This window comes from Uranotaenia lowii, chromosome 2 (assembly GCF_029784155.1).
Source record: "Uranotaenia lowii strain MFRU-FL chromosome 2, ASM2978415v1, whole genome shotgun sequence".
NCBI classification, from domain to species: Eukaryota; Metazoa; Arthropoda; class Insecta; order Diptera; family Culicidae; genus Uranotaenia; species Uranotaenia lowii.
In genome coordinates, this window is record NC_073692.1 from 411917748 (window position 1) to 412042242 (window position 124495).

Genomic DNA, 124495 nt, shown 5'->3' on the forward strand with positions numbered 1-124495 from the left:
TAAAAGAAAGGGGGAAAATCAATGAAAAAATCTAAATCTACACCAAGTCAAATTATTAGAGTTTTTAGGTGTCAAACAGTTATGAAAGGGGTTCAAATATTCCATATCTAAAACTTAGATTCAGATTTTCAGATCATTTTTAGAATTTAAAGATTCACGACCATGATATCGCTAGTTTTACGTTTCAGTCTACTTTCATTCGACCATCCTCAGAAACTATGTATTAGTCGACGAATCAGCACCACCGAAGATTGCATCCATCTCATATGTTCCTGGCCTGAGCGAGAGAGTGTATTATGAGGGCGGATCCGAAGTCAAAGCCACATAAATTAAAGAGCCAATTTTAGTGACATTAGGCTTACATTAAAAGCATTTTGGGCCACACTACCCCCATATAGCGTGTACTTACGGCTTTGCATGCTTGGTGCTCGCTGAAGGGACCTTTTCCTCCTCGGACTTCGCCTGTTTCGCATTTGCCCGTCGTCCGGAGCACCGATTGAATGGAATGGCTGGTGTTGTTTTTTCGACTTGCAGCCGCCAACGCCTAGAGCGCCGCTTTGGTGGCCCTACTAGAACCAACACCTCTCGATGGTCGGCCGCCCTTCATCTGGATCACCGCTTTGGTGGCCCTACTTAAACCAAAGCTTCGATGGCCGACCGCTCTTCGTCTGGAGCGCCGCTTTGGTGGCCCTACTGGAGCCAACGCCTCGATGATCGCCGTCCTAAGGCTGTGGCGACGATCACCGATTTGAGGCACTTCAGGTACCTCTGCTTCGATTGTCGGCCGCCCTGTGCCTGGGATGCTGATTTCGTGGCACGATGGGAGCTTAAGCTTCGATTGTCGGCCGCCCTACGCCTGGGGCGTAGAGAGCCGGAGGGGCCTGCTGCCTAGTGGTCGGAAAATCGCTCAAGAAAAGCAATCAGGAATGGTTTCTAGCTAGAATGATGCTACCTCCGAGTGCTGTGATACGCACGTGGTAAAAGTACCCATTGAATATATGTCGAAAATCAACACTAACTTGATATAAGAAGATATACCATGCTCCACCGGAGGCTACCGTTGCTATTCGTCACGTGGCTAATCGACGGTGATCGACATACTTGGTGATACATTTTGAACGTCGCTCCCTCAATCATTCCCGAACGTCTATCCTCGCATCATTGTTGATAATGCTCGTTATTGATAGACGATCATTAATGTTTCAAAAGGAGAAATCTGAATAAATACCAGGACCACATGTTCAAAAAAGCTGTAGCACATGCTGGACAGTTCATTGCGGTTACCTAGTCATGATTTTGTCCTTCTAGGCAAAACGAAAAATAAAAAATCATCTGATAGCCTACATAGATCGCTCAGAACTGATACATATCAGTTATGATCCTAAAGGTTGAAAGTCGTTAGGGGAAGGAAATCAGCATCGAGACGTTCGTTGCTGATAGTCTGCGTCCTTTTTTACCTCATCATGTATCGCAAAAGTGTTTCAAATACAGAAGCGTCGTTGTCATGCATGATTGTTTGTATGATTTGGTTGAAGAAGGAAAATTTGGCTGCTTTGATTTTTTGGCTCTGAATGTTGTCAAGCATGGCTCAGTGAAAATGATTGATTTTCAGAAGCATGCTGCTGCCTCTGCTTTGCTCTTCGGCCGCCCTACACCGAGGACGCCGATTGGCCCTACTAGAACCAATGCCTCGATGGTCGGCCGCCCTTCGTCTGGAGCGCCGATTTGCTGGCCCTACTAGAGCCAACACCTCTCGATGGTTCGGTCGCCCTTCGTCTGGAGCGTCGCTTTGGTGGCCCTACTGGAGCCAACGCCTCGATGGTCGGCCGCCCTTCGTCTGGATCGCCGCTTTGGTGGCCCTACTAAAACCAAAGCCTCGATGGCCGACCGCTCTTCGTCTGGAGCGCCGCTTTGGTGGCCCTACTGGAGCCAACGCCTCGATGATCGGCCGTCCTACGGCTGTGGCGCCAAACACCGATTTGAGGCACTTCAGGTACCTCTGCTTCGATTGTCGCTGCGCTGTGCCTGGGATGCAGATTTGGTGGTACAATGAGAGCCTCAGCTTCGATTGTGGGCCGCTGTACGCTGGGGGTGCCGATTTGGTGGGGCCTGCTGCCGCTTGGATGGCACTGTAAGTGCCCCTGCTTTGCTCTTCGGCCGGCCCACGCCTGGAGCGCCGATTGGATGGCACTATTGATGCCTCTGCTATCGGTCTTCAGTCACCCTGGAGCCTGGGGCCTGGATGGCACTATTAGTGCCTCTGCTTTAGAAAGTCAGCCGCCCTGGAGCCTGGGGTCGATTGGATGGCACTGTAGGTGCCTCTGCTTTGCTCTTCGGCCGCCCTACGCCTGGGGCGCCGATTGGATGGCACTTTTGGTGCCTCTGCCTTCGTTCGTCAGCTGTCCTTCGCCAGTGGCGCCGATTGAATGGAACAATTGTTACCGCTGCTTCGATAGTCAGCCGCCCTTCGCCCGAGGCGCCGATTGGATGGCACTATTGGTTCTCTGCTTCGATAGTCGACCGCCCTGTCATATCCTGGCAGTTATTCTGGTAACACTGTATGCTGTCAGCCAAGCACGCGGTGAAAATCTACTGCGTAATAAAATTCATTCCTTACATCAGCCACCATATGTAAAGTACGCGTTTCTATAGTAGAGTAAAATTAAAAGTTAATAAGTAGTTTACTCGTGCGTTTTACTTTACTCCGGATACGGGTTGTCTTCCTGCTGCTTCTACCCTGCTGCAAATACAATAATTTGGCGACGAGTGCGTATTCAAACCTGCGCGAGAGATTACTGGAAGTACCTAACCTCTCTTTCTACAAAGATGATCCATCCGGAAGGTGCTGCTGCTGCTGCTGCTGGGGCCGGTGCTGCTACTATGCCGGTGACGTTTTCGTTCGAACCGTTCAACCCAGCTGCTGGAAAGTTCGATCGGTGGTTAGACCGATTGCAAATTTCGTTCCGGATCTACAAAGTAGCCAATGTAAACAAACGGGACTACTTGCTGCATTATATGGGCGGTGCGGCCTACGAAATCCTGTGCAACAAGCTGATGGACGAGCCGCCGCTGGAGAAAAGCTACGATCAAATTGTGACGATTCTCAAAAACCACTTCACTCCTGCTCCGTTGGAAATATTAGAAAATTTTAAGTTCCAAAGCCGTAAACAATTGGAACATGAAACGTTGAGCGACTACCTGATGGATTTGGAGAAATTAGCCCAGACTTGCAATTTCGAAGCCCACCTAAACAAAGCTATCCGGAACCAGTTTGTTTTCGGAATCCGGATCCGTGTTATCCAATCGCGATTGCTGGAAGTGCGCGATTTAACACTCGAGCGGGCGAAGGAGATTGCGTTCGGTATGGAGATGTCGTTCCGTGGGACCGACGAAATGCATGGTTTCCGTCTTCGGCCGTCTGCAGACGTAAAGTACATCGAGCACGGCAAAACCAAGAAGAAGAAGAGCAACAATCAACTATCTTCAACCAACTCGACTGCAGCTGCGTCGTCTAAAAAGTTCGATGGCCAAAAGAGAACATGCTACAGATGCGGTGATGATGGTCATTTGGCCGACAAATGCAAGTATGTGACTACCAAGTGTAAGTTCTGCAACAAGAAGGGACATCTCGAAAAGGTTTGCCAGTCGAAAAGGAAGGAAGAGATGAGAAAGAACGATGCACATCATCTGGAGGAGCCGTACGTGGTTAAGGATCTTTTCCACTTGCGTTCGGCGCTGAACTTTTCAAGCAAGTTCATGCTGAACATTACCGTCAACAAGAAGGTGCTCACATTCGAGGTCGACACTGGATCCCCGGTGTCATTGATCGGTTCCCAAGATAAGCAACGGTATTTCCCTCACCTTACCCTTCATCCTGCTGACCTCCGACTGGTAAGTTATTGCGATAATGAAATTTCGATTCTCGGTAAAATTTTTGTTAACGTTGTTGCTAATGGAGATGAGACACTACTTCCTTTACACGTTGCGGATTCCAGCCGCCACCCACTAGTAGGTCGAAACTGGCTTCGTGATTTAAATATCGATTTTAATCGCATTTTTAAACCTGGTACACATTCAATGTCTCACTGTAGCTTGGTGCCGGAAGTTACCACGACTGCTTTAAAAAATATTTTGCATAAATACCCTAACGTGTTTAATGACCGTATTGGCCATTTTTCTGGTGTGCGGGCTACACTTACGATCCGTGACAATACTAAACCAATGTACATTAAAGCAAGACCAGTTGCATTTGCAGTTCGCAATGCCGTTGACAAGGAAATCGACAAATTAGTTAGTGATGGTATCTGGGAAAAGGTAGACCATTCTAACTGGGCGACACCTGTCGTGCCAGTGCAGAAGGCAGGCGGTAGGGTGCGCTTATGCGGAGATTACAAAATTACGTTAAATCCCAACTTACTTGTCGATGATCATCCCCTTCCAACGGTGGAAGAGCTTTTCGCGACTGTCGCGGGTGGACAACGATTTTCGAAAATAGATTTGTCGCAAGCTTACTTGCAATTAGAAGTGCGTCGCGAAGATAGAGAGTTACTTACCCTTAGTACACATCGTGGACTGTTTCGTCCAACGAGGCTCATGTACGGAGTGGCCTCAGCCCCTGCAATCTTTCAAAGATTAATGGAACAGATCCTACAAGATATTCCGGGTGTGACAATTTTTATCGATGACATTCGCGTGACAGGTCCCGATGACCGTACCCATTTGCTTAGATTAGAGGAAGTACTTAAGAGATTAGATGCTCATAATATCCGAGCTAATCGGGAGAAATGTGATTTCTTTGCGGACAATATCGAGTATTGCGGTTACAGAATAGATCGACACGGTGTCCATAAGCTACGTTCAAAGATTGACGCGATCGAAAACATGCCAATTCCTACCAGCAAGGAACAAATTCGTTCTTTCATCGGTCTCGTTAGCTATTACGGTCGATTTTTCCCCAATCTTAGTACAATTCTATACCCTCTTAACAATCTTTTAAAAGATGATGTTCCATTTAAGTGGAGCAATGCGTGTGACAAATCGTTCAATCTAGTTAAGCGTGAAATGCAAACCGACCGTTTTCTTGTCCATTACGACCCCACTCTACCGGTGATTCTAGCTACGGATGCTTCTCCTTATGGGGTTGGTGCTGTCCTAAGCCACCAGTACCCTGATGGTTCCGAGCGACCTTTACAGTACGCGTCGCAAACATTGAGTAGAACTCAACAAAGGTATTCTCAAATCGATAAAGAGGCCTACGCGATAATATTCGGTGTTCGCAAATTTCAGCAATATCTATACGGTCGTAAATTTACTTTGATTACCGATAATAAGCCGGTTAGTCAGATTTTCTCGGAGGTAAAGGGTTTACCTACTATGTCGGCAATGCGTATGCAACACTACGCCGCGTTTTTACAAGCGTTTGATTATAGTATACGTTATCGTCGTTCGTCGGATCACTGTAACGCTGATGCAATGTCGCGACTACCTGTTGCCACTACTGATTCGGGATTTGAAATTGAGGAATCAGATGCCGTCGAAATAAATACGATTCAGACACTTCCCTTGACTGTTGATGAACTCGGTAGCGCTACACTACAAGACAAAGGTGTGCAAGAGTTGATGCGTGCGCTTAGAACCGGTAAAGCGATCGATGCTAGATTTCGTTTCGGTATTAACCAAGAAGAATTTAGTTTGCAAAAGGATTGCTTAATGCGTGGTGCTCGCGTTTATGTTCCACCTGCTTTGCGCGTTAGAGTTCTGAATGAACTTCATTCAACACATTTTGGAATAACCCGAATCAAATCACTAGCTCGAGGTTACTGCTGGTGGGAAGGCATTGACAGGGACATTGAGAATCTTATCAAAAGCTGCGCGTCTTGTCAAGTGAATAGAGCAAATCCTCCGAAAATTTCGTTTCACTGTTGGGAAACCCCATCAGAACCCTTTCAACGTGTCCATGCGGACTACGCCGGTCCGTTCATGGGTTTCTATTTTCTTATATTAATTGATGCTTATTCGAAATGGCCAGAGGTACGTATCCTCAGGAATATGACTACAGAAACTACAATACGCGTTTGTCGGGAATTTTTCAGTACATTTGGCATTCCATCCGTTTTTGTGAGTGACAATGGTCCTCAGTTTACGTCCGCGGATTTCGATAAGTTTTTGAAGATGAATGGAGTCGTTCACAAACTAAGTGCTCCCTACCACCCGGCGACGAATGGTCAAGCCGAAAGGTTTATCCAGACTATGAAATGCAAATTGAAGTCCATGGATTGTAACAAATCCGATCTACATTCCGAATTATACAATATCTTACTATCGTATCGAAAAATGATACATCCGACTACAGGACATTCCCCTGCTCAGATGGTATTCGGCCGTCAGTTACGTTCTCGTTTAGACCTGATGATTCCTTCAGACGACCCTAAAGACAGTGTAGTTCAGGGAAAAGTACGTGACTTGACAGTTGGATCCAGGGTGTCAGCACGCAACTACGATCATTCTACAATTTGGGAGTTCGGTGTAATAAAAGAGCGTCTTGGTAAGTTGCACTACCTCGTACAGTTGGATGATGGACGTGTTTGGAGGAGACATATCGATCAACTACGGGCTGTTGCTGTAGAGGAGCAAGACTCGTCGAAAGAGGTAACATTTTCGCGGAATGGTGGATTTAACGATTGTGAGAACTCAGAAGTGTCAATCGCAGTAACTCCCCAGAATCCAATCCCAGATATTCCTTCCTGTACAGATCCTATTCCTGATCCACAAAACTCTCCAAAACCTACCGTTGCTTTATCTCCTACTCTACCAACTGGCAACACTGCTGTAAACCGATCACCAGGCGTACAACCGAACCAAGGACTACGTCGTTCAGCAAGGACGATCAGAGCTCCACAGAAACTGGACCTTTGATTCGACGGAGTAGTCTTTTCCGGGGAAAGAGCTGTCATATCCTGGCAGTTATTCTGGCAACACTGTATGCTGTCAGCCAAGCACGCGGTGAAAATCTACTGCGTAATAAAATTCATTCCTTACATCAGCCACCATATGTAAAGTACGCGTTTCTATAGTAGAGTAAAATTAAAAGTTAATAAGTAGTTTACTCGTGCGTTTTACTTTACTCCGGATACGGGTTGTCTTCCTGCTGCTTCTACCCTGCTGCAAATACAATACGCCCTGCGTCTGTGGCGCCTCCTGGAGATTACCTGGTGGAAAGGGGCTGAAAGAGAAGAAAATTTCCGAAATGACATTTCAGTACCGCACTGACGTTTTGGTACCAAAAAGTCAGTACGGTACGTTTGTATGTGATTTGACAGTTGCTTCAGTCCTTTGCCTGGGGGCTGCTGATTCTTCCTCTCGGCGGGTCGGTTCGCGTACCAATGTCAAAATAACGCTCGGGAGGGATTATTGATTTAATCACTGAGAGAAGTGATTAAAAGAAGAAAAAAGAACCACAACGTGGGTGTACTGCTCTTTCTTTTAAATTTCTTCTTCCGAATGACGCCTCTTCTGGCCGGCTCGTACCGTCGACAGATTCCTGCCAACGTACCGGTATTGCGAGCCTCCTTTCCGTCAGCTTGTCTGGGACACGCTTTTGAGCGAGTTTCTGCTTTTCAGGCAAATTCTGCAGCACGCGGTCATGGAGGCACTTCTTCCGTCTGTTCACAATGGTACTTTGTCGCGAAAATGGCTAATTTTTTATAGTTGGTGGATGAGGTTCGATGCTTTGAGAAAGCTGATCAATTTTTTCTCCTCGTCGGGGCAGGGGGCAAGGATTTGGCGGAGAGATGTAGGTAGGGAGCAAGATGATCTGAGAGATTGGTATGTCGAACAGGAAGTAAGTATATGTTTGATCGTGATTTGCACGTTGCATGATGGACATATGGGAGGATCGTCTTTAGTTATAAGATGTAGATGAGTCAGTCGGGTATGTCCGATCCTGATTCTGGTTAGTGCTCTCCTTTCTGTTGGGCTGGGTCGGTCATTCCAAGTCTCCGTTGTATTCTTGATTTCCCGAAGTTTGGCTTGCACATTCTCAGACCACTCGATGGCCCAAGCGTTGAGTATTTTGCTCTTCATGTGGAGCGTTGCGTCCGGTTGGGATATGCAGTTGATTGAAGATGAGAGATTGGTGCCTTCGGATGCTAAGCGATCAGCTACTTCGTTGCCCGGTATCCCCGTGTGTCCAGGTATCCAGCAAAATGTGATGTTTCGGTGGGGGGCTTTATTGGAAATAGCATAGATCCATGGGTGTTTGACGTTACCAGCGGCTATGGCTGATAGGACGCTTGCAGAGTCGGAGAAGATGACAGAGTCAGACTCCGGTCTTTCGGTGGCTTCAAGCAGAGCAAATGCTCCTGCACTGAAAACGGTACATGCTTCGAGGAGGCCATGGCTCCTACTGGAGACTCCGTCGTAGATGCCGCAACCGACTTACCCAAAGTTCTTTCTGGACCCGTCGGTGGTTGGCGGTTATATTTGGACTGTACTAGTTGATTAAATTGTGGTAGGACCATTGATCTGGGGTCACCTGCTCGGATGTGTTGTTTGAGTGACATGCCGACTTTGGGTGGTTTAACGTTTCAGTCTAGGACCTTGGGCCCCGGTCTGATACATACGGTGGGAAGGGTGTCACCAACTGTTTGGAGCAGGAAGCTGTTAGTTTTTTTTACCATTGGTGAGTCGTCATTCCGTTCGTTTGCCATTGGACGATAGGTGCTTTGCCACGAGGAATCGGAAAGGGACCTGTCCGCTCTCTGCCATGAGTGGGGGTATAGGGCTCGTGCGAAAAGCAGAGCTTATGAGTCGTACGCAGTTATTGTAGAGTGGCTCCAATTTGGCTAGCATAACTTCGGATGCCCTACTAACAAAACCAATGCCGTACAGTATGGATGGTATCAGCCATCCCTGCAGAAAACGGAAAAGTGATTCGCTGTGGGCTGGTCTTGTTGGTGAGTATTCGCAGGATGTTAATTTTGTTGGTGGCACTTGCACTTGGTTCAGATGGCACTTAAAGTTGAGTCGGTCGTCTAACCAGATACCAAGTAGACGTGTAGAGTGGGCAAGGGGAATAGTCTTGTTGAGGTGGGAGCCCATTTTTCAACCATTTGGACTGCAGATTGCAGCCATCGGCGCGCCACGGTAGCAAAAGGTGAGGAAAAGATGAGGAGGATATCGTCGGTGTAAATGAAAGTTGAGATATTGTTATGGATGGTCTGGAAAAGGGAGTTGATGGCTATACGGAAAAGGGTAGGGGCGATGACTGAGCCTTGGGGGACTCCGCCTTGGACGGGTTTGATTTGTGATCGGACACCATTGATGAGTACGTGTATAGATCGGTCTGCCAGAAAGTTTTTTATGTAGTACAGCATCCGGCCTCCGATGTTCCACTTGATCAGTTGGTTCAGTATGGCGATACGATCGACTCTATCGAAGGCTTTCGACAAATCGAGGGAGAGGCATTCTAGGTGGTGTTGCTGGTTCAGGTGAGTGTCGAATAGGTATTCGAGATCATCGAAATAATCGTCGGTCGATTTTCCGGCTTGGAAGGCGTATTGGCGAGGGTCTAGGAGTTGTTGTTTCTCCATGTAGGTGTGTAGGCGGCGGTTGACTATTCTTTCCATTATCCTCCCCGTGCAGTCGAGGATGGTAATGGGGCGGAAGTTGTCAATAAGATTTGGGTTCTGTTTGGGTTTCTGTATGGGGATTACAAGACCAGTTTTCCAGCTGTCGGGTAGGGATCCTGCGGACCAGATGTTGTTGAGTATATCTACGAATGTAATTTTTCCGAGTAGGGGTAAGTTTTTGAGGCAGGGGTATCCGGCTGAGCTGTCCCTTGACTCTTCTGAGGGCGAACTCTAATTCGTTCAGCGTTAGACTACTGTTGTAGTCTGAATTGGAAGCAACGTAGACTGTGATGGGGCTGAGATGAAAGAGAAATGATCGCAGAAAGAGTCGGCTAGTATTAGGGAGTCATTGACGTATTGTTGATTAAGCTACGAGATCCTCCGTTAAGATTCTTGATTTTGGACCATAGGACTGTTGATGGAGTGTTGGGATGGATCTCTTCGGTGAACTGTTGCCAGCATCTTGATTTGGCATCTCTGACAGAACGTCTGGCCAGTGATTGTGCTTTTTTGAAATCGTCCAGGGCGGTCAGTTTGAGGGGACTATCATTGGGGATCCTTTTGATGGCTCGCAATTTTTTTTCAGCGGTTCTTAAAAACGTCGCGCACTTCGTCAGACCACCATGGGACGGAACATTTTCCGGGGATTCCACTGGTGCGGGGGATACATTTTGTGGCAGCTTCGAGGATGATTTGCGAGAAGCATGACAGTGTGGTTGGTTTCTGCTGGGAAACGAGCTTGTCTACGAGGAGTTGGTACTCAGGCCAATCGGCTTCGGTGTATTTCCACCTTGGTCTGGTGGTAACTTTAGGGGATGAGTGTTGAATTTTCTGAGGATAGGGAAGTGGTCACTTCCGTGCGAGTCATCTAATACTTCCCAGTTGAATTTCGGTCCGAGTTCCCAAGAGACAAGTGAGATATCTAGAGCAGACATTTCTCCAAATGTAGGGTCAATACGTGTGGGGTGACAATTATTGAGAAAGATTAGGTTTTTGGTGATTGCAAGGTTTTCCAAATAAGTTCTCTTGTTGGAAGTGTAGGTGCTCCCCCATGAGATGGAGTGGGCGTTTGGGTCTGACATTACCACAAGCGGCGGTGGAAGTTGGGAGAAGAGATTCTCTAGATTGTCGATGAAATCGTGGTAGGGCCTTTGCGGGGGTATGTATAGGGAGACTGCCGTAATTTCTAAGGGGGCCTGCAGTCTAACGCAGACGGCATTGAGACTGGTGTTGATTTTGATCAGTTGGTGTGGAGTATCCCTAGTCCTGCTCCTTGGCGGGAGGTGGGGTTGGAGGTGGTGTACAGATGATACCCACGGATGAGATTAGGAGCTATTGTAGAGTTGCTTAGAATGTCTTGAATTGCCAGTACTATTGGTGAATATTCTTTAATTAGCAGTTGAATTTCTGGGAGTCGGCAGGTGAGTCCTCGAGTGTTCCATTGAACAGCAAAGTTAATGGTTTTTTTTTGTGCTGGAAGGTTGGTTGAGCTCTTACCAGTTGTTAATATCAAGGTGGGGTGATTTGTTGCTGGTATGTTCTTGTTTTGGGTTGTATTGGCGATTTTAATGATATTGAGGGTGGATAGTGCTGGTAAATGTTAGATGGACGTACCATTTGGTTTGGGGGCAGTCTGAGGGGGTTTACCTTGCGCTTCGACTGATTTCATCTGGGGAAGTCTTGTTTTTTTGTTGCTGACATTTGTTGTTGTTTTGGGGGGACTATCAATGGAACTCGATAGCAATGCGCTTTGGGGTGGATGTGATGTTCTGGGTGTTTCGGGTTGAAGGTTGTCGTTCAGGTTCGAAGTCAGAATCTTCAAAGTCCCGGGAGGAAGGGGTGTTGGTAACGAGCGTAGATTCGTTGTTGCTGCTTTCTAGTTGTTCAATCTTTTCTTGAAGTTTTGAGACGAGGAGTTCAAGTTCATTGATTCGTTGATTGTTTTCTAAGTTTGCGTTTGGGATATTTTGGGAGATTCGTTGATTGTTGTTCGCATGTTGCTGGAATACATTGGTTGCTTCGGTTTGGGTTAATCCGAGGTCGATCTTCAAGTGGATGATGGTACCGGTATTGCGAGCCTCCTTTCCGTCGGCTTGTCTGGGACACGCTTTTGAGCGGATTTCTGCTTTTCAGGCAAATTCTGCAGCCGGCGGTCATGGAGGCACTTCTTCCGTCTGTCGTTTAAAAATACGCAAACTGGTCTGGTTTTTCTCATTTAGGGGAGATGGGGGCATAATGGCCACCTTAAGGAAAACGGTTATTTAACCATAGAAAATAGCTATAATATGGAGGTTACATTATTGTTTCGTGTTCAGACACTTGAAAAGCCTATTCCCTAACGGGCTGAAACGTGAAAAACTAGATGAAAACGTTAAAAAATGCATTTTAAAAAAATTTGCCAAAAGCTGAAAGCCAGCCACTGTGGAGGCATAATGAGAACCCCCCCCCTGAGGCAGTATGAGCACCATTAATCAGAGCAAGATGTGCGTTTTTGCCGGGGAATCTAGCAGCGAATTCAATTCGATGAAGTCAGGTGAGTCGTAGATTCATCAAACAAAGCAATAACAAAATAATCTAGGTCTGTTTGTAGAATACAAACGATTCACGCACGCTCATACATTAAGTGCTTTGTTCGGAGGATGATGCTACTAGCCGTATAATGTAACAATAAAAAAATCGATCATGAATTGTGAATGGAAAAAAAAATCACCTCGAACAGAAATCTAACTCTAGTCTTTTGATTACCTCTCCGACACCTTACCAATAGGCTAAATTGTCGGATGAAAACTAGTCAAGGTGTGGCGCTTTAAATCAATTTTAATTCGCTGCTAGATTCTACGGCAGAAAATGCTCATTATGCCTCGATAATATGGTGCTCTATATGCCCCTAGTCAACAAATTTAAGTAAAAACGTGTTTTAAAATTGATAAAAGTGAAAAATCAAAAATTTTATGATGGTAAAAATTGAGAAACAATGTGTACATCATGTTGCAGTGCGTACATTATTGATCAAGGTTATTTTAAGATCATAAGAGCTTATTTCGTGGTGCTCAAAAATTATAATATTTTCGTAACTTTAGAACCAAGCTAGTTTTTTTTAAATATCTCTGTAAAGATGATAAGGAGATTCCTTTTTTTGTGAAAAATTAATACTATAGGAAGTACGAAACAAATCCTCATGAAAATTTATTTAAGAAAATACGCACTTTCGTAGAAAAACGTAGTTCTCATTATGCCTCGGGTGCTCGTTATGCCCTCATCTCCCCTATGTAATTTTTTCCATAAATGTTTGTCGATTTGGAATTTTTTTTTGGTAGTCTAAACGTTTTTGTGAGTCTTAAATTTTTATCAGTTTTATTTGTCCGTAAATGCATCAAAAATTAAAGTACATACAACAATGTAAAAAGCTTTCGTTTCGAAGACTTATCAAATCGCGCTTTCTAGGGCGATAACTATAACGTTACGTCTGGTTGTAATTTTATGCGCCAAGCTAACATAACATATTAAAATGAAATGGTGTTGCTGCGAAATTTGCAACCACCTTATCAGCGGTTTTTTTTTATTTCGTTACACAGCCAGCCAGCAGCTCAAGTTCGTTCGTTCATTCTTTCGCATGATGATGACAAAAGTTTATTTGTGTATGGCGGCATTCGGCTCTGCATGGTTGGGGTTGTTCATAAAAATTGAACATTGAAAAAAGGCACCGAAAATGCAGCAATCAGCCAGTTTCTTCCAACTGTATTGAGCGGAGAAATGTGATGATTGATAAGAAATGTTGTTTATACGTGTGTCCCTCGGGTGTTTATTTCACTTTTGGTCAGCGAAAATATTCATGGAGACATATAATCTGAGAACGACAAACAAACGATTCTGCAAAAATGCGCCTCACCATTGAAGGAGTTTTTGAAATTCGACTGGACTGTAACGAACAGTTTAAAATTACAGTAAGCTAAACGTTTATTAAGAAAACTTTATGAAAGCTTTTAATGGGTTTGAATGATTTCAAAAAACACCACTGCCCATGAAAGAGAAAGAAAAATGTTCTCGTTTTTAAGAAAAATTCTTAACCAGTTAATGCGTGAAAACTGCACACGAAAGCGCGTGTTCTTTCTTTTACATTTAACGGATCAATGCAGAAAAAGGTCAACCAGAGCGAAATGGTAGCAGTTACTGGACTTGGCAAACATGTGTTTGGAACATATGAGAGTCGTTTGAAGTCTACACGCGGTCCAAAGTCAAAACAAGTCATTTGGTGACGGAACTCTACTGTGGAATGCGAGTTGATCGTTCCGCGTAATTATGTACAAAGCAACATGAAGCTGGAGCGCAACTAATTCGACCAATTCGACTTATAGTCGAACAGCATCCAGCAGGCTGTAGATTTGCTCCCTAATAGGTTTCCACGCCAATATCGTTCGTTAATGTTCTTCGACTGTTGATAGCAAGCTGGACGAGGCAGGACAGGATTTGACCATCAAACTTTCTCCAAGGTTTCTCGAAACACGTGTAACAACAGATGCTCCAAATCCCTTGTACAACATCAGCTTGAAACTAGTCAATATTTGTAATGAATAAAACTACAATGCATATTATACTTACTGATGGATGAACTACTAAGTGGCCCAACAAAGCGTTTTTGAAAGATATCACCTATTCTTATCGAATCAGGAACCCCGCTTATCTACTATGAATTCTGGCCAACGAGTTGTTATCCGTGGACCGCGGAAATTTCGAATATTCCAAACAGTATCCTGCATACTTTTAATGTTTTGAATGCAAAAATTTCGCTCTACTGTCTCCCACAAGCATAGCCTACTATAATAATTATCGAGCAAATTTCATCTACATTACAAGAGGTTGTACACGAAAAAATTCGAACATTTTTCTCTTAAGTCGATTTGTAAGCAAAAGTTTAAAATATTGTTGTTACAAATGAAGAGTTAATCACCGTAAATTTATTTTATGAAATTATTTTATCGGCTATATCGGTGAAATTTTATATTCTTTGAGAAAGAATATTTAAGAATTGAAATAATATAGACGGATAGAAGATTCACCTTATTCTAATCTTCTATCCGTCTATATTCTTTCAATTCTTAAATATTCTTTCTCAAAGATAGTGAACCTGTATATAAGAGAAGTGACATCTGAAACACAAAATTCCAATCGAGCAAAAGAACTGTCCGAGCATTTTGTCGCAGAGCTTTTACCTTTCTTATTGAAAACCCAACCAAGGAAGGTATTGTGATTGTTGTTATAGTTCAAACAGATAATTTTTTTAGCTGGTCATATGAATTTATGATTAGGTGCAATTTTTTTCAATGCTTTGGTGAATCGTGTTTCTAGTTTGAAAACTAACTGATTATTAACGAAATTCAAGTCATTCATACCGTTTATCGCGATCCTTCGGGCATCGAGTTCAATGTTGTTTTGTTGGATTGAAGGAGCGTTCACTTTAGAGCTTGAACATCGAGCCAGAAAACAGTGCTGGGGATTTTTTTGTCCAAGATTTCGGCGATGTTGCCACATATTTTATTTTAAGAGGGATCAGATGTCGCTTCTCTTATATGAAGGTTCACTACTCAAAGAATATAAATTTTCACCGATATAGCCGATAAAATAATTTCATTATTGTTACAATTTTTTTCCCAATGATCCTCTTACAATAATGTTCGCTTGGAGAGGGATTGCCCCGCTAACATATTGTTGAAAAAAGCAAAACCAGCAGGACTGGTTTATTCGTATATTCAATATTGATCAGATGAGATGGAATAATAAAGGAAACCCCAGCGGAGAAACAACCGTATTCTCGTTCCTCTCAACGATTCGCCAATCAAACAGGTGTGAGACAGTTCGATTAATGATGATCCGTTTTGAACCCGGACGTCGTGTAGGATGATGGTGGTATTTCGAGCTTTTATTTTAAGACTACGCGATCAACTATTTATGATGAAGCGCGAAATGTGGGCAAGCTAGCTCAGGTGGGAAGAAAAAATCACGTTAGTGACAGCAAGTTAACCTCTTGATTTATTCAACATACTCTATAACAAAAGGAACAAGTTGAAAGAACTACACTACAATCAACGTAACAAACTTAGAAAATAAAAAGAAAACCACAACCAAAATACTATTCCAGAAAAAAGTTTTTTTTTTTTTTTTGTTAAATCTCATTTATTTGAAACGGCTCGTACCGCTCGGTTTTAAGGAGCCAAAATCACTGTATGCTTTTAATTTACAATTCATTGCTTAATTCTAGTGCATTTGGAAAATTTAGGGTAGAAAAAGATTAGAAAGAAAAAGTAAAGATTCAGAAATTTTATAAATGAAGATCAATAGTTTTGAGAAAAAGGTAAATTTCAAACATATAGTCTAAGTCCATTACAGCCAAAACATCTCGTACTGGTGTGTAAGGTTGTTTTCCTCGGGCCCTTAGGGAATCCTTTAACTTTGATCTGGCGATAAAATGGACCTCACACGACCAGACAATATGCTCGATGTCATGATAACCAAGGGCGCAAGAACACAAATTGCTGTCAGCCAGATTAACGCGGAAGAGTGAAGCTTCTGAAGAGTAGTGGTTGGACATGAGTCGGGAAAATAGTTTAATAAAATCTCGACTCAAGTTCAAACCTTTGAACCACGGCTTAAGACTTACTTTGGGAATGATAGAGAAAAGCCACCTGCCCTTCTCATCCTCATTCCACTTGTGTTGCCAGTTGGTGAGGGTATTTTTGCGAGGTAGGAAGTAAAATTCATTGAAAGCAATTTGACGCTCATATACGTCGCCTTCAACCGCGCCTGTTTTCGCTAATGAGTCTGCCATTTCATTGCCCGTTACCGAACAATGAGAAGGGACCCAAACAAAGGTGATGAAGAAGCAGCGTCTGGTTAAATCACTCAACATAATTCGTATCTTCTCGAGGAAGAACGGTGAGTGTTTACCTGGTCTGTGTGAACGAATAGCCTCAACAGCGCTGAGGCTATCCGTCACTATGTAATAGTGATCGACAGGACGTGAGGCTACGGTTTCTAGTGCCCAATGTATAGCAGCTAATTCTGCAATATACACTGAGCATGGAAATCGAAGACTGTGAGAGACACTAGAAATTTGATTAAACACTCCAAACCCAGTGCACTCATCTATGAGGGATCCATCAGTGAAGTATATTTTATCAGTATTGACGTGACCAAACTTCGCATCAAATATTCTAGGAACAATAAGGGAGCGATGTTGTTCCGGAATTTCTCGAATTTCATTATGTAAGGACAAATCAAACTTAACGTACAAGCTATTGTAATCAAGGCAGTGACTAAAGCTGGGACAGTATATAGACGGCTCAATCTGCATTGCCATCAACTCATGATATATTGTAATAAATCTTGTTTGTACATTTTGCTCAATAAGCTGTTCAAAGTTTGTTATTACCAATGGATTCACGACCTCACACCTAATAAGGAATCGTAGAGATAGTAAATTGAATCGGTCTTTAAGTGGGAGTACGCCTGCCAAAACTTCGAGGCTCATGTTATGTGTTGACGGCAAACAACCCAATGCTATGCGCAGACAGCGATATTGAATACGTTCAAGTTTAATAAGGTGCGTTTTCGCAGCAGATCTAAAACAGAAACTGCCGTACTCCATCACTGAAAGGATAGTTGTTCGATACAATTTGATAAGATCTTCTGGATGGGCTCCCCACCAAGTCCCAGTGATTGATCGGAGAAAGTTTATTCGTTGTTGACATTTCTTTTTCAGGTACTCAACATGGGCACCCCAAGTGCATTTTGAATCAAATATCACCCCAAGATACTTAAAAGACCTGGATTGAGTGATTGTACGGCCTAGAAGATGGAGCTTTGGTTGAGCTGGTCTGTGCTTCCTAGAGAAAACCACCATCTCGGTTTTTTCTGGAGAAAACTCTATTCCGAGTCCAAGAGCCCAGAGAGACAATTTGTTTAAGGTATCTTGTAGAGGCTTCTGCAGTTCAAACTCTGTAGGTCCAATAACAGACACGACGCTGTCATCAGCAAGTTGTCTTATTTTGCAATTTTCTGCCAGACAACTGTCAATGTCGTTCACGTAAAAATTGTACAAAAGGGGACTAAGACATGAACCCTGGGGTAAACCCATGAAGGAAGTCCTTCTTACTGTAACATCTCCGTTAGAAAAATTTAAATGTTTTTCACAAAGCAAGTTGTATAATATATTGTTCAAAAGAGGAGGAAAACCACAAGATTGAAGTTTGCCTGAAAGAATTTCTATTGAAACAGCATCAAAAGCTCCCTTTATATCGAGAAAAACTGAAGCCATTTGCTCACGTTTTGCGTACGTCATCTGAATTTCAGAAGAAAGCAATGCAAGACAATCGTTAGTACCCTTACCCCTGCGAAATCCAAATTGAGTTTTAGAAAGAAGACTGTTGGTTTCAACCCAATTATTTAATCGAAATAAGACCATTTTTTCGAACAATTTCCGTATGCAAGACAACATTGCAATTGGGCGGTAAGAATTGAAATCCGACGCGGGTTTTCCAGGTTTTTGAATAGCGATTACTCTTACTTGCCTCCAATCTTCGGGAATTATATTAAATTTTAGAAATTGATTGAATAAATTCAACATACGAATTTTGGCCACATCTGGCAAGTTTTTCAACAAGTTGAACTTGATTTTGTCAACTCCTGGAGCCGAATTATTACATGAGAGGAGAGCAATTGAGAATTCAACTATAGAAAAATCTGAATCAAGATCGCATCTGTTGGGTGGCACGTCTCGGACTATTCGTTGCACCGGTGTGGAATCAGGGCAGACTTTTCTTGCAAAGCTGAATATCCAACTATGGGAATGTTCTTCGCTTTCATTAGTTGAAGAACGATTGCGCATATTTCGAGCAACCTTCCACAAAGTATTCATTGACGTTTCGCGTGACAAATTCCCTACAAAGGTACGCCAGTATGCCCTTTTTTTTCCTTTGATAAGATTCTTAAACTGTCTTTCTAAGGAAAAATAAGCATTGAAATTGTCAATGGTTCCATGTTTCCGGAAAACTTTAAATGCGTTTGATTTGTCTAAATAAAGCTTAGTGCACTGATTGTCCCACCATGGGTTAGGGGGCTTCCGACGGAAAGATGATTCTGGTATTGGTTTTGTTTGAGCACGAACTGCGCTGTTATAAATCAAACTAGACATGAAATTGTATTCCTCTAAAGGAGGTAGAGCATCTGTAGAATTTATAGTTGAAGTAATTACGTCAGCATAAGTTTTCCAATCGATGTGTTTTGTGAGGTCGTATGCCATATTTATTGGTTTGGTTGTGTTTGATCCATTATTGATTGTAATAACGATAGGTAAATGATCACTTCCATTCGGATCGTTGATAACCTTCCATAGGCAATCTAACGATATTGAATTCGAACAAAGAGAAAGATCGATTGCGCTTTGTCTAGCAGGAGGTTTGGGTATCCGTGTTGGTTCCCCAGTATTCAAAATTGTCAAATTGTATCTGTCGCATAGATCGTAAATCAGAGTTGAGCGGAAATCATCTATCGGTTCCCCCCAGGCAGTCCCATGAGAGTTAAAATCTCCAAGAATTAACCTAGGTTCAGGAAGGACTGAGCATAAGTCTTCTAATTGTTTACGACTAACTGCAACCCTCGATGGCCAGTAAAGACTAATAATGCATAAATCTTTCCCTCTTATATTTATCTGACATGCAACAGCTTCAATTTCACCACAAGAAGGGAGCGGGATCCTATAGAATGAATGACACTTTTTTATTCCCAAAAGTACCCCTCCATAAGAGTCGATACGGTCTAATCGTATTATATTGAAATCAGGGATTGATACATTTGTTTGAGAGGAAAGCCATGTTTCGGAGAGAGCAAAAATATCACAGTCAGATTCATAAACTAAGAATTTGAATTTATCTAATTTAGGTATTAAGCTACGGCAATTCCACTGTAAAACAGTGATATCTTCAATTCCTCTGTCTGAATTAGCCATCGAGAGATACGAACACAGAAAGAAGGGGCCATGTTTGCATCAACTGCTGTAAAAATGTCTTTATTGTAGGCAGTAATGTAAAAATAATGTTTCTGATGGGATCAGATAAATTGAAAAACGATATAATTCCACCGACAATGTCAGACAACTTGAAAAGTCCTGATGAAGAAGTGGGAGCTGACGAAAGCTCACTGGATTTTGTAGCTTTTGATGTCCCTGGGATCGCTGTGTCCTTCTGGACTGAAAGATTACCACGTAGACCAGGAGGAGTTCGTTTTTCCGAAGAAGTCGAGTTTTTACGACGATTGACTGAAGGGGGGTTCACCGATGCTATTTTGGTTCGAGTTTTGGGAAGAGTAGCCTTTCTGCGTTTGCGAGTGGACCCTACTATGACCATTGGTCGACCTTCATCAGACGTGTCAGAATCCTCTTCATCAATTGTAAGAACATTAAAAGGGTTTTCGGATTGCTGTTGAACCGGAGGAGAGACGCTTTTTAAAATTTCTGCATACGATCGTTTAGAACGTTCCTTAAGGGATCGTCTTTGCTTATCCCAATGGCTTTGAAAAGCTTCGCACACTGAAATGTCATGCGGAGAATTTCCGCAGTAAACACACTTTTGCACTCCTCCACACGCTCCATCTTCGTGTTTTTCTCCGCAAAGAGAACAACGTGGCTTACTGCAACAGTGAGATGCAGTATGGCCTATTGTCTTGCAGTTGTCACAGTTCATCGGTCGAGGTACAAATAGACGGACAGGAAGTCTTAGCATTCCGTCTATTAGAACACAATGAGGGAGGGCGGTACCCTCAAAGGTCACCCGAAATGAGGCTGACGGGGAGTATTTTTTCTGACCTTGTTCAGTGGTGGCTGTCACGAGTTGGCGACAATCAAGAATCTTAACTGAAGGTGAGTTGACATTCTTAAAAATGCCAACTCCATTGGACTTAATATAATCCTCCGTCAGACTCATTTCGGTGATAACGCCTTCTATTTCAACGTTCCGTGACGGAATGTAGGTTCGGTACTCAAGATTGAATAGCTGATTGGCAGCAATTTCGTTAGCAGCCTTCTGATTAGACACGACAACTCGCAGTTTGTCTGGTCTAACCTTCGAAATGCTGGTAACGGAGGTCCATTTTGCCAGATCTTTCGTGATCTGCACTACTTTTAAATGACCTTTAGGTTTGGGCCGAAAGAAAACAACCCATGGTCCAGTAAAAGTTGAGTCAGCTGGATAGACCCTGATTCGGCGTGGAGGAGAAGCAGATTTAGGAACAGAGCAAGCATCAGATACTGAAATCATTTCAGTATCTGAGCGAGGCACGTCATCCTCACAATCTTGTCCTCCGCCCTCAACCATAATCAATTATGGTTGAAGTCTACACACCGTTATCAAACAATATATGAGAAATATAAGATTCAAGTATAGTAAATTTAAAGAGAGTAGAAAGATATAGAAGAAGAAAGAAAAAAAATGCACAAAAAACCTCAATTTTATTCCACAATGTTTTGTCTCCTTGCGATCCGATATGGTTCCAATGTGTCGTCTCGCTCACACCTCTGCGTTGGGTAGACGCTATTGTCGATGGCGATAACGATCGTGGTGATGACCTTGGTGATGACGATCGAGAGCACATGGTTTGAGCACAATGACTTCTTGCTCAATCCACTTCAGCAACCGGCAAAAAAAACCCGTACTTGGGAATAAACCACAATGCGAAACTTCACAGCGGTTGTCCAGAAACTTTCAGCACTTAATGTCCAGAAAAAAAAACACACCACCAGGGGGTGAGAAAAAAAAACACTGGCTGATAGATTGTTCGCGTCACTTTCAATGGTCCTCCTGGTATTCCACTTCGGCACATAAAATCCGGATTCCTCGGTATACCGATAAGACCCTCCCTAAATACTCCAAAGACACACACTTGGCCGATGAATTGGGTTGGGAGCACAAAGCGTTGCAAATTAAACTCCAACTGAACATTTTTCCGATAGCTAGTTAAAAAAGCGACTGCACGCTACGAAGTCCACGGTTAGAATGAAAAAAAGTTTTGTAAATGATCATAAAGTGCAAATCCGAACTCACATACCTTTCGTGGCCTACTGCTTTTGTAATTCAATGAAAGAATATGTTGGTAGAAACTTGATTAAGTGTATTTCCGGTAAAAATAAGCCTTGTTTCGGAGTAAAATTACAAGATAACTGGATGAAAATTACTGAAACTTCAGTAAAAATTATCGATTGTAATATATGCTGTGTGAAAGCATATACTTATGTAAAGAATTTTAAAAACAGAAAAAGTTTTTCCATAGTTTACAATTTTGGAAGTAATACTCATTTGTCATTTATAAAGGGTGATACGGTCAAAATTTGGTCAATCTCAACTTGACGTATTTCTTTCAATTTTGCATTTAAAAAACCTGAGCACCCCTCATTTTGAAGGTGTTTGTGTGTGTGTGTGTGTGTGTGTGTGTGTGTGTGTGTGTGTGTGTGTGTGTGTGTGGGTGTGTGTGTGTGTGTGTGTGTGTGTGTGTGTGTGTGTGTGTGTGTGTGTGTGTGTGTGTGTGTGTGTGTGTGTGTGTGTGTGTGTGTGTGTGTGTGTGTGTGTGTGTGTGTGTGTGTGTGTGTGTGTGTGTGTGTGTGTGTGTGTGTGTGTGTGTGTGTGTGTGTGTGTGTGTGTGTGTGTGTGTGTGTGTGTGTGTGTGTGTGTGTGTGTGTGTGTGTGTGTGTGTGTGTGTGTGTGTGTGTGTAGAATGTTGCTCCTATTTTGATTTTGGAATTCACTCTTCGGTTGTCAAAATGCCGTCGAAGGAAGAAGAACAGCGTATCTAAATTTTGCACGCGCATCGCGAAAATCCGAGCTACTCGCACGCAAAGCTGGCAAAATCGCTAAAATTTGCCAAATCAACCTTTACAAATGAAATTGAAGTGTTTGGGGAACATTTATCGACATCCAGGAAGTCTGGATCGGGGGGAAATCGAAAACCGGAAGCCGCTGAGACGACAAAGAGAGTTGCCGGTAGTTTCAAGCGAAATCCTAACCTCTCTCTCCGAGATGCCGCAAATAAACTGGGTATATCGTCTACAACCGTGCATCGAGTCAAAAAACGAACCGGACTATCGACTTACAAGAAGGTAGTGACTCCAAATCACGACGATAAACAAAATTCGACGGCCAAAGCGCGATCCCGGAGGCTGTGCACGACGATGCTGAAGAGTTTGACTGCGTGGTAATGGACGACGAAACCTACGTCAAAGCCGACTACAAGCAGCTTTCGGGACAGGAGTTTTATACGGCAAAAGGAAGAGGAAAGGTAGCAGATATTTTCAAGCACATGAAACTGTCAAAGTTTGCGAAGAAATATCTGGTTTGGCAAGCCATCTGTACCTGTGGCTTGAAAAGCAGCACTTTCATAGCTTCCGGGACTGTCAACCAAGAAATTTACGTGAAAGAGTGTTGGAATAAACGTCTGCTGCCTTTCCTGTAGAAACACGGTTGTTCCGTACTGTTTTGGCCGGATTTGGCATCTTGCCATTACGGTAAACAGGTCATGGAGTGGTACGCCGCCAACAACGTGCAGGTGGATCCCAAGGACAAGAACCCTCCCAACACGCCAGAGCTCCGCCCAATTGAGAAATACTGGGCTATTGTCAAGCGGAACATAAAGAAGACCAAAAAAACTGCTAAGGACGAGCAGCAGTTCAAGGCAAACTGGCTTTCTGCGGCGAAGGGGGCGGGTTAAGCGTAAGGCCCGGAAATTCGGATTTGGAAAAGCGGAAGCCTAACTGAATATTTTTCCTGAATTTTATACTAATTAAACTTGAAAAAGAAATTGAATTTGATTTTTTAAATAAACGAATCACCGATTTACACGCGTTTTCCCTTGACCAAATTTTGACCGTATCACCCTTTACCCAAACTGTACGAGTAATGCCTAATTGAAGCCGATAAAGTCCCCACGGTCGATTTAAATTCACAATGAGCGCACCTGTCCCTCGACAGCCAAATTACGTTCGACAGGGGGGGCACAAAGTTTAGGGTCTTTACCATCACAGAAACATGCATTTATGATCCATATGGCATTGTTGACAAGTGGGTAAGTGATTCGACAATCAAGGCAAGCGGGGTGTAGAGATAGGCGATTAATAATGAAGAAAATAAAACTGAAATTAAACATAGCACAATAAGACTATGAAGTAGAAGTCATTCGAAAACCCACTAAAATCACACAGATTTATGGCTATATCTCTTTCGTTTGCTTGAATAACTATGTAAATGTTAGTAATTTACAACCCTGTTAATATAGGATTTACCTAAACGACCAATTCATCACAAAACAAACATTGATTTAAGTGTGATTTTGAAGAAAAGTTTAATTTTGGGTATAAAATTCTTCAAAAGTTGGTTGGTTTCGCAAGAGCTCTGAGATGGTGTTCACTATCACGGACATCTCTTCGATAGTTCATGTCAGAGCACACCTTGGAAGATATTCTTGTGACGGTTGTTTATAACCAGTGATAAATTGAATAAATATGGAGACGCAGACGATGAAGGAAGCCCCTGGTCCCTCTGCCAAAAGGGATAATCCAACCACCATCACCACAACCAAGAAGAAGGAAGCGCCGGGTCGAAGCAGCGGTTCGAAAATCGAACCAAAACCGACAGCTTTGAAGACGGTGGTCGCCCGCAAGCTGGTCGAGGTCACCTTGTTCGGTCACCAGGACGAAGCAGAACGTTGCGATAATGGTTCAGCAGTTTTCACTGCTGCCATTAAATCAAACAAAGAGATTTATCTTGAATTGGCTAAGCAATTGTTACTTAAACGAAATCACCAGGTTACGACAATGGCACAGCCGGTATTATACCTTGCTCCCAAAGTTAATAAGCTCTATTCAATCTATGTCGATTGATTAGGTAACTGTAGACGAGGCAGTTATTTGAATTTATTTCTGTAGTCGAGGCAGAAATGAGATAAAAGAACTACTTTCTGTAGACGAGGCAGAACTTACATGAAAATGAATTAGAATTTAGTTGAAAATGCAGTAGAAACGCTGTAAAACAGACAAAAAGTTTAAGTGAAATTTTAAAAATTATATATGTATGTTGAAGGAAAACAGCAATTGAAGAATTTTTCACCAGTGCTTGGATGATATTTGAGATGGATAAGTAAACGGAAGAATTTCTATGAAGATAGTAATCAATTCTGTAAGCGAGAAAAAAATTGCACATCTAAATGGGTCGGAAATTAATTTTTTGTAGAAGTTTTACTGTGGGAAGGCAAATTAAGCATTCTGGTATAGTGGAAAAAAGTTTGTGCAGCAGTACTTGAAAATTGGAAGTTGAATCAATTATATTTCAGAACTCGAACGATAAACTGTATCAAATGTAAATACCATTTTTGGACGATGAGTCCCTGATTTTCGGGAATGTCGTTTTGCTGGACTACGAGTCTTGCCGTTTTCGCAAACAAGACGATTGTTGAGAAAAAAATAAAATACATTTTTTGAATGTTGTCCAAGTATTTTCATTCTGATAATATCAACAAAGAATAGTTTCGATTAGAAAAATCTTTTTAAAATCGGTTTTACCACTGGCACCACTGATCGATACCGAAAACAAAGGAAAATCTCTGCAGCATCGGCAGGAATATCGTGTGTGCGCCAACAGATAAAAAGTTATATAAGGAGCAGTCTTAGCCGTCGCCAGTTTCATTACGTTTTTGGTCTTTCTCCTGTGTGTTCGACAGAGTAACTGAATCAAAATGTGCGACTGTGACTATTTCTGTGTTCCTGGGAAAACACGAGGCACGGGATGGAGAACCAGGGAGCGATTGGGGTGTCAGGGCCCGATCTCCTGCTATTGGATCACCTAGCGCAGAATCGGTAATTTTCATTACTATGATTTGGTTTGCGAAAGAGGCGAAAATGGGAAAAGGGTGTCAAAATTTTAGGACTACTTTGATGTTTAGTGTGTTTTTTTAATAAGCCGTGTTCGACAGAATAACAGCAGCCTTTTATATGTTGATTGCTTTGTGAATCCGGATTAGCCAACGAAAACCGCTCTGTTGGTAGTCAGATGGCTACGTGAGCATTTACCTTGTTTTTCTTACCAAATCTACAAATTACAATCTACCGAAAGGGATTGTTTTTCAAAATTGCAGAGCAAATTGTACGCCGATGGCCAACGAAGAGCTAAGCCATCAGAAATTAAAGAAGGTGATATAGTAGTTGTTTCAGTTCAGAAGAGAAAGAAAACTGATCCAGAATTTTCATCTGAAAAATATGTGGTAATCGAGAGAGAAGGAGCACGAGTAGATATTGAGAACGAAAGAGGAATCAAATATTCGAGAAAAGTTGATGATTTGAAACTAGTACCAGGCTGCATTTTACAAAAAACTAGCTCAAACTGTGAGAAAGCTACAGACAGGGAAGATAGTCGTGATGAAGAAAATGGAAATGAATTTCTAAATATAATACCAGAAAATGTTTTACTAAATGGAAGACCACAAAGGGTAGCCAAAATTCCAAAGAAATATGACGACATGTTGCTTTATACTATTTACAGTTTAAGAGTAGGGGTAAAAGGTATTGTAGAGATAGGCGATTAATAATGAAGAAAATAAAACTGAAATTAAACATAGCACAATAAGACTATGAAGTAGAAGTCATTCGAAAACCCACTAAAATCACACAGATTTATGGCTATATCTCTTTCGTTTGCTTGAATAACTATGTAAATGTTAGTAATTTACAACCCTGTTAATATAGGATTTACCTAAACGACCAATTCATCACAAAACAAACATTGATTTAAGTGTGATTTTGAAGAAAAGTTTAATTTTGGGTATAAAATTCTTCAAAAGTTGGTTGGTTTCGCAAGAGCTCTGAGATGGTGTTCACTATCACGGACATCTCTTCGATAGTTCATGTCAGAGCACACCTTGGAAGATATTCTTGTGACGGTTGTTTATAACCAGTGATAAATTGAATAAATATGGAGACGCAGACGATGAAGGAAGCCCCTGGTCCCTCTGCCAAAAGGGATAATCCAACCACCATCACCACAACCAAGAAGAAGGAAGCGCCGGGTCGAAGCAGCGGTTCGAAAATCGAACCAAAACCGACAGCTTTGAAGACGGTGGTCGCCCGCAAGCTGGTCGAGGTCACCTTGTTCGGTCACCAGGACGAAGCAGAACGTTGCGATAATGGTTCAGCAGTTTTCACTGCTGCCATTAAATCAAACAAAGAGATTTATCTTGAATTGGCTAAGCAATTGTTACTTAAACGAAATCACCAGGTTACGACACGGGGTTCGGAATTTAATTTTTCTTCTCCGCGAAGCATAGGTAAAATACCGATTTCCATGGCCTTCTCATTGTTGTTTTCGTCGTCGATGCACTTGCAGTGACAGTTAACACCACTGATTTTGGTAGGTACATGAAAATGGTAATAATTATTGACAAATGGCGGGTTGAGACGCCGGCCATGTGATGGGCAGTCGAAAAATGAACTCTCGATTAAAATACACGTTTCGGTTTGAACGACTTTATACAACCAATTTTGAATGTCAACCACTTTTGACAGCCAGCATGTCAGCTATCCTTTGATCACTTGTCTACGGTTTATAGGGAAAGAAACAAGTTGAAACTGTTACTGTTACTCAGCTCGAAATGTTCATTGGATTAGTACCTACATGTTAAAGATTTTAGACTATAGACATTTCATTAATGTTCAATGCAAGGTGTGTTTATATTCAGTGTATCAAAAGACCTTGGTTCAATGCAATTGCAAGATGCAAGAGCAAGTTCGCTGGTGTTGAGAAAAAGTGATAGAAATTTTGACACTTGTAGAACATTTTGATAATTTTACCATGTAAAAATGTTTTCAAGATCTTTGGGTGCTGTATTTTTTTACAGCACTGTTTCTATTCCAGCCGTATGTGATAGAAATATTGCTATTTTTGCATCCCAACATGCGAAAATAGAACACGTGTTGTAAACAAACTTGAAGGCCGCAGATTTTGAAAATGTTTTTGCATGATAAAGTTTTCAAGACGTGCTAAAAGTGTCAAAATTTCTACCAATTTTTCCCAACACGAGTGAACTTGCTCTAATAGTTTCCAATTTTGGTTCGAATAGGATTCCAATTTTGGTTCGATTCAACGAAAAGTAGGCGTGAATATGCAACCCTCGCTTTTTATTTATCATGCTGTAAATTTTCTATTTACATCCAATCCAACGAATTTTCTGTTAATCAAATAAAGTGAAATACATTTGAAATACATCTGTAAGTGGTGAGAATGTGGCCATCAAAAGCCTAGAATCCCAGCGAATAATCTTAATACCATATTGCGAAACGAAATGATATTGTTTACGTGATTGACAAGTAAGTAAATACGAGTTTCAAAATATGATCAGCAATTTGAAGATTAATCCTCTACAACTCCACCAGCTTCCCTTTTGAAATTGAAATTTTACTTTCAGTTCACCTGTTAAAATCAACCGGTCCCAATGTGAAGTTACCCGTCCGCCGATGCAATGATTTAATTACCAGAAATGGAATACCTTATTACGAAAAGTGGCGACTGTCGACTGGAAAAATACAGGAACTAACATCAATACCCCACTGACACCATAACTCGGTAGCGCTATTGGGTTGCAAAAATAGAAGGAAAAAAATGCTGCATGCATGCAACTGATTATGATGATGTTGAATCAGGAAAAGAGAAGTTAGTTTTTTCCCCCTTTCGCTTTCGTTGGCCACATAGACCGGGTCTCTCGGAAAAGGCTTAGCCAGCCAGACGGTTAGGGTTTCGCGAGAGCCTAATACACCTTCTTCTACCGTATGAAGAAGGTAATTGGGGGCTTGTGGCTTACGGCATTGATGTCTACTGTATGGTCCTACCTCTAGCCCAGCTAAGCCTGCAAAATGTTGTTTACGACATATCGAGTCCGATCCGATCCTCTCCTCGTCTCGTCGTCATCATCGTCGGGTGGTGGTGAGGAAAATGAAAAATGCATTCATACCTACTTGTGCTACTATACTAAGCCGGTTTTGAACAGTCGCACCCGGCCACCAGCAAGCTTGTTTCAAAGAAACCAGGGCCAGATTCAAGAGGAAGAAAAAATGAACGAAATGACAAAAATTAAAAAAAAGTAGTTTCAAGAATGACAAAAATGATAAAACTGACAAAACAAATGAAAAAAAAACGACAAAAATTACTCAAATGCAAAAATGAAAAAAAAAATCCCAAAAAAGGCAAAAGAGATTTAAGCTAATATTAAAAACGCATAATAACTATATAGCAACGCAGTTCTAACACCTTTATTATTTTCGTTGCTTTTTTTTGGTTTGTAATTTTCGTGATTTTTGTCATTTCTGTCATTTTTGTCATTTTTGTCATTTTTGTCATTCTTATCATTTTTGACATTTTTGTCATTTTTGAAATTTTTGTCATTTTGTCATTTTTGTCATTTTTGTCATTTTTGTCATTTTTGTCATTTTTGTCATTCTTGTCATTCTTGTCATATTTGTCATTTTTGTCATTTTCGTCATTTTTTGTCTTTTTTGTCATTTTTGTCATTTATGTCATTTTTGTCATTTTTGTCATTTTTGTAATTTTTGCCATTTTTGTCATTTTTGTATTTTTGTAATTGTTGCCATTTTTGTCATTTTTGTCATTTTTGTCATTTTTGCCATTTTTGTATTTTTGAAATTTTTGCCATTTTTGTCATTTTTGTCATTTTTGTCATTTTTGTAATTTTTGTCAATTTTGTAATTTTTGTAATTTTTGTCATTTTTGTCTTTTTTGTTATTTTTGTCATTTTTGTCATTTTTGTCTTTTTTGTCATTTTTGTCATTTGTGTCATTTATTGTCATTTTTGTCATTTTTGTCATTTTTGTCATTTTTGTCATTTTTGTCATTTTTGTCATTTTTGTCATTTTTGTCATTTTTGTCATTTTTGTCATTTTTGTCATTTTTGTCATTTTTGTCATTTTTGTCATTTTTGTCATTTTTGTCATTTTTATAATTTTGTCATATTTGTCATTTTTGTCATTTTTGTCATTTTCGTCATTTTTGTCATTTTTGTCATTTTTGTCAATTTTGGTCAATTTTGTCATTTTGGTCGTTTTTGTCATTTTTGTCATTTTTGTCATTTTTGTCATTTTTGTCATTTTTGTCATTTTTGTCATTTTTGTCATTTTTGTCATTTTTGTCATTTTTGTCATTTTTGTCATTTTTGTCATTTTTGTCATTTTTGTCATTTTTGTCATTTTTGTCATTTTTGTCATTTTTGTCATTTTTGTCATTTTTGTCATTTTTGTCATTTTTGTCATTTTTGTCATTTTTGTCATTTTTGTCATTTTTGTCATTTTTGTCATTTTTGTCATTTTTGTCATTTTTGTCATTTTTGTCATTTTTGTCATTTTTGTCATTTTTGTAATTTTTGTCATTTTTGTCATTTTTGTCATTTTTGTCATTTTTGTCATTTTTGTCATTTTTGTCATTTTTGTCATTTTTGTCATTTTTGTCATTTTTGTCATTTTTGTCATTTTTGTCATTTTTGTCATTTTTGTCATTTTTGTCATTTTTGTCATTTTTGTCATTTTTGTCATTTTTGTCATTTTTGTCATTTTTGTCATTTTTGTCATTTTTGTCATTTTTGTCATTTTTGTCATTTTTGTCATTTTTGTCATTTTTGTCATTTTTGTCATTTTTGTCATTTTTGTCATTTTTGTCATTTTTGTCATTTTTGTCATTTTTGTCATTTTTGTCATTTTTGTCATTTTTGTCATTTTTGTCATTTTTGTCATTTTTGTCATTTTTGTCATATTTGTCATTTTTGTAATTTTTGTAATTTTTGTAATTTTTGTCATTTTTATCATTTTTGTCATTTTTGTCAATTTTGTCATTTTTGTCATTTTTGTCATTTCTGTCATTTTTGTCATTTTTGTCATTTTTGTCATTTTTGTCATTTTTGTCATTTTTGTCATTTTTGTCATTTTTTTCATTTTTTTCATTTTTGTCATTTTTGTCATTTTTGTCATTTTTGTCATTTTTGTCATTTTTGTAATTTTTGTCATTTTTGTCATTTTTGTCATTTTTGTCATTTTTGTCATTTTTGTCATTTTTGTCATTTTTGTCATTTTTGTCATTTTTGGCATTTTTGGCATTTTTGTCATTTTTGTCATTTTTGTCATTTTTGTCATTTTTGTCATTTTTGTCATTTTTGTCATTTTTGTCATTTTTGTCATTTTTGTCATTTTTGTCATTTTTGTCATTTTTGTCATTTTTGTCATTTTTGTCATTTTTGTCATTTTTGTCATTTTTGTCATTTTTGTCATTTTTGTCATTTTTGTCATTTTTGTCATTTTTGTCATTTTTGTCATTTTTGTCATTTTTGTCATTTTTGTCATTTTTGTCATTTTTGTCATTTTTGTCATTTTTGTCATTTTTGTCATTTTTGTCATTTTTGTCATTTTTGTCATTTTTGTCATTTTTGTCATTTTTGTCATTTTTGTCATTTTTGTCATTTTTGTCATTTTTGTCATTTTTGTCATTTTTGTCATTTTTGTCATTTTTGTCATTTTTGTCATTTTTGTCATTTTTGTCATTTTTGTCATTTTTGTCATTTTTGTCATTTTTGTCATTTTTGTCATTTTTGTCATTTTTGTCATTTTTGTCATTTTTGTCATTTTTGTCATTTTTGTCATTTTTGTCATTTTTGTCATTTTTGTCATTTTTGTCATTTTTGTCATTTTTGTCATTTTTGTCATTTTTGTCATTTTTGTCATTTTTGTCATTTTTGTCATTTTTGTCATTTTTGTCATTTTTGTCATTTTTGTCATTTTTGTCATTTTTGTCATTTTTGTAATTTTTCTAATTTTTCTAATTTTTTGTAATTTTTTGTAATTTTTTGTAATTTTTTGTAATTTTTGTAATTTTCGTAATTTTTGAGATTTTTGAAAGTTTTGTAATTTTTGTAATTTTTGTCATTTTTGTCAATTTTGTCAATTTTGTCATTTTTGTCAATTTTGTCATTTTTGTCATTTTTGTCATTTTTGTCAATTTTGTCAATTTTGTCAATTTTGTCAATTTTGTCAATTTTGTGAATTTTGTCAATTTTGTCAATTTTGTCAATTTTGTCAATTTTGTCAATTTTGTCAATTTTGTCAATTTTGTCAATTTTGTCAATTTTGTCAATTTTGTCAATTTTGTCAATTTTGTCAATTTTGTCAATTTTGTCAATTTTGTCAATTTTGTCAATTTTGTCGATTTTGTCATTTTTGTCATTTTTGTCCTTTTTGTGATTTCTGCCATTTTTGTGATTTCTGCCATTTTTGTAATTTTTGTAATTTTTGTAATTTTTGTAATTTTTGTAATTTTTGTCATTTTTGTAATTTTTGTAATTTTTCTAATTTTTGTAATTTTTGTAATTTTTGTAATTTTTCTAATTTTTTTAATTTTTTGTAATTTTTTGTAATTTTTTGTAATTTTTTGTAATTTTTGTAATTTTCGTAATTTTCGAAATTTTTGTAAGTTTTGTAATTTTTGTCATTTTTGTCATTTTTGTCATTTTTGTCATTTTTGTCATTTTTGTCATTTTTGTCATTTTTGTCATTTTTGTCATTTTTGTCATTTTTGTCATTTTTGTCATTTTTGTCATTTTTGTCATTTTTGTCATTTTTGTCATTTTTGTCATTTTTGTCATTTTTGTCATTTTTGTCATTTTTGTCATTTTTGTCATTTTTGTCATTTTTGTCATTTTTGTCATTTTTGTCATTTTTGTCATTTTTGTCATTTTTGTCATTTTTGTCATTTTTGTCATTTTTGTCATTTTTGTCATTTTTGTCATTTTTGTCATTTTTGTCATTTTTGTAATTTTTGTAATTTTTGTAATTTTTGTAATTTTTGTAATTTTTGTAATTTTTGTAATTTTTGTAATTTTTGTAATTTTTGTAATTTTTGTAATTTTTGTAATTTTTGTAATTTTTGTAATTTTTGTAATTTTTGTAATTTTTGTAATTTTTGTAATTTTTGTAATTTTTGTAATTTTTGTAATTTTTGTAATTTTTGTAATTTTTGTAATTTTTGTAACTTTTGTAATTTTTGTAATTTTTGTAATTTTTGTAATTTTTGTAATTTTTGTAATTTTTGTAATTTTTGTAATTTTTGTAATTTTTGTAATTTTTGTAATTTTTGTAATTTTTGTAATTTTTGTAATTTTTGTAATTTTTGTAATTTTTGTAATTTTTGTAATTTTTGTAATTTTTGTAATTTTTGTAATTTTTGTAATTTTTGTAATTTTTGTAATTTTTGTAATTTTTGTAACTTTTATAATTTTTATCATTTTTGACATTGTGATTTTTTTCATTTTTGTCATTTGGTCATTTTTGTCATTTTTATCATTTTTTTGTCATTTTTTGTCATTTTTGTTGTTTTTGTAATTGTTATCATTTTTGTCATTTATTTCGTTTTATTTTATTTGGTTCACTTTTGGTAACTTTTACCGTTTTGTATCATTTTCTCAATTTGTGTAAATGTCGTGTGATTTTTCCGTAATTTTTTTTTTTTTTGTTGTTTTGTGTCCTTTTCGTTTGAATTGCGTTGTACATAATTTGCAATTTATAAAGAAACTCGCTAAAATATGTTTAAAATTTGTCATAAATATTTTGAATTCCGTGAAAAAGGAGGACTTTTACAAAAATTACCCCAAAACCATTCCTAAGTTCGGTACTGAATGAACCGGCAACGACTCCAAACATATTCTGCAATCTAATACAACCAGTGCAGTGGAGCTCGGAATGCCTCTAGACTGCAACTGCAACTGCAATCCTGCCTGAATGATGGCTTTCCGAGACTTATGGAGGCTAAATTGTGGGTTAGTTGCCAATGGGTTAGTTAGTAGTACCTCAAAGCTTTGCTTTAAGCCGACTTAGGACCGGTGCTGGTCTGCTCAAGAAGCTTTATTTTGGATAGGCGAGGCATCAAATATAGACCGAACCGCATGGTGATGGATTCGTCGTTTGCTGTATTTGTATAAGAGTATGGCTCAAAAATATGGTTATACAATAGTAGATCAGTATCGCAACGGTAGTTCGCGCACAAACATGGCCAAACTACCTCTACCCTGGCTCGGTACTCGAATCCAGCTACTGATAATGAAGTAAGCAACGATGTGTGGTGAAAATGCATGCAAGCAAGCAAGCATGCATGCATTCATCATCATGATCAGCACCGGTGTTGGCGGAAAGTGAATTCTATATTGCAGAGAGAGAGAGAGAAATAGAAGAAAAAAAGTACGACACACTGATGATGATGGATCGGTACACGTGTTATTGTAGCGTGCGTGTCGCATCACGTAATCGGGCAGCATTTTTGATGAACTGCACACAGAATACTTCTGCTCAGTTACTGGATTACCCAATAGAAAAGCGATTTACGTGCCGCCGTGTTTTCAGCTTGTTGTTGTCGATGCTCGAGAGGTATAGCTTAAGCAATATCGGGGCGAACTCAAAGGGGCGTGAAAGCCGGAAGAAGGAATCTCGAGATTTCCAAATCTATATTCAAGTTGACACTCAAGGTCTGATTAGGGAGTTTTTTTCCTAGTAATGTTCCTACACCCATAGAAGAGGTTGCAAAAATCCAATGCCTATTTAGCAAATCTCTGTGCCGATAATGCGCTGAAATGTGCACTGTGCCGAAGACGGTGTGTTTGAAAAACCGTAACTGGCATAAGGACTCGGCTCCCAACCAAAATGATGACCACTACATTCAAGCGAAACAAGAAAAACATTTTATGGGATTTCCTTCCTATTGGATAATTCATCCCAGAAACAAGAAAATAACAATTAAAACCACAGCGCTGTAGTGAGAATCGAACTCACATCACCAATTGTATCGTCTTGCCAGTCCGACATTCTAACCAGTGTACTATTCGAGCTTCATACAGGACGAGGTATATTTGTCATAGGCTTTCTGTTACCGATCAATCACAAAAAACGTACAACGGCGGCTTCCCGGCGTTTAGCCTCCTTTCAATGCATTCCTTTGTCTTAAGATGGAAACGGGAAAGGGAACGGGAGTGAAGGAACGGGAAACCCATTGAATGAGAACTGTGCTTTGCTTACTGCCTGCTATTACATACACACGCTACATATACACAGCTGCTAAAGCCGGGCAGCTTGGCCGGTGTTGTTTGCCGGTAAATTGAAGGAATGTTTTTTTTGTTGCTTTTGCTACATACACACGCACAGCTTAGCCGTGTTTGCCGGTTGATTGAATTAGAAGGAAGTTTTTGTTGTTGCTTTTGCTACATTCACACGCACAGTGCTCGGTTCGCTGGCTGCCTGGTGTTGGCCGTTATTTATTTCCATCCTTCTTCGGCTTGCGATGCGATGGGGAGGGACGCGAAAACGTTTTTATTTTGTTTCATTCAGACATACGCAATTCGGTTGCGCTGGGAGGTTAATGCCGGTGGGCGCAAATCGAATCAGTGCCGGTCGCGTTATCTTCTTGTACCAATGATGCTATGAAATTGACTACACGCCATTGGCACAGAGGCTGAATTTTGGGTGTAGTTATGATGCAAAATTAAAGATTTCGAAAATTCATTGAGTGTCTCCGAAGAAATTTTATAATAGCGCCAGCACTAAATTTTACTTCGGAAGTCCGGACTTCCGACTTCCGAAAGACTTCCGACGAAGAAAAGTGAAGTACTAGATTGTCGGAAGTCTGTGTTTTGTTGCCAGTTCACCAGCGACGTTTCTAAAAATTTTATTTAAATTCACAATATTATTTTGATGCACCCGAAGAAAGTTACAAGCTACCAAACATTCAATAGTGTCATTGGTTGGAGATAGGACCGGTTACCTTGCTATCCTTCGACTCGCTGCCTTGGCCTATCCCAACAATGGCCTGGATTGTCCGTTTGGCTCCGAAGTTCCCTCTCAAGCCGCATGCAAATATGGAACAATGGCCGAGTTCCGAAATGGTTTTCTGCATGCACCGTACCGGAATTTTATAAGCTGGATGTTTCCGAGTTTATGCATGCAATTTAAAACACTGGCACTTCTAGATAATTATTAACTTATTATAATTTCACTTAGCTTAGTTTAGGTATTTAACAAATTTAGGTATAAGCTTTAAAAAGCGATGTGGTTCGACACCAACCAAACGCTATCAGACTCGGGCGGCAACTGGAGATCACGAGCAGGTTGGCTGGGTAACAATAGGTCGTCGTCGGGTGGCTCGTTAGCACTAGCTATCGCTTTTCCTCCCTCCTCAGTCCATCTCACAAATTATCAAATCCTCACTCATCAATTCCAGGGTTGTGCATTCGCACGGTAAGTATCAAACATCCTCACCCACCCTGAAAATGCAGCATTTTCTGAATCATTCATCAACCCCCTTTTTTTTTAACCATCAATCATTTTGATAAACCGACATCTCTTTTTTACCAATCTGACCAAAGCATACTCATGCTTTTCAACAGAGACCTTTCTCACAGTTATTCAGACATTTCTGACAGTAACCTTCAGACCTTTTATACAGGTTCAAATTCTTCTTTCAGTCAGTTCAGTCAAAACAAAACAAAACTTCATTTCTGACTATCAATCTTACACATTCTGACAGTAAACAGACTCTATCTTTCTGACATTTTCATAATTCTGATGACGACATTTCGTTCGAATCATTCGATTCAGAAATCGGCAGTAAACATATTTTCTCAACTGGACGCTTCACAAATCCCTTTTCTGTTTTAAGTGTGACTACTCTCACAATCTCATCTTCTCCCGGATGAACCTCGTGAATTCTTCCCATTTTCCACTTAAGTGGCGGAAGATGATCTTCGTGGATTACGACCAATCGACCAACATCTATCGACACTGCCGGACGCCAACGCTTTGTTCTTCCTTGTAGTAGATTTAAATATTCCATTTTCCAGCGCTTCCAGAAATTCAGAAGATTTTTCTGAACGGATCGAATTGCATCAAGGCGGTTAAAGGGAATATTAACCAGCTCTTCTTCAGGAATCGACTGCAGTAATGAACCAATTAAAAAATGAGCAGGCGTCAATGGTTCGAGATCGTCAGGGTCATCAGACATCTTAGTTAATGGTCTGGAATTCAGGCAGGCTTCTACCTGAACCAGAAGTGTTGTCATGTCTTCAATCGAGAGCGCTGTTTCCTTCATGACCTTGAAAAGATGTTGTTTTGCAGACTTAACAGCTGACTCCCATAAGCCGCCAAAGTGCGGACCACTTGGGGGATTAAAATGCCATTTGATTCCATCATTGGCGCATTCCTTCGAAACCTTCTCTTGGAAATCTTTATTTTGCAAAAGATGCCTGAGATCTTGAAGGTAGTTCTTGGCTCCCACAAAGTTAGTCCCATTATCTGAGAATATTTCTTGGCATTTTCCTCTGCGCCCAAAAAATCTTCTCAGAGCTTGAAGGAATCTTCCTGTCGATAAGTCTGACACTAGTTCTAAATGTACTGCCTTTACCGCCATGCAGACAAAGACAGCGACATAGGCCTTTACTGCTACTCTCCTGGGTCCTGGTCTTATAAGAACAGGACCGAAATAATCAATTCCGGTTTTGCAGAATGCTCTTGACGGTGTAACCCGAGCAGGGGGGAGGTCACCCATTTGCTGCTGAACTAATAACGGTTTTGATTTGAAGCATCTCATACACCGATGAACAACAAACCTAATTAAATTTCTTCCACCTAGGGGCCAGTATTTCAGCCTAATTACAGCTAGCATAAGTTGAGGGCCCGCATGCATCAGCTTTTCGTGGTAGTGTTCTATCAGCTTCTGTGTGAAAGGGTGTTTAGCGGGTAGGATAATCTGGTGCTTTGTATCAGCTGATTCTTGAGAATGACTTAATCTGCCACCAATTCTCATGATCCCATCTTCAGGAGAAATGTAAGGATTGAACCAACGTAAAGGGGATTTACATGCAACAACCTGACCAGATGACAAAGCTTTCCATTCATTGGGAAACGTTTCACGTTGCACTCGGGAAACTAAAATGTGTTCTGCCACTTTAAGCTCAGCTGTGGATAAAAATCCTGAGTTCTTGCGCATCTCTTTGGGCAGCTTTAATAATTTCATGAGTCGCAAATAGTACGCTGTTCTTTGTATTAACTCCGTATATGTTCCGTGATGACTAATATACCAGTCGTTGAAGTCTGCTAACGGTGCGGAAATGTTAGCAACAGTTTTCCGACATCTTTCTTCTTCAACTTCATTCGACGATTGCAAGACAGATTTAGGCCAAAATTCTGGGTCATGAATTAACCAACTGGGTCCCTTCCACCATAGTGAATTTTCTAAAATAGATTCTGGAGAAATTCCGCGAGAAATAATATCCGCTGGATTATCAACTCCTGCAACATGACTCCAAGTGTGGCCTTCTGTTATAATTTGAATTTTAGAAACCCGGTTTGCGACGTACGTAGTCCATGTGGAGGGTGTCGATTCCAGCCATCGCAAGACGCACGAAGAGTCTGTCCAAAAATATACCTTACACGATATTTCAAGTGATTCTGCTAGCTTTTGGTAGAGTTGGGCAGCCATCAAAGCGCCACACAGCTCCAAACGTGGAATCGACTGACACTTCAGTGGTGCAACCTTGGATTTAGAACTGACCAACCGTATCCAAACAATGCCTTCTGCATCTTTGCTTTTCACGTAAGCACACGTGCCAAAAGCCTTCACTGACGCATCCGAAAAACAATGTATTTCCACTAAAACAGCATTAGGAATGATTAAGCAACGATTGATAGTAATTTCTTGTAGCAAGGGAAGTTGTTTATAAAATTTCCACCATTCCTCACCCACCGTTTTAGGTAAAGGTGAATCCCAATCCAATTTTTTACCATTACTATCTTCGTAAGTCCAAAGTAATTGTAGGAAAATTTTTGCTGTCGTGATGGCAGCTCCAACCAGGCCCAGTGGGTCAAACAAAGACGCTATAACTGACAAGATTTTTCTTTTCGTTAACTGTTCCGTCAACTCTAACCGTGGAATTTGAAATTTAAGTTTCAAAACGTCTGACTTTGGTCTCCAAACTAAACCAAGCGTAGTAACTGACGGGTCTGGGTCCAAAAGGATTTCGTCTGATTCCTTGATCGCTAAATTCTGCTGTGAAATTCCTTTCAACACTTCAGGACTATTCGAAGCCCATTTCCGAAGTAAAAATCCACCCGCTTTCATGATTGAGTCGAGTTCCTGACGCAAAGTAATCGCTTCTTCCGTTGTGTCTGCTCCGGTAATGACGTCATCCATATAGACATCGTTCAGCAGTACCTGTGCTGCCTTTGAGTAGTTTTCTCTTTCATCAATGGCTAATTGTTTCAGGGCCCTAGTTGCTAAGAATGGAGCTGGCTTCGTACCATATGTGACCGTATTCATTTCGTAGACGTTTATTTCCTCTCCAAAGAATGCATTGTAGAGGCCGATCTTCCTGCCTGACATAAACTTGCCGAAACATTTTTTCGACGTCTGAAACGATCATGATTTGTCTTGTCCGACTGCGCAAAATAATGGAGCGAAGATCTTGTTGAATTGTCGGACCCAACAGCAAAGCCTCATTCAAAGAAACGCCTGAAGAAGTTTTGCAACTTGCGTCGAAGACAACACGAACTTTAGTCGTTGTGCTGGCCTCTTTCAGAACTGGGTGATGTGGGAGAAAGCACCGCTTTTTGGCATCCCTTTCCTCAACCTTTCGCATATGACCCAACTGTATGTACTCATTCATAAATTTATGATATTCTTCATATAAAACAGGATTCCGAGCTAACCTGCGCTCTGTACCCTTGAGACGGTCGATCGCAACCCCCTGGCAACTTGACAGTTCTGGCGAGTTTCGTGTGCCTGATTCAAAATCGCAGATGTCGCATGTGTACCGCTTGTTTACGTACTTTTCGAGCCATGCGTATGGAAAGGGCCCATCATCAAATGTGGTGCGAATCAGGCAAATTCATAACTTTCGAATGAATGAAGAAAAGATTCAACCGAAATTATTATACACATTCAATAATCTACCTATTCATTTATTGTATAGAAACAGTTTTTCCATAAAACAAGAAATGTTCTGCTATAATGTGAAAGTTTTACCATTCTAAAATTTTTATATGTATCACAGTTTATGAAAATCACTTGATGATTGTTGTGATAATGTTTTGTTTTACATTTATTGTGTACGATTGTCCACAATAGTTTCGGTGGAAGGGATACTTGTTCCGAAAAACTGCCGATTATCAGTGGATTATTTTGAACAGTCCAGAAGTTTTAGACCTAATAAATGACACAAAGATTTACATCTGTGAGTCGTTTGCATCGACTTTACTTTTGAAAACAGATCGTTTTTACATAACTGAGCTAAAAATTTTTAAATTCGAATAATTTTTTCATTTGTTGAATCAATTGAAAGAGAATATATTTCAATATGCGTCCTTCCGACATGTTAAGTCGCTTGATTTTCGATTTGACAGAACCAGAGAACCAGAAAAAACTGGCACACGCGATTTGTATGGGAAACGTCAAGTTGCCAGGGGGTTGGTCGATCGCGATTCTCTTCGATTCACCCAAACGCTGAATGACAGACTCATTCTTTGGTAAACTGACAATATACCGACCATCTTCAGAACGTTGAACGTCTTTTTTAAAAATCTCTTCACAGCGTGCTTCTTCAGGCGAAAAACTGGGACCAACATCGATTTCCTCGCTCAACCAAAACCGTGAAACCATGTCCTCTATAGTTTCCGAAACTGACACATTACAGGTGATTTGGTCACCTTTGCTTGATAGAGATTGACCACCGCAAATCACCCATCCAAAAACAGACTCAATCAGTGTTGGGAGGTTGTTGCCCAGAGAAATTTCCTGACCTGGTTTGAAGAACGAGAAAAATGATTCAATTCTCAACACAATGTCTACGGATCTGCATTTGAAAAATGCTGGGTCTGCCAAAGTTATTTCCTGGGGCATTCTCCAGCCCGAAATATCAACCGATTGCGTCGGTAAGTTTGCAGTAACCTTAGGCAAAACTAGAAAATCCGTTGTTAGAGAAAAGTCCAACACTCTCGACCGTAATTTTGCTCGAATTTGTTGCTTCACCTGTGCATTTGATTGACCAATCCCTTGCACTGTAACCGACACCTTTTTCCGGCTTGCATTGATAAGCTGACTCAATCTTTCCGTGGCAAAATTGCATTCCGACCCGGAATCGAGAAGTGCTCTTGCCGGAACCTTCCGACCATACTCATCTTCCAACCAAACCACCGCCGTAGCTAGCAAAACCGTAGCTGGACGCTCCACACCTGACGCAGACACTGACGTGACGTTCACTGACTCATCTGACTCTATGCTTGCAGAATTTACCGAATTTCTGTTGTTCCGATTATTTGAATTACTTGTGCTAGCAATATTTCCGTTACCATATCGAAAGCAAACCAAGGTGTGATGACGTCCCTTGCAATTCCGACAAGAGAATTTTGATTTGCATTCCCTTGACTGGTGCCCAGCTCGGAGACAATTTCGACACAACTCTTGTTTCAACAAGACCGAGTCCCTTTCCGTTGCATTTAGTTTTTTAAAATCAGCACACTCATATAAAAAGTGACCACCAGAACACATGGGGCAATTTGAACCTGACGTTTGGAAGGATCCGTAGCTTGTTTTTACAAATGGTAACCGAAACTTCGAAGGATGTTGATGAGCGAATTTAGAATCTGCAGGTTTAACCGGTAAAGATTCCAAAACAGTGACCCTTTTCTGAAGAAAATCCATAAGCTGGGAAATTGTCTCTTGTTCCTCAGATGCCGAGTGTTCTTCCCAACTGCGACGAGTAACTGGATCTAAACGACTTGTTAGCAAATGTATCAACAGCAAATCCTTGTAATCAGCAGATTGGACTGCCTGATCTACACTCAGCTGAAAAGGAAACTTTAAATTCACCTGGAATTTCACGTAGGCACTCATTACGTGAATTTTTGATTGATTTATGTGAATCACTTAGAAGCTAATACAAATTCATTTCATCCGTACGTGAAAATCACATAGCCGTTTGCTGCCAAAACTAAGACACATTTAATTTACGTGGAAATCCAGTGATCCACCATGTACAAAGGGATTTGGTGCATTCTATGTGATATTCACGTAACTCAGAAAAGAATATTCACGTAGCATCTATGTGGATGAAAACAGTTTTCAATATGTCGCCGGATCCAACAGTTGGTGCTGAAGCTGGAAGATAGATAAATTCTGGGGCATGCAAACGCTGAATTTTGTAAGTACATAGTAATATTTTATTGTGCACATGTCTTTGTTGTTTTAATCTTTTACTATTTACACAGGATTCGGAATCGAGGTCGCCAGAACGGCTTATCATCAAATGTCATTTCATCGACGGTGTTTAAGTGAATTTGTGAAGTGTAAATGTGTAGTTAAAGTGCACGCAGAAAAAAGATTTTTTATTTCAAAGGAAAGTGCCGCAAAAACAAAGGATTTTTTCCTTTGATTTTGGGATAAATAAAAATTCCATTGGTTCAAGGACATTTTCCTTTGTTTCAAAGAATTTTTCTTTTGAAAAATCTTTGAGTCAAAATCTTAATGCTTTGAAACAAAAAACAGTTTCATTTGATGCAAAGTTGTTTTCGTTTGCTACAATGTAATTTAGATTTAGATTTAAAAGGATTGGTTCATTGAAATATTTTCCTTTTATTCCAATTGGAAAAAATATTTTCTGTTGTACAGAAGTTCCAATTAGGAATTTTGAACAATAAAAAGAAACAATTTACATCTTAAATTCATGTTTATTACAAACTTAACACAAACACTGGTTCACTATAATGGAATTAACCGGTCCTAAATTTTGGCCTCAGGGCATTCTTCTTGGACCGCTCAATAAACTTCCGGAAGCAACTCCGGTCATCCAACTGGTGATTGCCGCTGAAGATCGGCCCGAAGATAATCAGACCGCTGGATTTTGGGCGGAATCAGCCGTGGTCCTGTAACAATGCAAAAGTTTATATAAAATCTTAAATATTCACTTTTTGACTAATGGATTAACACGTACTTACCATGGTATGCATTCCTCATCCTGAATCCTCCTAAATAGCTATCTCTGATTCACTAGTTTTGATTTTTAACACGACCGGCGAAACTTAATTCGAAATTCGGTACTTGCTCAATCCAAATTATCTTCTAAGTTTGAAGTTTTAACTTAAAGAAATTATTCCTTTCTGTTGAAAACATTTTTCTTTGGTTGAAAGAAAATTTACTTTGTTTTAAAAGACATATGCAATTGAAAAAATGTCTTTTGAATCAAAGAATTTGTTTAAAATCAAATTCCAAAATTATTCGGTTCAAAAAATTAATTCTTTCATTCAAAAATTATTCATTTGAATCAGAACGAGAATTCATTGATTCAAAGAAAACAGGAGTTTGATTAAAAAAACTGAGTGTTTTGAATCAAAGTCAGTTTTGTTTTGTTTCAAAATCCAAGTTTTCTCTGCGTGTGTTTAAGTAGAAATGGTCGGGATTCGACCAGACCGAACTGAATGCCATCAGCAGTTTTTCGAGTCACTTGAGTGTTTTGAACAAATATTTTTAATTCTAGATGAAATCCGTAAAACTTAACGATCGGCATCAATAGTTAACAATCCAAGAAATACATCCCAGTGAATAACTTCTGTTTTTTGGTCTCGCATGCAAATAACATGAGTTCTAAATAATGCTGTTTAAAATTTTTCTCATGGCGTTCAGTTCGGTCTGGTCGAAGCCAGGCCAAATAAGAAGTATGTGCTTCGTGTTATTAAAAATAATTCGACATAATAAAACTTCCCTGCAAAATTAAAACATTTTTTATTTAATATGCGAAATAAAACACCCGCTACGTTCATATCAATATGAAATCTACGTGAATTGCGTGTATCAGAACGAATTGTTTTTCTACGTACGCTTCAAGTGGAACTCACATGAAAATTACGTGAATTCTGCTCGCTACGCGGGCTCTGTTTGCTACCTGAAATTCACGTAGATTCCACATGATTTTCAGGGTGGCAAAAATCTATGTACATTTTCACGTAGCGGTCATGTGAATAGTTTTTACGGTGTAAAATTTGAACCGCCTTTTGAAAATCTTCAACCAAACTGTGCAATTCCGATGGGGATTCTTTTGTAAGTTGAGGAAGCCTAAATAAAGCTTGAATTTGTTTCTTCTTCAACAACTTACTATTATTGTAACGCTTGACCAAAAGATCCCAAGCCACCTGATAATTTGCTCGCGTAATTTGTAGAGAATCGACCAAACTCTTTGGCTCACCTTGCAAACAGCCCTTGAGATAATGAAACTTCTCTACATCTGGAAGATCAGTTTTCCAGTGAATGAGAGAAGTATACAGATCACGAAAGCTCATCCATTCATCAATGTTCCCGCTAAATGTCTGCAATTTTATTTGTGGTAACCGAACATGATCTAGCGTATGATGAGCAGCCGATTCATTCAAGCGATCAACACTATCGACAAAAGGCTCCTGCAGCTCCTTAAGCTTATCCATCAACACTGCCTTGGCTTCATAGTAAAAATCGCTAACATCTTGGCGTTCCTTAGAAAAGTTAAAGTCTTCCGCAACAAAATTTTCATGAGTTTTCACTTCGATAATCGTATCGCTAAATCTCTCCCACAAATCGTCAAGCCTTTCCAGCCTCACCTTAACCTGACTGCACGTGGTAGTTTCTCCGATAATTGAAATAAACTTTCTTATATCTTCAAAATCCGTAATAGTTTCCGACAACTTAACCCGCAAAGTCTTTAGACTGCTTGACTTGGATACCTTGGGAGGCATTTTGGACTTTTCCAATCAAAAACCAACAAAGTGAACCTTAGCTCCAATTTGTTTCAACAAAATGTTCCAAAGAGAATCTTAACTCCAGTTTGTTTTCAACCAACGAATAAGACTTAAATTCCAGCCGGTAACACACCCAGGGCTTCACACGCAAAAAGTGTTATCAACGAAAATATTTTTCAGTATTTTATTTAAAAATGCAGATAAAATTTGATTTCGTACACTATTACAATAAATTTTCTCATTCATAAACATGAAACACAAAAACCAACACAAATTAACAATTTCAATACATAAATGCAGAACCACTGAATTAGAGTTGATTGATGAATGTTGTGAGGAATGTTGAATGTTGATTGATGAACATGAAATCAGTTGATCCAACCGAACCGAGTGGGAAATTTGAGATGGACTGGTTTATAAGCTATTCGACCCGTTGTTGTTGTTGCTTACCCGAGCCAACCTTGTAACACCACTGCGTTGAACCTGCGTTGTATAGTTGCCACCTTACCGAACCTTTGTCCGCTCTCGAACCCTGCTGCCGAACCAATCGACACCGAGCCAATGGAAACCGACCGTTTCCCGAAACCGTGCCACACGATGAACCAATTCGCTGTACCAAACCGACCAGTAAGCTCCTCCTAATCTGCTGCGTTTCGCTTGGGCACCGTAAACCAGATCACCCTTGTGATCAACCGACCGTAGATCCAAATTGCCCAATAAAACGAGCACGATGTGTGTGGTGTTGAAGATGGCGATACCACGCCAAACCAGGAATACCAATGGAGTCGCCCGATTGTTCCGACCGAACAATAGCGCCAGACCAGATAGCGTGCAAAATGGCGTTACCTTCCGGAATTCCGAAACCGCTCCGAGGTCCAGGTCATCCGGTTCGAAGGACCAAATGGTTGGAGATAGGACCGGTTACCTTGCTATCCTTCGACTCGCTGCCTTGGCCTATCCCAACAATGGCCTGGATTGTCCGTTTGGCTCCGAAGTTCCCTCTCAAGCCGCATGCAAATATGGAACAATGGCCGAGTTCCGAAATGGTTTTCTGCATGCACCGTACCGGAATTTTATAAGCTGGATGTTTCCGAGTTTATGCATGCAATTTAAAACACTGGCACTTCTAGATAATTATTAACTTATTATAATTTCACTTAGCTTAGTTTAGGTATTTAACAAATTTAGGTATAAGCTTTAAAAAGCGATGTGGTTCGACACCAACCAAACGCTATCAGACTCGGGCGGCAACTGGAGATCACGAGCAGGTTGGCTGGGTAACAATGGCCCTTATTCTGCGCCGCGCGTGACGTGATGATTGTCACCTCACCTCGGAGTCACCGTGAGATTTGTCACCTTATTCCAGGAGTCGATCTGGGTAAAGTGACAGAGGTTAATTCTAGGTGAGCGACCGAATGAACACATCTGTCAAAATGGCAGAATTCGGGTTGGTGCTGTTTTGATTTTGCTCTTGCTTCGGATTTTTCGAATTAAGTTTTTGTATAACTGGTTGGAATTTCGGTTCGAAAATGGCCATCATCGGATTTTACGGTCACAGCAAGCTGCTCAAGGACGATAAACGGACGATTTATGCGACGTAAGTTGAAATTTCGCTCATCAAAACTGGGGTTGGATCTGGGTCATAGTGCCGAAAAAAAACAACAGCAGATGCCGACGGCTGCTGCTCCAAAAAAAAAATGTTTGCTAAACATTTTCCTTTTTTCCAAACATTTATCAGGTAAGTAAAATATATAGTTTGTGTTTTGTACATGAAACTGTTCGATCAGAATGGTTTTCGTAAATTTTGACCATTCAAGATTAGATAAGTTTTATTTTTCGTTTTCAGTATAATGCTGCTGATAGTTCTAGGGTGAAATTCCATTTATTCTGAAGTGAAATTTAAAAAAAGATGGAAAAAGTGTACCCGGTGGAGCAAGTGTCAAGGAACCAAACCAGGAATACATCCCGGGGGAGCAAACTGTCTTTTGTGTTCAAAGACGGCAGCAACTGAATTTGCATCTTTAAAAATTAATTAAAGTTTTAGAATGTGACAAAAAGTGCAAATAAAATAAAAGATTATTATACATATTTTACCACTTTTACAATCAGAAAACTAATTCCAACAAACTAAATTTTGCATTTATATTAGGATATCAAATTTAAATGTTTGCATTCAGTATTCAAATATGAATGATGGATTTTAGGTAACAAGGTTTTTTTTTATTAAATTACATAAATAATAAATTTAATAAATTGGTTTCATTATTTCCAAAACTACAATTCTTTAGTGTAATTAACTATTCAGAGCCTAACATTCCGCTTTACATAAATTTAATGCTCAATTTCTATCCCGTCACCACCTGAAAAGGTACCGACAATTGTCACCTAAAATCGTCACCCGAATGCGACGATTCTCACCCACGGTGACTACGAGAATAGGGTAAGAACTCACAAAGTTCATCCGAAGTGACGTTCCTCACCTAAACCGACTGCTGGAATAGAGTGACATGGGTGACTCTACTATCGTCACGTCACTCGAGGCGCAGAATAAGGGCCAATAGGTCGTCGTCGGGTGGCTCGTTAGCACTAGCTATCGCTTTTCCTCCCTCCTCAGTCCATCTCACAAATTATCAAATCCTCACTCATCAATTCCAGGGTTGTGCATTCGCACGGTAAGTATCAAACAGTCATATTGACACTCAAGAGCGGATTAGGGTTAAATTTGTTAATTATTAATCATTACGACTCGTTCCGGCAAGGGTTTTATTCCATCTGATGTTACCAAATGGTCCAAAAAAACTATTTCAGAGCGTCCAAAATCACATTTGGCAACGTCAATCTTCAGATTGTGTTGACCAAGACGAGAAAACAGAAGTCGCAGATGTTCACGGTGTTCCTGGAGCGATTTCGAGGCAATGAAAATATCATCGATATATAGGGAAAAACGAAGTCCAGGCCTCTTACCATCTCGTGGAGTGGAGTCGCTGGAAAGTTTGAGCGGCATTTCTGAGTCCGAAGGTCATGAAAAGGAACTCATAAAGGCCGAACGGCGTCGTGATCAGCGTTGCCAGATCTACTGACTTCTCCGTAGATCTACGGATTTTAAGCATTTCTGCGGAGCTACGGATAGATGCTCGAAATCTACGGGTTGTCAGCAGTTCCTGTGGTATTTCTACGGATTATCGAAAAAAATTGTAGGAATTCTGCGGATAAACGAAAGTTCCACCTGACGACCAAAAACAAAAAGGCCAGCTAATTTCACATTGCCAAAATCAGTAAATTTATCGATTTTCGTCAAACCTACGGACTTGAGCGCTTTGCAATCTGGCAACGCTGGTCGTGATAGCCATCTTCGGAACATCGTCTGGGTGAATGGGAACCTGGTGAAAAGCTTTCTGTAGATCTATCTTCGAAAAAATACTGTTTCCTTGGAAGTTTGAGGTTGAATCTTGGAGGTACGGCAAGGGGTAACGATCGGGGAAGGTTTATCTATTCAGTGAGCGATAATCACCGCAGGGGCGCCTGGAGTCATCGGCCTTTTTTACCATATGTAACGGGCTAGACCACTTGCTGCTGGACGGGCGACAGTAGTTAACCTTACAGAGACTCGACACGTCCGACACACAAAATTCCAATCAATACAAATGAACTGTCAAAATCGATTCCAATCGCTCCGAACTTTTGTCGTGGAGCGTGGAGCCACCAATCAGGACAACTCGAGCAGTTGTGTTGCCTGCGATCGTCCGGATTCAGCGGACAATATGGTGGCCTGTGATCAGTGCAATTACTGGTGGCATCTTTCGTGCGCTGGCGTTTCAAATAGGCCATGGACTTGCAGCAAGTGCCTTCCTCTTCCGACGAAAACGATGTCAGCGCGGACTTCATCTTCCGTACGAAAAGCAAAGCTCAATTTAGAGCTGAAGCGCCTGGAGGAAGAAAAGGAGATCGAGATAAGGATCGAGAAGGCCTATGTTAAGGAGCGCTATCGGATCATCGAGGAATCCCTCATGGAAGAGGAAGATGAACAAAATAGTGTTCATTGCCACTTCCGGGAGAAGCAGCGAATGACTTTCCAGAACGTCGAGAGCTAATTGCGGACGCAATCAGGAAATTCCAACAACAGCTGCGCGACTATCAACAGCTGCGCGACTATCAACAGCTGCGCGACTATCAACAGCTGCGCGACTATCAACAGCACCAGCAGCCGTCAGCAGATAAGTTAAGCGAGCTTGAGAATCAGCTCCAACTGTGTCAGCGGGGATTGAAAGGTGTTCGAGTTTGGCCGGAAGAATCAATCCGACTTCCAAAATCATTTCCGGTAGCGTTAGTGGATGGTCCTACACGTCCGACAGGAACGATTCCGAAGAGCAAGCGTGTTGTTGCCCAAACCAGTCAACAGAAGCCATCCATGCAAGCGGATAGAAGGCAGCCAACGATAGAACCGGAACGTGTTGCACCAGAACTGATGTTCAGACCTGATGCTATTCCGACATCGTTAACCGACATCGACATCGACAGTCTTCTCGGGGGATTTGCCAACGTTTTCCGGAAATCCCGCCGACTGACCTGTTTTTATTAGCCACTACCAGTACACCACAGAAGCCTGTGGTTTCAACAACGGCGAGAACATGATTCGCCTTCAACGATGCCTGAAGGGATCGGCATGGGAGTCGGTTCGTAACAGGCTTATACATCCGGGATCCGTGCCAGCAGCCATCAAAATGCTGGAGAAGCGTTACGGTCGACCGGATTTGATCATCGAGACCTTTATTGAGAAGGTTAGATCCACACCCCCGCCGAAGGCTGATAGACTCAACACTATCATCGACTTCGGGACACAAGTGCAGGGTCTCTGCAAACACTTGAAGGCCGCGGATTTGAACGATCATCTGAACACGGAACGCGGATTTCGCTGCTAAAGGAGTTGGTGAGAAAGCTCCCGACCGAATACCAAATGCTTTAAAGAAGATACATCAGAACGGTCGAGGCCGCGGACTTACGAACGTTCGGGACCTTCATGGACGAAACTGTCGACGATGCATACGCCGTGACGTCGTACACCGGCGAATCGAAAGCCAGGCAGTCGAAGCCTGAACCGGAGTTTTGTGCACAGTGACGTCGCGGGAAAGTTCGAGAAGCCGAAGGAGCGGAGTAGCTAACAAGGTGCAGCGGAGTTTAGGAAACGAGTTTTGACTTGTGCCGTGTGCCAGAAAGAGGGGCGTAAGTCCAGAGAATGTCGATCGTTCCAGATGACCGTCGATGACAGATGGCTTCGTATCCAGAATTTGGAACTTTGTAAAACGTGCTTGTACAGTCATGGAACTCGTTCATATAGAAACAACACTCGCTGCGGCGTGGATGGATGCGATGCGCGTTATCACGCACTTTTTCATTCGGCGGAGAAACCAAAGGCATCCTACAGCTCTGGTCCGAATCCGACATCGAACTACGTTGTGCATCACATTCCCCAGTCGTCGTTTCCATCGTTACTGTACCGTGTTATTCCAATCACGCTCCACAACGGTAGTTTATCCGTCGATGCATTTGCCTTCATCGACGAAGGGTCTTCGATAACAATGCTGGAAAAGAGTCTGGCAGAAAAACTTCAACTGAACGGGCACTCCCACCCGTTATGCTTGCAGTGGACGTCCAATGTGACGCGGGTCGAGAACGATTTGAAACGAGTGACGTTCGAGACTTCCGGCATCAATAAATCGAAGCGGCACAAGGTTTCAAACGTCGGAACAACCAATTCCCTGAACTTACCAACACAGAGTTTGCCGTTCGAAGAACTCAAGTCACGTTTTAGTCATCTTCGTGGAATTCCGGTGGATGGTTACGAGAATGCCAGTCCGCAACTTCTAATAGGAGTTGACAAGCTACGTTTGTTGGTTGCGCTCAAGGCGCGAGAGGGCGAAGTAGGAGATCCGACTGCGGTACGCACCCGCCTGGGCTGGTGTGTGTACGGTGGCAAGCGCGACGAGTCAACGCCAACATTCAGTTATCACATTTGTGACTGTCAACATGATTCATATTTAGACGAGGCAGTAAAGACTTATCTGACGCTCGACGAAGTTGGATCGAAGTGTTTACGCCAGTGCTGAGTGACGAAGACACTCGAGCAACGGATATTATGGAGGAGACTACGAAAAGAGTAGGCGATCGTTATGAGTCCGTCCTGCTTTGGAAGTACGACTTCGTAGAGTTTCCAGACAGCTATCCAATGTGTCTGAGATGTCTCGAAAGAAGAATGGGAAAAGAATCAGCAGAAAAGCTACTGCCATCGAGCGACTCCGGATGAGCTGCAACAGGCTGACCCCGACGCACATGGTACCTCCCCCTCGGCGCGGTCACCAATCCCAAGAAACCCGGTAAGGTGCGGCTCATCTGGGACGCTGCAGCCAAAGTCGACGGGGTGTCCTTAAACGCGATGCTGTTGAAAGGGCCCGACCAGTTGACATCTTTGCCTGCTGTATTATTTCGGTTCCGCCAGTACCCGGTGTCAGTGTGTGGAGACATCCGGGAGATGTACCACCAGATCCTGATTCGTGAAGCTGATCGAAGCGCTGAACGGTTCCTGTGGCGGTCGGATCCGAATCAGCAGCCAGAAGTTTTTGTCATGGACGTTTCAACGTTCGGGTCGACCAGTTCACCAGCGACGGCCCAATACGTTAAGAATATTAACGCCCGCCTGTTTGCCGATAAGTATCCTGCAGCCGTTGAAGAAGCAATCAGTGGTCATTATGTTGATGACTTTGTGACCAGTTTTCTGAGCGTGGCTGAGGCCCAAGAAGTTACGTCCCAGGTGAGGGCGATACATCAACACGATGGTTTCGAACTTCGTCAGTTCTGTTCGAACTGCGACGAGGTCAAGCAGTTTCTGGGAGAGGTCAAGGCACATCCGGTGAAGAACATGTGCCCAACTAAGGGAGAAAACTCCGAACGTGTGCTTGGTATTTTGTGGGATACGGAACACGATGAGCTGCGGTTCCCAATGAAGATGCGGGAAGACATGACGAAGTTAATCGCTACACAGGAGAAACCAACGCAGCGACAGATACTCCGGTGTGTGATGACAATGTTCGATCCACTGGGTCTTCTAGCACCGTATCTGATCTTTGGCAAGATCATTATCCAGGAAGCCTGGCGCAAAGAGCTCGGCTGGGACGAACCGGTGGACGATGAAACGCACCAACAGTGGCTGAAATGGGTCCAAATGTTTGAACACATCAACGATATCGGCATCCAGCGATGCTATTTCCGAGAGGCGATCAACCAGGTCGAAGTTCACACATTTGTGGACGCCAGTGAGATTGCATATTCCTGTGTGACGTATTTCCGCTCAACGAACGCTGCCGGAGAAGTAAAGGTTGCGCTGGTAGGCGCGAAGTCCAAAGTTGCACCCCTGAAGGCGTGGTCGATACCGCGCTTAGAGCTGCAAGCGCGTGTGTTAGGCGCTCGTCATATGCGAAGTGTCATCGAGAGCCATTCGTTGCAGATCAAGAAGCGAGTGTTGTGGTCCGGATCCGGAACAGCGCTGAGCTGGATCAACGGAGATCCCCGAAAGTTTAATCGATTTGTATCGTTCCGAATCTGCGAGATCTTGGAGCTAACCACTCGGAAGGAGTGGAGATGGGTTCCATCGAAGAACAATCCAGCGGATGAGGCTACGAAGAACGGTTCCGGGCCTTATTTTGCCAAAACGAGTTGCTGGTTCGACGGGCCAAGTTTTTTAGTGCATCCTGAAGCAGTATGGCCAGTTTGGAAGGCTGCGCTTGCTGAAGCATACTACGAGCGACTTGATGACGAGAAGCTACACACACTACTGGTCGAAGCCGAGTCGATCGTAAATAGTCGCCCCTTAACCTACTTGCCGTTGGATGCAGCTGAGAGTGAAACCCTGACGCCCAACCACTTCCTGCTAGGGAGTTCCGACGGTGTCCGCCAGCCGCCTACCGAAGACGTGTGCGACAACAAGTTGCTGGAGAATTCCTGGAACTAACTGCAGAGACAGCTGAATACTTTTTGGAAGCGCTTGACGAACGAGTATTTGCCGACACTGACGAGGCGAACGAAATGGTTTGACGAGGTGAAGCCCGTTGAACCAGTGTAACCGTGGGTCGGCTACTGTCCAGCACTACTAAGACCCCCCTCTTCAATGAGCCCCAGGGTCGGCGGCTTTTCGCAAATTAACAACTGCAAGGAAACGCTAGCAATTCAATTTCGAGCTTCGCTCGCCAACCTTTATTCCGACTTGTCGACAATTTCTTAATAATCCCCTAGTGACTGTGCAAGACTTTCCTACCTTACTCTCCTGCTTCGGGCCCTTCTTCTTTGGATTGCCCCCTTCTTACACCGTCGGATGTCCCGTGTTTCCTCGTAGTTGTTGGTGGAGGTACACTTGTGGCTTAGGTGGGTTCGTGGTGCCGGACTCCGGCACGGCGGGTGGAGCTTACCAAGTGGCTACGGCGGGCTGCTAGGGTTCCTTGGAGGCACTTCTGGTAGGCCTCTGTAGGAGTTTGGAGGAACACGAGCGGTAGAAATCTCGAACTAAAACCTCGGGGTCCTGGTGAACAGTGGAAGGAAGCAAAATGGCGTCAGGTCGGGTATATAGGTATCCACGGGGTTGTACGGTTACCTGGCCGGTTTTTCACGCATAATTAAAATCGGTTTTCACGGTGCGAACTGCTGTTTGGCTTAACGCGCCTTAACTTCAACTTTTAGAACAGCGTCAGCGATGGTTTTATTTGCCGAGAGAAAACTTTTAGCATTGAACCTGTCTTTCTCCGCGTTGCACCATGAAATGGCCATTTTGGACCAGTACAATGCCCCTCATACCCGACCGATGACCGCCCCTCCCTGCGTCGCTGACCCTTTCTCTCGCATCCTGCTTCGTGATCCTTTCATCCTTACTGCGGCCCTGCTCCATTATAGCACGCTCATGCTGCCCTCTGTTGCATGCTAGCTCCTGCCTGTCACTTTTATGCTGCTGGGCTGCGTCCGGGATGTTTGAGGTCTAAAGGCTGGTCCGTTTCACTCTCCACTGAATCACTAGCACTTCCTCGACATTTAAATATTAGCGTTAGATTTAACGTTACCGCGACGAATCCTAGTAATCTTGAACAGTAACTTTCACATGGTTACACCAGGCGAGTTGGTTGTGTTGGTGGAGGATCGTAGGCGGAACGGATGGAAAAGAGGGCGTGTCCTGAAGAGGTACAAGATCGTGGAACGAGGATTCCACCGGGGGGAGGATGTTGCCACCGGTAGCTGACGACATCCCAGCGTGTGACAGTTCTCGATAAGCGGGAAAAATCAAGAGAAGAAAGAAGTAAAAGAAGAGTTCATTTTAGTAGGAAGAAAAAAAGCGCGTGGTTCATAGTTTCGGAAGAGGAAAGAATAGTGGAGTGAAAAATTTAGAAAGAAAGTTTGAAAGTTGATAGATAGGCAGATTGGAAAGGGAAGGTTTAGTGGCCGCTTATAGAGAGCTCGCATCGAAGTGCGTAGATACAGCCGGAAGGTACTCAATCCACCGGCCTGCAATATTTGTACGAACCATAAGTTCCTATTGTTTTCTAATTAAATATGTATTGTAACGCTAAACTTGAAATTATAGGGCAAGATAGACTTGCACGGTCAGGTCCGCATAGATTCTTTCGTGAATCCGACCGAACAGTTTCGGTAAAGTATACTTTATTAAATTGTAACTACATTGTACTTAACCTATATCTACCAACAGGCTTTCCAATCTGCAAGTAGCAGTAGCACAAAGTTGAGCTTAGGTTAGCGAGTAGGTCAGTCAAAGTATAGGCCGGTTGACTGAATGTGAGTAGTAACGTAGCTTGTAAAAAGACTTTTATCTAACTTCGAACATGTAGTCCAAGTCTATTAGAGCCAGCACATCTCTCACTGGAACATAGGGTGGTTTTCCTCGAGCCCTAAGGGAGTCTATGAAATTCGTTCTAGCAACAAGATGGACCTCGCACGACCATATTTGAAGTTGTTTATAATACAAAAATTACTGTCAAATATAGTTCGCCCCGGCGGTTTAGACTCTCGCCAACAGTGTGGTTTTTAGTATCAGGACTATTTTATTTTTCTTTCACCTCTCCGGGATTTTTTTTTGGTTCCACACTTGGTTCCGTTGGACCGAGATTTCACTTTGAATGTTGAGCTCCAGATTTTTTATTATTCGATAGGAGATATTGTCCGCTCCCGGGGAGGAGTGATCTTTTTTCTTGTTGATTGTTTTTATGAACTCTTCGAATCTAATCGGTCCTTCCATGTCTTCGTCATGTTGTGTTTCGTATTCCGGGTGAACGGGTTCTTTGTATGGTGCGTAATTCCTTGCCAGGAATTGTTTGGCCAATTCCACTGGTGGGTTGTGCTCTGCTCCCTTCTTCGATCCGGTTAGGGCCGTATCTCTTATGATATTCCAGATTTGTTTCGGTGGTGTTGTTTCATCGATCGTTTCTTTAAGTTTGGTTGCATGGGCTCTTTTGGCTTTTCTCACTAGCCTTTTGAAGCTGGCTCTTACTTTGTTGAGCTCAATCTGGGTTACCCATGAGGGGTTTTGGTTGTAGGATTTCAATTTCTCTCGTTTCTCCGCATATGCGTTTTGAATGTCTTGACACCACCACTGTTTCAAGTAGTTTGCTTTTTTATTGGTCACCGTATACTTTGCTTTCTCTATTGCTTCTTCGAATATGTTTTGCATCTCCTCTGCACCGTACATATATTGCGGTTGGATCGAGTTGAGTTCTTCGATAGCCTTTTCTACATTAATTTTAATTCTCGTTCCAGTGGCTGTTGGAATTTTTGACTGGATTTCTACTACTATCTCCGGGTGCAGACTACCGAAGTCTGTGTCAGTGTAAAACAAGTTTGGATTTTTCCATTTCAGCTACTATTACCCTACCCTTCGGGCATGCCGTGGCTCGATTGTCCCAAATTGGGTGCCTAGCGTTAAAATCTCCCATGACTAAAATTTCTCCATCAATTCCATCTAAGAATTCGAAGAGTTTGGCCAATTTGCCCGTTTGTCTATTTATTGCCTCTTTTTCTACTTCTGGCCTGACATACAAGGATACTGCTAATACATTAGTCGAGAGATTCTTAGTCTTAATTGCTACCACTTCCAGTGGGGTAAAGTCACCTAAGTTAACTTCCTCAAAACTTATGTTTTCTTTTACAAGCAATGCCACTCCTTCATGACCTTGTTCACTACACTTGCTTACCATCTTATAACCTTTGACCCTAACGTTTTCTTTTGGTTTGAGCCAAATTTCTTGGAGTCCTGCAATACCTATATTATTTTCGTGCAGAAAGACGTAAAATCCTTCTCATGTTTCTAGGGGTCTTATCGATTGGATGTTATTTTGAAGAAACTTGAAATTTTTATTCATCATCTTCTGACTCCGATTCTACAGTGTTAGTTGGTTGATTGGTGTCCATTTCCGGCTTTTCTAATACAGTTAGGTTACGCGTGAAGTCCTCCGTAATAACTTTAAGAGTCGTGTTCAAACACTTCCTCGTAGTGATTTTCAGGTGGATTCTCCTCGGCTATCTCGGCGTTAATGCATTCTTCTAGCTTAGTCAGTTTCTTGACCAGCTCCAAGTTTTTCCAGAACTGACTTATTGCTTTTAACATTAATTTCATTTCTCCTATTCTGTACGGGTTCTCGGTGATTACTCTGCTTGGTTCTGGCCAGGCTTGCGTTACGTGCCAGTTTTTCTCTGGTTGCATTCTCTTTTGTTGCTGTTGTTTTGGTAGTTCGTAGGTTTGTTTATACTGTGATGAAGTTGGGAACTTTGTAGCTGGATGTGATTTGTGGGAATTCCTGGTCGTAGTTTTGCAACGCGTCGAACCGGTTTTCGTGCTGAAACCTGTCATTCGCCTTTTTGAATGTTATTTTTTCCTGGTGTTGGATATGAATAACTGTTTCCTACGTGTCGGGCAGTCCCGTCCCGTGATTGCACCGTGGGTACCTTTACAGTTGATGCAGAATACTTTTCTGCAGGTGTGTCCTTCATCTGCTGAGTCACCGCATTCTTGACATTTTCTTGTCCTTCTGCATAACGAGCTTTCGTGACCGAAAGCCCAGCAATTGTCACACTGTTTAATCGGGAAAAGATACAGCTCGACCCCGAACCTGCAACCGTACAGTACAACTGTCTCCGGGTGTTTGGATCCCTTGAATGTAACTTTTATGTTTTGCGTTTTAACCAACTTGTTGTTTGCTAGCCTTTGAATTCTTTCTGCTTTTGTCACCGGTATTTCCGATTGCAGATTTTCGTGGATTTCGGGATCCGTGAGGTTCAACGGAACTCCTTTGATTACTCCCATGGTGTTGTTGTTGTGAATTGGCAGATATCTTTGCCAGCCCTCTTCTTTTAGGTTAGTTCTAGTTAGTCTTTGCGCTTCCTCGGTTGATCTGAATTTAATTTGCCATCGAAACCTTCCTATTGGCCGGATGTCCTCGAAATGGATGCCTTTTGAGATCAGCATCTTGTCCATTTCTATCGGGTGTTTTCTGGTGTGTCTCTCCGGGTTTACTGGTTCAATGTACATAATTTCTTCTTCTTGATCTGCTTCTCCTGTTGTTTGTGTTTGGGTTGTTGGTGTGTTACGGGCTGCCATTCGTTCCCGTGTGGCCGAAGATCGATCCATAATCGCTGATTGAGACCGATTGGCGTTAGATCTGTTATTCGGCTGCTCTTCCTCCTGACGTTGAGAAGTTGCTGTTTTTTTAATTTTCACCTTTGGTGCTGTTGGTTGTTCCTTGGTTGTTGTGTTGGGTTTCACCATTCTGGCTTCATAATCTAATTTTTCGTTTTCGGACCGATGTTATTTGAACTACGCTTTTCACTGATCACTTTTTTGTATCCAAATACACTTTTTAATTTACTTAAAAGACTTTAAACTTCGAGTCGCTTTAAAAAACCGTTTTTACGCTACAAAATGGCGGTCCGAAGAGTCATCAGATTTTTTACATTTTTCTATTGCTCTTTCAGACTTATTTTGGATTTTCTCAACTCTTCGTGAAGAAGAAGAAGCACTACCGCAAACGTCAAACATGGAAACGGAACTTTGAAACTGGAATAAATCTTCAGCACACTTTCATGCGTTTTTTACTAAGACAAACATCATGTTTCAGAACCAATCATGATTTTTCAGCAACATTTAAACCATTTAAAATGATTACTGCACATGGTAACGTTCTGATTGGAACATTGTTTACCTATTTAAAGAACTTTGGTGAACTTGATTTGAAACTTCAATCAGAAGATAAAAAAAGAAAGAATGCAGAGCTTATTTCGAATGGTTTTTCTCCGCATCTTTATACATAAAATCGAAGGATTAACATACAATATAAGAAATTGTTCTTTCAAACTTTGAATCTTTTGCGAATTTTTGTGTTCGGAACAAATTGTCAAAAACTTCTTCAACTTCCGAACTCGAATTTATCCTTTTTTCGAGGGTAGCTTATTTTCAGGGAACTAAAGGATGATTAAAATTTGTTGTACCTGGATGTTGCTGTTCAGGTACAATGCATTGCAATTACAGAGCGGTGGAAAGTTTTGACACTTCCGGTCAAAGAAAACTTCCGGATGTTACTTCCTATGGGAAGTAAACAACATCCGGAAGTTTCCGGACATTCCAAGCCGCACACCATATGGTGACAATGACGGACAGAATTTTACGCTGACACGGTGAACATGCATTCCATTATGAAGTTCCTTCATAGTCTTCCGGTAATTGTTCCGGAACGTCAAAATTTTGCGACGTGTTCGTTGGTTGCTGTTCCGGTTCGGACTGAACTCGCTAAGTGTTTTCAGTCCAACAAAGAGAGTTCAATTTTTAGTTCATAAGGTCGAACTCAGCTTTGATCCCTCGCCGAAGGAAAAAATGGGATTAATTTTGAGTTCGCTGTTCGAACTCCGTTTTGATCCATCGCAAGGAGGAAAAAGGGTACTTAACTTTAAGTTCATAGAATCGAACTATGTTTTGAACCTCGGTCATACTTTATTTTGAGTTAAAAAAAAGAGCGTGTAATAATAATAAATAATAAAACTCGCCGGAAGTCGATTTATTCATTCAAATAAAAATTAAGTGCATTTTCAAAAAACGATTTACATATTGTATGATGATTTGCTTTAGTGTTTCTCGGCTACACTGACGAAAATACAACCCATCAGCAGAGCTGTCAAATTACGGTTGTCAAATTTCGGGTCTAACTACCGTTGCGAGAATCCAATTTTTCTCTGAATACGCAATATCTTCTTTCGTTTTTCTGACCTCTGGATCTGGTTGCCAATTCTTTTATGTGAGTTTGATGTCAGGGAGGGGTGACTCGATGCGCACTGAATGTCTTGCTCAGATAGGTTTTACGTGTCTCGAATCGTAATTTCGTGTTTCCTACTAATCATTTCCACGCGGTCGTCAAAGTTTCAAAATCATCCAATCTAATTTTGTAAACTTAAAAAAAAGTGAAAAAAATGGAGTCAAATCTCAAAGTATACATTCTATGGTGTGAATTTGGATTGGAGTTGGACTTAAAAACTTTCAGGTACCCTTTCAAATAAATGAACCTTAATGAAATCAGTGTTACTCTTATTAAACATGAAACAAATATAGGTACATTGTCTAACTCGAGCTACCTATCTAATCTTGATGGCACAACATTTTGTTGATCAAGACGCTATAGAGAACACTTGAGCAGAGCGGTAGTTCCTAGTAGTCCTATAGGTACTTGGTTATAGTCCCTCATTGGCAACAGCTAAGTAACTACTACCTTAATCGTTTTAAGCGTCAGCTCAACAAAATCGGGTGAAGAAAATTTACAAACATTCCATGTCATTTTCTGACACTTCACTGATGAGGACTAAACGGATTGATAACAGCGCGTAACTAACTAGTCACCTAACCGCCTACCTACAGTGTTTTAAAATTAGTGGAAAAATAAGTTTAACAACTTTATGATCTCAAAAGGGGATAATTTCTCTAATATTTCAAATTAAAAAAAGTTAACTTACATTTTACCGTAATTTGTATTAGAACAAAAGTTTAGCTAGGTACAACAGTGTAATGACACAGATCTTTTTTTATGTGCTTTGTTTAAGCCATCGATATGATATAGAGAGCTTGAGAGGTTTTGATTGCGCGCTTATTTAGTACAGTATCAAATGGTTCTGAACCATAAACATAGGAATAAGTTTTAACACAACAATCGAAAGTTATTGAAAAAAACAACGAAGTGGCATCCCGCATAAATGTGGATTGTAACCAAACGATTGCTTAAAACGTCTAACGACGGTTTTATTAAGCGTAAAATAACGTTTGGCAAACGATTTTACGAATTGTAAAATACAAAGCTTGAATCGTGAATTCTGAATTGATTGTATTTTTAATATGTTGTTAGGTTATGTAACTGTTTAAAACTGTTAAAGCCGTTGTATGGGAGGACTGTTCTACAAACAGTTTGCTAAAGGTTCAAAAATTGTTTGAGAAAACGTTTTCTGAGGATGAAACGATCATTGTTACAGTTTTATTACAGGAACCTCGTAGCTTAACTTTTTAGGTAAAAGTTTTGTAACGATTCTACATTACGTTCTTCCAACGCTAAGCAAATGATTTATGGAAACGTTTGTGAATGCAACACGCACACATACATAATATGTTGACAGTTCAATGGAAATTTCGAATTATTTTTTATTAAAATTCAAATTATCACTTCAAACATTATAAATTTTATTGCAAATTAACTTACATTTTCTTATTATTTTATTGCCTTTCTTGGTGAAAGCCGAACCTGTTCAGCACTAACTGACCACACCGTTCATGTCTGAAGAAATTTGAGCCGGGAATATATGATGTGCTCCATAACGAAATGCCGTTCAGAGTTTCCGGAACAACCTCCGGCACCTGCATGGTGCTCGGAAGGATCGGCAAACGATGGTAGTTCGGCTAGAACCATTCTATTTCTCTTCGAAGAAGCTGGAGTTGCCTTGAGTGTTTCATCATCTGACATTGTTCGTACCTATGAAAAAAGAAATGGTAAATGCTCAGTTATCAAATAATATGAATTGCCCTCTCTTACCTTGATTTTATGGTCCGTTATGCTGCACTTCCAAATAGATTCGGAAGAAATCCAAAATTTTGGAAGAAAAAGCGTCTGGTTCGGATGAGGAAAATTATTTCATTATTCTTCTTCTTGAAATTTTCTTGTTCCTTGACACGCGTTTCGGTCAGAGGTGCCAGGTGTCCTGATTTTTCAGGATTTGTCCTGATTTTTAAAAGACCGTCCTGATTTTTCAAAAACGCTTGAGTTGTGCTGATTTTGGAAAAATGGTCTGTAAAATGTCCTGGTTTTCATAAAAATATTTAAATTATAGCTGAATTTATATTTAAATGATGATGACATGGAAAAAAAATCAATTATAAAATAGTTTAACTTCAACCGATGATAATCTTTGACTCATATGTATCAGTGGTGTTTTTAGTTGTAAACTGGAGGCCAACAAAGGTACGTTTAGTCAGCTGAACCAAATTTAAAAAAAAAATGATTTGCAGGATTTCTAAAGAAAACTTAAAAATTTGGATTCATTGGGCCGTTTTGAACTTGAATGCTGCTTGGTATTAATATTCTTAATTTAATGAAAATGTTTTATATAGATACTAGCAGACCCGGTAAACTTCGTCTTACCATGTTCAACTTGGCGTCCATTTTCCATTTTTCCTAGTTTTCTTTACATTTCTCTTCTTTTCCTTTACTCGAATCGTCCCGCTTGATTCTATCAAAATTAAACCTAAGAATTTTAACTCATCGGGTCTTTTAAAATCCAATTTTTGTAACTTGTTCCATAAATAACTGTATGTTGATAATATTTATCTTTCATTTGCTGTATTCCATTTAGTAGATTTATTATGGCTTGTTCGAGTTCACATTAAGTTATTGTTATTGAAGTTTTTGTTATTGAAAAGTAGATTATTTTATTGATAACTTCAACCTACGTTTGCAAAAAATCAAAAAGTTCATTCTGCCTTTAAAAACTTCCATCCTATCTAATCTATTTCAAAGGACAGACTCTTGTTAAGTTAATGTGTCTAGCGTTCTAGACGTATTGGATTATACGAAATTGAATGTAAAGCTTCCCAATTTCTTATTTTCAAACGTCCGCAAAGAGTCATTATTTTATATTTACCATTACCAAATTCATATTTTTTGGACAACAATTTACTTCTTAAATTAACACGAATTAAAAATGGTTTTAATATTTGAAATCGTTTACATGGTTTTGATTCGATCGATAAAATATCAATCCACATCTCTAGGCGTCATTTATAACCTTGTGCTGTGTACAAATAAGCAAGGAAAAAAAAACACATCTAGGTTGCATATCGCCCCCACGTGCGTAAGAAATATAGGTACTTGGTTGAGAAACAGACGCCTAATTTTTAAATTTCTCCAACGATCAATAAACAGTATGCTTTGGTCACTATTATTTTGCAACGACATTTGATAGCGACGCCTCGCTCATGGAGACGAAAAACAAACCCCTCAAAGAAAAGAAAATTTCAAAAAATGGATGCCTGACTTTTCAATTTTAGATTTTGGCAAAACAAAATTTATTTGTTGTAATCGATCGGCAAAATGTCAATCTGAGTCACATCTAGGCGTCATTCATAACCATGTGCTGTAGAAATGAGCTAGGAATCAAGAAGGAAAAAAAAATCACATCAGGGCTTCATATCGCCACCACTTGCATTGAAAATATGCTTGGTTGAGAAATACGCGCCAAAATATTCTCACTGATCAGTATGCTATGCCATGGTTACTACCCTCTTTCGACGTTTGCTCGCGACGCCTCGACCATAGAGACGAAAAACAAACCGCCCAGCCGGCGCCCAAAGGAAAAAAAAATCTCGAAAAAATGGAAGTCATGACTTTTATTTCATTCAAAAAACTACAAATTTAATTATTACGGACAATTGATGCGACTTTGTGTTGTTTTTATTCTATATAAACCGATTCGCATGGCTACAGAATATTCTAAAAATAATTTCATTCGAATCGTTTCGGCCATTCCGGAGGAGTAGTACTACAAACACCGTTACAAGAGAATTTTATATAATAGATTTTCATAAATGTATGCTGATTTTTTGCAAAGTCACCTGGCAGCTCTGATCCGCGTTTCGGCCAATTTTTGACGTAAGTCATAGACGCTATGGTTAACGGTTCGAGATCATTTTTACATTATTGAAAAATTGAAGTAAATCGTTCATATTATTTATCCACCGTACCAGATACCGTCACTTTTCCACATGAACGTTCATGTTTCGTTCTTATCGTTGTCGATCTAAAGTTCAATATAATAGCTACGTTTACAGAGATAATCACTTTTTCTGAAGCCGTTGGTGTACCGTAAATACTGTTTGAGATATAGTTTTTTAGTATGCGGGATCCTGTTTCAACTTTCAACACACCCCGGTGTGGTTATTCCAACTTACCAAAGTCCACACACTTGACTCACTGGTTCACGTTTTTTCCCTAATCTCATAGTTTTCAAATGGCCACTGGATAAAGTATTTAGTAAATCGAACTCAAAACGATCAACTACTTTTCCCCACTTTCAAGTGGGACACAGAACAATAACCGGACGAAACCCTCAATAGTAGGTACTCAACGAAAGGAATCTTACAACAACAATGAACAACGAATATTGTTGAGAACGGAAGAACTGGAAGGAACTTGTAGTTACCTATGTGGAAGTTTGTTCCACCATCGGTGGTTGACTGTAGTAGTCGTTGATGTTGATGACGCTGATGAACTCGTGGATTTCTTTTTGGTAGCCCCGGTCGTACATTTTGTTTCCCAGGTATATTGTGTATTTGATCAGCTTCTCGAAATCTTCCTCGTCGGTGAGGATGGCCGGGAATTTAGGGTGAACAAACGGACTTGCTGGGTTGGTCTTGTCCTGCGGGCGCCAGGCTTTAGATTTGAGATGTTTGTAGAAACGTAAGATCACGCGGAAGATTTCCTCCATATTGTTGTAGAATTCGACACTTTTTTTGTTCAAGAGACAGAGGAACAGAATGCGCTTGATGTAATTGGTGTGTTTGCGGTAGAGTTCCTCCATGGATTCAGCCGACTCGAGATCTTTACGGAACGTTTCCCAAGACGCTTGCAGTGCGCTGTTTGTAATGTAGTTCTTGAGAGCATTGATAAGGTGAGATAATTTGTGACAGATCAATTGAACTCGGCTATACTGTGGAGAAGTAAGGAATCGTTTGCCATACTGTTTGTGGGATTCTTTTAGCAACTGGAAAGATTTCCCGAGCACGAAACTAATCCGACGAACCTTGAGCAGATAGCGGAAAATATTAGCGTACTGTTCGAGAGTTTCCGGGTTGAGGATCAGATTCAAAGGCCACTCGACACGGTAGCTCAAGTTAAGCATGCTGAGTGCATTCGGGTGGTAGAGGTCAAACTTTTCCGGAATTTGTTCAACGTCAAATGACAAACGCTCAGCATTATGGTCAGAACCAGCTGCACTTGAACAGAGCGCCGAATCCAAGATTGTGTGAAGTGTTTGATAATTTAGCAGTTCATCGGGGTGCCGAACAATTTCCAACTTTTTGAATACATTATCGCAAACATAACATGAAAATTCACCATCCATCAGCAGGAAATAGTTGCGCAAACTTTCAAAATGTCCAAGGATATCCAGATCGTTCAAACACATTTTCATAATTTCACTGTTGATGATTTCCATGTGAGCCTTGAGTGGAATCACCAGTGAACTTTGCAAAAATTTAGTCACCGTCAGCACATCTACGCTTCGAAGTTCGCTATCCATCTCCTGAAGCTCAGTGATACTCCCGATCTCATCTTTTATGCAAGCCAGCTCACATAGACTGGTATCACGTTTCTTCATGGCAGCCATAAACTCTTTGTAGATCTCATCTTCTTCGTAATCGGCTTCCGAACTAAGTTCTAACACAGAGCAACTATTACGAACAGCTGGAAACTCAAAACCTTCTTTCGAATTCAGCCCGGCTGTATTCAATCCACTTTCGGGAGTTTCCTGAGCCAGCAATGCCGTATCCGGTACTCCGAATCGACTTTCATTAAACTTCTCTTGTGCTGCACTGGTGTCCAGCTTCAATCTGCCTCCGCCACAGACCGGATTGGCGTTGATATCCTGGGCAACATCGTCGTTCGTGATCATTATGACCGGCAACTGTATATCCTCACTAATCGTGTCACTGTCAATCGACATTGGAGTCCCTGCGCAATTCTGAACACCCGTTATGATATTGAATTCGCTTTCCAAAATCTTGCGCCGATTCCTAGCTCGATCGGATTCATTTTCAAGATCCAGATTCAGAACTTCGCGGGGTTGCTGTTCATGCCTCGATCGCTTTTCGTGATCATCTACCACTACGTTATATTCCTGACTCATGATTTTCATCCGATTTTTCTCCAACTCGCTCAGTACTCGATCACACTCCTGGGCAGTTCCCGGTTTGCTGTTATGATCGTCTCGGCTGACGAAGTCACTAATCAGTATTCTCTGTCGGTTCCGATGTCGTTCCTCATCGGCCTGATTACTATTGACGTCAACTGTTTGCAGCATCTCCGACTCCACCAATCCGAACTCTTGTGTCAGTATCTTTTTCTTGTTCTTTTGCGCTTCAGTCAATTCCCGTATCCCAGCATCGGCCGTTTGCTTAATCGCTTCGACATTGGCGTTCTCGCGATCTTCCTTCAACAATGTTCCTAGATTGGATCCCAGAATCTTTGCCTTGTTTTTCTCGCTCTGACTGATTACATCATTCATGTTTCTCTTGTCATTCTCCATAACAGTTTCATCCTCTTCGCCACTCGATCTCTCATCCGGCGTCAATTCCTTCCTATCACTCAATGGGCTCTTTTGAGCATCTTCATAAACCGACTTATCTTCATCTTCCGTTGTGCTGCTGTCCAAGCACGATTCAAAGTCATTCTCGCTACTCTCACCTCCTCCTCCCCCAGCCAATTCTACCTTCAAGTGATCTACAACGGCCTCCACCCTGGCCACCTTTTCATCCATCATTCGATTCAACTCCCGGTATCCTTCGACCAAACGCTCCCGTTCCACATTCTCGGCCAGCAGCTGTCGGTTCTCGAACTCCAACGCATCCTGCCGATACTGTTGCTCTAGCTCCAGCTCGACCTTCTTGGCGGCCAGCTTGCTTTCCTGCACCTCCCGCAGCTGTTCGAGCAATTCCTCCCGGTGCCGTTCCTTGCGGCGACGACGATCTAGGGCTGCGGCATCCTGATCCTGGCGCCACTGTTCCATGCTTCGGCGAAAGTTTTCCTCCACCAACCGGAGGAACTGCTCCCGTTCGCGGGCCTTTCCCTCGTACAGCTCACGCACCGAAACGGGGGCACCGCAGATGTCCCGCGCCCGTCGCACGTACTGCAGCCAGCGGCTCTTGAGCTGGTCCACCTGTCGATACGACAGGCACACCTCCATCTTCGGGATCTTTAGCGAGAATATCGGATGCTGTTTGAGAGAGAGAGGAGAGTCTATCGTTAGAAACTTGAAGGCCGGCCCAGTTAGAAATCATCAATCATTCTCATAATTCACTCCTTTGTAAACTTTGCTCCCTTTTATAAGTTTTTTGTTAATTTTTAATTTATTTTTTTATGTAATTTTTGTCATAAATGTAAATTTTTCATTTTTGTTATTTTTATCAATTTTGTCATTTTTATCGTATTTCTTATATATATCATTTTTTTTTTAATTTTGTTTTTTTTGTCGTTCACATTTTGCATCCTTTCCTGCGATGAATTTACACTGGAATAGTGCGTTCACATTTTTCTTCACGTTGAACAGCTCTTGTGAATCATTGGAACTTTGTAAAAGTAATAGGCTTTTAATAAACTAGTTTTAAATAAAAAAAAAAAGCTCTTGTGAATAATCGAGGGAGGCACAAGAAGAATTGAACTAGTCTTTACCCTGGTGGAGATAATCGTTGGAAAGATCCTGCTCCTCCTTTGTTCCAATTTCAGTTTTGCATTAAGTTCGTCTCTTGAATATCTTGTTAATGTTCTTCTGTTCTTCCAAGTGATTTGTAACGATAAAGAGAAAAATAAAAAAAACTCACCGTGGGGCGAAACGCCTTTAGCAACATCGTGTACTTCCCGCACAGCAGAATGTCCTCCTCGTAACCCCTCAGGAAGCCCGGCACTGCTTGCCGCCGGATGAGGAACGCCCGATCAAAGAAGTGCTTCGTCTTCGGCCGATACTGGTTGACAAAGTAGATGAACAGCTCCCCACTGGGATCACGCAGCAATCCCCCGAAGAGCCACTGCTGGAACAGCAGGAAGTACGCGTGGCTACAGTGCTTCAGGATGTGCAGCAAAAAGGTCGACACCTCCGAATCCGTGATGTAGATAATTTCCTTGTACAGCTGATCCAGAAATAGCGACCCGATTGGGAAATCTTTGTCACTTTCGTCTGCAAAGAATTGGGAATTTAGGATAAGAAAGGTTAAAAATGATTCTAGAAGACTTACGCTGGGGATGGACGCCACAAAACTTGGCCAGTATTAGAATCTGTTTGCGCATCGGTTCGATTTTGCGTTGCAGCTGCAGCATCGAGCAACCTTCGTAGCAATTAACCACGATTCGAAAGCAACTCAGAATTCGCTCGACGCAATCGCAAAATGCCTTGAATACGCAACCTTCCAGGAGCATCGCATGGTTGTAGGGGTTTTTCTTGGTCATTTTTTGCAAACGCCGGAAACAGGTGCCTAGTTCAACAAATTGATCGGTTACGGATTTCATGGTAAGCGGCGAGACTCCGTCCACGGTGAAATTAGCCAGCATTTTGAAGCGGTTGTGATCGTCGTACTGGAAGCACCGAGAGCCGATACCCGTCAGCAGGAACTTTAGGTCACCAAGGAAGTCTTCATTTCGAACGATTCGTATATCGAGCAGCTCTTTGGACCGGCGCATGCCAACACGTTTCATGTGCAGCACCGAATTGGACTCCGATGCAAACGGAGTTTCGACCGGGACAACTGTGTTTCCCAAACTTTCCCAGTTGAAGTTAAACACCTGTTCCCTGGGCAGACAAACGCCGCTCGCTGCTGGTTCGCCTCGAAATCCGCTCAACTCGTCACCCGGGATAACCTCGAAGCTAGTCAGCAGTTGTTCGTCATCCTCGATACCGGGTGGGCCTCCCCTCATCATATTGTACCGGAATGGACCCTGATAGCTGACCAATTCCGCCATCGGATCGCTAAAGTACGAAGTGCTTTCGATTGGTGGCAGTACCGTTTCCTGCCGCTCATGGGCTACCTCCTCCTCTGTGCTGATCCGCAACAAGGAGGACACCGTTTCGGAAAACACTGATCCCGTTGACTGGAGACAGTACGGGTTGTTTGCTCGCTCATTGTAGTACGCGTTCAGTTTTTTCGTGTCGGAGGATAAATCGTCGTGACGGAAAATAGGATACGGACCAAGGTGGGTCGATGGCATTAGATCGCCGGCTAAGGTTGATTCCTGGGATGAAAAAGAAGAAACATTAAAATACACATTGAAGACATTCTTAAAATTTCCCACCCCATCTTGTAGCTCCTTTGCATCGGCCACGGAATCGCGCAACATCAGCAAAAATTGAAGGATTGCCGTTTCCGGTTCCGCCAGTGTATCCGGCCCGCCTTGATCAAGCTCGTCCAGAACCCGATCGAACCTTTCGCAACGTCGTTTCTGGAACTGGTATCTGGCACGCAGTTGCATTTCGAACAGATGGCAGTGCATCATTTCGAGCGGTTCCTCCCGGATTAATTGCTGTTCCAGCTCTAACCGTCTTGTCTTCTGCACGTCATCATCGTTCATCGCCAATTCTGGAAGCTTTCTAGTAGACTTTTTCACTCCTCCTTTTCTCGAACCACCCACATCCGGTGCAGCCCTTTTTCCGAGCAGAATACCGAAGGCCAACGATTTGCATTTTTTCTTCTTGCTGATCGATGGCTTCTTCTGGTAACGGCATTCCTGCCCGAGGGCACCCACTAGGGAGCCGACCAGTTGGTAGACACTTTCAGAAGTCATTTTTCAAGACTTCTTTTTGACACGGGAACCCTTCCGCGAAAGCCCGGGGTGAGAGACCAACCGTATTGATTTTTCACCTTTACCGAATAGAAAATAGTAACGGTTAGATGTTTACATTTACATCACTTATGTTGATTTTTGTTCGCCCTCCGCCGCCAATAACCAGCAGCAGTTCAAGTTCGAGGTCTGTCCACCAACAACACAAAACTTTCCATGGGAATTTTCACCAGAAACAACAACGAAAAAACGCCAGATAACCGTGCTGATGAGAATGTGAAGTGAGAGCGGAAAAATAAGGAGCGCCAAACAATTTTCCTTGCGTTTATGGCGAAAATGGCAGTTTTTCGCGTTTAAAAATGAAAAACCAAAACAAAACGTTAAGTACGGTCAGTCGCAGGGGTGGATAACGATCAGTACACGGAAAATGGAAATCACTCAATTAATGAAATTTTATCTCCTGTGTGATGCATAGAAAATATGTCATTGAAATAAAATTACTAGAACCGATTTCAACTTATGCACAGAGAAAACCTAGTCCATATAATTGTTTTTTCTTACGATTATTCCTTTTGAATTTGTTTAAAATTTTAAATTATATCAGTATGTAATTTGTAATTTGTAATTTGTAATTTATTAACTTAAACGTAGCCTATCAGTTACAATGAACTATTAATTCAGGTACAACGTTGATGCCTCTACCTTGACTAATAATCGAATGCATTGCATACAGTTATATACTGTGTAACTTACATATAATTACAAAATACATTTAATGGCAAGCAGCGATAAAAAGAGCCAAAAATAAAAAAAAAACTTCGTTTGCATGTTTTTTTTTTAAATTTATAAACTCAATATTTATTAAAAAAAATGTAAAGGTCAAGAAGTAAAAAAAATCCTGGATATATGCTGAATTTTTACCAATGTTAAGGGTTAAATCAGTTTAAAACAAAGGTCACGCGGCAGTAACTAAAAAAAGCCAAATTATTGCTTTTTGAATTTTTGGAACCCACTTTTTTTACTTTGGGCCTTTGGAGAAATTGGACAATGAGAATAAAACTGTTACTGTTGGATACTCATTTCTAATCGTGTCTTTCTAATGTTTTACCGTATTTGTTTTCACCACCCGAAAGTGTTGCACCATCCATGCTGAAAACGAGCATGAATCGAGTTTTGCACCCACCTTTGTTGGTGTACGTGAAATCGGCAGTGTCAACAGAAAACATAAAGCTGTCAAAAATCCATTACAGCTGGTATTTGTTTTCATTTGACTTCGAAAATTGAAATGAAATTTACTTTAGTTGATCATTATCTTTAAATAATATGAAAATTTTAGCATGAATTTATTATGTTGAATTGTGAAGATTTCAGATTTATTTTGCTTGGTAGATTCGCCTGTGGCTCTGATGATAACTGCAATACCGGCTGATTCTGGGTGGTCTATGTTTACTGCTGCTAGACTGCAGTTACCCCAGCTTGAAGGTTCCGGTATTTTGAACGTTTATTCCTCGCAAATACCTCGAGTACCTATTTCCGTTTTCAGATGACAAAAGAAAAGTTCTTGAAAGTCAAATTAGCGAACTCAGATCGTGGAAGTCGGGGGAGAAAATTTTGCTAACAGACCGAAACGAACGAAATTCAAGCTCCCAATGCGGGTGTAGTCTCGAACTACCGTTTTTGAAGGGCAACGGGTGGGAATCCGGGACTTGGCGCAACCGAGCATCGTCACCCTAAGGCACAGCTCGAAGCAGAGTAGCTTCGATGCAGCTGAACGCTTCTTGCTGTGGAGACCAACTTATAGGACCCTCCGAACAAGAAAACTTTTCGGTTTGGGCGATTCCACCAGATCTTTGGGTTGACCTTTTTGCACTCGGATTTGCTGCTCTTTTTCGGCATCGCCTGGAACCGATTGCAGCAAACCTTCTGGGCACATTTCTTCTTGGGAGCGTTGTTTGCTTTGGAACGTGCCATCCAGGTGAAATTCTCCGCCTCTGTTGGAAACGGCACTGGTATTGAATCCGGAACAAGTTTCCGTTTTTCGGGATAATAAAGAGAAAAAAACAGTTCGAACGCAATTTTGCGGTATAGAAATAAACCAACCAGCTGATATTTGTTTACATCGGGAAGCACGTGCTGTCAAAATTCATGATAGTATTGGTGAGAGCGCAAGCAACACCGAATATTTTCAGAGTGTTCCACCGTCCACTTTATGGTGCACTACCAGTGCACTACTCTTCATGAAAACGAGCATGAAAACAGCAAAAAGTGCACTACCGGTAGTGCCCCGGTGCACCACCACTTGAAAACAAATTCTCTATTTGTTTCCAGTCGCAGGGGTATATTTTTAGCTGTTCGCTCGCCCAGCGCCGCGACGCAACGCGTGAAGTGATGATGGGGAAGATGACCCGATCAAAAGAAACTATCATCATTCGTGTTGTGTTCATCGAGCAGGACGGATTGACGTCGTGAGTGCAGCTGATTAACTTTTTTTTACTACACTTTTCTTTTCCTGGTGCCCATCCATTGAGTTGCTCGCTGTAGTGCATTTTTGAAACTGTGCCTTTTATCAAACTCCATTGTTTCGAATAGAAAATCTGCCCCATCACAGCAATGGCTTATCATCAGCTCGCTAAATTTGGCTCCTTATCGGGAAACATCGCCAAGACAGGTAAGTGGTCGCGTAAGACCGGTTTTAACAACGGGGGGATTTTCCGCAGCTAAGATTTCCCCTGGCTGCTTCACTAAATGGCGGATTAAAAACGATGACGTAGAGCAGTTGCTTCATTAAAATGTTATGCTTTCCATCTTAATTTACCGTATATGTGGTAAAGGTTGTTTCTAAAGCACAGATAAAATCCAGAGATGACGAATAGACTACGTATCAATCTATTTCTATTGCTTAGTTGTACTATAAATTACTTTTGTCATCTATGACTATATCGTCTTGCAATGTGACTTACGGAATTAAACTGAGTCCAAAGTCCAATTTCGTCACCGCAGTCGCTCGTGAAGCTCGCTCAATGCTTCTGCCTTTTTTAACTGATTCAAGCAGAGCGCTGACTTTGAGCTTCCATTATCAGCTTGCAATGTACTGTCTCGTTTCGCTTTTCGGTCAAATGGTTGATTGTTTACTGGTTATTTAATATGTTGTTGATTTGATTACATTTTGAAATGGTATAAGGTTTAGTCATTCTTATACCGTATTTGTTTTCACCACCCGAAAGTGTTGCACCTTCCACGCTGAAAACGAGCATGAATCGAGTGTTGCACCCACCTTTGTTGGTGTACGTGAAATCGACAGTGTCAACAGAAAACATTAAGCTGTCAACAATCCATTACAGCTGGTATTTGTTTTCGTTTGACTTCGAAAATTGAAATGAAATTTACTTTAGTTGATCATTATCTTTTAAATAATATGAAAATTTTAGCATGAATTTATATACTATGTTGAATTGTGAAGATTTCAGATTTATTTTGCTTGATAGATTCGCCTCTGGCTCTGATGATAACTGCAATACCGGCTGATTCTGGGTGGTCTATGTTTACTGCTGCTAGACTGCAGTTACCCCAGCTTGAGGGTTCCGGTATTTTGAACGTTTATTCCTCGCAAATACCTCGAGTACCTATTTCCGTTTTCAGATGACAAAAGAAAATTCTTGGAAGTCAAATTGGCGAACTCAGATCGCGGAAATCGGGGGAGAAAATTTTGCTAACAGACCGAAACGAACGAAATTCAAGCTCCCAATGCGGGTGTAGTCTCGAACTACCGTTTTTGAAGGGCAACGGGTGGGAATCCGGGACTTGGCGCAGCTGAACGCTTCTTGCTGTGGAGACCAACTTATAGGACCCTCCCGAACAACACCAGATCTTTGGGTTGGCCTTTTTGCACTCGGATTTGCTGCCCTTTTTCAGCATCGCCCGGAACCGATTGCAGCAAGCCTTCTGGGCACATTTCTTCTTGGGAGCGTTGTTTGCTTTGGAACGTGCCATCCAGGTGAAATTCTCCGCCTCTGTTGGAAACGGCACTGGTATTGAATCCGGAACAAGTTTCCGTTCTTCGGGATAATAAAGAGAAAAATCAGCTCGAACGCAATTTTCGCGGTATAGAAATAAACCAACCAGCTGATATTTGTTTACATCGGGAAGCACGTGCTGTCAAAATTCATGATAGTATTGGTGAGAGCGCAAGCAACACCGAATATTTTCAGAGTGTTCCACCCTCCACTTTATGGTGCACTACCAGTGGACTACTCATCGTGAAAACGAGCATGAAAACAGCAAAAAGTGCACTACCGGTAGTGCCCCGGTGCACCACCACACGAAAACGAATTCTCTATTATAGAGAATTCGTTTTCAAGTGGTGGTGCACCGGTGCACTACCGGTAGTGCACTTTTTATCGTTTTCATGCTCGTTTTCACGATAAGTAGTGCACTGGTAGTGCACCATAAAGTGGACGGTGGAACACTCTGAAAATATTTGGTGTTGCTTGCGCTCTCACCAATACTATCATGAATTTTGAAAACACGTGCTTCCCGATGTAAACAAATATCAGCTGGTTGGTTTATTTCTATACCGCAAAAATTGCGTTCGAGATGTTTTTTTCTCTTTTTATCCCGAAGAACGGAAACTTGTTCCGGATTCAATACCAGTGTCGTTTCCAACAGAGGCAGAGAATTTCACCTGGATGGCACGTTCCAAAGCAAACAACGCTCCCAAGAAGAAATGTGTCCAGAAGGCTTGCTGCAATCGGTTCCAGGCGATGCCGAAAAAGAGCAGCAAATCAGAGTGCAAAAAGGCCAACCCAAAGATCTGGTGGAATCGCCCAAACCGAAAAGTATTTTTGTTCGGGAGGGTTCTATAAGTTGGTCTTCACAGCAAGAAGCGTTCAGCTGCATCGAAGCTACTCTACTAGCAGCAAGCTTCGAGCTGTGCCTTAGAGTGACGATGCTCGGTTGCGCCAATTCCCGGATTCCCACCCGTTGCCCTCCAAAAACGGTAGTTCGATACTACACCCGCACCCAAGATTTTTTTTTTTGTAATCTTAAATGGAAATAGGTACTCGAACGAAGGATTTGCGAGAAATAAACGTTCAAAATACCGGAACCTTCAAGCTGGGGTAACTGCAGTCTAGCAGCAGCAAACATAGACCGCCCAGAATCAGCCGGTATTGCAGTTCATCAGAGCCAGAGGCGAATCTACTAAGCAAAATAAATCTGAAATCTTAACAATTCAACATAATACATAAATTCATGCTAAAATTTTCATATTGTTTAAAAGACAATGATCAACTAAAGTAAATTTCATTTCAATTTTCGAAGTAAAACGAAAACAAAATACCAGCTGTAATGGATTTTTGACAGCTTGATGTTTTTTGTTGACACTGCCGATTTCACGCACACCTACAAAGGAGAGTGCAAAACTCGATTCATGCTCGTTTTCAGCGTGGATGGTGCAAAACTTTCGGGTGGTGAAAACGAATACGGTATTAGATTATCAATCGCCCACTATCGGATTTAAAATAAGACAACAACTTAAGCATCTACCTTATCAGATCATCAGCAGACGGTCTGCGGATCACGTTTTTTTTCGTAATTCGAAAGCATTTCAAAATCAAAATAATATTTGTTTGAGTAGATTGCCGATAGATGATAATTTTTGATGTTATTGATTTGTGCCTTTCCAGCTATGCGCAGCATCAGCACCACGTCCGCCGTCTACGAGCCCCGCCGGCTGCCGGACAAGACGGGCAAGAATGTCGTTCTGGTGGATGGTGTCCGAACGCCGTTTCTGATGTCCGGAACCGATTACTCGAAGCTTATGCCCCATGAGCTGGCCCGCCATTCACTGTTGTAAGTCGACTTTCTGTTTTTTTAGAGTATTCTTAAAATTTTGAATAACAACGATCCTAAAAATCTTGGCAAACGTAAATTTTTCTCTATTTATTTGGCTGGCTATCAGAACCGGGATGAGTATGCACACCTCGGTTGAAGTACGCTCAGTTTTTTTTTTTTTTGAGACATCTTACATTGGAAGCTGTTCGGCGAAATGTTAAGTCCAAATGGCAAGCGTATAAATTCGTACTGCCGCTGGATATCGCTACAGTATTTCCACACCTTTATGATTTTTAAAGCATTGGCCTCTATCCAAAATAAAAAAGATCCATCCACATGCATGTGCTGCATCATTGAGGCGTACAATCGAGCGTACGATCTCATGACCGTTGGTTTAAAAACAAGGACTGCTGGCAGACCACGTTCACGGTGATACTAATATCCGTCCGCGACGCTTGAGCCAAATATGTCAGGCAACCAACAGCAATCTTGTAAGGAACCTCTGGAATTTTGGACATGAAGAATTTCGTCTCCCGTGGTCGGGCACATCGTCTTGGCCAGCTTCGTACTCGCATCCATCGGCAACGAAACTGGGTGGCAGTATTCTAAGTTAAAGCGCTGCAGGATGCTTTCCACGTACTGAGCTTGATCGATCTAAAATCCATGAAGATGAAACCATCTCCGAGACTTCCTTGTAGGTAAATACGCACTCCATTTATTCGAGGTCAAAGTCGTGCCTGCACTGCAAGTGCCAGAACAAACCTCGTTGTAGTCGAATCTTGAACGTTGCGAACAATCCTTTACGACCAACCGCGCCTTGTACTTTACGATGCGTCCGTAAGCGGGAGCTTGATCTTGTATGATTCTTTTACATGGATGAATTTGTATGGTTATGATTCTTCTACAAAGATCGAATCACCGGCTTCACCGTGGATTCAACGTAACTCATGGAATCTGTTGGAGGTTGTCTTTATCTTCAATAAACTAGAAAGAATTTCGAACTGAGAAGCGGAATGCAAAATTTTGAAACAAGTTGAGCACCACTTCCTTTCAGTATGTGCTCTTACCACAACACAAAACCCAAATCTTGTAGCAATTTTACTTTTTACTCACACGGCATATTAAACATGATGTCTGCTCACGGACCCGTTTCGTACTTTAAATACAAACATCTTACAGCCAAACACACAACAATCATATCACAGCTCGGTTTCCTGAGGTATCACATAATCTGGCAGCCCTTCCTGGCTGCACTGCTCCATGGGTGCATGACAATGACCCAGATTACCTCCGACGTCTACTCCCGGGTGGATATGTTCCGGCTTGGCTATGCGACGGCTGATCGACTCTAAAAAAACGATTCCAGATCCCAAACAACGGCCCTATAGAAAAACAAACGTTGGTTCGTTATTTCTCAAGAATTTCTGCAGTGCTAATTATTCACTCATCCAATGGGGCCGTCGGTATCGGCAAGCTGGTTCTACTTTTCGCATTGTTCAATTTGGCCATCATGACACGTCGTGGCAGGATATTGTCGCCTTCAACTCTAACGTTGCCTGGGAGCTGGGAAGAATTAACGTTCGATTCGTGCTAACCGACTTTTATTCGCTCACCTGCAATCAGCTGAAGCGGAGTGCTCCGGTCCTTTGCGGGCAACAGCTTTTGGATGAAAGGATGGCACGAAACTGGAGCCAAAACGAACTTTACCGTACAATTTTGCGCCTTTTCTGGCCACGATGTTGTTTTGTTTTTGTTTATTTTCCTGTTTGTGCGTGTTTGACATTCCACACAATTTAAACACTGAAAATATTGGACCACAACACAATTTTTTTTTCTATTTACGTGTATTCAGAGGTTCATAAAGGGGCTCACTTGTTTGTCATCGTATGACGTCAGCTATATGCAGCATCCGAAACTTCTTTCTAGTCAGCGAACGTTGTCTAAATCGCTTCAGCCCAAAAACGGTTAGGCAATTTTGAATCGCTCAGCATCGCATGGCCTTTTCCAGAGAAGTATGGACAGATCTACATTCTGTAGAACTAATTCCCGATACATGTTTTGATTCATATTTACTTCTTCAGGCAAAAACTATTGTACCAAAGGATCACCGAAGCCTGGCGACCGTTACGTCGCCAGGAGTTTGTGATCATTGTACACGAACTTCAGTGCCTTCGCTCTTTATATCCTTTCTTGTTTTTGCCACAAAAAAGTTTGGTGTTTGGTAAGCCTAGAGAGTTACCTCCAGGCCAAGCTTTTCAAAGGAATTGTATTGTTCGTACATTCACCTTATGAAATGATACAAGTTCCAAACTTTGAAGTCTACTTTTACACTAAACAGCATACGATAGAACTGATCATATTTTGGTTTCCTCCCATTGCAGGAGCCTTTTGCGCAAAACCAAGGTCGACAAGGAGGTGATCGACTACATCGTTTACGGTACCGTTATCCAGGAGGTCAAAACCTCGAACATTGCCCGTGAAGCTGCCTTGACGGCCGGTTTCAGCAACAAAACTCCAGCTCACACCGTCACGATGGCTTGTATCAGCTCCAACCAGGCCATTACCACCGGAATCGGTCTGATCGCCACAGGAACCTACGATTCGATCGTGGCTGGAGGAGTTGAGTTCATGTCGGATGTTCCAATCCGCCATAGCCGTAAAATGCGAGCTCTGATGCTGAAGGCCAATAAGGCTAAAACAGCAGGCCAACGACTGCAGCTGTTGTCTAGCATCCGGCCAGACTTTTTCGTACCTGAACTACCGGCGGTGGCAGAATTTTCGTCCGGCGAAACAATGGGACATTCGGCCGATCGACTGGCGGCTGCCTTCAACGCGTCCCGCCAGGAACAGGATGACTATGCTCTGCGATCCCACACCCTAGCCAAGGAAGCTCAGGAAAAAGGCTACTTCACTGATCTGGTTCCCTTCAAGGTTTCCGGTGTGGACAAAACTGTTGAGAAAGACAACGGCATCCGTGTTTCGAGCAAGGAGGCTTTGGCCAAGCTAAGGCCCGCTTTTGTCAAACCCTACGGAACCGTTACGGCCGCGAATGCTTCTTTCTTAACGGACGGTGCCTCTGCCTGCTTGATCATGACCGAAGCCAAGGCCAAGCAGCTGGGTCTCAAACCCAAAGCCTATCTGCGGGACTTCATGTACGTTTCTCAGGACCCGATCGATCAACTGTTGCTTGGTCCAGCTTATGGAATCCCGAAACTGTTGAAGAAAGCTGGCCTCACCCTGAAGGACATCGATGCTTGGGAGATTCACGAAGCATTTGCTGTAAGTACCTTCAATAAGTTTTCTCTTTAACTCCTCAACCTCAATAACTTTTTCATTTCATGAACATAGGGACAAATCATCGCCAATCTGAAGGCATTGGATTCCGATTACTTCTGCAAGAACTATCTCGGATTGAACGAAAAAGTTGGAACGCCCGATCTCACCAAGTGGAACAACTGGGGAGGTTCGCTCTCGATTGGTCATCCGTTTGCGGCCACCGGAGTTCGATTGTGCATGCACACCGTAAGTTAGCCTTGTTGGCTAGTGATCTTCCTTAAATCAACCCTGCGATTTAAAACTTTTATCCTTCCAGGCAAATCGTTTGGTTCGGGAAAATGGTCAACTCGGTTTGGTTGCTGCCTGTGCTGCCGGTGGACAGGGGGTCGCTATGCTACTGGAACGGCACCCGGATGCCGACGCGCAGTAAGCCAAGGAGCGGATCCCCAGCAGCAGCAGGGACTGATAGGATGTTTAGGTTTAGGGTGAAAAGTTGTGTGTTGAAAAGTTTACGATCATAGGTATGAAGGTTGGTTGCATTTTTAGTGCTTCACTCTTGCTCGAGATAATCATCGGGTTTCCATCCCGGAGAATCGATTCGACGAGTTCCAGGAACCGTCAGTCGAACGTAAACTTTGGTTTCATCAAATACCTTTCTGTTTTTTTTATTTTTAACCTTTTTTGTATGGATTTCTCGATATTCTAGCTAGGAATAAAATGTAACGAGTTAGGTTTAATTTGTTAACTTCATATTTTGTGTACTAAAACCACCATTAGATACCAAAGTAGCAAGTGGTTTTTTGATCCGAACATTCCTAGAGGTTACCAGTAAGAATGCATCTTCAAAAGTCCAACGTAGAAGAGTTTCTGGATGTTTTCTAAGGTGACTCGACCTACCTAAAGTACAAATCGAAGACGCTATTTGACAATGAGTACATGATGTACATGATGTAGCATCCTAATGAATATCCCTTTGCTGAAAAAATAGGTATAGGTAGGCTGAAAGAGTAGGTATATGACAACAACAACGATTTTATCAATCGCTAGCCAAACTGACCCCTTTAGTATCAATCAATGGACCTGCATAGGGTTCAAAAAAAAAAACGTCGCACCCATCGAAATGTGAAAAATCACCGACTGTGTTAGGGGCGAGTTTTAATTTTCCAGGAGAAAAAGCGCCGTCTGGAGGAGGAGGACCTCGAGGAGCTGGAGCAGCTGCATCGTTCCCAAGAAACACGAAAGTTCTATCAGAATCTCAACGTATCCCGCAAATTTTTCGTGCCGCAAGACGGATCTGGGTGGGACAGAGAACTGCTCCTGGAGGAGTGAAAGGAGGGGATAATATGCCCTATCTATACAAGAAGGGCGACAAATTGGGCTGTGAGAACTACCCAGCAATCACTGTCCTCAATGCCGCCACAAAGTACTGTCCCGAATACTCCGCCGCCTAACGCCACAAGCAAACAGAATCATTGGAAGTCATCAGGCCGGTTTCATAGAGGGAAGGTCTACGACGGACCAGATCATCACCCTACGGCAGTTCTTCCAAAAATACTGTGAACACCAAATCCTTAGGCACCATCTATTCATGGACACGATCGACCGTGACGAGCTATGGAAAATCATGGAAAAAACAGCTTTTTCGGGAAGCTGACCAGGCTGATCCGACGATGGTCGGAACGCAGTGCTGAGTGCGGATTTCGGGTGAATTGTCGAGTTCATTTGAATCGCGCAAGGGGCTTCGACAAGGCGATGGTCTATCCTGCAAGATGTTCGACGTGGCGCTAGAAAGTGTTATTAGAAGAGCGGTAGACGGAATGCGGGTCACGATTTTGAAGAAATCCAGTCTTTGCCGACTACATTGACATAGTCGGCAGATAATCTGCGGCGATGGGCCTGCTTGTCCAGTAATAACAAGGTCACGATCAACGGCCACGAGCTGGCAACTTTGGCACACGCAGTAGAACGTGGAGGCAAAATGCAGAAGTGTAGAGGCAAAAGATGAACCACGAGCTCGCGCAACTCTGCGGCGAACCCAGTATCCAGAAGGTGGAGAAGGCTGGATGGAAATGTTGCGAGAATGCCGGACGACTGTCCTGCAAAACATGTGTTCGCGGCGAATTCGATAGGCATCAAACGAACGAGGTGGTTAACCAATTGGAGCGTGATCTGGCGAATGTGGGATGCCCCAGAAATTGGAGAACGGTTGCCATAGACCGAGTGAAATGGAGAAATGTTGTTTATGTCGTGACGGAGTTCTAGCCATGATGCAAATTATGTCGTGACTCGCGGACGGTATAATACGGAAATATAACAAAAAAAGGGTCCTCAACAATGAAAATCCAACATGCGGCTTCAGGTTTCAATTGCCTTCATATTTTCTCACATGTTAGTAGCATCTCTATAGGTATGTGTAGCGCATTTATAACTATTCTAAATAATCCTCAACGCTCGGATGCAAAAAAACAGTTCGTCAGGGACTTCGGAAGAAAATAAAAAGCCATACCTTAATTTACACCTCACATCTATTCCTGGTTGGTACAATGGATGAAACTATTATAAGCTAGGTATATCTTAACGACCTGTTAAGATCATTTATCCAGGGCGATCTTCCCGAGGTTTGAAGGGATCGCTCCATACTCGCATGTCTGGAAAGAAAAATAATCGATCAAAATAGTGTTAGTATCGACGGAAACGACGAGGCACCTTTGAAATGAATATCGCATTAAATGAATCAATGATGTGCTGATTATACCAGCCGTATGAAATGATCATCGAATCTCAGCGAAAAAGGATTATACCGATCATACAAACTTGAATCTACAATTTTTGCTCATAGATGGCGAACAAATGCTATGTGGAGCCAGTGGTGGAGCTATAACACTTCCATGAGTACGCCATCTGTCAACATTGAATGTTGTCATGAATATTGTTAGTGCCTAAACAACATCATAACGCCAGGATTTTGTCTAACTTATTCCATCAAACTTATAAAATTGGTCATCAAACCGAATCACTTATTTGATTCTTTGTGGATTGTGGAAATTCACATTTAATTGATCACAGGCAAAAATTCTCGCATATTTTTATTTTCTGACAGATATATTGACTTGTCACACTAATGCCATCTATGAGAAAGTGGCGGTTATAAGCTCAAGCAACATTGAATTATTCCTTTTGAAAAAGTAAAATGCAACTTACTTCCAGGCTGGATTTCTTCCTGTTTCACACTGCTTCTGTTGACCTTCTGTACTTTTCCTGCAAAGTGTTCAAAAACCTTTAACAAATTGACCCTCACAAACATAATTAAATTTACTCACGGTACTGCTCCGGATTAATCATCGGTTCCACGATGATCGGATAACAGGTGATACCGATGATGCCCACAATGGAACCGATAAACATGTAATAGTTACTCCCCCTCAAACGCATCTTCCTGCAGCAGCCGGGCAAACTAAAGGGTTTTCTTGAACACTGACAGAAACGTTATTGCGAAAGACCGAAAACGATTTATTTCTGAAACATATTCTTGTGCCAACATGCGAATGGATCGGAACGGATGGTGAAATATTTTGTTATGCAAAACGAAACACTCAAAAAAAAGTGCATCGAGCGCTTTCGGAAAAGTGACATTTTCAACCCCTGCGACTGACAGTATTTTTTTCTATTCTCTCTCATCCTCGAAAAGAGCAAAGCGCGAACAGCTAAAATACTGTCAGCTGTGTGAAAAAAAAAACAAAAAAAATTTAAGTCGGACATCGCGCTGCGTCTTTTTTTGGAACAGAAAAATAATCAATTTCAGCCCAGATTTGTAATATTTCCGTGAAGATTTTGCGCGATGACCAACGTAACGGTGGTGTTTGAGTACGAGGAACCGGAACACTGCCGACTGTGCCTATCGGAGGGCACCGAGGACAACGAATTGTGTGCGATCCGAGAGGAGGGCCGGGACGACGAGCAGGATCTGATACGGGTCATCCGGGAGCTGCTGCAGATCGATCTGGACGACACGGACGATGCGATCTTTGTGTGTTCCACCTGTCTGGAGAGTTTGGAAGAATTCTACCGCTACCGAACGGTTTGCCGTCAGAACAATGTCCACCTGAAGAAGAAGGCCATTGCCCGGAAGCAGAAACAGATCGAGTTGGCCAAAAGTGCCATCGAAAACACCAACGTGCTGGATTTGGTGGGCGATGGTGAACCCATAAAAGTGATAATTCGAATGAATGCCGAAGGCAAGACGTCCTTGAGGCTACAGGTAATCGTATATCTTAAATTTTTAAACCTGTGTTCTAATTTCGATTTTTACCTCAAATCTTTTCAGGTACAATCCAAAAAGCAACCATCTACGGAAGTAAATGCGACAAACTCCAGTAATTCCGATCCGAGCACCAGCAAGGCCAGAAGCTCACCGGAACGTTCAAAACTACCAACACCAGAACCGCAATCGACTCCGGCAATCAATCCCGCTGCCCTGAAACCTTCGAACAAATTACGTCTCTCCAATCTGATCAGTTTGCCCAAGCAGGACTTTTACTTCTTCAAGCTGCCCAGCGGCAAGCACGGGCTGATCTACGGCGGCTACCGATACTATGGCTTCATTCCCCGACACAATCAAACCTTCTGGATGTGTGAACAGCGCAAAAGCCAACGCTGTGACACGATGCTGTTTGTCGATCGAGCCTACGGGACGTTCTTCATCAACCGGGGTCACTGCCACGATCCGCCCACGCTGGAGAAACACATGATGGTGTTCAAATCGCAGGACGTACTGCCGGATGTGATCCGAAAGGAAAAACTGCGGGAACAACAGTTGGCCCTGAAGGTAAGTGTCCTTGTCTTACCCATTTGATTCTGCGAGATTATGATTGGATCGGGCTCAGTGAATCACTATGAAAGTAGCTTCGCATTGTGCAGCTAGGTTTTTGTCATTCTGAAATGGGTTACTGGAATACCTAACACTGTAAGAAGAAGTTGGCTGAAAGAAGAAGAGAGTTGTATCTTCCTCTTTGCCAGGCTCCGGCTAGCTCGTTAAAAATAGCCCAAAGGAAACGCAATAGCTGTTTCCAAAAGAAATTAAAAAAGACAACACACACACGGTTGGTCTTGAGGGCAATGTAACGGTTCACATACGCAGTGGTTCTTAAGACTCTTTCCCATTATGAAAATCTGGTGAAATCGACAGTTGTTTGGGCTTCAGAAGGTTGATGAACGAGACAGGTTACCTTGAAGTGACGTTATCTTTGGTGTTTGTTAACTCAGGACAACAACCAATTGATTTATTCGATTTTTTTTATTCTTTCATTCAGAGCAAACACCAAATCACGGAAGAAATTCAACTGCCGGAGGATGAGCTGAACATAAAGCAGGAATCCGACGACGACGATGACGAAAATACGGATGAGGACGACGAAGAAGATCCGAACACCGACGATGAAGCTGATGCTCAAAAATTGGCAAACTATCAAGACGATAGTGACGAAAAGGATCATGTGAAAAATGTCGAAGTTAAGTCTGAAAACCCGGAAGAGCACTCCTCCCATTGTGCGAGCTCGCAAGTTCAAATCGAAGCCGGGGACAATACGTACATCATTCAAGAGCTCACATAATAGTATCTAAATCTTACCTAACATTCCAAGAACCGTGTATTACGTTAGACTAAGCTAAAGCACAGTCAATAAAATTCGCTTTTCTTGTTAATACCATGTGTGCACCGCACTTTTATTGATTCCGACATCCGATAGTTAAGCGTTTCTCCAGGAGGTTAAAATTCTCTCGATACAAGAGTTGGTATATGTATGTAGGGTATAGACGACAAAGTTACAGATAAGCAATAGTAAATGAATATTCTATATACACAGCAATGGATGGACACACTAAGCACATTTAAAACCGGTCTCCAGTCCCTACTCCTTCGAACTGGCGACGCACTCGCGTATCTGATGCACCATCCACTGGACGCCATCCTGCAGCCCTTCACCCGTTAGCGCATTGCTGGAGCTGATGTGCCACGGTTTGTCCTTGATCTTCTCCAGCCCCAGTCCGGCCGCAATCTTCACGCTGCTCAGCGCATCGGTACAGTCCATCTTGTTGGCAAAGAACAGTATCGGAACCCGGCGATTGGAAATGTCCGGATGTTGGAGCAGTATTTCCAACTCATCCTTGACGACGACTGGATAAAAAAAATCGAAAATAGTTTGTAAGTTATGACTATCCAAATTGGGGTCATCCGTCATCCATCCTACCCAATCGCATCCGGTCGCTCGAATCGATCACAAACACGATGCCCTGGCACGATTTGAAGTGATGCTCCCAGAGGCTGCGGTACCGGGTCGCACCGGACATGTCGAATGCGGTGAAGAATACTCCCTGATCTGTGGAAGAGGGAGCAAGAAAGGAAAGAAAACGGTTATATTACAGCTAATTGGGGCATTTTTAAAATAAGAGAAGGTTGAGATTCGATCCGTTTCGAATTTGGCTCGCTTCAAGATAAGGATCTTTACGTGAATCACAACTGTCTTAGGGCAAAAACATGTAAGTTCAAGCATTATTTTCATTTTTAGTCATTCTCATAATGTTTGTCCTTTTTGTTATTTTTACAATTTTTGATGCCTATACCTACGTATCTTAAAAATTTTTATCCTTTGCGTCATTTTTATTATTTTTGTCACTTGCGTAATGTTGGCTTCTTTTATCATTTCTGTGCTTGTTGTTGTTTGTTAAGTCATTTTTGTTATTCCTGTTCTGAGGGTTGTACCTCTGTCCGCGGTTTTCACATCAGCGGTATAGTGTTTGGCGGTACGCTATTTTGGCGGTTTACCATTTGGCAAAAGGACCTAAAACGCGGCATGACAATTGGCGGTTTGGTCGATTTGGCGGTTTACCATTTGGCAAATGGTCTTGTTTGGCGGTGTTATATTTTGCGGTATGAGTCTTTCCGCGGTTTGTCTTTTTTGCTATATGCAACATTTCGCGGTAAGATATTTGCTCAGAAATATACTGAGCAAATGTTGTACCCAAATCTTTTTTCTGGTTTCGAGACGTAAAGCGTACATACATCATGCTAGTTCGATCGCGCAGCGTGAGGAAGCGGCCTCTTAGCTCTAATCTATGTTTCTAAGACGGTTCAGTTTTTTCTAGGTCTACAGAAAACCTAGGAAGGCCCCGTGTTTCCAGGTTTACCCAAAGCTAGGGACAATCACCTAGCCCGGTCCGCAACGCGAAGCGTAAGGACCATACTTCACTCTAGTTCGAACGCGCAGCGTGAGGAGGCGGCCTCTTGGTTTTGATCTATGTTTCTGAGACGGCCCCGTTTTTTCTAGGTCTACTGAAACCTAGGAAAGCCCCGTGTTTCTAGGTTTACCCAAAGCTAGGGACAATCCCCTAGCCCGGTCCGCAACACGAAGCGTAAGGACCATACTTCACTCTAGTTCGAACGCGCAGCGTGAGGATGCGGTCTCTTGGTTTTGATCTACGTTTCTGAGACGGCCCCGTTTTTTCTAGGTCTACTGAAAACCTAGGAAAGCCCCGTGTTTCTAGGTTTACCCAAAGCTAAGGACAATCCCCTAGCCCGGTCCGCAACGCGAAGCGTAAGGACCATACTTCACCCATAGTTCGAACGCGCAGCGTGAGGAGGCGACCTCTTAGTTATGAACTACGTTTCTGAGACAGCCCCGTTTTTCTAGGTCTACTGAAACCCTAGGAAGGCCCGTGTTTCTAGGTTTACCCAAAGCTAGGGACAATCCCCTAGCTCGGTCCGCAACGCGAAGCGTAAGGACCATACTTCACCCTAGTTCGAACGCGCAGCGTGAGGATGCGGCCTCTTAGTTTTGAACTACGTTTTTGAGACGGCCCCGTTTTTTTTAAGGTTTACTGAAAACCTAGGAAGGCCCCGTGTTTCTAGGTTTACCCAAAGCTAGGGACAATCCCCTAGCCCAGTCCGCAACGCGAAGCATAAGGACCATACTTCACTCTAGTTCGAACGCGTAGCGTGAGGAGGCGGCCTCTTGGTTTTGATCAACGTTTCTGAGACGGCCTCGTTTTTTTCTAGGTCTACTGAAAACCTAGGAAGACCCCGTGTTTCTAGGTTTACCCAAAGCTAGAGACTATCCTTGTAAGGACATCCTCGTAAGGACATCCTTGTAAGGACATCCTCGTAATTATGATCCATGTTTTTAGGCCGGACTTTTGATCTTTGAAACAGACCGCGAAGTGACTCAGTTGCCAACTATCCATACCGCCAAATAGTCTTATTCGCAAATTGGGAAACCGCGTAATGTTACAAACCGCTGAAAGGCAAACCGCCAAAAGAGCCATATGCCAAATGAGAAACCGCCAAGTGTTACAAACCGCCAAATGGTAAACCGCCAAATAGGTTCATACGCGAAATGTCATACCGCCAAAACGAATACCGCGAAATGGTTTACCGGGAGCTGTGATACAATCGTTCTGAGGTCGCAGCAGAATACGCACAATCGCTCGAAGCAACGCTGCCGGCAGAGGGCGAGCTAGACGAAGCCGCTTTCGAGGACTGCTGGAAACCATCAAGACAGTCATCTACAGCGTTGCGGTGAACATAATCGTGCATGTGGAACGATCTCAACGGAACTACTGGTTCGACGAGGAGTGTAGGAGGGTGATGGACGAAAAGAAAGTCGCGCGGGCGGCAGTAGTGCAGAGAAGTACCCGTCGAAACGTGGAAAATCAACGACAGCGGAAGAGCCATCGAGTCGGAATTTTCCAGGAGAAAAAGAGCCGCCTGGAGGAGGAGGAGCTGGAGCAGCTGCATCGTTCTCATGACACACGAAAGTATTATGAGAACCCGAAAGGTGCCAGGATAAGAACGGAGGCATCCTGACAGTCAATCGTGAAGTGATCAAAAAGTGGAGCAGCATTTTGATGAGCACCTGCACGGCGCACATGCAGGAGACCAACACGGTGGGGGAAGTGATATAATAGACTGGTTGGGTTGAGGGTTGATAACAGAATGAGTTTATTAAGAACTATATAAGTGAATGGTTACTATTCCAACATCCCCCCTTAACCGTGACTATTGTATCCCAAGTGCTTGTCTTCCGGTTTCGAAAGTGGCCAATGGTAGAGATTTGGTCAACAGGTCCGCCGTTTGATGTTTGGATCCAATATGTTCCAGCTTGAGAGATTGTCAGCAACTTTCTCGCGCACAAAATGATGTCGGATGTCTATATGTTTGCTTCGCTGTGAATATCCAACTTCATTTTCGACAAGGCAGATGGTACTCTTGTTATCGCAGTAGATTGTCACCGGATCTGAATCTCCAAACAGCTCTTTCCGCATTCCCTTCCACCAGATCGCTTCCTGTGTAGCAGCAGAAACCGCCATGTATTCCGCTTCGGTCGTTGACAACGCCACCGTGGTTTGTTTTCTACTGCTCCATGTTATTGGGCCGCCGGATTGAAGGAAAACGAATCCGGTGATAGATCGTCTTGAATCAGGATCGTTTGCTCAGTCTGCATCGCTGTAGCCTAAGAACCTTCGATCAGCTTTCTTCAAATAGATCAGTTTCATTTCTTTCGTGTGCTTCAGGTACCTCAGGATACGTTTTGCAGCCGTCCAATGTGCTTTCCCTGGATTACTACTAAAGTGACTAACAGCATTCGTAGCATAAGCGATGTCGGGTCGAGTACCTTGTATCAAAAACTGAAGACCTCTTACTAGTTCCCGGAAGGGTACGTTGCTCATGGCGTTCCGCTCTTCTTCGGTTTGTGGGCACATCTCCTTCGTGAGCTTCTGGTTGAAATCGGCAGGGGTAGACGCAGTATTACAATCAACAACACCAAACCGATTAAGAAGATCATCTATGTAATGCTCTTGATCTAGCATCACCTCGTCCGTGGTTCTGGTAACTCGGAATCCTAGGACCTTGGTCGCCAGGCTTAAATCTTTCATCTGGAATTTGCTTTCCAGAGTCCTCTTCAATTCATCCACTCGTTGCTGGTTGTTCGAAAATATTAACAAATCGTCCACATACACGGCTACAATCAAAATCGATTTATTTTCTATTTTGTGTCGTCTCTGGATCGCTTTAGACCAGCTTTTCGCAGTTGCCTATCCAGCTTCTGGTTCCATACACGACTTGCCTGCTTCAAGCCGTATAATGCCTTCTTTAGTCGACGATTGATTCGGATGAGCCTGATCTACAAAACCTTCGGGTTGCTCCATGTAGATCTCTTCCCCGTCGAGGTCACCTTGCAAGAACGCTGTTACTGCATCTATTTGATGTATTTTCAGGTCCAAGCGAGCAGCAGCAGCCATCAGGTAACGAACGGTAGCGTAACGGACAACTGGGGAATAAGTTTCCGTGTAATCGACTCCCTTGACTTGTGAAAAACCTTTGATCACGAGTCGAGCTTTGAAGCGTTCGAGTGACCCATCGGCATTCGTCTTCACTCGATAGACCCCTTTGCACTTCAATGCCTTCCTCCCGCTGGGCAAGTCCGCCAGCTCCCAAGTACCATTCTGGATTAGCGACTGGTATTCTGTTTTCATGGCCTCCTTCCACTGCAAACCGTTAACGCTCGTCAGGGCTTCGTTCATCGTTTGGTGGTTCAGTCAAAATATCCTGAGAGGAGGGGAAACCTTTTTAGGAAGAATACCTAATCTCATATGAAAATAGCGCTGATGTGGTCTAGTGGATAGGCTGGCGCGAGTCTGGTAACCCAGGCGTACTGGGTTCGATTCCCGGTATCGGCAAGAAAAACTTTTGGGTTCGAATCCCATAAGTGAGATGCGACAGGTGAGATGCTTGGAGAGTAAGTAGAGGCCAGTCTCGAACCCACCCTTGTCCTTCCTCCATCTGGTATCAGGAGAGGTTGGTTTATCATCTTGAACTGCATTCTGTCCATATCCAGCCGGAATGGGTATAATGAGAGCATGATGGTCTAACCAACGTCTCATGATCGCTTTCTATTCTACGCTGCCTACTCTAAACTTTGAAATTTTCTTCTCCAAACTATCTCTAATTTTCATTTCCAGCGTCAGCTCCCCGAGCTATTTGAACGCCACAAAAAAAAATACCTAATCCCATATGAAAATCTCGATACTTGCCTGGGAGTAAGCGCTCCCGCTCACTGCGCCTTACCAACAATTCTGGGTCCTCTGAGTGTGAGGGGAGCGCGGACGCAGGCTGTTCTTCCTCGCTACCATCTTCAGCATCGCTGTACTCGTACCAATTCGATTCTTGATCATCGCTCGATACTATATCGACCTTCACATCGGTAACTGGCGCTTGATCCACTTCGGAATCAATGACTAAGGAAACAGGATCAACTTCTGCTGAGAGCTCTTCATCGTGAACGGAAACACCAAACTGATCTTCATGCAGGAAAATAACGTCGCGGCTCACTATCACGTTTCTTTTCTTTGGATGACAAACATACGCCTTGGAATTTTCGCTGTATCCCATGAAGAGACACTTCTCCGATTTTGGGTCCCACTTCTTCCTTTTTTCGTCTGGAACGCGTACCATAACCTCCGAACCAAATACTCGAAGGTGGGCCAAATCCGGTTTCCTGCCAGTGAACTTTTCTTCGGGTATTACCTTCAATTCCGACATCGGCGAACGATTGATGACGTAGGAAGCCGTAGCCACAGCTTCCGCCCAAAAACGTTTTTTTCAATTTGGCGTCACACAGCATGCTCCGAGCTCGTTCGACAATCGTTCTGTTCATCCGCTCGGCTAACCCGTTCTGCTGGGGAGTGTAAGGAACACTGGTTTCATGACGAATACCTGCTTGACGAAGAAACTTTTCCATGTTGCTATTGAGGTATTCTCTGCCATTGTCGGATCTCAGACACGACTATCAAGTGTTTGGTTTTCAGCATACGATTTGAAGTCTTTTAAAGCACCAAAAACTTCACTTTTCGTTTTCAAAAAATAGATGAAAACCTTTCTGTTAGCATCATCCACAAACGTAAGGAAATATCGGCATCCTCCGATCGATTTCAGTTGGGTGCTACTGTTGTAATTGATTCCTGTTGCCATTCCAGTTAGACGTTGCATGTTACCAACGGACAAATGACCTAACCGTCGGTGCCATAGTTTGAAATTATTCCGGGCTTGAACCAAATTCGCCGACTCGGTGCGTATCTTCAGCTTGTACAGACCGCCAGTTTCCTTTCCGATTGCAACGATCTCCTTTTCTGGACTCAATACTTTGCAGGACTCTTTATTGAAGACCACTTGGTACCCGTTTGAACAGATCTTGCTCACGGACATGAGGTTGATCGCCAACTCTGGAACACACAAAACATTGCTGATGGATGGTTCACATTTCTTACCATCGCAATCGGCGTCTAATTTGACAGATCCTTTCGCCACAACAGGAACAACGGAATTGTTCGCCACGTTGATACTGCCAGACATACTAGTGGCTTCTTGCATAACGCTCCTATTCCGGCAAAGATGAGTGGTGGCTCCAGAATCAAATATCCACTCGTCCGGTCTCGTACACGCCTCCACTGTGTTATACGCAGCGAAGAATGTTGCATGTCCGCTTTGCTTTCCATCTCGCCCCGATTTCATGGATCTTTTCCTCTCACCTTGCTGCTTGCATTCGGACGCATAATGGCCCAATTTATTGCAACGGTAACATTTTATCGACGATTTCTCAACGCCCTTCGTCTGTGCTTTCAGGTTCGAATAAAAAGCTTCTTCACTTGAGCCAGATTGTGAATTGCACACCTTCACATCTTGAAGAATCTTGGCTTTAACAATGTCCGCTGTCAGCTTGATGCCAGATGATTCCAGTCCAAGAATCATAGGTTCGTAGCGTTTTGGCAATCCCTTCATCAGTTAAGTGTCACTACTCTATGACTGCAACCTTTAACACTTACAGTCACTTTCGATGTTTCGGAGATGTTGTAATAAAAACACTTGTTTATCAGTTGATGACCAAATGTAAACTGATCATATATTTTGTATGATAAGAACACGAACCGTATTGTGGTGGGTAGAGAGAACACTTCTCTCTCTCACATACATTAAGTAAGCGAAACGGTATTCGCGCTTAAGGTCGAATGACATAATAATCAGCAAACTTGCGAGCCACGTGTCGTCGGCTTTAAAACCAACCTCGGCCAATTTATGACTTGTGGAAAAAAGCTCGCTGACATATTCCTGCGTCGATTTGCATATCACCTCTTCTTCTCGCTCCGCGCCAACCAATCATATTGCCGTTAACTTTCGCAAAAGTCCGATTTTTCTGGTTGAGCCATCGTCCTCGTACGTGCTTCGAAAATTGTCCCATCCTTTCTTCGCCGTCTTCGCATCTCTGACCAATCCGTAGATACTCGGGTCGATGCTTAGACATATCGTGGCCAATGCTTGCTCGGAAACCTCGTCGCTCACCGCCGGATCTTCATCGTTTCTCGCTTTCACTGCGCACCAGGTCCGTTCCTTAATAAGGACCATCTTGGTCGAGAAAGCCCAAGAACTGTAGTTCTCCGAACTTCGTAGAATTTCCCGTAGGACCATCTTGGTCGAGAAAGCCCAAGAACTGTAGTTCTCCGAACTTCGTAGAATTTCCCGTATGGAAAGAGCCACAGAACTGCTTCCGGTCTTGATGTTTCTCGAATTTTCCATTTTCTTGAGAAAATTCTTCAACTTATTTATTCTGCTAAGCAACCAAACGTTACTATGTAGCTTGCTGGGTACACATCCTGATATAATAGACTGGTTGGGTTGAGGGTTGATAACAGAATGAGTTTATTAAGAACTATGTAAGTCAATGGTTACTATTCCAACAGTCATCCTCAAGGATTTTCTCAACCAACTCTCATAATCGACAACTTCAGGGGGTGGATAACATTGGACAACAGTAAGGTTTGATTTATTCGACAATTGAAGAGAGATCAGAGTAACAGTAAGGTTTGTAAAACGTAAAATATGAATCCGGCTACGACTATTCTTGCGTTTATCTAGTCCCTTTTTTTAAGGCCACATGGGTTTGATAGCATAACATAACGGATCACTAACTCCTCGTTCATGAGTTGCCTTTTTTCACTCGAATGCCAAAGTAAAGTACTCGGAATGTGTCTTGTGTTCTCCAGTGTTAGGCAAATGAACTTTGCTAACTTTCGAAATCTCTTATTTGAGGCGACGCTATTCTGGCTTTGATAAACTTTCCTGTGAGATGGACCTATTATTTTGTTAGATTTATTGACGTTTATATTTACAGTCCCCCCACAATCATTAGTCACTTAACGTATCTTTTCACCACAAAATGCTTGTTTATTCGGTTGTTAGTTGACCAAATACCATGCTTTGCATGAATTTCAGTCATGAAATGCTTCCTCTTTGAGTTCAAATGTGTTTTTGTTTTCAGTTTTTTAAAAAAATATCATAATTTACCGAGACAATAAGCGTTTTTCAAAACCACAATTATGGGTCAAAATTGGAGCACGTAACAATTATTAGTCATTGCTCACAATTATTAGTCACATAGAAGTCCATGGCAACACCCGAATATCAACATGGAAATCATCGCGATTCTGGTAAACATTCAGGGGCATTCTTTGATAGTATAAATTCAAGGGACATTTGGGTAGAGCTATAGCAACCAAGAAATGTTTTGCTTTACCAGCAAAAAAGTGACCCATGATTGTGTGAAATTTGGTAGAAGTTGTAACAATTATAGGTCAATTTTTTTTTGTAAATAATTTTGAAATTTCGCGTTTTATTCGCTCAGTTTCATTTGGAAAACGTAAACTCGTCCTTTTTGCTTATATGAGACCTATTTATTTTGTTGGAATTTTCCAAATACACGCATCAGGGGCTTAACGGTTTGAGATGTGAACCTTATAACATTAGAAATTTTTGCGATAGTTCAACAGATAATTATTAACGTATGATAAAAACTATTCAAACAGCAATTTTACTGGTATTAAGCGCACACATAATATTTTTAATGCATTTTGATGATATTATCGATTAACTAAAAATTGTAGTATGAACATGCATTTTTCTTTAAGTTCAGTAGATATAAGCAGTTCAAATGGCCGGTGACTAATAATTGCGTGTGACCCATGATTGTGGGAGGACTGTATACAGTTTTATAAACCTTCACGGCAAACTGAGTTTTTAGTCGTTGCTCCGAACTACATGAAATGTTAAAAAAAAATCATAGCCAGCCATGCAGATACTCAAAATGATAGGCGAAAACAATATTCCTAGGTACTCATAGTCATATTCTTGACTTAAGCTACACACAAAATTTTCGGGGCCGGAATTTAGCAAAATTTTGCTCAAATTTGACCAGCTAAAAATTTAGCAATCAAATTAGCAAATTTTTTTAACTTAAAATTTAGCAAAATTGTAAAATTGTGTCTGGGATAAATTTTACTCATTTTATAGCAAAAAAAATGGTCGTTTGCTAAAATTTGAGCACATTTTTTATTTTTATTTATTACTAGAATTATAGTGAATTCCAATCTATCCGTTGGTTTTCTTTTGAATTATTAATGGATTGTGATATTTATTTATAAGAGATCGGTAGATTTGTGTTAATTTATTTAAAATTAACCTCGCATTATTGTTCATCGTGTCCGACTTCAAAACTTGAACAAAACATTGCTGCTTCTATCGGTCATAATACGAGGTGCTTGTCTGGGATTTCGTTGTAGTATTTGCAATACTCGGTGCGATCAATTACATCTCTGACCATTGCCTCGGGAAATCGGAATATTTGTCTGCCGACCTGAGCGCCCAACTGATGTGTAACGCAGCCTTTGTGCGTGGGATTGCTTTCAATTTCTAAAATTAAAATCAATGATAATGAACAATTTCTTTTTTAAGTCGAGCAAGATACTTACTTTTACCGGAAAGCACGATATAGTGTAATCCGGAGTTGATGAAAAGCTGCCATCGGACTAGTGAGCACGGAAAGATATACCGCCAGCTCCAGTGTCTTTTGGGTTGAGTAATTAGAATTTATCACTGCATCAAACTCTATTGATGCTCTTTGGGATGCATCATATTTAGGAGATGGCTGTAAAATGTTTGAGACTTTATAAAATTGGCTCCCTACGAAACTTTAAAATAAGATTTTAATTTTTCAACTTTAGATCATATGCAATTTTTTTAATTTCAACATTTAGAAAATAACTCTGATTAAGACATTCATTTATTTTTTTAACATGAAAATACGCAAAAATCAATAATCAAAGAGATTCCAAATGAAGTCAAAATAAGAATCGTTTCACGACTTTCAATCAACGTATTTTATGGAAACTGCCTTAGTCATAATAGTATTTGTTCTTCTTATCAAAACAGAAATGCTTTTCAAAGCTGAAGATGATGAACATTTATTAGCATTATTTTTTTAAATAGTTTATTGACGCTTTAACCTAAGATTTAACGAAATTTGTTAATTTTAATTTAATTTACTATTAGAAATCACGCCTAGTGGGTTTAACTTTCAGATCACGTTTTTCAAAAATAAGTATCTGGAATTGTTTAAAAAGCAATCGCCGTCTATCATTTCCTAATTTCACTTACCCGGTTTAATCATCTGGAAGTGATTATGGTAATCTTTCATTTCTTTGATGACCATCGTTATCTGCAGAGCATTTTGGTAGTATTTTCTTAAACTTTCCAGGAAATCGAATTTTACACGATTTCATATCTCAACAACAATATTTTATGTTGTTTTGTGATCACATGACAAATAATCTCGTTTTTTTATTTAAATGCATTTACCAGGAAAAAATCAACAGAATATTTTTCACTTTTCCTGTTGGTCATGCCGAATTCCTCTTCGTCGCTCAAGTTTTTTTTTTTTTTTTTTTTTTAAACGAACACAAACACATACAGGATCTCAATGAAACATGATGTTTCCTCGAAGAGATTCCCTTTTTCTTAACTCTAAGCGTACATCTTTCGAGGATATGATGGCTAGCATCTTACAAATGCTAAAACCACGAACCCACCGAAAGTGCACTATGTATGCCGTGACCGGGATTCGATCTCACACCCCCTGGCTTAGAAGACTTGAAGGCTGTCCTCTACGCCACGGGCAGCGGCCTCAAGTTTCTGATCTGTCGGATCAGCGGGCACTGCTGGTTGGCCTGGTTGGTTTAACAACTTATGCAGATGCAGTGGTTGTGGAACCAGAGCGAACAGGATCAGCTTTACCCTCACCTTGATACCCGCTGGGACACGGAACATATCGGATACGACAACACAAAAAGCTGAAAAGATTAGAAAGGAACCGGAATTGAAAAATTAGAAATGCTTTTCTTGTGTCAATTTACGAACTGTTGATGTGAACTTACCAGGAAACATCGGCAGAATATGTGCCATGTCGACCACTACTTGCAATATGCAGTTCCTGTGTAAACAGGTGCCCCAAACGAAGTAACTGTTGTCCTCCCGGTAGCAAGCAAACCGGACAGTTATACAGTCAATCAATCGGTGGTAAACCGAACGCATCGGAATCGAAACCAATAACACCTGGCACAGATTCGAAGGGAATTGAAAAAAAAATTAAACTTTTTCCACGCACCGCACCGAAATCGCGACCGAACGTAAAATTTGAAGATAGAAAACAAAACATCAAACGTGCACGGTTTGTTCACAGACTAATAGTTTGAGTCTATGCTATACAAGAATGCTAAAACTAGTAGCAAATGGGTACTTTTTACTCAAGTTTAGCAAAATTCACGACGAAATGCGAAATTGCTAACTCAAAAGTAAAAAATATTTTTGCTAACGGAAAGTAACAGCGAATTTTTGCTAAGTAGAGCCCCGAAAGTTTTGTGTGTACTAAATAACGTGCAGAAAACAGTGATCACACATCCCATCTTAAGCCAGGAAAGCAGCGCACCGTCCTAAGTAGTTAGGAAGAGGTATTGCTGATCTACTCTTTTTTTCTATTTCTGCGATAGCTGATTTGGGCTCCCGTAGGGTACCACTGTAAAAAAAATTTCAGTAGTCAAGAAAAAAATGAGCATTGTTCGACATAAGGATTATTTATCGACTGAAATTAAATCGGATGAACAAGCGGAAAACATTGAAAGATGATTTAATAAAAAGTTGTCAAACAAACATGTATACCAAATAATATTATCGGATTATCTATTGTTTATAAAACAAAAAATTGTGTTTGCCTTGAGCTTGGCCAATCAGCGGTCAGAATCACGGAAAAATGAATAGTAAAAAAAACCTGTTTGTTTGCGATGGGGTCAATCAGCGGACAAATTCACGAAAAAAAATGAAAACCTGTAGTTGTTTAAATAAGTTTAGAGTTCGACGACACGGTAGCGATCATTCATTGAATGTTGGATTTCGTGCTATGTTTTGCAGTCGGAGTTATCCGTATAAAGTTTAACTGAAAAGCGGTTAGAGTGTAGAAAACCGTCAGATTTTATACTGATTTGACAGATCGCACAAATTTCGCAGTTATGAGTGCGCAGTCCAATTTTTTGCGATGCGAATGGTATTATTTCCTATAATAGATTATTCACCGTACACAACTCCTTTTTTTAACTTTTTATATACGATTTCATTCGTCCCTTATCACTCGCTGTAGACGGTCGTATTTTTCTAGCTAGTGCAGTTAAAAGTGATACAAGTGCGTTTTTTGTCGCTATATCCGGGTATTTATACCGTTGGGACCGTTACGATTCTTCTCATCCAAAGTGAAACGAACAATTGTTTCGGGGTGATTAAGTGCTTTCCCAATTTGAGTGCTTCGTGGTGCTAAGTTGATCGTCAGTTGGGAGTCCATTTTGGTTGCACAGCTGCCAGCCAATTATCATCATCAGCCTTGGTCTAGGAAGAACAATCGGTCGATACCTCCGATTGTTTCTGTTTTGTGGCGATAACAATAGCCACCATCATCGAAAATACGTGCCTGGTTCAGACGGACTATACCCTTGGTATAGGGTTGCCAACCTATTTAAGTATCCTTTTTTTTTGTCTATCCTCTTTTTCTACCTTATTTTCTGCTTCTAAACTTTATCATTAGTTTCTTCTCTTTTGCTGCATATTTGAAAATTTATAGACTGCAATTATTACTTAAGCTTATTGATCTAAAATTTGTTTGATCGATGGCGGACGATGACGAAGGAGAAGTGGAGGAAGTCATTTCGGAAGAGATGCTTTCCGATGAAGACTTTCTATTAAACGATCTCTCTCCACATAACATACGATGTGAGCAGGACAACATTACAGATACAACTCCGGTAACTGCGGAGAATAATAATTTATCATCTGACGTAACGAAAGAATCCCCATTTACGTTCGGTAATTCATCCACCCCTAGAATTCCCTCTACACCTATGTCTCATCCTACACTCAGTTCTTCTACCGGTTTACAAACTCAAACATCTGCTCCTCGTCATCGTGTTTACCAGGACGAATCGAGGGGACCATGGGTAGTCTACTTCCGGTCGAAATTAAATGGGAAACGTCTTAATACAGTTTCCATATCCCGAGACCTCGATCGATCATTTGCCTCCATAATCAGTTATCAACCGATGAGTCGTAACAAAATGCGAGTTGTCGTTGGTAGCTTGAAGGAAGCAAATGCCATTGCTGCTTCCAGGAAGTTTACGGATGAGTACCGCGTATACATTCCCGCTCGCGATGTGGAGGTGGAGGGTGTCGTGACAGAAGAAGGTTTGAACGTCAACGACCTTGTGGAGATCGGGGTCGGCCGATTCAAGGACCCCGATCTTCCCGAGGTTAAAGTGTTGCACGCGCGTCAATTGAATACAGCATCTGGCGAGGGGGAGAAACGCAGATTTATCCCGTCAAACTCGTTTTGTGTCACGTTTGCCGGCACTGCCCTCCCCGATTACCTCGCGATCGGGAAGGTTCGTTTACCCTTAAGACTGTTTGTGCCTTCGGTCATGTACTGCGACAATTGTAAACAGTTTGGACACACGGCCGCCTTCTGTGACAATCAAGCACGCTGTTCAAAATGCAAGGGAAAGCATAACGAAGCCTCCTGTGAGATAACCACAGAGAGTAAATGTCTTTATTGTGACGGGGTTTCAATACATGCGCTCTCATCATGTCCGAAGTACAAATTACGTCAGGAAAAAATCAAGGCTTCACTTAAACTAAGAACTAAAAAGTCTTACAGAGATATGGTTCTTGAGTCTTTGCCAGTCGTCTCAGAAAATCAGTACAACCTTCTAAATGAAATTGAATCCGAAGGGGAGGATCCCGGAGAAGGTACATCTACTGAACCATTTATCCATAAAAGGGCTTCACAGGCTCCAAAACGCAAACACACAACCTGTAAACAACCAAGAAAGACTGCCATCGAAAATTTTAAAAATCCTCTAAGTGGAAGTAGGCCTTCAGTTACTCCTATTCAGAGTTCTTTGGGTTTCAAACCTTCCCCAAAGGACTTTCCTCCACTTTCTGGGAAGCCAAAACCCCAGGCTCCCCTTTTCAGTGAAAATTTGGAGCCATCAATAAATCACATACGTCCTACAATCTCCGGAGATTCTGCTTCGGACTCATCATCAAAAAAAATTCCTAGCTTTTCTGGTGATGGGAAGATGAAGTTTTCGGAGATTGTATCGTTAATTTTGGACTTTTTCAACATACCTGAAGTATGGAGAAGAATTATAAATATGTTTGTTCCCTTATTAAGAGAAATCTTAAAAAAGAAAGCTCTTACTTTGACCCTCATTAGTGACTTTGTATCCTTCGATGAATAATTCATCTTATGAGGGAAAAGATACGATTTCCATTTTACAGTGGAACTGCAGAAGCATTATCCCAAAACAAGATGACCTAAAAATTTTAATTAACAAAATGGACTGTGATGTATTTGCATTATGTGAAACGTGGCTCTCCCCAGATGTCGACTTCAATTTAAACAGTCACAACATAATCCGCTTAGACAGAGATTCTCAAAGAGGAGGTGGTGTTCTTTTGGGGATAAAGAAATGCTATCCCTTTTATCGTATTCGTCATCAGTTGACTCCTGGTATTGAAATCGTGTCTTGTCAAGCGAGAGTTAAAGGAAAAGACATTTGTTTTGCCTCAATCTACATCCCACCGAATATCAGCATAAACCGTCATCAACTACCAGGCATTGTTTCATCACTTCCAGAACCTCGACTGATTCTAGGAGACTTTAACTCTCATGGCATGGTCTGGGGAAGTTCATACGATGACAATCGAGCGGAAAATATATACGAGCTATGTGATGACTTCAACTTGTCAGTCTTGAATACGGGAGAAGTGACTCGAATCAACGGATCTCAATCACAGCACAGTGTCTTAGATATTTCATTAGTCTCTTCTTCCTTGGCGTTGGATTGTACTTGGAAGGTTATTCAAGACCCTCATGGAAGCGATCATTTGCCGATTCATATTTCAATCACCAGTGGTCGCGCATCTCTAAAAAAAGTTGATATTCCGTTTGACCTGACAAGAAACATAGATTGGAAAAAGTATGCGACGGAAGTTAACGAGGCTATTAACTCATTGGAAGAACTTCCTCTGGAGGATGAATACACATTTATTACCGGCACAATAACGGACTGTGCAATTCGCGCACAATTCACACGTGACACGAACTCGACTAAGAGAAAATTCCTAACGCCGTGGTGGGATAAGGAATGCTCGTTCGCGTACGATAATTAGCACAAAGCGTTTGTACACTATCGTAGATCTGGATTGCCTGAAAAGTTTCAACGGTATTTGGCCTTGGAGCGCATTTTCAAGAACTTGATCAGGGCAAAGAAACGCGGATACTGGCGACGGTACGTAGAGGGATTGTCTCGAGAAACATCTTTAAGCACTCTGTGGAAAACGGCAAGAAATATGCGAAACCATACTCAATCAAACGAGAGCGAAGAAAATTCGAATCAATGGCTTATGAAATTTGCTAAAAAGGTCTGTCCGGATGCAGCACCAGCTCAAAAATCCTATCGGGAATGTTCGGAAAACAACATAGAAGATGCTAAATTTTCCATGATGGAATTTTCACTTGCGCTCTGGTCTTGCAACAATTCAGCTCCCGGACTGGACAAAATTAAATTCAACTTGTTGAAGAATCTGCCAGATTCAGCTAAGAAACGCTTATTGAATTTATTCAATAATTGTTTAGAGCTGAACATTGTTCCGCATGACTGGAGACAAGTGAAAGTCATCGCCATCCAAAAACCGGGAAAACCAGTTTCTGATTACAATTCGTATAGGCCGATTGCAATGCTCTCATGTCTCCGAAAATTGCTTGAAAAAATGATTCTCTTTCGGTTAGATAAATGGGTCGAATCTAATAACTTACTGTCGAGAACTCAATTTGGTTTTCGTAGAGGCAAGGGTACGAATGATTGTTTAGCAATGCTTTCTGCAGAAATCCAATTAGCATTTGCTCAAAAAGAGCAGATGGCTGCAGTATTTTTGGATATCAAAGGTGCCTTTGACTCAGTATCAATAGAAATTTTAATGGAAAAACTACACACTTGCGGTTTGTCGCCAATAATAAACAACTTCCTAAAAAATTTGCTGTCCGAAAAAGTAATGCATTTTCAACATGAAGAAACAACAATAACCAGAACAAGTTTTATGGGCCTTCCGCAAGGCTCGTGTTTGAGTCCCCTGCTGTACAATTTTTATGTTCGAGAAATCGACAATTGCTTGGTAGCAAATTGTACGCTTAGGCAGCTAGCAGATGACTGTGTAGTTTACACTACAGGTAAAAAAGACACCCAGCTTAAATCTCCGTTACAGGATACCCTGAATCATTTATCGGATTGGGCACAAAACTTAGGAATTGAGTTTTCGCCTAGTAAAACAGAGTTAGTAGTTTTTTCAAGGAAGCATTCCCCTCCTCAAATAGAGCTCCTTATGATGGGTAGAACACTAACTCAATCAATGTCCTTTAAGTATCTAGGTGTCTGGTTCGACTCTAAATGCCTCTGGGGAAAACATATTAGGTACTTGACTCAAAAATGCCAAAAGAGAATCAATTTTCTTCGAACGATTACTGGAACCTGGTGGGGTGCTCATCCCCATGACCTCATCAGGTTATACCAAACAACGATACTGTCAGTTCTAGAATACGGAAGCTTTTGCTTTGGATCCGCCGCGAAATCCCATTTGATCAAACTTGAACGAATACAGTATCGTTGCTTGCGTATTGCCATGGGTTGTATGCAATCGACCCATACGATGAGTCTCGAAGTACTGGCGGGAATAATGCCGTTGAAAAATCGGTTCTTCGATTTATCGCTACGTTTCTTGATTCGAAGTGAATCTATGAATCCATTGGTGATTGAAAATTTTGATAGGCTTTTGAATATTAATCCACAGTCAAGATATTTGAATATCTACCACACATTCATTCAATTAGAAATCAATTCATCTGTATTAAATTCAGATACGAATCACTTTTATCCGTCAAGCAGTTCTTCGATAAGTTTCGATGTATCAATGACCGAGGAAATCCGTGGCATTCCAGACCATATCCGTTCAAACGTTATTCCTTCAATCTTTGCTTCAAAGGTACGTGGAATTGAATCCGCAAAAATGTTTTTTACTGATGGCTCTAAAATTGGCAATGCAACTGGCTTTGCAGTGTACAACGAGGGCTTTGAAGCTTCGTACAAGCTTCAAGAGCCATGCTCTGTTTACGTTGCCGAGCTAGCCGCTATTTATTGTACTTTGGAACACATTCGCTCACTGCCCGTAGACCACTATTTCATCTACTCGGATAGTCTCAGCTCAGTTGAGGCAATCCGATCGATGAAACTGATAAAGCGCTCTTCATATTTCCTACAGGAAATATCAGGAGTATTGAGCGCTTTGGTTGAAAATTGGTACAGAATTACCTTGGTGTGGATCCCGTCTCATTGCTCGATTCCGGGTAATGAGAAGGCGGATTCGCTTGCCAAGGTGGGCAGTACACAGGGACAAATTTTTGAGAGGATCTTAACGTACAACGAATATTTTTCAATACCTCGCCATTTAGCGATAAACGATTGGCAGTCTAGTTGGTATAATGGCACTCGGGGACGCTGGCTCCATACGATTATCCCTAAGGTTTCAACGAAGGCATGGTTTAAGCATTTCAACTTGAGTCGCGATTTCATTTGCGTGGTTTCTCGGCTCATGTCAAATCACTACTGGCTTGACGCGCACTTATTCCGTATAGGACTTGCTAGCACCAATGTTTGTATCTGTGGGGATGGCTACCACGACATCGATCATGTTGTATGGACGTGTGAGACACATGGTCGATCGAGGGCTTGGCTCTTGGACAACCTTAGGGCCCGAGGTAGGCTACCCGGAATTCCCATTCGTGACGTTCTGGCAAACCTTGATCTTCAATACTTGTATCTTATTTACAAGTTTCTAAAATTAGCAAATTTGGTTGTTTAGCGCTTTCCTTTCCTGTTTGCTTGTAATTTCTTCACATTTTATGCTTTTTATTTTTTCATTAGAAACTCCTAATTCCAACGAGTTCGGATGTCTGGCCAATAACGATTAAGGACGACCAACAGTAGCCTCGAAACCATGGCTACGACAGACCGCCAGCGAACTCTAATGGATAATAGTTATTAAGATCTTTCCTAATAAACCCCTTCCATTCCCAATATTAAATTTTTTAACCATGTTGAGTCGCCGCGACTATTACGGCCCCCTTTTCCTTACTAACAATAATCAAAATTAAATAAATAAATACCTAAATGTAATTGGATACACTCGGCACAGAAAACTTTATGAGTAAAAGGCCTGAAATATACGTTTATATTACTAAAAAAATATACGATTTGTTACATTTTAACGAAAACATTATTGAATTCGACCAGCATAAAAATTATCAAAGACGCATTTATCGCATCAAAAATCTTCGTCATGCCAAATTCATTAATTCTCAGGCTATGGAAAAATGTGTTTTCAATAATGTAGATTGTTTTTTGTTTTGTCTGGGATTTTAAAGCTCGTAATTAATTCAATTTCAATGAATACTAAGAATAATAATATTTCATTCCGATGACTTCATGTTTTGTCCTTTCTTGCAAAATAATTATTTGAAGATTGATTCAAGAATTTACTTCTTAACTTTTCAATGAAATTAGTGAATAAGAGTGAAATTTTTAACTGTGTTTACTGCTCCGGCTAGCCTATACCGCACGGAAGGCTACCGTCGCGCGATTAGAAATTTTCCCAGTAACCGCAATATATTTAATATTTATTGACTCAAGGCAAGTAGATAGCTGGCTGAGTGTCGGGTAACAACAAAATCTTGTAACACCAGATTGCAGCAGCTCAGTTGCTTTCGGGTTTGCACCAACGAAAGATCTTCGTTTTTTGCTTCCGTTCTGTAGCGTTTTTTTTCTCTCCCGGTCAAAATGCGTATCGGTGCCATCATTCCCAACTTCCAGGCGGATTCCACCCAGGGCCCGATCGATTTCTACAAATGGCAGGGCGATTCGTTAGTGTTTCCTAATCAGAATATTTGAAATTTTATAAATTGTTCAACCAACGACCAATCTTCTCGCAGATGGTGCGTACTTTTTTCGCATCCGGCCGATTTCACCCCGGTCTGTACGACGGAGCTGGGTCGCATTGCCGTGCACCAGGATCACTTCCGGTCCCGTAATGTCAAGGTGTTGGCCCACTCGGTCGACAATCTCAAGTGCCATGTGGATTGGGTCAATGTGAGTGGATTTTTGTTTTTTTTTTTTTGTATTTCCGATGAAGTTTTTCATGACTAAATAATGTGTGATCCATGCGTCCTTCATAATCAGGACATCAAATCCTACTGTCCGGACATTCTGGGAAATTTCCCGTACCCGATTATCGCCGATCCTACCCGGGAATTGGCCGTTCGCTTCGGAATGCTCGACGATAAGGATAAGGATGACCCCGAGTTGGCCCAAACTGTGCGGGCGCTGTTCGTTATCAGGTGAGTTGCTATTAGCAAAAAAAAAAGTTATTTAAGGTGAAATCTTGACAAAAAATCGTTAAAAATCTATAAGTACCTGATTTATGAAATACAAGTTTTGATTTCCAACTTTGAGTTCTAAATTCTGAATCTCAATTTTGGAATGAAATCAAAATTCTTAGTAAAAAAATCGAAGTCGTGCTTCTGTAAAAAGTCTACCTGGACTCTTTAATAGCTCGATCGAACAATTTCAAGTTTCTCCATAAGAATGTTAAAAAAAATTAACCAATTGTTTTCCATCTTGTGTTGATTATTGGGCGTTTTTGAATTGATAGATAAGCAAGCAGTATGAATGGAATACTAATTAGCTACCTATCAGTTTATTTTTAAACCAATGCGGATGCCCCACGGTAGATGGAATTGATTATCAAAACCTACTTTATGTAATCGTATTGATCAACGAAGCAACATTTGTTGTTTCGAGATTACATTGACAGGGTAAAATTCTATAGGCCACCATATTAATCATCTTGTTTGTTTCTTTCTTTTTTAATTGGATTCTAACCAAGGAAGCACACTGAACTATCCTATGGGATGTAAAATCCCGAAAAAAGAAGCACACCGATGAAAACCAGGTTTCCGAGGTTTTACCTTTTTTTTGTATTTTTCTTCTGACAACTAAGGATCTTTCAAGGTATAACGGGCATTTCACGAACCCGTAATCCGCCAACCTATTACAACCAGGGAAGCAAATCCAACTGATCTGATACTGATAACTGATTTATCCCTAGTGTTACACTTAGCGATAAATATGAGAAAGCGATTGCTTCTCATCTGTTTCCATTGACGATAAAGATAACTCGCTACACGTTATTTTGTCTCCGACGGTCCACCAACAGATGAAAAAATTTCGAAATGCTCACACTGAAGCAAACCGGCTGAATCGATTATAACATCAACAGAAAAGGCTAACTGAAATAGTTAAATAGATATGTGGTAAATTTTGAAATTCTCGGGCGTAACGTCTAAAGAAGGCTCTCGTCGCGATGATTAATCAATGTTTGAAGGTTCTGGTAACTAGTAATAGTTAAAACAAATTAGTGATGATTAACGGCACGAGTACCGCGAGAAATGAGTTTCGCTCCGATTAAGACTTGCGACCCCTCTAGTGAAAGGGTTTGACTTGTAGATGACGAAAAAAAGTGTCGCGAGATCGCTAGTGCAAGCTACTAGTGTTAGTACCGCGAGAAATGAGTTTAGCTCCGATTTCAACTTGCGACCCCCCTAGTGAAAGGGTTTGACTTGTAGATGACGAAAAAAAGTGTCGCGAGATCGCTAGTCTAAGCTACTAGTGTTAGTACCGCGAGAAATTAGTTTAGCTCCGATTTCAACTTGCGACCTCTCTAGTGAAAGGGTTTGACTTGTAGATGACGAAAACAAGTTTCGCGAGATCGCTAGTACAAGCAACTAGTGTTAGTACCGCGAGAAATTAGTTTAGCTCCGATTTCAACTTGCGACCCCTCTAGTGAAAGGGTTTGACTTGTAGATGACGAAAAGAAGTGTCGCGAGATCGCTAGTACAAGCTACTAGTGTTAGTACCGCGAAAAATCAGTTTAGCTCCGATTTCAACTTGCGACCCCTCTAGTGAAAGGGTTTGACTTGTAGGTGACGAAAAAAAGTGTCGCGTGATCGCTAGTACAAGCTACTAGTGTTAGTACCGCGAGAAATTAGTTTAGCTCCGATTTCAACTTGCGACCTCTCTAGTGAAAGGGTTTGACTTGTAGGTGACGAAAAGAAGTGTCGCGAGATCGCTAGTAGAAGCTACTAGTGTTAGTACCGCAAGAAATCAGTTTAGCTCCGATTTCAACTTTCGACCGGTCAAGTGAAAGGGTTTGACTTGTAGGTGACGAAAAAAAGTGTCGCGAGATCGCTAGTCTAAGCTACTAGTGTTAGTACCGCGAGAAATCAGTTTAGCTCCGATTTCAACTTTCGACCGGTCGAGTGAAAGGGTTTGACTTGTAGGTGACGAAAAATAGTGTCGCGAGATCGCTAGTACAAGCTACTAGTGTTAGTACCGCGAGAAATGAGTTTAGCTTCGATTTCAACTTTCGACCGGTCAAGTGAAAGGGTTTGACTTGTAGATGACGAAAAAAAGTGTCGCGAGATCGCTAGTACAAGCTACTAGTGTTAGTACCGCGAGAAATTAGTTTAGCTCCGATTTCAACTTGCGACCTCTCTAGTGGAAGGGTTTGACTTGTAGATGACGAAAAGAAGTGTCGCGAGATCGCTAGTACAAGCTACTAGTGTTAGTACCGCGAGAAATCAGTTTAGCTCCGATTTCAACTTTCGACCGGTCGAGTGAAAGGGTTTGACTTGTAGGTGACGAAAAATAGTGTCGCGAGATCGCTAGTACAAGCTACTAGTGTTAGTACCGCGAGAAATTAGTTTAGCTTCGATTTCAACTTTCGACCGGTCAAGTGAAAGGGTTTGACTTGTAGATGACGAAAAAAAGTGTCGCGAGATCGCTAGTACAAGCTACTAGTGTTAGTACCGCGAGAAATGAGTTTAGCTCCGATTTCAACTTGCGACCCCTCTAGTGAAAGGGTTTGACTTGTAGGTGACGAAAAATAGTGTCGCGTGATCGCTAGTACAAGCTACTAGTGTTAGTACCGCGAGAAATTAGTTTAGCTCCGATTTCAACTTGCGACCTCTCTAGTGGAAGGGTTTGACTTGTAGATGACGAAAAGAAGTGTCGCGAGATCGCTAGTACAAGCTACTAGTGTTAGTACCGCGAGAAATCAGTTTAGCTCCGATTTCAACTTTCGACCGGTCGAGTGAAAGGGTTTGACTTGTAGGTGACGAAAAATAGTGTCGCGAGATCGCTAGTACAAGCTACTAGTGTTAGTACCGCGAGAAATGAGTTTAGCTTCGATTTCAACTTTCGACCGGTCAAGTGAAAGGGTTTGACTTGTAGATGACGAAAAAAAGTGTCGCGAGATCGCTAGTACAAGCTACTAGTGTTAGTACCGCGAGAAATTAGTTTAGCTCCGATTTCAACTTTCGACCGGTCAAGTGGAAGGGTTTGACTTGTAAATGGCGAGAAATAGTTATGCGAGTTCGCTAGTACAAGCTACTAGTGTTAGTACCGCGAGAAGTTTCTCGTTGTAATCGGAGTTAGTTTGAACTAGTTAGTTTAGCTCCGATTTCAACTTTCAACCGGTCAAGTGAAAGGCTTTGACTTCTAGGTGACGAAAATTTGAAACGTGAGTTCGATTAACCAAGATACTAGTGTCATTACTAGTAGGAATAAGTACTAAGTTGTACAAGCTTGTATCAAGAAACTGCTTAAATAAATTCTCATCAATTTCTTCCCTTTTAATAATCGGGTCGCAAGTTGAAATCGAGCTAACCTTTTTTCTGTCGGTTTTAACTCTAGTAGCTTGTACTAGCGGATTCACGACACTAGATGTCATCCCTACAAGACAAATCCTTTCACGAGAGGGGTCGAAAGTTGAGATCGGAGCTAAACTAATTTCTCGCGGTACTAACACTAGTAGCTTGTACTAGCGATCTCGCGACACTTTTTTTCGTCATCTACAAGTCAAACCCATTCACTTGACCGGTCGCAAGTTGAAATCGGAGCTAAACTAATTTCTCGCGGTACTAACACTAGTAGCTTGTACTAGCGATCTCGCGACACTTTTTTTCGCCATCTACAAGTCAAACCCTTTCACTTGACCGGTCGAAAGTTGAAATCGGAGCTAAACTGATTTCTTGCGGTACTAACACTAGTAGCTTCTACTAGCGATCTCGCGACACTTCTTTTCGTCACCTACAAGTCAAACCCTTTCACTAGAGAGGTCGCAAGTTGAAATCGGAGCTAAACTAATTTCTCGCGGTACTAACACTAGTAGCTTGTACTAGCGATCACGCGACACTTTTTTTCGTCACCTACAAGTCAAACCCTTTCACTAGAGGGGTCGCAAGTTGAAATCGGAGCTAAACTGATTTTTCGCGGTACTAACACTAGTAGCTTGTACTAGCGATCTCGCGACACTTTTTTTCGCCATCTACAAGTCAAACCCTTTCACTAGAGGGGTCGCAAGTTGAAATCGGAGCTAAACTCATTTCTCGCGGTACTAACACTAGTAGCTTGTACTAGCGATCTCGCGACACTTTTTTTCGTCATCTACAAGTCAAACCCTTTCACTTGACCGGTCGCAAGTTGAAATCGGAGCTAAACTAATTTCTCGCGGTACTAACACTAGTAGCTTGTACTAGCGATCTCGCGACACTTTTTTTCGTTACCTTAAAGTCAAACCCTTTCACCAGAGGGGTCGCAAGTTGAAATCGGGGCTAATCTAATTTCTCGCGGTACTAGCACTAGAAACTTGTACTAGCGATCTGCTAACACTAATTTTGTCACCTCCAAGTCAAACCCTTTTACTAGACGGGTCGCAAATTACAATCGGAGGTTTAATAAACGAAACCATCTATTGAATTCAACAAATAAATCCGAATGCAAAAAAATGACCAATCTTTTCTTGTTACTACTTGCGAGGAAGGGAGAACTTATCCTTAACGTTACACTTACCGATAAGTTTGAATCGGAATGCAAAACTAATCGAGAGCAAATTTGTTAATGATGAGTATGAGTACAGTACACTGGTGGATGAAAATCTCCTTCACGGGTGTTTTCATCGGCAAGTTCTAACGAAAGATAACGATTTTTTTATTCCCTGATTACAACCCGACTAGTAGGCCGTTGTTTCTACCTACTAGCGTGGATCACCACACACTCATTTGGCGCAACACCTTAAACTTGTAAAATTGACCCATTATTGCGAACAGCCGAGATCTGTCAAAAAAAGTGTCGTTTCCTCGAGTCAATTTTACACATTATTTAGAAAAGCTGGCTTACTAAATAAAGGGTAGTTTTTTAACTTGTCATTCAGAATATAGAACTCTTTCTGCCGTAACCGATCTCGTTCGACGATTCAATGAATCGGTCAATGCTGAAAGATCAGTTCAGTTGATTGAGTTGATTGAATATTTTCCTACTCTGTAACAGGAGCATGAAAATTATACCTTGCCGAATACAGAAATTCAAAACAAACTGATTTGTTTTTATTATTTTCTTTCCATCCTTCTGACACTTTAAGGGCTAACATCAAAGGGCTGACATCGCAGAGCGGGCTTCCAAAATAATGTGTAAATTTTACATGCTTACATTACTAATTTTCACCTCTGCTTTGACGTACATGCTGTGTACACTATGAGGGGTACAAGGACTTTACATGAAAAAGGAGTTAACCCAGTCTTTTCCGATAACGGGTCAAAACTACACTATAAGGGGTTGCGCCAGATGAGTGTGCAGAGTAACAAGAGAGAGAAAATAAGTTGTCATTCAAGTTTTGCCTTTTGACTAATAAACTAGTACTTTTTGTAAAACAGTATTTTAAGCTTAATTCGAAAGTACAACATTTTGGCGACGAGATTAAAGAGCTCACGTTTGCAATCAACGCAAAATGGCACCACCAACCGAAAGATTGCTCGAAATGATTTTGGAGCAGAACGCCCGTTTGATGGTTATGATGGAGCGGTTCAACAACCAAGCCGCTCCAGCCTGGCAAGCAAGCGGTCCGGAGTTTATCATCGAGTCCCTGGCGTCGAACATAAAAGAGTTCTGTTACGATCCCGACAACGGTTTGGTGTTCGATAGATGGTTCCAGAAATACGAGGATCTGTTCCTGAGAGACGGGGAAAATTTGGACGACGAGGCAAAAGTTCGCTTGCTGCGGAGAGGTTTAAGCATCCACGTGCACGACAAGTACGTAAACTTTATTCTTCCAAACCATCCCCGTGAATTTTCCTTCGCCGACACTGTCGCAAAATTGAAGCAGTTATTCGGCGTGCGGATTTCGCTTTTCAACAAGCGGTGTCAATGCTTCCAAGTAACCAAGCAACCGGAAAAGGATTACATAACCTACGCCGGACTCGTGAACAAGCGCTGCGAAGACTTTGAGCTGAATCGAATCACTGCCGATCAGTTCAAATCTTTGATTTTCATCTGCGGTCTACGATCTCCGAAGGAATCCGACATCCGGGCCAGGTTGCTGTCGAAATTGGGATCCGAAGGCGAAGGAGAATGTTTACTGGAAACGTTAATCACCAAGTGCCAGCGTTTGTTTACATAACCTCAAATCTGACACGGCTATGCTGGAACGGAAGCAACTAACGACAGCTTCAATCTGCGCTATCATTAAGAAAAAGCCGTCGTATCAGCCAGCTTCTACATCAAAGGAACCGTCAAGCGTTCCAAGGAGTCCTTGCTGGCAGTGTGGGGGAATGCACTTTGTCCGTGACTGTCAATTTTCCAACCACACCTGCTAAGTCTGCAATAAAACGAGCCGCAAGGAAGGCTACTGCAACTGCTTTTCGGCGAAGCCATCAACCGAAAGCAAAAGAAACCCGAAAAGGAAGCTGTAGCCCAATGTCAAAGGAATTTTTGCTATCAACCGAGAAAGCAGTTCAGCACCAAGAAAATTCCTGAGTGTCATCATCGACGGAGTGATGTTACGGTTGCAGTTTGACACAGCATCAGACATCCCGTCCTATCAAAGCGCTTATGGGAGAAACTTGGCTCACTGACTGGATCGAAATGTTCGAATTGTGGTCACTTCCTCTTTCCACGATTTGCAACCAAGTTCAAACCAACCAAGTTACATCGATCCAGCACTACAAGGCGGCGGACACATTGTTGACGCCGACGGTCTGCATCCTGTCACTACGTTGCGCTCTTTCCTGGGCGCAGTCAACTACTATGCCAAGTTCGTCAAAGAAATGCATTAACTAAGACGTCCATTCGATGCTCTTCTCAAGACGGCGATGTCAAATTCCATTGGTCCTGTGAATGTCAGCAATCTTTCGACAGGTTCAAGCCATTCTTCAATCCGACCTGTTGCTCACACATTTCGATCCTTCGTTGGAAACTATCGTGGCAGCAGACGCATCAAAATCGGGAATAGGTGCCGTCATCATGCACCGATTTCCTGACGGTTCCCTCAAGGCGATTGCGCATGCAGCCAAGTTACTGACGCAAGCAGAAGTCGGGTACAGCCAAGTGGAGAAGGAAGGATTAGCACTGGTGTTTGCGGTAACCAAATTCCACAGAATGTTACTCGGAAGAAAGTTCACGTTGCAAACGGACCATCAGCCGTTATTGCGAATTTTCGGCTCGAAAAAAGGTATCCCGTTGCACACCGCAAACCGTCTTCAGCGTTGGGCACTCACGTCGTTGCGCTACGATTTCAACATCGAATATGTATCAACAACTCAATTTGGCTATGCTGATGTTCCCTCTCGTCTAATCGACAACCACACAAAACCAGACGAGGATTTCATTATTGCTGTGGTGCAATTGGAGGAAGACGTTCGTGTTCTACTAGACGAAGCGATTAGTTCTGTATGTACCTACCATTAACTTTTCGTATGCTTCGCGAAGCTACCAGTCGGAATCCTACTCTGCAGAAAGTCATCCAATTCATTCAAACAGGATGGCCCTCAAGCAACAACATTGAAGATGCAGCTGTTCGTCAATTTTACCCTCATCGTGAATCTCTCTCCGTGATTCAAAATTGTCTCATGATCACCGACCGATTGGTAATTCCTGAATGCTTCCGTCAACGCATTCTCAAGCAACTACATCGTGGACATCCTGGGACTGAGCGGAGGAAGGCCATTGCACGAAGTCACGTCTTCTGGCCCAAAATAAATGTAGCCATCGAAACTTTCGTCAAGCAGTGTGGTAATTGTGCATCACATTCCAAGTCACCACCTAAACTTCCACCGCAGCCGTAGCCGCAAGCGAAGACCCCCTGACCCCCGGACAACGGAAGCCAGTTTACATCCGAACATGTGCGGCACAATATTTTTGTTGCGACTGAGTATTGTATCCCTGCTGATTGAAGCTGAAAGCATATAGTAAACTCAAGACCGTTGATGTGTATCTCCCTTTAGAAACTTAAGAGAAGGAGTCTATTACTCCTAATCACCTCTTTCTAGGCAGTTCTACAGGCGTTTAACAAACCGGTATGAAAGATTGGCTCTCAAGATTTCTTGGTAGGGACCAAATCCATCATCAGGCTGATGTGTTCTGACGGCGTTGGACTCTTTAGTACTGATTGCTTTGGATGATAGCAGTCTGTGTACGCGTCTTTTCTCCATGCCAGAAGCGACGTGCGGCGTTTAACAACGTCCTGGTGGTGTTCGGGACCCAAAACAGCAACATCATGACGGTCCTTCTGCGAGAAAGTCACGCGGCGGGTCTTGCGAGTCCGTGTCTGCAAAAACATCTAGCAACGAATAATGAACAAGGAATTTCGGATGGATATCGGCAAAGATCACGCGACGAAAAGGGACCAGCGATTGGAAACTTGGGACATGGAACTGACGATCTCTAAATTCCATGGGCAGTACCCGCGTGCTCTGCAACGAGTTCAAGAGCCGCAAACTTATAGAATTCGCCGTCTGCAATCGAATGGCAGTACGTAGTACCTTTTTCCAGCACCGCCTCCTACACAAATACATCTGGAGATCACCTTACCAAATACAATCACAGATCCCCCACGTCTTGATAGACAGCCGGCACTTCTCGGACATCATCGACGTCAGATACTGTCGAAGCGCCAACATCGAGCCAGATCACTATCTGGTGATGGTGAAGCTGTGCCCAAAACTCTCCAAAGTGAACAACATACGGAACAGACTGAAGCAGCGCTGCACTGTGAGAACTACCGAGCGATCACTGCCCTAAATACCGCCTACAAAGTGTAGTTCCGAATCCTACTCCGCCGACAAACCCCACAAGCAAACAGATTCGTGGGAAGTCATCAGGCGGCTTCATTGATTGACGGTCTACGACAGACAAAATCTTCCCCCTACCGCAAATCCTCCAAAAATGACGTAAACACCAAGTCACCACGCCTCATCTATTCATCGACTTTAAAGCCGCATACGACACGATCGACCATGACGAGCTATGGAAAATCATGGATGAGAACGGCTTTTCCGAGAAGCTGACTAGACTGATCAAGGCGACGATGGATGGAGCGCAGTGCTGTGTGCGGATTTCGAGGGAAGTTTCGCCAAGGCGATGGTCTATCCTGAACGATGTTCAACGTGGCGTTAGAAGGTGTTATTGGACGAGCGGTGGGCGAAATGCGGGGCACGATTTTCAACAGATCCAGTCAACTTATCAACGGCCTTTATGTCGACGAGCAGATTCTTGTCTAAGAGTGCCGAGACGTTGGAGATATTAAAACCGACGTATTTTAAGTGCCGCAATGTGATCATTTTCAACGCAGCGAATAATCATGCTTTGAACGCGCACACTTCTAATGGAGGGAGCTTTCGTTCGTAGTTTCGGGTAGAGTTCGATTTATAGAGCTGTCCAACTTTTTCTACTGCTTCATGGATAACTATGACACGCCTTATGAGTAGTTTCGTGAGTGCATTTGAAGGTAAACCCTTTAAAAATCAAAATTTTTGGTCTTCTTTTTCGGTCGAAAGAGAGCTTCGAGCTATTGTTGTATTTTGATTTTCTTTTAATGTTTTTCCAAAGTTTTTGAGTGTTAGTTGGATCGATTTAATGTATTATTTAGTTAAATTTGCTGTCAAGTGTTTTTCAAAAATACGGGAACTTTATTGCCACCCTCTATTTCACTGTCTAAAAAAATTTCTTTTTCAGCCCTGATCATCGGGTAAGGCTGACGATGCACTATCCAACGTCGACCGGAAGAAATGTCGAGTAAGTTGCGTTTGTTCTATTTACTGACTACCATGGTAGTCGGACTCGTTGCATGCCTGGGAGAATCCATTTATCCTAATTCAACCACTTTAAAGTTGATTTCTATAAATCATCATCTTCCGCCCATCCAACATCCAGTCTCGAAGCAATTGTTTCTGTGTTGATCAATTTATGTAACTCCAAGCTTGCCAAGTGAGATTATTTTAATCTACATATGTACGTGTGGTCTTTTTTTTTCGTTCCGTTCAGTGAAATTCTACGAGTCATCGATTCCCTCCAGCTGACCGATCGCCTGAAGGTGGTTGCCACCCCAGCCAATTGGACTGTGAGTATCAATTTTTCGCTTGAAGTTCTGGAACTTATTCTGATTCAGATACTCAGTTTGTGAAAAAAAAGTTTAAAATTTGAACTAATCAGTAGAGTGGCTCTCAGCTTAACGGATAGTTTTGCAGCACGTGACGCCGGAATTTAATAGTTGCCTAATCCTGGATTCAATTTTTTTTATCCACAGCCCGGCACCAAGGTGATGATTCTGCCGAGCGTTTCCGAAACCGATGCCGACCGGCTGTTCCCGAATGGAATCGAGCGCGTTTCGATGCCATCGGGAAATGTCTACGTGCGAACCACAACTGACTACAAATGAAAAAGTGCCTTTAGATTGATGAATATGGTTGCGTAACTCGACACAGCTCGTCTTACCATTTGCGAAAACCCTTTGGATCCATTGACTAATTTGGACTTCAATTAATAAATATGCATTCCGTTGTTTTGTTTCAATGTACCTGTATCGATTATTAAACAAAAAAAAAAGAAATACCTGCTCGCATGTCAACGGGTCGAATCGATAAATCAAACATCAATCACCAGAGATCTGAAGCGATCGGTTGGAAATTGTTGGGGCGGTCTCCTCAATCAAAGGTCAAGGGCGTGGGGCCCAATAGTTGACGACTTGAGTTCACGCACCCCCGGAACTGGATGTCCTTGCAAACTAAAGTAGGTAATTGAAGCTGCATGAAGGAACCGGTCGGTTAACTGTGCTGACACACAAGAACCTCGCGGAGTGGGGCTATATATGAGGTTCGCGAACCAGGATGTTTAGGTTTTTTTTTTAAATTACTCCAACAAGCGTTGAACGCTTAATGTTTCACTTCCCTACTCTGATAATGATGGAATATCGCAGAGAAATGGTTATCGATCAATAGCAACCGTGCCACGTGTTTGGCAACGGAAATAACCAGAGATCGCAGTAGACTGCTTTGCTGTTCAATAACAAAGTCAATCAAAATCTGACTGGAAAAAGGAAACAAAAATTAACAGGACAATTTAAGAATATTTCCACTAGTAATGAATTATTTTTTGCTTTAAATGGTAGAGACAGATATGAACTTCATATGAAAATTTAATTATTATTCTTATTTCAACTGGTGACAGGTACCGCTTAGAAGATTTTCCCTCCCAATATATGGCTTCTCATGTTCCTGGCATCACGACCTTATTATTAGTGGATGTCGAAATAAACCTATTTCGAATTTGACGAACGCTGAGCTGCCATTAAGCCAAAGGTAAAACCTGATGTAGCGAACAACAGTCTCAACGGATAAGAAAGTGTGGACAAATTTGAAAAAAAGGACACATGATTGGCACGGTTTCTCATCAATGCCAGAATATGCTAAAACAATCGTATCAACAGAATATCAGCTAAATGGAATTAATTTAGCTGTTTCTGAAGAACTGCTTTGGTGCATTCCAGCTTTATGTTCTTAATGTAGTCAGTGGTCTAACCCTAACCGAGGAATACAGAAAAGGATTCAAAGGAGACAAAATTCTCCCCCTTCCATACCCGCCAACGTGTCATGTTAATTCGGAAATTAGTTTCCAAGTTTCAAGTATTTGAAGACCTGTTGATACTCGGCTTCGCTGGATGTTGCGACCAACATATGGTCCACATATACGAAGATGTAGGTTTAGGGTCCAAGCAAGACACATCTGTACCGCTACCTGTCTGTCAAAAACTATCCTATTTTCACTTTCCTCGCTTGCTTTGTTCTTCCTATATTATTCTATGTTCATAAAGGACAACACACTGCTAAAGCGAGGGTCAAGACACTAAACCCCCTTTTACTTTTTTTTTTTAAAATAGTAAGTCATTCTGAACGAAACTTTGTTGATTCTTTCCTCGGGGGCTAGAATTGCGGTTGATCATTTGCATCCTACCTACTGTCCGGGATGCTAAGACCCACTGTTTCCAACTCGGAATAATTTCATCTTCAGGAATCATTATACTTTCAATCTATATTATATTCCTTAAAAACTCCAAGTTCAACAAATTTAAAATCCGACGCTATGCCATCTTTTTTTTTAACTGAAAAATCTTAGAAACATATTTTCACCCAATAATGAGCTCGAAAACACCTTGTTCTTCTTCTGTATAAAGGTACATGCTTTCAAATCATTATCCCGAGAACTATTTATTCTCCTCCTGTCAAACAGGTACATTACTTGCTCCCGAGAACTACCTGCTCTCCTCCTTTTAAAACAGGTACATTCTACGCCCGAGAACTACTTGTTCTCCTCCTGTCAAACAGGTACATTCTACGCCCGAGAACCATTTGTCCTCCTCCTGTCAAACAGGTACAGCCCGAGAACCATTTGTCCTCCTCCTGTTAAACAGGTACATTTCTTGTGCCCGAGAACTATTCGTCCTCCTCCTGTTAAACAGGTACATTCTTATCATATTTTTTTGAACCCGAGAACAACTGTTCTCCTCCTGTCGAACAGGTACACACTTCAAACGTTCAAAGTTCTTCAATGCGGTGCACCCGGGTACTTAGGTACCAGTACTTGGGTGTGAGCGTGATGGTCCAACAAGCTTTCGGGGGGTCATGACCCTGATATGCGGATGCGACCGGAGGGAGAGCGATCGCCAACTTGTTTTGAGCTTCGGTGGGTATAGACCCGTCTCGCAAAATGAGTAGATGCGCAAAGTGGTGGCCAATGGTGGGCCGATCACTTAGGGACGTGTTTACACGTCAGTGTCCGAGAGGCACATTCTGCCGGAGGTGTCAGGGTTCGACACGCGTTTCGGGAATTGATGCGCCTGAACCGCGAGTGTGACCTGATGAGGGCGTTCTATAGCTCGATCTGCGCTTCGGGTGGTCTAGCGCCCGACTTGAAGATCGAGTAGTTGCGCTGAGTGGTGACTTAAGTCAACACTATTTGTGAGTTCGGAGGAGTCTGAGTCCTACACGTGGTCTAGGGGGCTTACCCCCCCTACCCGCGTGTTTGAACAGAGAAAGTGCCGTCGACAACTCGCTTTGTGTTTCTGGATCTTGGACTGGATTCACAAAGTTAGTAGTTGCGCTACGTGGGGACCTCATTCACACGATGAGATGTCGGGTCCTAACTCGTCAGAGGAGGGGTCGCGCATCAAGTTGTGTTAGAATGAGGCTATGCTATCAGAGGGTTCGGAAACGAGTATTGCCTTGGAGCGCACTAGCGCGAAATGACCTCCCACTATTGAAGCAAAGTGTGTCAAACAGTTCGAGGTGGGAACAAAGGTCAGTGGCCCCAGGTGGACTTTATGGCGTAGGGGGTACAGTGTTCCTTAGCATTGTATCATGAGTCGTCCAATTGCACCCATGGACCCAGAGTAGCAAACTGGGGGGACGCGGTGGCTCGCCGTGCCTTGGAATGCAATCCGTAAAATGGATTTACCACCTGGGTTAACAACTAATAAAAAAAAAAAAAAAGTTCTTCAATGCCTAATCTTTTCTGCTCAGGGTCGAACGAACAAATTTCTCACACGAACCTGATATTGACTTCCCTCCAAACGAATCGCAGCTACTCGATAAGTAACTCAATTCGATGTCCGTTACAGGACTTTCCGGCGAGAAACCTGCCTTAAGACCTAGAATACCTGTTTTTTCCTTCTATTCCAACTTGTCGGTGTACTTTCTGCCCACACACAGCAACAGCTCTTCCAAGGAATCTTTCTTCCGGTCCGCAAAAATGGCAGTGGACGCGATAATTCCGAAAGCTCCGGGACCAGAACCGTAAGTCACATTCGACGGTTCTAAACCCCGGGAACATGTGTACCAGTACCTTGCGCAACATCTCGAACGTTTTCCGGAATACTTATCCCATCCTCGTCGCCAATTTTAGGGTCCAAGCAAGACACATCTGTACCACTACCTGTCTGTCAAAAACTATCCTATTTTCACTTTCCTCGCTTGCTTTGTTCTTCCTATATTATTCTATGTTCATAAAGGACAACACACTGCTAAAGCGAGGGTCAAGACATTACAGTAGGCCAGCTTTCCGTTTTGATTCCGAACATAGAGGCACGGATCCGCTTCCGACGGTTTGAGGTTCCACATTCGTGCCGATTGCTTTAGAGCGTGAAGACTTTTAAGCATACGGCACACCTGTCCCTTTGCAGCAGAGACACCAGGCGTGTAGATGGTTTCATCTAAATCTCCGTTCATACAGGCCGTCTTCACGTCCACCTGTTTCACCAGCATTCCACGACTTGCATCAATGGTCAGCAGTAAGCGTAACGTAGCTTGCTTAACTACCGGAGCAAAAACCTCGTCCTAATCCAAGCCTTGGCGTTGGTTGAAACCTTGTGCCACCAAACGAGTACCGGATCGTTCCATCGACAACCAATGACCTTTTTCCCGCGAGGTAACGCAGCAAGTTCCCAGACACCGTTATGATGTAGTGATTTGAGTTCGTCGGATATGGCTGCCTTCCAGAGTTCTCTGTTCGGACCACCCAAGCCCTCCTGATAGTTCTTAGGATCAGTCGACGATTTTTGAGCGACCACCACTCGAAACCGCCTAGGTAGGATACCCTTTGCTATCGTTCGGAACGCCGCTTTCGGCTGTTCCCAAACTGTTCAGTAGATTTCGGTTTCTGCTCCTCGATATCGAGTGGCTCCACCTGAACGTCGAGTTGCTCCTCCTAAATTTGGAGATCATCGTCGCCATCGGTATCATCAAAACCTCGAAAATCGTTTTACTTATTCATCAATGCGTTGTTCTACGGTGCAAATCGGATTGAAGACCATCGGTGGCAGCTCTTGGACCTCGGTTTTTTTTCAGATGCCAGCCTCTTCGAAGAACCATCTTGTGTCGTAAGGAACCGGACACCTCTGCTGAAGACCACCTTTTAAGTTTTCCTGTCGATGAAACGCCACGCTTTGTGCTGCTGAGAATAGCCAAAGAATGTCAACTTCTTCGCTTTGGGCTTTTTGATCTGGTTTCTTTTGGGATCAGCACAAGCGCATCTGTACCAAAAACTTGCAGATGCTCCACATCAGACTTGCTTCCATGCCACAGTTCGTATGGCGTCTCACGGATCGATTTTATTGGAGGAACTTAGCCATCGCATGCCCTCTGATCGGACCTGTTCACCTTCGGCGGCCGGCTAAATTGCGTCTTCGACTCACGGACAAAATCTTGGAAAGCTTCCAACGTTCCAGACATCTTGCTCAGGAAATACAGCTGAGTGTAGCGGCTGGAATCGTCGAAAAGGAAAAAGGAAAAACCGTCGTCTTGCAGGCGTGTCGACCTGTTCATTGGCACGCACAAGTCGCTATAAACTAGATCCATAATTTGTTTCGATGACCTCTGTGCCTTCTTGGGAAACGCTAGCCTCGCCATTTTGCCGCCGAAACAAACCTCGCAAGTAATTTGATTGCCACAATCGTATACCTCTATGCTAGAACTTGCCAACCGCTTTATGTCGTCAATGTTTCGATGACCCAACTTGCGATGCCATTCGTGCACGCAATTTTTTTTGTTGCACTGCTGGCCCAACCGGTTTCTGTGATGAGCCGTGGTTTCGATGCGAATATTTTTCGAAATGTTGCAACCGCCTTGATTGAAGAATACCTCGGCTCTTTTCTGCACAAGCTTGCCAACCGAAAGCAGGTTCATATGGAGATCAGGAACGTAGAGGACCTCGCCCAACGTCAGTGTATTTTCGGTACCTTGGCTACCATAGAAAAGGATTTTGCATTAGCCAACTTTTTCGACCACTGCTTGCTTGCCATCAGCAACCGTCTTCGGATACAGCTGATGGGTTCCATTCCGAAACTCAAGATGTAGAACTGGAATCCACAATAACACAACTCCATTTGACCTAACTTTCATTGGGCCTTTCACCCGTTCGGGCTAACACAACCATTTGGCTTACCGTCAATTTGGCCTCATGACTATTCGGCATAACGACCACTTGGCCCAGCATCTATTTGTCCTGATCGTCCTGATACCCTTTCAGCCTTACGTTCAACACAAATCTATCTCGTACAATTTTCGCCCACCTTGAGATCTGAGAACTCTTCTTATATTCAATCAGAGTAAGACAAAACATACTCTGCAAGTTCCTGTTCAATCGATAAACTTGTAAGTATGTATTTAGGTATACCGGTTTGAATTGTGCAGTTAACGGGCAAGGCCAACCGAAACCCGCTGGAATCTGAAAATCGATCGACCTTGGGTCGCCGCCTGAGGCCCTTACTATGTATAACACTGTTTTCTCCACCAGGTAAGTATTTATAGTCAGTCGACTCCCAACCGAGATTGCATGTCAATGATATACGACAAATTATCGCTGGTAAATGCATCCGAATTGGCTGCTGACACGCAAAGAAGGGGCGCGTTACGATTTACATATTCAGGTGGTCTAGGTACTGAAATGAAATGTACTTACTCTGAAAACGTTCCACACTGAATCCCACCGTTGGCACAATGATCGAACTCCGTTCGTCCGGATTTTTAAAGTGGTTCACGATAGTCGATTTGCCGCTGTTGTTCAACCCCACCACCAGGATGTTGATCTGTTCCTTTTTGATCTTGAAGATGTTAGCGAGCTTATCGAACAGACCCATGATGGCGAAGGCAATTCCACTATCGAAGTAAGGAGTTTCGTGTACCGGTACAAGTTGTCGCTACTATGTGTACTTCGGAGGGCCAGACGATCTCGCACGCACGTACACAGAGAAAGGCGTAGCAGTTTTTTCTAGGTACGCCGAAAAAAACCGTGTCAAGGACGTACGGATTCGGAACAACTAGCTTTCTACTAGATATGTATCACTACTGATATTGCTAGGTGCTGCCAATTGACACCCTGAGAGACAGCCTTATCCTCCTGGAACATTCAATTACATCATCACTCATCACTCATCACTCATGGTGTAATCTGTTCTGGTCTGGCGGAGGAAGGTCACTGTTTCTGCCCGCAACGACGATGACCTCCGAAGTTTTTTTTTTCAGTGGCAATTTGACTGGCGGGTACATATCGATCACACATGTTCCCTACCACCTCGTCTTCGTCAGCCTTTGCAACTTCCCATAACTATCATCAATCGCCCTAAAACTCTAAAAAGATTATCCTTTATCGACCAGGAATTTGCTTTAATTTTATATCTTTAAACTCTTATAAGGTTACAAAAATTTAAACCTTTCTTCTTTCCGAGGTGCTAATGGTTTCAAAACTTAAAAAACTTTATTCCCCTGCTCGTTGCATAACACTTTGAAAAACACACAATCAAAAACCGCTCCAATCGTTAGTAAACTACTAAAGTCAATAATCAATTTTGCAGCACAGTCTCGGGAAAATCTACACCACTTAGTCACAGAAGGACGCATGTTTTTTGCACCATAGAACAAAAAAAATCCAAGACCAAACCCAGAGTTGAATATGGAGGGGTTGTTGTTGTGGTACCAAGCACAGATCCAAGTTGGCGAAGGTACTTGCAACAAATGCAACCGCTTTGGTGGTCGCCAACTTTGATAGCTCTCTCTGAGGCGACGAGTCATATGGTGGTTGGTCTTTGTTTGAGTTACCGTTGCCATAGGTACTTGGCTGTCTTTAGTGGAATTCGCTCGCTCGGAATGTATCGATACGACCAAACATTCTGCCCCCTCGGTTTGTTATTGCTCGATTTTTCATTCAACGGTTGAAAATGGCAGTTACCAACATTAAGACCTGCAAGAATCCAACGTTTAAAATTTTTAAGATCATAACTCTCATTGACGATTAATCGAACATAGAATTGAGTTGAATTGGAACCGGAGCCAGCAGGGTTGTTAAGCCGGAGCAATTGGAAGTTCGATAAGTCATTGGAATCGTCGAAACTTAGCCGTTGGAAGGTTGTCAGACTAAAGTCATGAAGGATTGTCATGGAAGGTCGTGGATCGATGCCGTGAGATATCGTCGGACCGGGAAACATTGCAATATCATGGTACCAGAGCCATGAAAAAATCGTCAGACCGGAGCAACATCGAAACCACTGTCGGGGGATTACCACGGGTAGAGCGTAGGATGTCGTCATTGTCTAAAACAGCCGCCGCTCATGGTATAGAGGATATTGAAGGCTATCCTGTATACCATGGGCGGCGACTGTTTTCGACAATGACGACATCCTACGTTCTACCCTTGGGAAAGCCACCGTCCATGAGATCAAATCCCGGTCACGGCATACATAGTACACTTTCTGTGGGTTGCTGGTGTTGGCATTTGTAAGATGCTAGCCAACATGATAGACAGAGTTAATCAAACACGTTTGGTTTGTAGGAAGTCTTACAATGGAATGAAAATTTATTTGGTTGCTAACTATAACTAATAACAACGGGCTACTACACTGCAAAAAAATCTGAATCCTTAAGAGCAAGTCCAATGGTGTTGGGAAAAAGTGGTAGGAATTTTGACAGCTGTAGCACAGATGGGAATTTTTCTATCGTGAAATATAGACCAAAAATGTTGGCCGTCCACCGGTGTGATAGAATACGAAGGTATAAAATCGAAAGCAACCAGCGATGCCAAGTGAATTTGCTTTTCAGTAATTTTACTGACTTTTTTTTATTTTGAATTCACCGTTTGAAAATTGAAAACAAATTCATTTTACTTGATCATTATCTTGAAATAGTACCTAGTGTCAATATGAAAATTTTATTATTTATATGTATGAACAAGTATTGTTTAAGTTATAATGCATTCCAATATTAAACTGTATTCTGCAGGATTAGGAGTTTTGTGTTGGAGTGCATTCGATTACACGAGTTGATAAAGTTTTTGAACTCTTCCTAAATCATTTTCAAAGTGATAATTAAGCAAGTGACGTATAAAAAGTATAGGTAATTCAAACACAAGCTGAATTTTACTCCCGATTCGACGCCTACGTTTGATCAGATTGACACTTGTCGAATTAACAGCGAGGGTTCCGTTTTCTAAATATGATGGATCCATTAAAGGCGGCGTTCCGAACTTGTTATCGGACATTCCGTCGGAATATCTTTTTCAAATAAAAAAACGAAACAATTTCCTACTTCCGAAAACCGCTCAAACAAAACAAACAAGCAGAATTCATTTATTCACCCAGCTATCTGGCATCTCTGCGCCTCAAAATGTATTTGATTGGCAAGGGCATGAATAAAATTGGCTGTAAGTTTGAAAGAGTTGAATAACTTCATTGCAATTCGTATCAATTTAAGTGATAAAAGATTAAAAAAAAAAGAAAATATCACTTTATGTTTAAATCCTGAAATTGCTCAATTTCCTTTATTTTCCCCTCAACTGAGGTTTTGAGCATAAGTTAGATGGCAGCACCGAAGCGTTTCATGCACGAATACTGTATTGCAACGCCGACTCTATCACTCGGTTCGGTGTTGCAAAACATCGTGTTTTTCTATCACCCTCCGCCAAAAAGTGTTATACGATACAAATTTTGCAGCGCGAAACTGTTCGAATATCAGATTTTCCCAACACCGGTGGACGGCAAATGTGTTGTGATGTGATGTAAACCTTCGAAATTTCCAACTCCAACTCAACCAGTGAACTTGCTCTAAAAGCACTGAAAATGAAATCCACTAATATTACATGACATGGAATGCAATTTTATATTGTAAATTTACATTATCTAGAGAAATTGAGTCTTTAGCAGCACTGAATTTGAATAACTTTAATATTGCATGACACAGAACACGATTTCGTAATGTAAAATTCCGTCACTTGTGATGCTTCTTTTTAATTACATCATATGTGATGTAATATCCTTAACAGCATGGAATCAAAAAAAATTTAGAATTACACGACACAGAATGTATAAGGGCATGGAATTTGGCTTAAAATAATATTACATATTAAGTCTAATAGCATTCATTTAACCAAACAAAAAACTTGAAAACATAAAAAAAACTAAACATTTGGTTCAAAAATTGGTTTATTTACAACGTTAAATAGCTTTTTATCATTGGATAGTGAACTTGCTCAATTTTGAGCCTGTTGCTCAAATTTTAGTTCAGCGGGAGACAGGAGGAAATTCCATCGCGTTCATCATGACGTTCATTACAGTTCCCATTTTTTCTTTGTTTTCATCGAACTAATTTAAACAATATTTTTAATCCTTAGGATTTAAAACATGTTTATTCTGCTGCGATATAACTCGTTAAACAGTCGCTAGTAATTCCTAAAAAGTTCCAGCAAATTGTTTTTCAAGTACAGATTTGGGTGAAAACGGTTCCACCTGCATCGATCGTGATGAAGAATGCTGGTCGTCATTATGCCCAAGTCGTCCGGAAGAAGGCATATTTTCCTGTCTGCAGGGGAAAAGAAGAGTGTTCTCTTATAGAGGGAATTAAAAAAGATCTGACCCTGCAAATACAAGATCTCCGCTTGATTTCTGAACTGACAGAAGGACATCAAAGATGGTAAGTGCACGCTGCTGACTGCTCCGACGAAGATTCCCAGCTGGGTTAAGCTTCGAAATAACTGAAGAAGATTTTGTTTCCCATCCCAGTCATTACTGGAGCTGTGTGTTAGGAAATTTGAATAGGTCCACTCTTTTGCCGAATCTTCGCCGGGAGTTAAAGTCAATTGACGAAAAAAATAAGATCTTGGTTTTCTTTCTATTAAATTTTAAGTTTCGATGTTATCCAATTCTTCTGTTGGTGGTTTACCAAAAATTTAAAGATTGTTGTTTTTTGCAGCTCTCCAGTGTGGTGATTGAACCGGGAACCTTTCACGGATACAAAAGCTTTGCTGAAAACTAAACCACCCTTTCTGTCCTCACGGTCTGA

The 124495-nt window shown here is 41.7% G+C and overlaps 7 protein-coding genes and 1 long non-coding RNA gene across 10 annotated transcripts; 4 read left to right on the plus strand and 4 right to left on the minus strand.

Annotated features, from left to right (window-relative positions):
* The first annotated feature begins 2826 nt into the window (after positions 1-2826).
* Positions 2827-6915, plus strand: LOC129743391 (uncharacterized protein K02A2.6-like). The gene has a single exon (XM_055735386.1). It carries the CDS (start codon positions 2827-2829, stop codon positions 6913-6915), a length of 4089 nt encoding a protein of 1362 aa, XP_055591361.1.
* A 52626-nt stretch (positions 6916-59541) lies between these two features.
* On the minus strand, positions 59542-68952 carry LOC129746120 (uncharacterized). The gene is made up of 5 exons (XM_055739605.1): positions 68115-68952; positions 67064-68054; positions 66653-67005; positions 60597-66048; positions 59542-60536 (listed from the first exon to the last, which is right to left on the minus strand). The coding sequence occupies exons 1-4, from the start codon at positions 68601-68603 to the stop codon at positions 63259-63261; spliced, it is 4623 nt and encodes a 1540-aa protein (XP_055595580.1). The 5' UTR covers positions 68604-68952; the 3' UTR covers positions 59542-60536; positions 60597-63258.
* Positions 68953-71017: 2065 nt separating this feature from the next.
* On the plus strand, positions 71018-78493 carry LOC129748106 (trifunctional enzyme subunit beta, mitochondrial). Its single transcript, XM_055742583.1, has 5 exons — positions 71018-71268; positions 74285-74450; positions 76814-77711; positions 77781-77954; positions 78025-78493. Exons 1-5 carry the CDS (start codon positions 71211-71213, stop codon positions 78136-78138), a joined length of 1410 nt encoding a protein of 469 aa, XP_055598558.1. The 5' UTR covers positions 71018-71210; the 3' UTR covers positions 78139-78493.
* A 1722-nt stretch (positions 78494-80215) lies between these two features.
* LOC129749908 (small integral membrane protein 20) lies at positions 80216-81343 on the minus strand. Its single transcript, XM_055745034.1, has 3 exons — positions 81029-81343; positions 80910-80966; positions 80216-80356 (listed from the first exon to the last, which is right to left on the minus strand). The coding sequence occupies exons 1-3, from the start codon at positions 81138-81140 to the stop codon at positions 80304-80306; spliced, it is 222 nt and encodes a 73-aa protein (XP_055601009.1). The 5' UTR covers positions 81141-81343; the 3' UTR covers positions 80216-80303.
* Positions 81344-81403: 60 nt separating this feature from the next.
* Positions 81404-83413, plus strand: LOC129749905 (uncharacterized). The gene is made up of 3 exons (XM_055745027.1): positions 81404-81966; positions 82033-82533; positions 83018-83413. Exons 1-3 carry the CDS (start codon positions 81547-81549, stop codon positions 83315-83317), a joined length of 1221 nt encoding a protein of 406 aa, XP_055601002.1. The 5' UTR covers positions 81404-81546; the 3' UTR covers positions 83318-83413.
* Positions 83397-121196, minus strand: LOC129749907 (ADP-ribosylation factor-like protein 6). Of its 3 annotated transcripts, XM_055745031.1 has the most exons (4): positions 120879-121196; positions 120129-120796; positions 83954-84082; positions 83397-83880 (listed from the first exon to the last, which is right to left on the minus strand). In XM_055745031.1, exons 2-4 carry the CDS (start codon positions 120304-120306, stop codon positions 83615-83617), a joined length of 573 nt encoding a protein of 190 aa, XP_055601006.1. In that variant the 5' UTR covers positions 120307-120796; positions 120879-121196; the 3' UTR covers positions 83397-83614. The 3 variants fall into 3 exon arrangements, with proteins under 3 accessions (XP_055601006.1, XP_055601005.1, XP_055601007.1); XM_055745030.1 differs by having other exon boundaries at positions 120129-121196; XM_055745032.1 differs by lacking the exons at positions 120129-120796; positions 120879-121196 and adding an exon at positions 84331-84470.
* On the minus strand, positions 93239-94853 carry LOC129749909 (uncharacterized). Its single transcript, XR_008738213.1, has 2 exons — positions 93558-94853; positions 93239-93498 (listed from the first exon to the last, which is right to left on the minus strand). It is a non-coding gene; the product is annotated as an uncharacterized LOC129749909 (long non-coding RNA).
* LOC129749906 (peroxiredoxin-6-like) lies at positions 102976-114191 on the plus strand. Its single transcript, XM_055745028.1, has 6 exons — positions 102976-103153; positions 103223-103379; positions 103470-103627; positions 113355-113414; positions 113664-113739; positions 113926-114191. The coding sequence occupies exons 1-6, from the start codon at positions 103071-103073 to the stop codon at positions 114055-114057; spliced, it is 666 nt and encodes a 221-aa protein (XP_055601003.1). The 5' UTR covers positions 102976-103070; the 3' UTR covers positions 114058-114191.
* Positions 121197-124495: the final 3299 nt, after the last annotated feature.

Bases quoted from the DNA above. Each gene is read 5' to 3' on its own strand.
- LOC129749905 (XM_055745027.1), top strand. From the start codon at position 81,547: ATGACCAACGTAACGGTGGTGTTTGAGTACGAGGAACCGGAACACTGC. The intron at 81,967-82,032 runs GTAATCGTATAT...AAATCTTTTCAG, and splicing joins AGACGTCCTTGAGGCTACAG to GTACAATCCAAAAAGCAACC. The intron at 82,534-83,017 runs GTAAGTGTCCTT...TCTTTCATTCAG, and splicing joins AACAACAGTTGGCCCTGAAG to AGCAAACACCAAATCACGGA.
- LOC129746120 (XM_055739605.1), bottom strand. From the start codon at position 68,603: ATGACTTCTGAAAGTGTCTACCAACTGGTCGGCTCCCTAGTGGGTGCC. The intron at 67,006-67,063 runs GTAAGTCTTCTA...AATTCTTTGCAG, and splicing joins TTGTGGCGTCCATCCCCAGC to ACGAAAGTGACAAAGATTTC. The intron at 66,049-66,652 runs GTGAGTTTTTTT...TCTCTCAAACAG, and splicing joins TAAAGGCGTTTCGCCCCACG to CATCCGATATTCTCGCTAAA.
- LOC129749906 (XM_055745028.1), top strand. From the start codon at position 103,071: ATGCGTATCGGTGCCATCATTCCCAACTTCCAGGCGGATTCCACCCAG. The intron at 103,380-103,469 runs GTGAGTGGATTT...CTTCATAATCAG, and splicing joins GCCATGTGGATTGGGTCAAT to GACATCAAATCCTACTGTCC. The intron at 113,415-113,663 runs GTAAGTTGCGTT...CGTTCCGTTCAG, and splicing joins TCGACCGGAAGAAATGTCGA to TGAAATTCTACGAGTCATCG.
- LOC129749907 (XM_055745031.1), bottom strand. From the start codon at position 120,306: ATGGGTCTGTTCGATAAGCTCGCTAACATCTTCAAGATCAAAAAGGAA. The intron at 84,083-120,128 runs GTAAGTACATTT...CCTCTTCCACAG, and splicing joins CAGTGTGGAACGTTTTCAGA to ATCAGGGAGTATTCTTCACC. The intron at 83,881-83,953 runs GTAGGATGGATG...TTTTTTATCCAG, and splicing joins GAGCGACCGGATGCGATTGG to TCGTCGTCAAGGATGAGTTG.
- LOC129743391 (XM_055735386.1), top strand. From the start codon at position 2,827: ATGATCCATCCGGAAGGTGCTGCTGCTGCTGCTGCTGGGGCCGGTGCT.
- LOC129748106 (XM_055742583.1), top strand. From the start codon at position 71,211: ATGGCTTATCATCAGCTCGCTAAATTTGGCTCCTTATCGGGAAACATC. The intron at 71,269-74,284 runs GTAAGTGGTCGC...GTGCCTTTCCAG, and splicing joins GGGAAACATCGCCAAGACAG to CTATGCGCAGCATCAGCACC. The intron at 77,712-77,780 runs GTAAGTACCTTC...TCATGAACATAG, and splicing joins AGATTCACGAAGCATTTGCT to GGACAAATCATCGCCAATCT.
- LOC129749908 (XM_055745034.1), bottom strand. From the start codon at position 81,140: ATGCGTTTGAGGGGGAGTAACTATTACATGTTTATCGGTTCCATTGTG. The intron at 80,967-81,028 runs GTGAGTAAATTT...AACACTTTGCAG, and splicing joins GATTAATCCGGAGCAGTACC to GAAAAGTACAGAAGGTCAAC. The intron at 80,357-80,909 runs GTAAGTTGCATT...TTTTCTTTCCAG, and splicing joins GGAAGAAATCCAGCCTGGAA to ACATGCGAGTATGGAGCGAT.